The 139,903-nt window shown below is 43.2% G+C and overlaps 5 protein-coding genes across 6 annotated transcripts; 1 reads left to right on the top strand and 4 right to left on the bottom strand.

Annotated features, from left to right (window-relative positions):
- Positions 1-564: 564 nt before the first annotated feature.
- Positions 565-9,965, bottom strand: nexmifb (neurite extension and migration factor b; the record flags this gene model as incomplete). The annotated part of the gene is made up of 2 exons (XM_080465628.1): positions 565-5,118; positions 9,884-9,965. The coding sequence occupies 2 exons, from the start codon at positions 9,963-9,965 to the stop codon at positions 896-898; spliced, it is 4,305 nt and encodes a 1,434-aa protein (XP_080321754.1). The 3' UTR covers positions 565-895.
- Positions 9,966-60,909: 50,944 nt separating this feature from the next.
- abcb7 (ATP-binding cassette, sub-family B (MDR/TAP), member 7) lies at positions 60,910-88,274 on the bottom strand. Its single transcript, XM_080465639.1, has 16 exons — positions 88,121-88,274; positions 84,723-84,806; positions 84,567-84,644; positions 83,026-83,145; positions 78,892-79,024; positions 76,305-76,573; positions 75,842-75,930; positions 75,588-75,675; positions 72,534-72,708; positions 71,547-71,704; positions 68,091-68,254; positions 67,782-67,911; positions 67,150-67,321; positions 65,431-65,534; positions 64,640-64,747; positions 60,910-62,798 (listed from the first exon to the last, which is right to left on the bottom strand). The coding sequence occupies exons 1-16, from the start codon at positions 88,268-88,270 to the stop codon at positions 62,583-62,585; spliced, it is 2,238 nt and encodes a 745-aa protein (XP_080321765.1). The 5' UTR covers positions 88,271-88,274; the 3' UTR covers positions 60,910-62,582.
- A 54-nt stretch (positions 88,275-88,328) lies between these two features.
- uprt (uracil phosphoribosyltransferase (FUR1) homolog) lies at positions 88,329-95,312 on the top strand. Its single transcript, XM_080465646.1, has 7 exons — positions 88,329-88,918; positions 90,077-90,119; positions 90,217-90,286; positions 90,476-90,538; positions 91,777-91,938; positions 93,098-93,196; positions 94,700-95,312. Exons 1-7 carry the CDS (start codon positions 88,656-88,658, stop codon positions 94,804-94,806), a joined length of 807 nt encoding a protein of 268 aa, XP_080321772.1. The 5' UTR covers positions 88,329-88,655; the 3' UTR covers positions 94,807-95,312.
- Positions 95,040-101,330, bottom strand: zdhhc15b (zDHHC palmitoyltransferase 15b). Of its 2 annotated transcripts, XM_080465643.1 has the most exons (11): positions 101,181-101,328; positions 100,801-100,827; positions 100,614-100,708; positions 100,333-100,453; positions 99,963-100,032; positions 99,627-99,659; positions 99,399-99,519; positions 99,066-99,198; positions 98,780-98,906; positions 98,530-98,648; positions 95,040-97,563 (listed from the first exon to the last, which is right to left on the bottom strand). In XM_080465643.1, the coding sequence occupies exons 1-11, from the start codon at positions 101,320-101,322 to the stop codon at positions 97,520-97,522; spliced, it is 1,032 nt and encodes a 343-aa protein (XP_080321769.1). In that variant the 5' UTR covers positions 101,323-101,328; the 3' UTR covers positions 95,040-97,519. The 2 variants fall into 2 exon arrangements, with proteins under 2 accessions (XP_080321769.1, XP_080321768.1); XM_080465642.1 differs by lacking the exon at positions 95,040-97,563 and having other exon boundaries at positions 98,088-98,648; positions 101,181-101,330.
- A 4,841-nt stretch (positions 101,331-106,171) lies between these two features.
- On the bottom strand, positions 106,172-108,226 carry LOC308111319 (sodium channel and clathrin linker 1-like; the record flags this gene model as incomplete). The annotated part of the gene is made up of 1 exon (XM_080466182.1): positions 106,172-108,226. One exon carries the CDS (start codon positions 108,224-108,226, stop codon positions 106,172-106,174), a length of 2,055 nt encoding a protein of 684 aa, XP_080322308.1.
- Positions 108,227-139,903: the final 31,677 nt, after the last annotated feature.

Consider the following 139,903-nt stretch of genomic DNA (forward strand, 5'->3'; position numbering starts at 1 on the left):
TTTTTTTTTTTTGCAAATATTGCATGTCCCTGTACAACAACATTGACAAAAATACTCTGAGGGTGGAGCTTTTATGAATTTGCAAGGCGTAAAAATGTAAATTTAGATCACCAGTTCCTCTATACTCCAGAAGAAAAACAAACGCTTGATCAAAGGAAATGGAAAGTCATTCCAACTTTGAAGGGGGAGGGGAAAGACAAGGTCTGATATGTCGTCAATACAAAATGGTCCCATCATGTGGTTTTAAGATGTCTTGGGCTTAAGTAGGGCTCATTAAATGTAGGTTTCCCTCTTGAAATGAGCCAGGCAGTGTATGAAGGACAGGAACAACAGGACATCCATAGTCTGCATACAAAAACAGATGAGGAGGGGAGGTGCGTAGATGTCACTCAATGCATTTGTGTATATAGCTACATCTTCAGGGGGGGGGGGGGGGAGGAAAAAAAGATATAATTCAGGGTAGCTCGTTTAGCTGAGAAAATACAAAAACAAAGTTCCTCAAAAAGGCGACAGAACTGTTTTCAAGGCTTATTCTCTTTTTTTTTTTTCTTTTTTTTTCAGACAAAAATAAAACAGAAACGACTATAAGAAGAACAAACAAAGCAGAAACAACAAAAGCAAGAAAAATGCAGCCATGGTCGTTTCAAATCTCAATCAAGCTTGACACAATCACTCAATAGGTAGTTTGCAAAGTACAAGAAGTTTTTCATGCAGATATTAATTTCCTCTTCAGGGGGTTAAAAGGAAGTGGGGGGGGGAGGGGGTCAGGGGAAACGTAGTACTCATGCAGCTCTGGCATAGCGTCAGTGTAGGTATGTTTGGGAAGGGGGGCTGAGCAGGTAGTGGGGGGGAAAGTGACAGGGGGAGGGGTACAACAGCAGCTGATAACAAAATATTACCTCAGTTTCTCAAAAGAGGTCATCAGTGCTATGTCCTTATTTGGGTCTCTCTCAGCTCGCTTTCCCTTCAGTGTCTCAATCCGAGGGAACTTTGCACTGGTCTTGTGGCGGTACAGCTTTTTGTGTGCAGGCCCAGGATTAATAAAGTTGGGTTTGTCAAACATGTTGCAGCCCAGAGCTAGTTGGGGGAATAAGGGATGGGAGGGGTTGAATTTGGCCTGGTTTTTTCCTCCCTTTCCCCCTGCCTTTCTACCTCTCCCGGCCCCAGTTAACGCGGATCCTTTTTTCTTCAGGTCAGCTTCTGTTCCTGCCAAGATTTTCAGGGTCTTTAGGTTGAGGCTATTGGCCTCCGAGGGCATGCAGGCCTCAGACATGGGGTTCCACAGTGGCTCAATGGAGGCCATCATGAACCGTTGGACCTCAGCCATGCCCGAGACAATGTTGGACAGAATGTTGGAGGGCTCCTCGAATTCTCTCTGGTCATCCCCCACCAGGCTGTTACTCTCTGACCAGCCGGAGCCAGCCCACTCCCCGGTGCTGCTACTGTCAGTCAGGCCTGTGGCGCAACCACCTTCCTGATTCTTGGCGGCCTTACCCTCTAACATGGCCTTTATCTTTTTGGTGGAACGTGAGTTCTGTTTGGGGGTCTTGACCTTTTCTGACTTTGGAGCTCTTGGGGCACGTACTTTCTTTGGGCTCTGTCCTGCAGCTGCCTGTTTGCAATTCCCTTTCCTCTTTGACTTTATGCTCTTAGCACCACCCAACAGCTCACCCGTCTGCTCATCAAACTCAGAAACTCCCAGCTCCTTTTTATCTAAACCCAGGACATCCTGACTGTTGAAGTTGTGCCGTGGAAACTGGCTGTCTTCCACTGGGTATGCATTTGTTGTGTGCTCCTGCTGCTGTATAACGTCACAGTTCCACTTTACTTCCCTATTGCAGTCCATGCTCATATCATTGGCATCCTGATATTCTCCAACATTCCCTGCCATCTTCATCTCTCGCCCCACAACCTGAGGGGACAGGTTGGGGGTCTCAGGAGGGGAAAGTTCTGACAGTGATGAGTGTCTGAACTTGTCAGGAGTGAAGTTCGAGATATCCAGCAGGTCTGAGGACTCCCTGAGAGGGGTAAGGGCATCCACACTCTGCTGAATCACCACTTTAGGGCTGCAATGAGCTAAGAAGCTGTCTCGGCCCTCTTCCTCACCCTCTCGCTCACAAGACTTGAGGCTAAGGGAGCTGTAATTGCTGGAGGATGCTGACAGGGAGCCCACTGAGTCATAGCTGATGAGCCTGCCATTGTCTGTGCACAGGGACCCTCTCTGGTATTGCACCTGGCCCTCCACACAGGCAGACTGACACACTTGCAGATCTGCCCCGGGCTGCAGCCCGGCCTCAGCCAGGTAGCTCTTCTCATAAAGCAGCCTGTCAGCCTCGGGGCTCAGCTGGCTGTAGTTAGACACTGGCATGTTGTCACTCAGGGGCACGGCAGCTGGGAAGCTGTTGGGTAAGATGGGAGTCTCGGGGGTCTCGGGGCCGAAACTCTGGCTGTGACTTGCACAGAGCTGTGGGTGCCACAACTGGGGGAAGCTGGGGCAGTTCTGGGGAGACTGCTGGAGCTCCGACTCAGAGGGAGGAGAGAGGACGCAGCTTTGAGCAAGCTGCAGAGAAGAAAACTGTTTCTCCTCCAGGGACAACCCCAGAGAGTACTGCTGCCGAGAAGACTGCTGGGGGAAATAAGAGATAGTTGCTCCACCGGAGGAGTCAGTGGCATCTAACAGGGTCTGCAGGTAGCCCCCCGGGATGACAGGGACACCCGTGTCTACCTCCTCTGAGGAGGGAGCTTTGTCAGGGGAGCAGGTGGATGAAACAAAGGGGAATTTCTCTTCAGATGCGCGAGTGGTGGTGGTTCTGTCAGAGAAATGGGGTTTGACTGTAGTTGAGCTGCTGCCTGCCTGTTCTAACCCAGCAGTAGGGTCCTCAATCTGTGCCGCAGTGACACAGGCATCCGTTTCATTTGTCACGCTCCTCCCCTCCTCTCCTTCTGCCTCTTTCATTTTCTTGCTCCTCAGCCTGGCTTCGCTTTTGAATTTCCTTATCCTGACTGTTTTATTCCCTCCCAATCTCCTCCCCTCCCTCTCCTCCCTCTCCTGTGTGCGGCTCTTGGCTGTGACCGTGTGCGTGATGGAGTTTGTGTCTAATGTGACTGGGAGACCTGGGACTGCTATTATTCCTCCTACCGTGGGGGTGGCCTCCTCTTTAGTGACACCTCCCTGGCCCTGATCAGAGAGAGGAGAGCCCTGTGCTGTTGCTGATTGCTCCACAGTGTGAATCCTCTGAACCTTAAGCCTGTTTGCAATCTTGTATTTCCTTTTGGGATGACTAGAATTGAAAGGGCGATGATGGCGTCCGTTTAGATGAAAACCGCGTTGTTGTTTATCTCTGGCAGCCAGCTTAAGCTGTTCCTGTCTCTCTCTTTGCTTCTCCTGCCAGAAATCCTTCAGAGGAGCCAGTGTCTCATATTTGCTTACTGTGTCGGCATTTAAGCTCACAGTTGCATCCACAGGGTCCAGCTTTCCCAGTTTCACTGACATGAGCCTCTCTCCTTTAAACCTGTTGATTATGATGTACTTGATGACCACGGGAGGCTCTTTGCGGCAAGATTTCCGCCGCTTTTTGGGGCACCAGTCCACATCCTCCTCTTCTTTCTGACCAATGGGAGCCTTCTCTTTTTTCTCAGCGTTCTTCTCACTCTCAAGCGAATCAACGTCATACAGGTAATCATCGCTGTATCGAACTTTTCTCTTGGAGCGCAAACCATAGTTGAGAGGGTTGGAGGGGCTGAGAAATCTCTTCGAGTGGGCCTTTTTAAACTTGCCCTCCTGCAGCGTGTCTGAGGAGGAGCCAGTGCATGAGCTGTCGTCGCTAAATTCCCCAGACTCTTCTGTAGAATTGAAGTCCATTAAGTAGTTGACTTTGGGAGTGGACATGGGCGAGCCTTGGGAGCCATCAAGTGGGCTCCTACCACTACAGTCCCCTGCTTTTCCTTCTTGTACTGTTTCCAGAATAAGCTCATCAGCTTTGGGCTGAAGCTCCTCGCCGCTCCTCCTCAGAACTGTCACTCCATCCTCTTTCTTGGCACAGTTGGCCAGGACACTGGGAAAAAAGTTAAACTGTGTCTCCTCTTGGAGCACATTTGTCTTTTCCCTCATATTGTCCTGGAAAGACTCGTAACGAATCTTCAGTGAACAGACATCGCTGCTTAATGTTGAATCGTCATCTTCATCGTCAAAGAGATTGTCAACATCCTCCTCAGAGAAAAGATTGACAGATAGTTCATTCTTTGAACACAAGTCCAGCAGCTCCATCTTACTCTCGCTAATAAAAGATTCAAAGTATCCCCAGTCCTGCCCAGCATTGGCTAACAGAACCTCTTCCCCACTAACTTTGTCCAGTAACAGTCCTTCATACAAGTTCTTAGCTGTTGCATCATCCTCCGGGTCCTCACAGACCTCCGTTGTTTTATTTTCATCCACTCTCTTGCCCTCACTCGGGGCTTTTGGCAGAGGAAAGTTAAGCAGCTGGTCAGAGAGGAGCTGCTCTCCGTAGTGACTCACTGTCTCTCCAGCATGGCTCAGGCACTGGATGCTGATGTTGTTGATGTCTGAGAAGTCTTCCCGGCTCACATCACCTATCCTCACACTGAGTGCAGTCTCTGTGTCAGGGTTGGCGCTGGGGTCGTGGGGTGGGTTCTGGATGGAATTAGGGTCTGTAGCATCGCGGGTTTCAATGAAACAGCCAAGGCAGGTGCGGGTAGGCTGGAGAAGACACTCCTCCGTCAGGGCAGACACTGTGTCGGGCTCCATCATTGTAGATGACAGCGGGAGGGCGACCGGCAATGGGAGGGATGTTTTCTGAGGCTCTGCTGTGGTGCCCCAGGAGTTTATAGCTGGGGTAGGAAGTGATGTAGGAGGGGGAGTTGGAGCATGGTGGAGGTGGGGAACTACAGGGGTGTCATCGGATGATGGGCAGGGGGCCACTGTGGTGCCTCGAGAGGGACTGGGGCTAAGAGGCATGGGGAGAGTTGGTGATGTAGGAGTCGTCCTCTGTTGGGTTGGGCTGGCCTGCTGGGAAATCTGTACAGCAGGAGGAGGTGAAGATGGAGGCAGGGCAGCATTGACGAGCCCGCACAGACTCAGATCATTCTGCTCACATACCCCTGCAAGAAAAGAAAGGAAAGACTTTAGCTGTTTGAACTGTGAGTCTGAAGTTAAATTACATTGTTTTAGCTTGGTAGCTCTCTGACTTTTCTCTCAGCTGCTTTAATGCAATTACTGTCAATTAACCCCCTAGAGCTATAAATGTCATTTTGTGGTGCCAGCCTTAACATTAATAATTCAGTTTTGGAACTAGATTTAATAAGGTGGGCATGAGCAACGTCATATTGGACAACCTCTTAACCATTAACGCTTGATGCTTAAATGTAAAAACTGAAAGTAGGCACAAGGTGACACAGTCATTAAAAAAAATACACCAAACTCTCTGAAGACTTAGCATGGATTCAGAATAGGAAGTGATAAAAGAGCTGCTAGAAGTGCAACTAATTCATTTAACAGCACAAAAGAAGCAATTGCCTTTGAGACCTATAAGAAACACTTAAAAGATGTTGGCTATCAAGGAAATAAATAACGTTCTGATAAATAATAGTGACTAAAACACTTAGAAAAGGTCAACTTTACTGAAACACCTGCCATCCAAAATGTTAACGCTACTAAAATATGAAAAAAATAAAAAATCCATCTATGAATCACTATGTTTCTGGATAGATCAAAATACCAACACAGTGTATAACGGTATTATATGTTTTTCTTTCACAGCGCAAGAGCAACATACGAGATCAAATTACCGCAGTCTTGTTCGTTTACCACCTGCCCTTTTAGATTTTCTTTGCAAACGCAGATCAAACTTAGCTTCTCGGTATCAAGATACCATGAAGAGCCATAGGCCGATAGCAACAATAACTATAATGACTAAAATGAAAGTAGGTTTTGGTAATTTTCTACAGGTCAGTTGTGACAATGTCTTAATCAGTTGAAGACATCCGTTTGATGAGTAACAATCAAAACTCACAGAAGCGAGCGTGTAGCAGCAGGCAGATAGCTTTGTTTGCTCTGCATAATTAGATGACAGCAGCGGAGGCAGGTACGTACACATGGGACACGACAGGCCCATATGCTGGAGACTGTATAACCAATATCATCTACACCTGCCTCCCTCTACAATAACAAGCTGTTGCCTCACACATATTCCTCAAAATGATGCCAGAAAAAAGAAAGGAAGAAAAACATAGCACAGCGATTAATGTGTTTGCAGAGGTTAACTAGCAACATCTCCCATTTTAGAATGGATGCACCTAATCATTATTGAGGTAGTGATAAATGCTTGAGGGGAAGAGTGCTTCGCAAACAATATTCATCCTGGATGCACTGGTGTTGAGTAAATCTGAGTATGGCTATGATTTGAGAGTGATTTAATGAGGTAATGAATTTTCTGAGAGCTGGTCTCTCTGGGTCTGTGGCCTGCAGAAGCATTGGAGCAACCACAACACCTACTAAAATCTACTGCGATACTGTCATTCTTAATGAAGGAAACCTCAGGAGAAATATGCATCTTCCCTCTTTCTTTTGGAGTCAGAAGACTGTAACAGCAGCGCCTTGTCAGAGACTGCAGATTCATCACAGCAAGGCGTTCGCCATCGGTTCCTTTCAATCTGTGAGCCAAAATGACCTCATAGCAAAACCATGTGACTGACACATGTTCTCTGTGGAGAGTCAGAAAAGATATCCTTTTCTACATTTAGTATTCAATTTCAGGCACAGCGGATGGCCCTTATTTTATGGAGGAGGGGACCTGAATGAAAAATGGCTTTCAAGACATTGGCCCAGTCCAAAAGTAATTTTGCAGCACTCATATTGAGACAAATACACTGTAAAGAAATGATTAGTTATCTATTTTAATTGAGGCAACCAAATAAACAAGGAAGTAACAACGAATATGGAGAAATTAGCTTCCTTTATCCCTGTGTGCTCACATGAAACCTAAGCTGCCATCTAATATTGTCAAGAGATTGTTCAAAATTGCTGAAAACATTAAACTCATATTGAGAAATGAGTTTCCTCGGGGTTTATAATGGATTAACAATCTACACTATCCAACGTGTGTGAATTGTATTTCCTGAGCGTCCTTGTGTGTATGCGATCAAGTGTATGTTCACGTGTGTGTGTGTGTGTGTGTGTGTGTGTGTGTGTGTGTGTGTGTGTGTGTGTGTGTGTGTGTGTGTGTGTGTGTGTGTGTGTGTGTGTGTGTGTGTGTGTGTGTGTGTGTGTGTGTGTGTGTGTGTGTGTGTGTGTGTGTGTGTGTGTGTATGCAAGGGAGAGTGATAGAGTGTGAGTATTGGCTTGGGGGTATAGTGTTATCGAGAGGCCATCTGTCTCCAGCTGGACCATTAGCTCTTCAGCTGTTCAGAATGTGCCACAGATCAGTCAGTCAGACAGGTACACACACACACACACACACACACACACACACACACACACACACACACACACACACACACACACACACACACACACACACACACACACACACACACACACACACACACAGTGATGACTGTAGCTGACAAATCGAGTTTGACATTAGAGGTCAAAGGGGGATCAGCAGCCTCATAGTCAGTGATACAGCACAGCATAATGTTACGACTGCATCTGAGCTGGCAAATGTAAACAAGATAAACATCCAAAATGCTCCCCGTTGCCAGAACTCAATATCTAGCTTACAGAAAGAATAACTCACGTACTAACAAAAAATAAATAAAAAAGCTTCATAAATGGTGAGCTCATCCTAACAGTTGTAGTTTTGCGATGGTGTTATCAGGAGAAGTGCCTTGAATAGAAACCGGGGCTGGATGTGACACAGCTCAGGCAATCTGGCATGAACATTCACCACTGAGCATATGGAAGGACCCCGGCTGCTGGCAGGTGGTAGTGATCTTCTGATCCCTCACCCTGCCAAGCCCAGCCATGCTAGACAGCCCGACCACCGCCAAACTAGACCAGACCAGACTAGACCAGTTAGCACTCCCAAGCTCAGTCGCCTCTGCTATTCCAGCCATAACATTCAGGGCTTTGTTCACCTGAGGTAAGCCGGGCTGCTCGGTGCCAGGCGGCTCTGTGGGGAAACAAGCGCATGCTGAGGGACATGGTCATAGACATGGGGGGAGAGACGAGTTGGCGCCTGTGGTCCTATCTATTAGTGTGTCAGATGCCACACATGCACACACACACATCTTTTCCTTCTTTACAGTCCACTTAGTCACATTTAAAACCAGAGGAATATTAGAATCATTCTATAATGAAGACAATCTGTCTCTGATTTGGACAAGAATTGAATTACTATCTCTTATTCCGTTGGGCCATGGGAATAGAATTGCTTAAATATCACTACATGAACTACAATGCATATGAAAACAGCTGACATGACTTTTTTTCCCTCCATTAAATGGGTTTTTGAAATCATTTATTTTTCCACCCCTCCCTTTTCAGCCATTTTCCAACCCTGTTCAGCGCGCTATCTCCTTCCAATTCCAACTTCCTGCTCCTTATCCCCGTTATAAGGAGGCTTTTACATTGGTAAAATGCAGAGCTGGCCGTTCTGCAGCTCAGCCACCCGGGGCGTTTGCTCATCCAGCTGGTAGGCCAGCCACGGAAATCGCTTGCTCCATCCTCACTAGATGACATTTTGTGAATGGTGGTGGGGAGGATCAATCCAGCCCGTACAGGATGTTCATAATAAGTGGTGAGTAACTGCAGTATGATTCATGGACGTCCTCCTCAAAGCTGCCCTATTCCTGCTCAATGGAGCCGTTTTCATCCTTTGCTGTCATTCTCTCTCTCTCTCTCTCTCTCTCTCTCTCTCTCTCTCTCTCTCTCTCTCTCTCTCTCTCTCTCTCACTCTCTCCCTCTCAGTGCCTCTCTGAAGGAACAGGCACCGGGGATAATCTGTGTGATTCTCACAGCAGGGACCGGTCAGTCCCAACTGAGCCTGACCAAAGCTGAAACACTAAGATAAACCCCGTCTAAAGATCAGCGGTGCTTGGTTGAGGTAAGCTATAGGGGGCAGTAGGTGGTGGCTGAATGAATCTTGGAAAATGCACGACATCAGTGGAGCTGATAGTCCAGTAAAAGGAACAGACTGTACTGCAGATATACTTGGACTCATTTGAATTACGTTTGATATCGAGAGCTTACATCACACGGATGTGAATACAATGCACAGAGATTTCACAGAGAGCTTGCAGCAAAAACTCAAAATGAATGCCTAACTATAAACAAATAATCTAAATAAGCCATCCCCTGCGAACAGACCTCTTTTGTCTATGCTAATGAGCCCGAGTATTAGTGAGAGAATTGATGGCTGCACCCTCTTTTACATTTGTACCTTTTTATGGGTGAAGATAGATGCTATGATTCTGGTCGGTGGACGCATCAGTGGAGAGGATTAACGATAGCTTAAAACGCTTCATTTAACATTTTCTTTCCACTTTTCATTTTAAAAAAGAAAGGGTGTACCCCCGCCCCCCCCCCCCCTCCATATCTTTTCAAAGAGCTTTAAAACTGGTTAAAAAGCTAATTCAAGCACCCAAGTCCAATAGTATGTGCTAATACTAATTGACTTTTCAAAGTTTTTAAAGTGTTGTGAGGGAAACTGTGGTTATTAAGATTTCACTTATTCTAACTAATGCATTAATATTTTTCTTTTTTTTTTTTTTTACAGAAATTAGGGTTTGTTCTCTTTAGTTCTTAATACCAACTTTCTCTACCAACTTCCTCTATCTAAAAATGTAAAAGTCTGACAAAACATGTACATAATTTGGGTAAAATGGTTATGTTTAACGTTAACAAATGAAGGTGAATAGTCATTACCTGTGTCCTCCAATACATCTGCATTTTCTGGTTCTGAAGTCTTCACAATCAATGTGAGACTGCTGTCTGTTAGCACATCCATCAATACGGCTCGACGCTGCACCACCTACGCATCATTTTGACTGTCCCACCTGTTGAAAATGAAACAAGAAAGAAATAGAAGACGACATGAGCACAGGAGGGAATCATTACAGGGTGACCGCCATGTGCCTCATCCAGAATAACACGGAGGGCAGAGCATTAGATTTCATTACAAGAAAGTCTGACACTAAACACAGGCAAACACAAAGTTGCAGTAATTGAAGAAAAAGCTCCAAACGTGACAGAGACATCAAAGAGGCCCTTGGGGCAGCAAACAATCACTCATTTCTTCTCCATATCACAGATTCATGTCTAAGATTAATTTAAACTTTGCCAACCAAGAGAGTACACACGGCACCACAGCTGAGATCACTATGGCAACTGTATGTCATACTATCCTATTTTAAGCTTCATTTAACATTTATAGCGGCGTTGTTAACCTATGCGAACCTTACATAGGCGTCTCTGAGTATATTTGTTTATTGTAATTAGCTGACTCCCTCCCTCCTGTGTGCTTCAGCGGCAAGAAAAACCCACCCAGCTCAAAGAGGAGAGATTAAAGAGATGCGACTGAGGCGTTGACAGCAAACTGTGAACACTGACAATACTTTTTATTGTAGCACGTGATGGTGAAAGGGTCGGGGAAGATTGAGTGTGAGTATGCATGCGTGTGTATACACGGGTTACAGTGAATATAAAACAATGCCTTAAATGTGGGGAGAGATGAGAAGTTGATGTTTGCCAGCCTCTTGAAGTCGAGTCCTGCGACACGGAAAGGAAAATGCGTATTACTCTGTTGTGATCGTGCAGGAATAACCGGGATATGAGAGACTCTGGTCCAGTAGATGATGTTATGGTCTACTGTCTGTTTATTTGGTTGTGTCTTTCTCCTCCTGCAGTTCTTCTCTGGAGAAGAGGTGCTGCAGGATGACAAATGAGCCAAGGGAGGGGATCTAATAACATGATCTCCTCGTGGTGTGAAAGGGGTGGCTGTGAGATTAAGACAGACGGCAGGCAATAAGACAAAGGTAGAGTGCCACTGACTACAACAAACTGCCATCTCTTTCATCCTATTTCTTCTAAATGTCATTAGCTGCTCACTGACCTGAGTGGGAGAGCTACCTGAAGGGAACCCCTGCTTCAGCTTACAGTTGCATACACATCAGCTCAGTGGGTAATTACCTCATGAACCATCACGTCTACTCATGTGTGCAGCAGGTACAGGGACCCTGTAGGTAGGCCCAGCCAGAATCTGTTCTTCTCTCCAAAGAGTGGGGCTATTACACCTAAAGCCCAAGCTTAAGTGCACATTTACAGAGCAATGTAATGGTTTTGAGGTCATCTTGTATCAATTCGGCTCACGGAGAAACTGAAAATCTACGCCAGGCAATAAACGCATCTACTTCAACAAAAGCATGAAATGGATTTGGATATTCCCTCCACACAGGCAGGCCCAGATGAGGTAAAAGCGTCCTGATCTGCCTCGTCAATACAGCAGTCCAAAGGAAAATAGTAAAGTCACGACAGTGCCCTATTAAAAATAGGCTTGTAGTGTGTGTCCACAGCGTGGCTGTGGCACAACACACAGCTTGGACGCTGGTCAAGCCACAGAGGTGCTGCTGGATCAGCGCTGTGAGCGGCCTGTAGGTGAGTAGCAAGGTCTGCATGTGCGTGTCTGTGTTTATGCTCAATTGCACGTGTGTTAGATGAAGCCCCAAGGCTGAGGATCCACAGCAACAACATTCACTCGCAGGAGCTGCGCGTAGAATCCAGGGAGAGAGAGGGAGGGAGAGAGAGAGAGAGAGAGAGAGAGAGAGAGAGAGAGAGAGAGAGAGAGAGAGAGAGAGAGAGAGAGAGAGAGAGAGAGAATGCAACGCAGGCATTTAGCAACACTCCCAACACCCCTCCTACTAGTCAGCTTAGAGCTCAGTGCCTCAAAAGCGTGTTTATTTTCCACATTATTCATGATTCTCCTGTTTCCCATGTATTCCCCCGTCCTGTTACCTCCACTCCTCTGTCAACACGTGACAAGAGGCCATTTCAATAATGAAGATGGACTAACTGCAATAGAAAGTGCACATAAATTGGAGCTACAGCCAACAAGCATGTCCAATTTGCCAAGCGGTTAAGCCTGATGTCTGGGTGCAGATTTAAGAGAGCGCCGCGGCTGCCGTCAACAGGTTTGTGCCGACCTGATTCATCCATCCACATCATTAATACTTCACAGAGGGCACTACCATTTAACTCTACTGCAAGAAACCGCTCTTTAAACGCCAGACATTAGGGCACGTAATCACTGCACTCATTTCTGGAGCATTCAGCAGGTGTAGGAAAATGGCTCGTACTTCTGACCCCTCCATTGTTCTTGCCAGTGGGCTTTGGGTCCTTTGCAAAATGAGAAACAGAAACAGAGACAAAGAGGAGAGGGTGGAAAAAGCCAAACAGAATGATTACGATTTGATTTATCCTTTTAAACCCTCCTCCACACGCCATGCGTTAATGTGCAAGCTGGATAACAAGATAAGAACATGTTTACTTGTTCTATATGGAACTTATCGGCACCACAATCTAATTCCTGCAAGCCTCTTCCCTGGTCCCCGTTTCACTGCATTTCTTCTCGATTCAATTGCTTTTTCCTCCAATGAAGCGTCGACAAGAGGAATAGCTGGAGAGGGATTGTGTATAATTGCCAAAAATACGAGGCAAGGTCCCACATCGGTAGTATGTGTAGGTACAAAGGCCCCATTGTGTCAACCGAAGGAGAGAGTGAGGGGCCAAGGAATGGATCCCCAACAGAGGACCTCTCAAAGAGGGCACAGCGCCACAGGGAACAGTGATCCAAACAGACAGCGTTGAAATGGCGACTCCTCTTTTCAGCACAGGTATACAGTTTCAGAGCAGGTTCGCTGGCTGGCTGCAGACAGGCTGAGTAACCTCCCTCACACGCAACTCGCAGTAATACTCTTGAGCTTTTGAGTTCACAGCAGTACGTGGTAGGAGTACAGAGAAGCACTAATCCAATACAGACACAGGTGCACAATAATGCAGAAAACATTCATTAGAAAATATAACTCATATCTGTTCCGTTCGCAGATGCGTATTAACAGCAGGAAGATCTCTCTCACCCTAAAGGCCAGGATTTCGAAATCTGAGATAAAACATTACCCTGTGAAAGATAGTGATGATCCAACCTGCTTTTTTTTTCCAGAAGCAAAGCCTCTTTACTGTTAACTACCTTTTCCCCAAGCTTGGGTTTGACTGCTGCATCTAACATGCCATAACACTGTAAAAGAGAATCATCAACCCTGTCCCTTCATATTCCTTTCTGTCTGTTTTGCAAACATGTGCATTACATAGTCAAACAGGCCCCCTCACAGCAGACATGTCAGAGCTCTCCTCCTCCGAGGGCTTTGACACGCCAAGCAGGTCTCACAGAAGCTGCACTGTCGATGGATGACGGATAAAACACTTTTCATCACCTCACATCGCTTTTAATTCTCTCATAAATGTAACATGCAAGTATAGCAACGACTGGAGCTGATCGCCTACTGACCAACAAGTGGTGTTTTTACAAGTGAGGAACATGGATACAGCTGAAATCGACAAGAAAATACAATTGCTGTGCTATCTGTCGTAAACTAGAAAGTCCTTTTGACACGAGAGCTTGAACCTGCAATGCACTGCTTCCTAACTATGTATCTCTGGAACCTCCACAGATTGCCTCTAAGTACCAGTTGACACTCGAATGATCTGCTGGAGACGGTATGGTTTGAGAAAAGTTCCACGTGCAGAGGGTAACACTGCAGTTTGCATGCCAGGCCACTAGTGTGTTTATTGTGGTGTGTTTGTTGATGCAACCAGAAGCGCATGTAAGACATATGTCTCCAGATGATGGTGTAGTGAATGGTAGTCTTCTCCACTTTGTCTGAGACAAAAACCGTTGCACTCCGGAGGCTGTTGTGCAAATGTAAACAAACAGCAACCATTACTCCAAGGTTTCCATTTATGCTTGCGAATATTGTAAACAAGACAGGACATAAGAAAGTTTGTGGATCCCTTCGCTTATCTTGCCAAAATATTACAGTGAAGACAAACACAGGTGGACACATCCACCTTAACATTCCAAAGCTCCAAAAGAAATAAAATGTTTAATCATGATTGTTTTTCAAGAGGAAATTGGTAGTTTCGACAATCTCAGGGCAGGCAAAGAGCTCTGCAGCTCCAGCTCTCTCAGCTTCTCCTGTGATCTCTGTGGAGGAGATACACAGTCCCTCAGGGGGTCCTTTTATAATGATAAACAAGTTTACCAAATTATTAGGTTTCATAGCAGAATCGTAGACATGCTAAACAAATTAATGCATATTTGATATGATCAATAAGGACCAGATACAACAATGAGTCCTCTTCGTTTACAGTTTCACCCCGTGTCTAACTTCAAAATAGATCAAATCATTATATCACATTCTATAATTCCCAAATCATACTGGACAGTAATCTTGTTGTTGATGGTCAAACTATTCATCCAGCAACTCTTTTGTCTTGTACCAAAAATACAATTACATTAATCAGAACTTAAAACATTATAATTTGCAACAGCAACATATCTTACTTATTTTATTACCTTTATCCTAAAAAGTTTGAACTTTCTTTTTCTGTTTATGTATTTCTTAATCACTTTGTTTGAGTGTAGTTCTTCTATTTCCATGTATAGCACTGTGAATTGCCTTGTGTCTGAATAGTACTCTATAAATAAATTGTGTGTGTGTGTGTGTGTGTGTGTGTGTGTGTGTGTGTGTGTGTGTGTGTGTGTGTGTGTGTGTGTGTGTGTGTGTGTGTGTGTGTGTGTGTGTGTGTGTGCGTGCGTGTGTGTGTGTGCATGCCTGTGCTTGTGTGTGTTTGATTATCTGTCACTCTCTGTTGGACCTGTGATGGACTGGTGGCCCCACATAAGACTTGATATCAGCTGGGATAGGCTCCAGCTCCTCATCACCCAGCTTCAATACAACTGATGATGAAGATTATTGACGGAATTATGTTGTTTTTTTTTTTTTTCTCCGCTTTAACTCAATTTTGATCTCAAGAAAACCCTAAGTGTAAAAATAGCATTAGAGATCGGCACCAATGAGTCTTTATTAACTCCTGTTTAAATGAAAATAAGTGTTATAGTTGCTTCATACAATTGATGATTTCAGAAATTACAACTAGGAAAAAAGCCATCAGTAACACCTGATGGCGTGTGACAGTCGTAAGATGGGGACCATATGTTTTCCGGACGCTTCCGTTTATGTTGCGGCCACCTCCCCACAGAAAGCTCAGATTATCCAACTCTGTAAGGAAGATCGCTTGTTTGGCAAGATCTGCGCTGCAGCTGAGGACAAACCTCAACGATTTTGTCTCCGTCACATGAGGAGAGAGGGGGAGAAAAAAAAGAAAAAATCATTTCTTATCCGTATATCTTAATTCAATAGTGTCTCCCACGTGTGGCACCAGTACGGTGCACCTTCACTGTCAGCTGTTTAGTAATGCTTTTGATCCCACACCTCCATCTAAAATCTCCGACATGGCCACGGTGATGGCACAGATGCGGCCTCCGCTGGAGATAATCATCGTCAGTCACAAGTTGCTGAAGAGCCTGGAAGGCCTCCGATAGGCAAAGATTTACTATGAATCAGGATTATGGAGCTGGATCTTTATCAGTGAAGCGCAACTTGCAGAGACAGATCTGAACAATTGTAGCAACTGTTTCCTCTAAAGCTTCAACCTGTGTCAGCATGAGCGTGCAGGAGGCGCCCGAATATAATTCAGAATGCAGCTTCTTCTTGGGGAATCACTCAAGCAATAACATTTTGATCCTAATGTGATCGCGCAAGTGCTGAGAAATTATATACGAGTGACAGGAAATAATCCGAGCTCAGTATGCAGCTTCAGAGACGAGTGCAACGCAACTGAGGTCATTTTTCAGCTTAAGATTTATTTAAAGGAACATTGCACAACATTATTGCAGCATTGTTTTATAAGAGTCAAGTCAGTTTCCACCAATAGTATCATTCATTTTGTAAACTTAATTTTGTTTTGAACTGGAGCAACAGATTTCAAAGTTTTTAAAATTGCTTCATAATATTTTTTTGGGGGGAAAATGCTGTAACTTAGAAGGACACTCCTCCATCAGTTCTGCAAAGTACGTAGTTGGGTCAGACCGAGCAACATATGATTTAATATGGTGAAGAATTTTCTATTGTGCCTTTGTCGCTATTACATTTTAGAGCTGAGTGATATTAAAACGCAAGGACATTTGTAATTAATCAACAGAATTTTACAAGGATATGTTTCAGATGTTACTGTCATAAATCCTACAATTCTGGATTATCGGTTGTGAATTAAATACCAGAATCAAAAAAACTATTTCTTTCTCTTCATTTGCAGCACATTAAAATAATGTTTCCTTTGATGTGTCGCAATTTAATCCCAGAGTTATATTTTACACAAAGTCTTCATGGGAAACATACACACAGTCCAACATGAATGCTACGTTGAATAAAATATACAATGCAGGGTTAAATTAGCAGCATGAGCTTTATATACATGCAGTCACAACATTCGGAAAGTAATATATTTGGAGTTAATTCAGCATTGTATGCGCAGGCACATACTGTCTGATTTTATATATATTGACTCATAACTGTTTCTTTGTTATGTTGTTACACAACCTGAGCTTTTCAACAGCAGGAAGAGGACAGATAAGAAAATGAGAAAAACAAGTGGAAGGTCAAGCGTAAGGAGAGAGAGACAGCCGATTTCAATGCATCATGCCTCCAGAGACTGCTGCTGCTGCGCCATGCATTTACAATGCTGCTTCATTCATACACGTACACATGATCAATCAAAACAAAGCCAATGTTTAAAAAAAATAAAATAAAAATTAGATGGGGGCCCTGCTCGTGACTGGCAGAGAGAAGAATGGCAATAAGGCAGGCAGTAGGCGAGGTGTTAAAAGTTGATTAGGTTGTTAAAGGTCACATAGTCAGGCCTCATCAGCTGTCCCAGTGGAGCGCAAGAAGCAGCTCAGGGCCTCAGCACTGCTGCTAATGAGACAGAAGCAATGGCATCCTCACTAACATATGGCTATATTCTGCTCCTATCTACAGCAATCGTCTTACGGTATACGCGAGTGCGTGCCAGTGGCCAGTTAATGTGATGACATTAACAAAAAACATCTCGACGAGCCTGAGGATGTTATAACAAGCGCAGCACATCGCAGAGAGGAAGACTGTGTTAGGCATGTACGGCTAAATTATTTGATCACAGAAACTTGAAATCTGCTGTATGTTGGAACACACACACACACGTGCAAACGAACACTTGCGCGCGCACGCACACATACACGCACGCACGCACGCACGCACTCACACACACACACACACACACACACACACACACACACACACACACACACACACACACACACACACACACACACACACACACACACACACACACACACATAACCACAGATGGGTTAGTACGCCATAAACTTTCACATCACAGATTCATTTGCTCATTTGAGCAAATCTGTGTTTGGTCCACCCACTGCTCTTGAAGGGTCAGTCTTATGAAACGATTGCGTATTTAATGAGCCTCTGCATACAAGCAGATCAGCGCACAACTCACGCACACACACACACACACACACACACACACACACACACACACACACACACACACACACACACACACACACACACACACGCTCACACTCACATATTCTCTTACACACTTATTACATACACAGTGCTCCCACTCAGTACAGTTAAAAAGATGCTGATGTATGAGTAACTGCTGATAAATACAGAAGCTGCATCCACCCCCCAGAAATGCACTGCCAAAACTAACAATCATGACCAACCTTCTCAAACTCCTGACTGATACACACAATACCACGCAGTCTCGCATACTCGCACGGCATGCATCAAATAATCTTTAGTGCAACAGCAAGAAAAAGTCTGTCATTACGGATGCAATTATCATATATCCAACAGGTGCATTTATTACAGCTATGCTTCATTTGCTTTACTGAATCTAAATGAGGCTGGGGCTACTGTGGGCCATTACGCCACAGTGATCAGTGCTAATACAGTGACATAATGGCCTGCAGGTTTACATGCCTGTAAAGGCACTCCATCAATGCCTGCTTCTGCCACAACTCCTGTCAGACACATTATGGGTTGAAGTGATCGATATTTTTTATTACCACCACTTTGTTCACCCGCTCACATAAGCTGTAGAATAATAGACATTCATACATTTGTCAGGACCACTAGCTTTTGTTTTTGCCAAGGGTAAACCTGTGCGAGCACCTCAGTTATTTTCCTCACAACGAACGACCTTATGTCTCTCGTCATGTGTTAGACATGTATGTCTGACTGCACAGGACTGTGGGCGCTTGCATTCATTATCACATAGGCACGGCATGTGCAAGTCGGTATGCTTCTTATATGTCCTCATGTAAGAGCTTAAAGTTATAGTCCTTCATAATGAGAAGCCCTTAAAGGTGAGGCCGGATCAATCGGAAAGGGCATCAGAAGAGGTGATGATGGTCGCTATAGTGCTGGCCTCCTCAGTAGGAAATCTCAGCTGAAAAAAAAAAAAGAACTTGTAGCAACAGAGAACTATACTGTACCAATTTTAATTCAGTCTCTGCAAGAACAGACTAGCCTACAGTGGAAATGGTGGGGGAAAAAAAAAGAAGCAAAATCACACTCAATATCAGTGTTGGCTACAACTGCCAAGAATGGCTAATCAATAGAGCACTGCACCTATGGGAAACATGTTCCATTAAGTCTGTGGGTCAATGTGTTTGCCAGCAGATAGCACTGGTTTATTTTCCCTGACGCTTGTCCCCATCCCCATATACCCCACATGCTTGATTAGCCGCCCTGCTTGCCTCCATTGATGTGTATCAGCGATCACCCCAGGAGTCCTATCAGTCAGTGACTCTCAGATGGTTGAGGGTGAATGCGTACAACCCGTGACCTCTGCCCTCTGACCCGGGATGACCCTCAGTTAATTAGAGGTGTGTCTTTACCAAAAGATCCGCTGAACTGGCACCATTACTTTTCAAACTGAAACATATAAACATACGGGCTCGGATACTACAATTCAGAGGTGAATTCAATATTAAGTGAGGGAGTTAAAAGATGAAACACTGCAAGACGTTTTTGGTGGATGATATGATTTCTTGATATGATTTCTATCCCCCCCCCCCCCCCCCCCCCCCCCGTTGACAGCAACATGTTTTGTCGGCATATACATGTCATCGCTACACAGACTGACAAACAGAATGTGAGAATGAGCACGTAACACAAGAGCTAGTAATTAATGAAATGACCTCTGAACACCGTACCTACAGCAGCCCCATCTCATCACAGCCGCACACAGACACGCGCACACATACTAGAATAGAATGGCTGTCTGTAGCTGCTGGAACCTGCCAATTATTCTGTACTTTACTGGACCCTCGCTGCATCGGAGGTGTGATTGGAATAACAACCATCCTCCGAACCACGCTATTCTCCATTCCCTGTAGGGCAGCATTGAACCAGCAGGGGAAGAGGGAAGGGAGCGTGACGAGATGGTAGCAATGATGAGGAAGAGGATGCACACGAGACGGAAGAGGAAGAGCAGGGGGAGCAAAAAAAAAAAAAAATAAGAAAAAAGCTAAGGATTACTTGATGAAGGAGTGAAGGGGAGGCGAGGGGAAAAAGTCAAAGCCGGGGCTCCCTGGCAACATGCAGCGGCAGAGGCAGTGTGAGAGTGAGTGCTGTCTGAGTGACACTCACTCTCATATCCCCCCTCTGGGGAAATAACCCCTTTAATCCAGCATGCTCTTTCAGATAGACAAGATCCCCCTTCTTCTCCCAGCAAGGATATGAAACGCTTCCCCTTGTGATTCAAATACCAAGGATGAGGGCTGGAAATCGAATAGACAACAATGTGACGTGGCGCTGCTAGAGAAAGACATCAATGTCTCTGTCCCCTCCTCTCCGGCAGCTGACTCGCTGCCACGGAAGAAAGCACAAAATCATTGGTTACCGGTGGAGGAAGTGGGCTGCCATTGGCCCGTTTGTTGGGAGGTGGCAAAACATTGGTGGTGAGAGGCACAATAAGCGAGGATCAGGTGCCTTGAGGTGTCTCCTTGGAGAAACATGTCTTGTTTAATGGAGAAAACATTTGCACATTTATGTCACAGTACGCTTTGCATATATTTTCTCTCGTTGTCGAAAAATAATTGGCCTGAAAAAGCAGTCACTTTGCTTTGGTTTTCTGAAAATCACATACTATATCCTTCATGCTGTTTTTAATGCCGAGTCGCTGTTAGTAATATCCTTTCTCATAAGCTCACACAATATGACAAACATTCAGAGACAGAGTTAATTAACGGTACATGGCTCTAGATGGACCACAGACTCAATAAAGTGAAGGCAGGCCTGGTCGCAGCAGGCTGAACGGCAGGACCCGCAAACCACGCAGCCTTTTCAGTGTGAACCGAGGGAGGTCTTTTTCTCTCCATACTGGTAAATCACTCCACAGCCAGGCTGCTTGGTACACAGAGCGAACTGCAGAGCTAGGCCGACACAGTGTGATATTATATTAGCATTACAAAGGCTTTCCCACCATCTGTGACACACTGTGGAAAAAAAGAAAAAAAAAAATCACTTTTCTGTTTTCAAGCCCCGAGTGCTGATGTTTCCATAGGTTCAGTAAGGAGGGCTGATGGGAGTGTGGCTGGGAATGACAAAGGAAACACATTTATTACTGCCTGTCTGACACGTGTGATTCACCTCTGCTACAGCACATGTAGTGTACACAACCAGTTCAAATCTGCAGTTGTTGAAAGCCTTTTAACTTTAATCCGGGGTTAACAAATATTGGTATTCACAGCCATTACTAACTGCATCATATTGCCACACTGCACATGGTGGTATTTCGACTCTGATTCAAAAACATAGGCTTGGTTCATGATCATTTCCAGCACAGCGTATGATTTAGAAAAAAAAAAAGAGAAGAAAATCCATACAGTGCTATGTTCTCCTCAGTGAGAGCAGATAGACTTCTGTGCTTCACTCAGAGGCCTAAGGGAATGAATAGACTTGGCTCATCCACACAGCTCCTCTTGCTTTCCACTGTAGCCTGTTGTCACTAGCCCCTGGTCGTACGCCAGTCGCCTACTTGGCAGGGAGAGGTGCTGTACAAAGCAACTGGCAGGTCTGGTAAATAATGCTGATGGAGTGTGATAGAGAGAGAAGCATCTCCTTTATCCCACACAGCTACTCTATCTGTTTCAGCAGAGAAAAAGAGAGAGGGGGGACAAATGCGGCCCGCTTTTTTTTTTTTTTTTTTGCTATCTATTTGACTGGAGAAGCAGGAAAAAGCCCGACCTACCTAGCTTCCTCTTTGTGTTATCTTTCATTATGTTTGCCAGCTTAAGAAAAAACCAATAGCCTTCAGCCAATGGCTTACCAGAATACCCAGCACTGCAGAGCAGACAACCTGCCAACAGCTGGGATTTAGTTGAAACTTCATGCATACAATTACACAGATGAAGAAGGGACAAGTGGACAATAGCAATGCAGCGTTGAGGGGAAACACTCATCCAGGCAATCATGCAAAGCCCTCTACTTAGTCAGTAAAACAGGACAGAAGGAGCGAGAGTGAGGTAGACGTTATTATCACACACGCTGTACTACTGACTTCACAGTTCAAGCTTTAGCGTCATCATGGAAACATGATCGCCCTTTTGTGTGAATGCTGCATATTCTTCGACAATGCTGTGAGAATTAGGTACATAAATGCAAAAGAAACTTGAAGGTTCAGTCACCTTATTAAAAGCTCCCCTGTATATTTGCATGCACTGTTGGAGGCTGCATATACGTGTGTTTTCTTTGTGCAGGAACTTAACCTACACCAGGAAGAAACTCATTAATATGGATCATTCCCTAAATTTGCATCCAACCATCAGTTCCTCCTGTTAAAGACATGAGGAAGATTACTGGGGGCAACAGTTAATAGGAACAAGCACTGCTACCTGCACACCCTGGGTGGCTTTAGGCAAAGGAAGCACCAACACTTCTCAGTGGAAGGAAAAGAAAATCCGGTATGTGACAGCTTGTGATCCTATATACAGGCCCTGTACCAACTGTAGCCCACATATTTGAATGAATACACTGCACATGTTGGCCCCTGTCATCTTATGTGGATATTAACTGGCAGTATTACTGCATATAAAGAACATATATGGCTCAGTGGCAGACTATAAAGCCACTCACAGCCCCGTGGGAGTGCAAAGGGTCAATGAGGTTTCCAGCCTAGTGTAATATCCCTGTCACTGAGCCTCATTCTGAAAACACCTGTAGAATCAACCAGCCTCCCCCCTTTCACTAAGCGTAATTCGCATTAGCATATGGCCCAGAATATCCAGTCTGGGGAAGCAGTCAGGAAGACAGCCCAGAGAGAGCGAAGGTAGCAGGGTTAGCTCTCTTGTCAAAACCAATATCCACCTCTTGAAGACTAGACTGGGGAGAGGCAGCCAAAATCATCTACATAAAGGAGAGGCACTAAAATCACCTCTCATAAAATACGACAGGGGAGCCAGCTCACACTGGTTAAAGCATGATGAAAGGAATGGAATCCAGCACAGCTCCCTGTCTGTGGATAATCAAACAACCCTGGCGCTAAAAGCATGGCATTCAAATTCAATTGTGAAAGCTGCTGCTGTCTGAGGAAAGAAAAAGACGTGAGAGAAAAATACATTCGTTGTTTTGAACTCTGTGGGAGCTTAAAAGATGTGTTTTATAATGCCTCCCATTAGAAATAAACACACAAACCTTTAAAAGCAGAGAAATAGTAGATTTGGTATATGCTGCACTAACGAAACGCAGAAGTAATTGTGTCAAATAGGGATTGATTGGTAATAGAATGAAAACAATAAAGATTCATTAAAGTGCAGGCGGCAATGTAATCTCATGATATCTTCAAGCCAGAGCATAACAGTCACATCTAATCCCCAAGGAAACGGCAGTACAAATTAACCAGGAGGTGATGACAATATATCACATGGCTTGTCAATGCACAAGATATCCTTGCTGCTACAAGCTGATCATCTTGTACGCGTGGACTGACAGAGTAAAGAAAAAAGGACTGAAAGGTCTTATAAAAGAAGAAGAAGAAGAAAACGTGATTCAAATGCTTTATTCCCTGCAATGCCAATGCTCGCAGGGAAATATATAAAGTAGAAATACATATATACAGTAAATGCATGGAGTAAAATAACATCAGTGCACATCAAAGCGCTGCACACGTTCCCTGACACAACAGCGAGCTTTTACACTTGGACTGCAATGTAGTGGTGCGCCAAAACAGCCGAGGCAACAGAGAGAGCGTATGAATGCCTTATTACAGTGTGTGAAGTGGAGCTGGGAGCAGGGAGGGAGTGGAGAATGTCTCAGTGACAGAGGCAAAGGCTGATGAAAGCCCTGCACAGAGCAGTTGAAAGCGCAGACACATGACACAGCTCATAACTGCTCACCATCCAGGACAGGATTGCATTCATGTAGCTCTATCCTTCATGTATATTTAAACACTCGCAGCTCCACTTCGATTTCAACCCCCCAAAAAATAAGTTTTTCCAACAGGAATATAACACATATACGGCAGATATACAGAGTATTACTGTGAGCCTCACAAACATCACCAGTGATCCCAAAATGGAGAAAATATTCTTTACGTCATTGCTGTTCTTTGGTTTTCAGTAAGTAGAAAAACTGAGCAGGCTGTAGTGGCCCTGACACATTAAGACTGTGTGATCTCACACATGGTGCATCTTCAAGGCCCTTGGTGTGTTTGTGTATGGGTGTCAATGTGAGAAAGTGTGTGGGTGTGTTTGCTTGACTATATCTTTGTGTAAGAGAAAAAGGGAATGACGCGGTGATGAGAGCCACGGAGAGAGACGGAGAGAAAGAATATGGACAGGAGGTGCTGAGGAGAGCGAATGAGAGATGGGAGGAGAAAAAAAAAAACATGGAGGTGATGGCGGCAACGGCAGTGGTGGTGGGGGGGATCTCTGAGCCCAGGGGGTAGGTAAGATTACAGATGTACACACAATGTTCTGGAGCACAGGCCAAGGGCTGAATAACAGAGTGTTGCTGTTTCTCTAGAGCTGCTTGCTGCAGCTCACTCTGCCTCGTTCTGCTCAATGCCCTGGGCAGCCATTCAGAGACGCTCCCCGAGCAGCAGCATGGATAGACTCTCATATCCCAAATAACAGAGTTCCTCTAACAGAATGGCACTGTTGTTGATGAGCCCTTTGAAAAAAGAAAAAAGAAAAAAAGAAACAACACCCAGAGAAGAAAAACATTCAAGAAAGCCCACATTTTTCTCCACTGTGGTGTTATTTACATTTATGTTTACTAGAAGACAGCTCTTCCAAGAACCTTTCTACCTGCCTTATTTGTTATTTATGCATATTATGACTTATTTCAAGAAAGGCTTTTACCGTTGTCATTATAGCCAGCTTAAGATAATGCCACCGATACCTCAACAGTCATATAAACACCGAGGCTCATGTTAGTCAAATTCCGGTGAAAATAATCTGATTACCCCGGATTATATGTCTACAGAGTTTAGTCTAACTTGTTTCTTTGTTCCGTGCTCTCCAGTGTTAGTAGTATACCATCTTTCTGAACACAAATCTCAGCAAAAAGGAGACAAGTTACAGGTTTTTTTTTATAGCTACAGCATGAATGATAAATGCAAAAACACTATAGTACAACAGTGACCCTGCTATTATCTGTAAGCGACAACAGTCCTTCAAACACTCAACCTTATAATCAAAAATACGAATCATGCAAACTCGGGTTACAAGGGGACGTCATTTAGGTGCAGGGTACATGCAAATGCACAACATATTTTAATAAAGTAGCCAACTGTGGAGAAGAGGCCGTTTCAGAAAATACAAAACAAACACAACTGTGGCTCTACAAATAATATGTAATGTACTACGTAGTAATCAAATGAAGATCTATATTGTTTTATTGTGGAGGCAGTACTCAGTACTGACATCAAAATATGTCTATTCTATTATACAATATGTAATTTCCATTTCTGACCCTATATTATTGTTGCTTTTATGACATACATATATATATATGTATGTCATATATATATATATATATATATATATATATATATATTTATTTTATTTTTTATTTTTTTAAAGAACAATGCACATCTACTCTCGTGTGGCACCAGCTTACAGGCAGGAAGAAAAACTGCTAACTCATGGTCCTGGCTTTAGCGTACAACCTGGAATTTCCACCAAACATTCAAATCAGAGCATTTAACTGGAGGCCAATCTACTGAAGAGTGAGACCCACAATCAAGCTCCACATATCAAAAATCCAACCAACACAAACTCGGTTTATACAGGTAAGTGTGTGTTTGAAATTACAATCTGTATACAGGATGTGATATTGTGAGGAAGGGTAACACTCGCTTTCTCCCTCGTACGGCGATTAAAGCTACTCCATCGGCAGACCGGATAGAAACACATGAAAAAAAGATTCTATTTTTCAACACAAGTAAAGCAGTGCTGCCCACTCTCCGCCATCAAGAGGGAAAGTCACCCGATTAACTGACGGCACATACTTTCCCTCAGGGTTTTGTGTGCATTAGGACTGTTTACATGAGCTGGAAACGCTATTGTTTCCATGTTTGTTTTGTTTTCACCATGCAGCGACTGAAAGGAGCCCCCACAAGCGCAGAATAAAATGTAAAACCATTCGGTTGACCGTGTTGATGGACAAAGTAATCCAACACATCGGAGCGTAACGACAAATATATCTGAAATGGGGGGGAAAAAATAGAAAAAAAAAGAAAAAGTAAACTGCAATATGGGAGATTATCGGTCACAAAGTCAAAGCTGTAGGGGAAAACAAGAGCAACAGAAGAGATATAGAAATGACTGCAAGAGCTTAGAAGGGGTACAATATAGAAGTTATCTTATAATAAAGTCTGTAAACAAAGGTCGTGGCGAGTCGGCTGAGGAAATGCCTCTCGCCACAATAACAGCAGCGTCTCTGCTGAAGGCTGAGCCCATTTACTCCTCCTTCTCAAACACGTTAAAAACAATTCAAACACGGTAACTCAATGTGTGCGTTGTACATTAATCTATTGTCATAACCTCGGCCCAGTATTTTGCCGGATCTGGTTCGCCCTCCCTTGATATATCATATTTATGAGGGCAAGTGTGCGCATCTGTCGCACATGATCCAGAAGGTGTGCTCACAATAACATAAAGTTATTTGTTTTTCCATTTCATTTCATTTATTTATTTAAAAGGGACAATGTACAATTTAAACATAAATGTTGCCACTTGATGCATCGCACCTGATTTAGCCGGCGGCTAATTCGCATGCTGCACGTGCAAACTTTAAGAAGAGCCAGCCTTCTGTTGTCGGGATGCGTAGATATGAAATGCATCATTTCAACACGTCAATACAATCAGACGCAACGAATCGCCCTTCAGGTCTGACCTTAAGAAAAGGCATCGGAAACAAGTATTAAATCGAGTTCAGGAGAGTTTGTGTTGTTTATGATAAATGCGACATGAAGCAAATAAAGCAGAGTAAAGAAGAAAAAAAAAACCCAAGATGTTATGATGCCTCAACAACAGAAGAGTGTTCAGAAAGGTCTGAGCAGCACAGCGGGAGAATAGTGTTCAAGCATCTGCAAAAGTCCACACGCGCTGAATCACATAAATGCATTTTATGAATGACGAGCGTTCAAAAAAAGAGTCTTGAACGCAGTAGACGTTACAAAACACGACGCTGTTTTAATTAGAGAATGGGAGAGTCTGGCAACGAGGGCAGTGATGAGTTCACAGCAGGACAAAGTAAAACGAGTCTCCGCATCATTCCAGAGAACCGGAGTAATAAGTTACTCTTCAAACTCACACTGTGCAAATTACAGGTAGCATCGGCGTTGTCAGGGGGGGAAAAAAAATAATCTTAGAACATTAGTTTTAATAAACAAATAACGCTCAAGGAGCATCAATTTCCTTTGGAAAATCCAAAATAACATTTCCCAACATGAAAATAAGACTGTTGTAGGGATTGAGGAAATGCAATCATGTAAATTGCTGCTCTGAAACACTGAATGGCGTTCACACCGGATACAATATAGTCATGTGGTTATTGTTATTATGTGATTGTGCATCAGTGGTGTTGATTCGTACTGTCACTATGTATAGCTTCGTATAGAGCCGGGGAAGAATAACTGTTGTGATAAAAGACCTAATGACAATGCTGAAACAAACAAACCCTCGCAGGACAGGGTGGAGGCTGACTGCCATTTAATCATTTCAACTACAAACAAGAGAAGCCATGCAGGCACTCCCGTCTTATGAAAAGCCTTTCTTACAGGATAACTGCACATTTCATATATTCTTGAGTACACAGACTTTATTTTTACTGTGCTTTCTGAGCAGACTGAAAAACAACAACAACAACAAAAAAAAAAAATCATGAAAGAGGCCGATTTGATTGGACCATCACTGGTCCGGCTGATTGATCCAACCCCCTTTTTCAGACTGACCACTGGTGTTATCGTGCGTTCGTGCAACGCCAACCGCCGCCTGGAGCCTGCACTTGTTTACGTTTCCAACCAGCTTCAGCAAAACAGAGCTGTTGGCATGAAAAAAAAAAAATAAATAGTTTCAGCTGATTAATTCTTGATTGTGCATCCTGTATCCTGCAGAGCCCTTCAGAACTGCATTTCTGCGCCCGAATACGTTCACACATGAAAGACTGCATGACGCAAGCGTTAACATGTAAAATAATAAGAAGGAGAAGGAATTTTTTTTTTTTTTCCCTTCCTCCATCACTTTCATGAGTTTTCCAGCTAAATGATTTAACTGACAAGATCTCCCCTGATCATGAATATTTCAAGCAGCCCAAATATTATCATACAGACCTCAAAATCTTCTCGCTTTCGCTCTGCAGAATCAGAAATCTTGGCCCGAATCATCTCAGGTCAGGAATTCAATGTTAATATCGGGGTGTCAATTTAAATTCATCTCGAGGCTAAAAAACTGACGGTATCACTACATTTCATGTTGTCTTAGCTTGTAGTTATTGGAGCTACATCAATATTACAGCGATATACAACGTTCACCCTGTTTATTTGGGGGTCAGTGATTCACTGATTTGAAACTGTCCACATTTCTAAGTTGCTTGGCCTTTATGTGAAACTGCTTGAATTGCAGTAAATACACAAATGACTTGTATCAAGTACTTTTTAACCACACAGAATGTCAATGGCACGTCTTTGCTCAAATGTACCTGTACAAAATATCTACAGTTGCAGACTCAAAGCATATTTTTGACACAAACCTTGAAGAATATGAACATGTGTTTTTTTTCCAGCAAATCCCAGAAGTTTGCACTGTCGCAAATGCAGATTTGAAGGTTTCAACATTATTCAGAATACTGAGCGGAATCATTCCCGACTTATAATGTTGAAAGTAACAAAGTGGGATGCATGATTTAAATTGTATTTATGTCGGAGTAAAAATACACACTTGAAAATAATCAGAAAATTCTGCTTAATTACAGCTGTAAAAACATACGCATTTTGTTACTTCCACCCGAAGCAATTTCTCCTAATATCATTATCGATATAAGGTCAAAGAATAAAACCTGGATTAATGGGGAAACCTTTCACAAAAGCTACGAAACTTTAGATAAGTGGCAACAGACCACAAAATATTTTTTGTGGCGGTGACACAGAAAGAAAAATGCTGATTTACAGTATTGCATAAAAAAAAAAAAGAAAAAAGGGATTGGTGTTTTCCGGATGAAGCGCGCACACACACACACACACACACACACACACACACACACACACACACACACACACACACACACACACACACACACACACACACACAGACACACACATATGATGGCATATATATTAGTTTGGGAGTTTGAAGGGGTCAAATGCAGGTGGAGACTGTGTTCATTATCTTGTGATGGATCCTTCTTTGTGCGTAATACCGAGGAGGAGAAGCGGCCACACATTCACTTCCTCCAAACACCCGTTTGAAGTGGCTGCTTTCATCAGCAGCAACCACAGCTTACCTCTTCAACCTCAAGGCCGGCGCTCCTGCCTCCACCGACACACAGCGGGGGCCAAATTAGAAGAAGAAAATAAATAAAATAAAAAAATGCAGAGAAACGTAACAAATGCAAAAGCTTCCAAAAAAAAAACGCGCGCCGCCTGATAGAATTAAACAATTAGCTTCCCAGTCATGCTGCTGAGCAGGCCCAGTCGGTTCTGACTCTGGAAAAGCAGAGGAGCGACACTTCCTCAGAAGACGGAAACGCGTCAGCACGCAGACTATCGAGAGCATAGTAAGAAGGTATAACTACATCCCAGCCAAGTTGAACAGCGATGGCTATTTAGGATTGATGTGTTTATCATCAAAACACGGAGTGAGGAAATATCTGCCGCAAGAATTGCAGCATTCTCATTCCTTCCACGGAGCCGGACGATCAATGCCAAGGAGAACTGAAATCATGGTACATGAAGGCCCGTCAGCAAAGAGCCTTTATGAATGATAATGAAGGCTTTAATATCATCGGAGTTATCTGAACAGTACAAAACAAAGTTAAACTGCATTGAAACTAACAGAAATATTATTAGATTTTAAAAAAAGAAAGAAAAGATGAAAGGAAAGCAAACTTAAATGTGTGTTTTTAAAGTCACATCATGAGGGCTTTATTTTAAAGTCACATGTGTACATGAAGAGATTTAAATTTCATATATAAAATGAGGAAATGAGGGAAACATAAAATGAGAAAATGTTATCTGGGCTTCCTCCGGGGTCTCCGGCAGTCGAGGCCTTTTACCTGCATCCTTCTCATTTTTTGACGATCATCATATTAAAATATTTACAGTGGAGAGTAAAAGTATGATCTATCTTATCAAAAATCTAATATACTCTTATTGCCTATTGATCCAGACAGCCACCGACAATGCCCATAATAGAGTAAAATAGTTCATGAGAGTTTTGGTGGCCCAATGGGATTCAAGCTCCAAACTAAGGTCCCATAATATATCCAATTCAACTTTATTTATATAGCGCCAAATACAACAGTCATTTCTAGGCGCTTTTATACAGAGAGAAACCCAACAAATCCACATGAGCAAGCATAAGCGACTGTGGAAGGGAAAAAGTCCCTCAAGCAGGAAGAAATGTTTGCAGAACCAGACTCAGAGGTGGCGGCTGTCTGTTATTCCAGTTGGGGTGAGGGGATAGAGGAGAGGAAAGGATAAGACAGACAGACCGACTGGGGTCGGGATTCAAACCTTGGTTCAGGTATGGGGTAGGGATAGAATCATAGTTTTTCAGCAAGTTCACACATGTGTCAGAGGTCCAACAACATGGTATTCACAGTGGATTGTCCCAAATCTAGTCTTGGTACTAAAGTGCAGCCAGTATAGAAGTCCCTCTAGTGAGCTCTCCTGAGAACAGGCTGTTTCTGTGTCTGTACAATGAACTGTGTCTCACGCCACGCCACTCTCGAGGAGAGGATGCGGCTTTCGCTCTTCGCTATGGCTCGTAGAAACGCCTGTCGTCCAACCATACCAGTTTGAACTAGAACCTGATCCAAAAGGAGAGCAGAAGTTCAGACTCTGCGGCTGCAGCAGGACGTTTCCGGTAGCGATTGTGAGGAGAACAAAATGGCACCCACTCGTGATTTTAGAGGGCAGAGCTCATCTACCCGTGGAAGGGTCAAAGTGAGGATCCACTACCAGAGGGAGAGGTTATTTCCCCAGTTGATGTGATGAAGGGGAAATCTCTGATTATGAGCACACCTTCGCTAAAAAGTGAAGCAGGCAAGTGAGGTAGATGACAAGACTTCAATTCTGGGGCCTCATACACAGGCCATAGGCACAACATTATAAAATGGATTTAGCACAATACTAACATGGACATAGTGAATGTTATGCAACTAGACAACAGAATAAAATACCCCAAAATATTCTTCTTACAACACTCCCATATAACAAAACCAAAAATTATCGATCAAGAGGAGTGAATCATTCCTCTATCTTCCGTAAATCTAATAGAACAAAGTCATATTGTTCATAAACATTGCTAAATATATTTCAGCTGGTCAAACTACCGATGTGCGGAATTCAGTTTTTTCCACATATTTATCGTGGAAATAAAACCAGAAGCATTAAAACGCACGATGATTCTGGTCATTAATTATCAACAGAAACACTGCAGGTTTTCCCCCCTTCTCTGTTTGAATCAATACGCATCACACCATTCTTATATTGCTTTATTTGTTATCTCCAGTAGTTGTATAGAACAATGAAAGAAGGAAAATCTGAGGAGAGTTTATGTTATCAACCAAATGATGCAGCCGACGGGGAATGTGAGAATATAATCAGATATTTCTTCTCAAAGTACTTTTTTGTTCTCAGTGAATGCTACAGTGCGGGTATGTCACTGAAACAGTGCATCAACACCACTGCAGTGCCTCTTTGACCTTGTTAGATGCAGTTTCTTTTCCTTACAATTAAAGCCTCGTATTGGGCTTTTGTCCTGTTCTGTGCCACGGTGGCCTTGCTGCCTCTATCCAGCTTCTCTTGTGTGAATGACAGCTGATAAAAGCTCTGGGCTTTCGCTGGCGTCACCGCCACTATGTAATTCCACTGCAGGGGAGTGTGCTTTTAGCTATGAAGCCCACTGTCACAAGTGCACTAAAGACACAGGCACAAACCCTCGCCAAATTGCCCTTAAGCTCCAGAGACGTTTCGTCTGACATTTTATTGACAGAGACAATTGTCGCTATTCTAACCATGTGGTATTTATTGTATTGCATCAGTATCCCTGCGTATACCGCCGCCAACACTGAGATAAGGCTGGTGGCTGCATCAAATACAGCCACCCTAATTACGAGGGTCCGCATTAAAATTTCATAACAAAACAAACCAAAAAAAAAAAACAACTACAAAAAAAAACAAGATGACAATAAAGGCTCTCCAGTCAATAATGCACCAAGGCGGCGTAATACAAAATTATTTTCTCAAGTAAAATACTAAACCCGGCTTATTTATGCTTGCAAAATTGTGCGTGTGCGTACATGAGTGCATGCGTGTGTGTAGGAGAGAGAGAGAGAGAGAGAGAGAGAGAGAGAGAGACCTTGAGTGCAATGGGAGGAGTAGATGCTGCAGCATTCAGGGAGGGAAAGCAAAGCTAACTGTGAGTCAGACTCTCTCTTTCTCTCGCTTCGGCCCATACCTCCCTCCTTCCACTCTCCCCTTCTCCTCCCTCTCTCAGCACTTAAGCAGCTGCCTCCACTTATGCAGGGCACATTTCAGATGACAGGGGGGAGGGAGGGAGAAAAAAGGGAGGAAGGGAATGATGGAGGGGGGGGGGGGGGGGTAGGGTGGAGGAGCAATGGGGGAGGGAAACAAAAGGTTGCACGATGATTGCACAACGATTCAAAAGCTGCTGAAGGGGGACATTCCAGCTTAGGTGAGGATGCTTTCTTCACCTCCCCCACCTCCTCCACCTCCTTCTGCTCCTGCTCAGAAAACCCACGCTGCCATACATCAAAGACGAGAAGGTTAACCGCTAGACACAGTAACCCCTGTAATAGAACTGTTTTCTAATGACCATCAAAGAGTGTTTACTACCACTGGGCCTGTGATTAATGGTCATATGCACAGGCCACCTCCAGTCTCAGCCGCTCGCGCTCTCCAGTTGCATTTTTGAAAAAGACAAAAGAGACGAGGGGAAAGTGACAGTTTGGGATGAAGATCCCTCTGAATACCTTTCGGTACAGGAGTGGCTTAATCTTCTCCTGAAAATGATCAGCGTCTAAAATCGAATCACGGCAGAAAAAAGGCCCCTGCGATGAGCGATGAAGCTGCAGTGGTGATACTGATACCAAACAACTAAAAAAACATTACGGTAATTTGTTTGCATGCTGTTTGCATCTACTGCTATTTTTTTGTTAGGATGCAGAATACAAATATATTATGTGCATCCCATAGTTCTACAAAGCATAGGTCAAAAGTGTAAAAATGCAAAAATCATGAAATTTCAAAAGCATTATTGATTTCATAACATAGAAAACTAATTATAGCCTTAAAGTTGTGATTCCATCACAAACTTTGCTCAATTTAAATTGCAGCAAAACTTCTTAGTTGCGACAGAAATATGGAAGGCTGGGAATGTAACTTGTAATAAAAACATTTTTTTTAAAAAAAACAGCTGGAAGAGCATTTTGACACAAATTAGGTGACTTGGTAAAAGGTCAGTAACATTCCTGGGAACAAAAAGAGCCTTTTAGAAAGGCAGAGTCTCTGAGAAGTTCAGATTTTCAAAGGTTCACCAATCTGTAAAACTAAGTCTAGAATTTGTTGAACAATTTTCCCGGAGAAGAAAATACATCCCACTGCAAAATCGAAGCGTCGGCAGTGCATAATGTGATGAAACAAATGAGACCGTTTTAGCACATGGGACGGGGCTGAGGGTCATTACAGGATGTTCGTAACCTTTTAGCCTTCGTTCAGCGCTGAATTGAGAAGAGGCGTCATTATGTACTGGCTCAGCGACACTTACACAAATCATCCACAAACTAAAGTTGTCTCATACAAAGAAGACCCCCCCCCCCAAAAAAAAAAATGCTAATTAAAAATGATCTGAGACCAAGTCGAAAACTGTTCTGTGGTCAGAGATCAAAATACTGCATCCATCACAACAGTATGTGCAGTAGAAGAGTTCAGGTGGTGAACTGCCTGCAGTCTAGACCTTCCACCAACAGAAAACATTTCATGAATCATGAAACAACAACAATAACAGCAAAAAAAAAAAAAAAAAAAAAGAAAGCCCAGCAATGACAGCCCAGGAATGTTGAGCAGCCAGAATCCTGAATCAGACAAGAACAACTATAATCTTCTAAAGCTCCACTCCATCAATTGGCTTCCTTACCAGATGCTAACAAACAATTGATCAAGGCAGAAGAACTTCTATGTAAACAAGAGTCAGTCCCAAATCTTCTGAGATGTCAAGAGATGCAAAGATACCTGATATTTTCCATTACACGGTGAAACAAACAAACAAACAAACAAAAAACATTCTTGTATTCAACATCCAATATGCTGTTCATGTGGTGTTCTTGCTTTAGAAGATTTGCAAATAAATGCATAATTTATAGATCGTCCCAACATCTTTGGAATCGGAGCCGCATTCAAGTGTTCCCATCATTTCCCTAAAGCCACGCTGAACAACAAAACGCTGTCGCCCAATGAAAACAATCTCCTTCCAGACTCAAGAGGACAGCGGACATTTTCAATGACAGTGCATTTTTCAGACGTGTCTCATAAACATTGTTTATGAGACACGAAATAAGAGGCAGGAGCCGGAGCAGCCGGCTCTGAAAAACAAAAGTCCAAACACACAGTCTGTCCCTGGTCCTGACACAAAACACATCCAACACCCAGATCACAGCAGGACAACATCGCTTGTGTGTTCCTTCCAGAAATGTTCAAAAATCACGACTGAAAAATTATTCTGCTTCATGATGCGCCAATTCTCCGGTCAGGGCTTGGCACAAGACGACTTAGGTTGGAAAAAATGGAAATAACTTCTCTGTTGTTTAAGGGGATCTTTTTTCGCCTGGGTTTGAAAGTTAAGTTTCATGAGCGTTCGGTCAACAGTTTGTACGTTAAAGTCCAAAGTGTCGACATCTGCCCACCTCGTGCCGCCGGGTGGAGCTTATGTGCATGTACAGTATGCATGGAGGCACACACACTTACTGTAATGTCTGTGAGCATGGATGCAGCAGCTTAGTATTAACACAGATCAGAGCTCAAATTCATATCATAGTTTTAAGACATAAATGTAATGATCATTTTAATGGAAAAAAAAACAAACTAACCTGTCTGGGCTTTACATAAATGATTATGAAATCCATTAAAAATACTTTAAGGTTGAAAGGTCTTATTTTTGAAATAAACAAGCAAAAAAACAGGTCTTGGCATTTAATTAACATTGTCTCCTGAATTCATCAACGTTGGCATCTTCAGTATGGATGAATGTGACCGTCCCCTGCTTTGACATTTCACTGGGTCTGAATCATCAGCTAAAGAGGTCACAATAAGTCACCTGCCCAATTCTAACAACACCAGGGGGAGAAGGTTTGTGCTCGAAGACACTCAAGAGAGAGTAAAACGTAAAATCTCATCAGAAAAATAAATACGCAGAGTACAAATGTGAAATGTTTTCTTCATGCTGCTGTCTGTTCAATGAATGCATACACCACGCAAACAACTAAATGGACTTTAAAACATAGTTACCCATTCACAAATACATTCCCTCACCCATTCAGACACCAGCGAGCATTTTGAGGTTAAGTCGTTTCCACAAGAACACTGTGGCACACGGACGAGGTGAGATGAAGGATTGAAAAATCAGCCTCGGGATTGGAAGAGGTGACCTGCTCCACCAACTGAGCCACAGCTGTCCTTAATGAAGTACACTAAAGCAGTCTGTAAGGAAGAAGACCATAACTCACAAATACCACTATGGTGATCCCATAAATCTCTCCACTGTAGCACTTGTGGCTTTCATTGGTTGATTCGATGGCATGAGAAGAGATGATTGTTTCTGTAAGGGTGCCAATCTCAAGTGTAAGCCAATCAGAAACTGGGTGGTGAGGATCACAGCGTCAGCACAGCAGGATCTGAAGGATTCTCTAACAGGATTTTAGTATCACATATAGCCTGCTTGTAGTCGAAGCAATCAGTCACATTTGAGCAAGCTTTGGTAGCGTGCAGATCAATATTCTGTAAAATAGCTGTAAAATAAGAGTGCCTTAAAGATGACTCAGCTTTTCCTTGTTTTTTTTTTGCTGATTTAAACGTACTTATTTGGAGATATGTGCTGACAGTGAAATGTAATCTGGCTCTCAACAACAAGCACAAGAAAGCCTCATATTGAGTATCTGTTTTAGTGGTTTTACCAATAACTGTAGTATTGGTTGTAACAGTGTAAAGTGATAATATTGGTCTTTGCCATAAGAGAGAAAAACCTTTCCCAGATGGAGAATGAATCAGGTTCCCATCCAGGGGCTCGGTCTGTTTGTTCCCATCATCCAAAGGATTGCATGTGACTGCAAAAGGTGTGGTTGTCTGTTCCTCTACCTTGGCCTTGCAATGGTCCCCCCCCCCACATCCATTCCAGGGTGAAATCTGCTTTTTGCCCTTTGACCAACAAGAATAGAGGATGTAAGCATGGATGGCACAGAAATGCACCTGTATAAAGGGATTTATGGGTAAGAGATGGGATAATAAGCAGGTGAGGTCTACAATGAGTGTTTAACTGCCGCAGTGTAGTGGGACAGAATGTGCATCGAATGCGAGACACTCATGTAGTGACAGACTGCACCAGAATCAAACACTTTTCACTTAGTTTCCCACTCACCACCACAATGGATATTTAAACCAAAGCAAAGACGTGTTTGCCGCTGTCTCGATAATGGATTCAATACCACATATTAATTGCGCTGAAGATATTTTCCAGACTCGATGTAATTGTCAAAGCGTTTAACAGTGACTGGCGCGCTGTCAGCGCTGAATACAACAAATAAGAGTTTGTATTTTAAAGCCGACGCCAGTTTTTTCCGTTGGAATCAATGCATCAAAAACATATCACTGCGCAGTCAAGTCTAATCGTCGTTGACAAAGGAATGCAAGAGTTCACAGTGAGGTCTGCTTCCCCTGCCGACTCTGCTGATGGCTGAGAATTAAAGATGACTAAACACTGTGAGTGTAGCTGCTACCAGAGAGGAAGCTGAGGTCATTCCCTCACTGCCTCCATCAGCCGCAGCCCGGACTGAGGGGGGGTGGCGGCTGCAGGAGTGACGAACGACTGGCCACCGCAGCCATCATTACAGTGTCTCCCTCCCCTCTGTGGACGGAAAGTTAGTGCCATCCCCGTGATACTGTTCTGATTAGCATGCAGTCAGAGACTTACTGTTTCATCACGTTAAATAAATGCAGCTTATCTGTGGGGGGTCGTACCGGTTTGGCTATCTCCATTAATCACTTCGGCACATTTACTCACTGTCTGGACTGCACATTCTGTTTGGACAGAAATTTCGTTTTGAACATAGCAGGTCACTGTTAAGAGCCAGTAATAGTTTGTTGTCTAACTTAAAAAAGAAAAAAAAAAGAAAAAGATAATGCCACAGACGAATAATTGTTGCTTTTATATTTAGCCAATTTTTAATGAAACGTTCTTTGGACAAACGGTCTAACTGGATAAAGATGCCACAGCACGATTAATAAAGATATCTGAATCATTGTTAAAATGTCTTTTTGAGGAACGAGTCCGACGAAAACATCCAAACTACAAGCGTTAGTGAGCAGGAAACAGCAGGAATGACTCTCTACAAGAGCAAAATGTATATGGGCCGACGCCTGTTATAGTATATATATATATACAGCGACACTTCATTAACACTTAAGTCAATCTTGAAGGCTCAGGAGCATCTCGTTAGGCCGCAGTTGTTTATGAGCATATCACCTTAAATAGAAGGGCCAAATGTTTATGCAAAAAAGGTCAGTGCATGTCCTGTCTGGGATGTCTGTCTTCTTTGAGTTCTCATTTTTCATGTAAACCCAAAATAAAGCTACTCGTGGCACTTTAATCATGAGGATTCTAACAATTATCTACCCTCTACTGACATTTTAAGCTCCCACCAACAATAACCGTTTAAACTGTACAATACTCGCCAACATCAGGCATCAATCACCAAACCACAGCTCAAAGAAATAAGAATATTCAACTTATAACTCATCTAGTCAGAGAAATAGCTCTAAAGAATGCATTCATTGCCGATTTATTCAGAGTTCAAGAGGTTTTTTTTTTGTCCCATTTGAAACTGCAGCACGGAAGCAAAGTGAGAATGTTAATGTTCTATGTCTGCAGGATGTGGAAACTGGTTATTTGTTAATGATGATAACAATATTAAAAGTCTGTCTCTAAGCTATTTTTCGGCACCTAAAGACTAAAAGTCAATTAAAACATTTATCTGCTTAATATATTTCTCTCTCTTTTTTATTTTTTTTAATGGCTGCAGCATTCAGAAGACGCATGCGTGTGGATAAAAGATGACCAGGTGTTTGCAGTATCCGCTATAACATGAAACACAACTCCACAGATTTGAACAGCAAAAGGCCAAAATCACAGAAGAAAAACATCCCTTATATCCAACACCATTTGAGCTATTTGCCTCTGACATGGGAAAGCGAAGAACAGACTAACTGCTTTCATAATATTGGTGCACCATCCACTCATTAATCAGTTTTCTGAGTGAAGAAACATTTTCAGTCTTCAGTGAAAAAGTCCAGTAGATTTTCGGCGCCTCCCATCGTGCCAGCCAGCAATAAAGTGAAAATGGTCATTAAATGCTGCAGCACTACTTAAGCCCACTGCTTCACTTTCTCTGGAAATAATTGCAAATCCTATTTTTTACCATTTTTTGATGATTTAATAACACACTTTTGGGCTACTTTGAGAACCTAAAAGACAAAAGGGTCACAGACTAATTTATTCATTGAAGTAATGGAGGCGTATTTTTTTTTTAAATAACTAAGCAAGTTCTATTGTTAAAAGTCTTCCTTTCATTAAGAGCTGGAGTTGGGTTTATTAAGTTTCTTTAATTTATTTCTCAGAATGAATATCCCATTAAAAAAACAACAGCACACCGCCTGTACTAGAGTCTATAAATTATTTGATTTGATTGCCACTGGAGAAGAAATGAAACGAAAAAAACAACACTTTTTTTTTTAAGTGAACACAAGTGAGAAATGTTAACGGTTAGAAACGTGATATATCAGCCCCAGAGGCCAACCAGTAAGTGTCTATCGGACAGATCCACTACAGTCTTTCACTTCCCAACTCCTTATTTTCAACGGAATAAATGTCCTGCTTATACGTCCACGGTCTCCCGAGCCAAGACAAAAGCAGATCATTGATAACGGCTCGATAAGTGAGCCTGGAGGTCTCGTGAGGGCTTTTGTGGAATTTCCTGTCAATATGTTACTATAATGGATCGCACATGGCGCTTTTGAAATTGAAGTAGCTCGGGTTCAAACCCCAAACTTTCACCACCAAAGTCAACAAAAACACCAAGTGAGGAGAGTTGGGATTTCATGCTGTCACACACCTCTGTGTGGCACACCTTTAAATCTAATAATCATGTTCCTGAGAGGAGGTTACATTTCATCCATCAGATATTACACCATTATTATCTTTTTTTTTTTTCTCTCTCCATAAATCAGACATCTTTTATCAGCAGTTTGTTTTTCAAAATGAGAGTCTAAAATGAAGACGGTTTTCATCCACATCACAAAATCCATTCCATTACTCTCACAGTAAAGATTTCCCTTTGTTCTCGCAGCCACAAATTATTTTCCCGTTGCTTCAGAAGGCGACTCCTTTAGTTGGCTTCAAAACCAAAGGACAGGGGCAGGCTGGGCAGGAGGGGGGGGGGGGGGGGGGGGGGGGGGGGGGGGGGGGTAGCAGAGGACAGAAGGAGAAGAAATGAGATACACAGACAGAAAGGGAGAGGAAAAGCGAGTGCACGGGGAAAAGAGCCAGTGAGCCAAGGCAGGAAAATACAGAGAGGGGTGTCAGTCAGAGAAGGAGTGTGTACAGCGTGTTTATGTGTGTTTGGGGGGGGGGGGGGGGGGGGGGTAATAATAAGAGGACATGGGACAGAGCAACAACACTCCTCTGCCCTTCAGACCGTCTGCAAACTCAAATCTCAATATTCACTCACCATCTCTGGCTGCTAATACAGCGCCTTTCTTTGATATTTGTTTTCCCTTTTAAAGTCATTGATGTTATTAGTTTTTGAAACCAGGCTTAGAGGCTTATTGATAGGCTGTGCAGATGGAAGTATAAATGGCCTCAGAATCTCTGATTAGAGGGAACAATAATTCTTATCTATTGCTGGTGGTGCTGCAGGAGGGAGCCTCTGCATTTTTCTGCATCGAGGCGCTATCTCTGCTGCAGCTTTGGCCTCTGTGGTCTCTCTCAATAATGAATAAATACCTTGCTTTCTTGTGAAACACTTAATCGGGCAGTATGGAATCAGTGAGAGCGGTAAAAGGAGCACACTGTCACGGCTCTAATGTGTGTCTCCCTGTGTTCAGAGGGGGGAGCTGGGGGTGGGGTGGAGGGTTAGCCTCTCTGATGTGCCACAGCTGAAATTGGCAGGCTATCAGTCACAACCCTGTAACACAATGTACAGCATTTCTAAACAGTATAAAGAGATATGACAGCCAAGAAGGCAGAGAGACAGATTGAGGGAGGGAGAGAAAGAAAGGGAGCGACGGAGAAAGAGTGCAAAACAGAGAGTGAGAGTGAGAGAAATGCCATTTTTAGCAGCCTGATGTGTAAGTCTAAATGTTTTCTTTACAACTGGGTCAGAACAGCACTTTATTCTAAACTCGGAGAGGAAGCATTTGTCATTCGATACTCGGGTGCAGCAGCTCGAAATTTCTCCTCGGAACAAGAGAAACGTCCCTGATGTGGTCTTAAAAGGCATCCGCATTTTGTCTCAATGGAAGCAAAAGTTGGCGAGATGTTTGGGAGGAAAGGACTGGATTTTCTGAAAACAAATGAGAACAAAGGTGGGTCTGCTACCCTGCTGGTAATCGGGCCTATTGATTAGTGGCTGTGTGAGTCTGTGTGGGGCTGGGAGCCCGTGGCTGTGTGCATATGCACGGGGGTATTAGTGGCGCTTATTCTCGGGGCCTGTGGGACAATGCAGCCTCAGAGCAAGGTGATTAAAAGGCCCCGGCTATTGAGCTTCTCCAATCAATGCTCCTCCTGTGCTGCTGGCCACTTCCTAAACAACATCCACATGTATCCTAACGTATTTTGACCTCCGCTGCCCCACCCCCTTATTTTTCTTCTCTCCCAAACGTAAAACCAGCTTCATTAAGTACCGGGACAAAGAGGGGCAAATCCCCATCGACTTGTTGTGTGGCTTCCTTGACCACACCGCATTGCAAAGGGACGTGCCATTTCTATCATGTGCACGGGCCAATTAAACAAATCTAATACTGGAAGAGTGGGAGGGAGTAGGATAAAAGTAGGAGCTTTTCATTTAAATGGATAAGGTTAATGAGTTATTTGTATGGTTGACGTATTCCGACGGTTTAAAAGGTTAGGCGCATCTACACAGCTGCCCTTTGGAGTGATCTCCTCTGTTTCACGCTCCCTCAAGCAGTGGTAATGAGAGGTCAGTGTGCACCAAGAGGGCCCTGGGAGCCAGCAGCCCCAGCCAGACAACCATAAAGCCACCGACATATTACTATTTCCTCTAAAATAAACAGGCCTTGAAGAAAGGAACAGGTCATTTTGGCCCTTTCTCTTAACCTGACTCTCTCTCTCTCTCTCTCTCTCTCTCTCTCTCTCTCTCTCTCTCTCTCACCTCTCTCTCTCTCTTTCAATATCTCGACAAGTGGCCTGCTCTCAGCCCGCCTTGACCAGAGAACACTCCTCTCTCTTGTTTTTCGGAACATCCACTTTCATATTTTCAATAACCGCAGAATCCTATTTTTGTTTTCTAATGGAGCCACTCTCTGCTTTTCCCGTCTCTAAATTCCATTTCAGAGAAACCGTCCTGTCTTCTTTACATCTGCTGCCGTAATCAGAACCGCTATTTTTTAACGCCGCGTGTCTCATCAACACCTCAGATAATCATAATAATAAAAATATTATATATTGCTGACACATAATCAGTCATGTAAAAGAGAACCCAATAGTGGAATGGACGTGGAAGAACGTGCGGGCGAGCGAACCCCGGACGTACCGCGCCGAACTCGGCACCGGCCGTGAACTTGGACGTGGCCGGCGAGAACAATGAGAAAAAAAGCTACGCTTTGCTTAATTCGAAGCTATTGATTCTGTAATTATTCCATAAGCTGGTATGTCCAAAGACTCACGGGCACAGAAAATCCCATATCACAGGCATCCAGGCAGCCTGGGGTGTGTTGCTGTCAGGTTTGCCAGTGTGAGCGGACAGAGGCGGTGGGCTCTGCTTAAGACAGAGTATTGGACAAACACAAACAAACGAGGCAGCGGCCACTGTGACTCAGTGCTCTAATGAACCAGCGTATTGACTTGCTGGCTTTCCCTTTCTCTCTGCCTCCATGTCTTTCTCTCACTCACCAACGCACACACTCTGCCTCACTCGCTCGCTCGCTCGCTCGCTCCCTCTGTCTGCTATGTTTGTATGGATCCCAGCTGCCACTCGGAATACCAATTACTGTAGGTCCAGGAGTGGGGGAAGGAGAGGGAGAGAGCGATGGAGTGAAAGGGGGAATGAGAGCAAGAAAGAGGGACAGTGGGAAAAGGAGAGAGAGAGAGGAGGAAAAAGAAAGAAGGGGAGTCATGGAGAGCGGGGAGGGAAATGGCTTGTTTGCTGGCAGGTGATCCAGGACGCTTGTCCTCACTTGGTCACCAGGAGAAACAGCTCTGTGTTGAAGGTGATGGTGAGGAGAGGGAGGAGGGTAGGAGGAGGAGGAGGAGGAGGAGGAGGAGGAGGAGGAGGAGGGACAGTGGGCAAGAGGGGGTCTTCATCACCGATGCTGTGGCACCTCGCAGGGAGGGAAAATCAAAAAGTGTCTCCGTGTGAGACACTTACATCCCCGACACTGTGACACTCTTACAGCTGACACACAAGGAAGGAAAATCAAAGGGGACCTTTTTGTGGTCTGCCACAAATAGGTGCAGCCCCTCTGCAGGCAGGGAGGGAAGGAGGGAGGAAGAGGAGGAGAAGAGGGGAGCGTTTCCCCTGCAAAAGTAACATTTTCCCTGTGAATTCCCGGGACAAAGAGGGGCGCAGCGTCTCCCATTACACAGATATTTGTATTTGATGAAGAGCTGAGATCACAGGAAGGCTTTTGGGTCCAGTGACACTCCTTTGCTCCCTCTCGCTTTTTTCTTCTTTTTTTTTTCCTCTTCTCTTTTCCAACTGCCGCAACAATTCTCATGACAACCATAATGAGCATGCTCACATTCTGCACGATACCACTAATTTGAGAAATTTCCAGCACAAAGACATAATTAGACAAACTAATTAGACGAAGACTTCGCTGCACAGAGATCCTCCACAGTTCAACTCATCCGCCTACCTGCCGATGACTAAAATAGGAAGCCGCCGTCAAGCCCATCCATGCTTATTCCCCTCAGTTAGTGCAGCGAGATGTTTGTGAGATGGCGCACGGGGGAGAATAACATGATCTCTCCCAAGGGCGTCAGACGCTCCTCAGCAGCGGTACAGCACTGCCTTTGTTGTGGCTTTAGTGTCACATAGGACTAGCAGGTCTTACCCAGCCACAGATTGTTGTCCTATTTATATCCAAGGCGGCAACATTGTCTATTTGCTGTGAAATAGGCTGAGCGAGCCCACACCTATGTGCTTTAGTATAAGACATATTAATAAATCAGAAAGAAGGGCACTCAAATGGGCCGCGGACACTTAAAAACAAACAGAGGTTCCGTTCAGGTGTTCATACTGTGCCATGGATGAAGTGGTGGATTTTCTAATGAAGAATATGACAAGAGTACTTAGAGCGAGTTGGAGAGGCGAGGGAGGTAGAAAGGTAATTGATTTTAAAAGTGATGGGAAAACCCACAGGTCTCAGGAGGGAGCAGAAAAGTGTCTCGACGGATACAGAAGCCCCAGCTGCCTCCAAGAATAATGGAATTAATCCTTAGTCTTACTTAAATACATTTTATAATGGGAACTTAAATTAACATTTTGTAAAGCCCCCAGAGGCGAAGTCAAAGTGTAAATTGTTACCAAATTTCTTGCTTTCCTCCTCACAATGGGCCCTTTGTCCTCTGAGTGTTTGTTCCTTGTAGGCACTCAACTCGGTGTTCTCCAAATAACTGTGTTTGCTCGTTATCATATTGTAAAGTGGATGATTAAAAAAAAAAAAAAAGTGGACCGACTCATGTAGACGCGAAAAACAAAGGTGCATGTCTACGTCGGCAGCTCACAGGGCCAAATAAGCATGTGCACATGCGTACGTACACATTCGTATCTCCGAATGCTTGGCAGACTGTCACTGCATTCGCCGTGGCGCCTCAATAGTTGTGGGCAGATTTGTAAGAGCGCAACAGAGAGACACAGACGGCGCACTGCAGTGTTTGTTATTGCTAATTTTCTGTCGGGTCACCAAGTCCAGGTAGACTCATAGTACAGTGGGATTAACAGTCAGCGCGGAGGGCTTCTGAACAAACTCGCTGCCCCCAAGACGGATAATTCATATGCATACACACACACACACACACACACACACACACACACACACACACACACACACACACACACACACACACACACACTACACAAGCTGGGCACTGTCCACAGAGATGCACGGCCTCTCCAGAGGCCTCATCACTTGAGCCAAAACACTGCAGCAGCATACATCTTTGATAGCAGGTTTTAAACCTATTAGATCATATGGCTATAAAGTATGCATGCAGACTGTACACCAGCTCTCCCCGGACAAAGAGTTTCTCTCAATGGAATTACCTGCATAAATAAACCATCAGCAAATCCTAAATAGCGCACACAAAAGGCAAAGGGAAAGTCACTGTTGCGCATGCATTCGTGGACACACACACACACACACACACACACACACACACACACACACACACACACACACATACACACAAACACACCTTGGAGACAGATCTCAAAGGAGCAGGTTGTATCCATAATTTGAATATAAAAAGGGAAATACCTGCTTTTCTGATGCTCCTAAAGTATTTAGTCCTTAGTGACAGAACAAGAGCAGTGATAGAAGCAACAGAAGAGCCCCCACTAAAAGTAATAAAAGTGCTCACTACAGATGGAGAGATAAAGTACTTTATAACATTATAAAGCCTAATTAGTGGTTGTGGTTGACTTAAAGTAGATATCTATAAAATGCAACTTTCACGTGGAATTTGTCAATGAAAATGAGTACATATCACTCTGTGAAATTGCATTTGTTCATAAGTTAATACAGTTTCCAAAATGTAATGCTGTTTGTAATACAATTGTTTAAGTATTTTCATAAAACACTAATCAACTTAAGAAATTCAGGGTTTAATCTTGTCTAAACTTGGCTGCAACCAAGTACTATTTTCATTATATCCCATTCGATCCACCTACCGAGCTAAGAGTTTAAAATGTGAAAGTAACGAGAAAAATTAATAAATATGAATCTGATCCTCTCTATTTAGATGCTGAATGTAGAATATTGTGCTACTTCTACATGAAAAACAAATCAGTAATTTAAAAAGGAGCAGATTTCCGTTCAAAAATAAAGTAAATGACTAATTACCTCAGCCTGAGTCTTACCACAAATCAACCAAACACTTCAATTAAACACTGGAGGAGAAAATGAGCTAAATTGGGAAATAGAAGGAAAAAAATGACGTTAACGTTCCTTCACTGCCAGCCAGCTCACAAATTGTGTTGCTCATTGAAATGGACATGAGACCAAACACGCTTCATTCGGACACAGTGCAGTAATATGCTGCACGCAGTGTAATGATAGTCTGAGCATCACTTTCATTTTCCTTCTCATTTCAAAGCATACGTCACGTCGGAATGAAAGCCCCAAAAACATGCATGAAACTAGAAGTAAATGTGGCTTTTTACTTAAAAACCTAGATAATCGCCGACTCCGGTGCCCCACAGAAAGCCTGCAAGTCATTTGGCACAAAAAAAATAAATAAAAAGAAAGAAATCTGAAATCCCAAATTCCATCAGCAGACAAAATATTACAAACAACCTCTGAGGCTTTGTGTGACTAAATGATGAATTAGCTCTGTTATCAGCAGCGGTTACAGTGAGGTGCATATTTGACTCCTTCTGAAGAGCGCTTTACTGGCTCCACCGTGATGTATGTGGGCCGCATTCTGACACTGTCGCTGACTGATGACTTGGGGAAATGGGTTAGAGGAGCTCCCAGAGATGGTGTGTTGAAAAATGTCTATTTGTGCATGACAGAGCTTCGGCGCGTCACCGAATGCTGCTGTCAAGGGGGTGAGCCCAGAATAAATGGGAAGTCAACATCCTGGCCCTTCAAGTCCCTTTATGCTACAATTAGCTCCTTGTTTATGACAGCAAACACTGGGTCACTGTCATAATGTAAAACACACTGTGTATGCATTTGTGTGTGTGTGTGTGGGGGGGGGGGGGGGGGGGGGGGGGGTGAAGAACGTGAGTGAGAAATAACAAGAGCCACAGAGCAACGGAAAAAAACACAGAGCCAGCAGAATATCCCACCGAGGCGGGCCAGAGTGAAAACACATAGCGAAAGAAGAAGTATACACACAGCTGTGCATCCTAGAAGTCAGAGAGCCACAGTACACACTTCATACACTCTCCTGCAATGCATGTGAAATGAGAAGGCCTAATTATTATTTCCATTGTGCCCCACTCCTGTGACAAGGACCACTAGCTGTGAATGATTATAATTATTACTCGTAGTAGAATAGCAGTCATGCTGTTGTATCATCAGCAAGATCATCCAACAGATCAGGGTCAGATCCAACTTGAAATTCATGTATGCAATTCAATTCACATTCTCTGGGTTGAGATATTCAAAAGCATTTCTCATTTGACTTCTGCTTAGATGTGTTGTGCATGGATTATGTTTTGCCTCTGGCATGCTGTGGTAAATGAAAAGTAAAGGACTATTTGTCAGCTGACAGTATCTGACAGCAGGACTATTGCGTCTGCTCGACGGGGCTTTTGTCATTTTTGCTCTCTGCATCAATCACAACTTGTGATAAAATAGCCTCTCAATTCAATTACCAGGAATGTGTGATTAAGGGCAGAAATGACGCAGCACCCGCCGACCGGAGCGCAATCATAAGCGAAGCGAATTACAACCAAATCTCGGACACAACGCGAGGCGATGCCGTAAATATTTCAAACATTCGGCTTGCATACGGTGGGAAAAAAGATTTACAGCAAAATATAGTCTGTCTCTTATTTGTACATAAATTCACAACATCGTTTAGAGTAGCAAACAAGCCTGTCTTGAATGGCTGGTAATTATGTACAGCAGCAAATAAAGCGCGGTTTCTTTCTGAGGCACTGGTGGCTTGTTAAGTGGTGAACAGACAAAACAGCATTTAGAAAATGAAAGGTGCAGGGAAACATCCAGGGCACAGCGAGCTTCTCTCCCATTAGAAACAACACTGTCTGTCTCACGGCCGTTTGTTTGTTCCAACTGGCTGTAGTGGAAAGACGCACCCTGAACCCCCACCACCGACAGTAACTACGTCTCTCCCTTTCTTCTGTCCCCCCTCTCCCTCTGTCTGTCCAGCCCTTCCTCTGATCTTCCCACCATGTCCATCCCCCTCTCCCATGCAGCTCCTCGGCTTTCTCCTCTCTCGGCGCTTCCTACCCAATGTTTTGCTCCCTTTCTCTTCATCAACCCCCTTATTTCATCTCGCTCTCTCACCCGCCTCCCCCTCTTTCCCTTCCACCAAATCAAACATGAGGCTAATGAAGGTGGCTTATTATGCCAGCGTTCGGGACCATGACATGTCCGGTGTGACTCGAATATGGAGCTCCCATTGCTGCAAAAATAAGAAATCCTACCAAAAAAAAAAAAAAAAACATGTTCAAATTAGACAAGGGGCATTGCAGACAAGGGGAATCTATTAGTGTTATTATATAACAAAAACCAGAGCTGTTATTGCCACTGTGTGTGCCATTACAAAGGGAACAATACATAGGAGCACGCTGTGTGAAACCAATTAAAATCCAGCCCTGTCATATAGCGTCCTCCCTCCCGAGTCATGTTGTGAATATGCCGCTTTCACACCATTCATGTCAGTGCACCTGTGTCCGCTGCATTAAATCTCCACCTCTTGCGGCTCCTTCTCAAATTTCCCAGCATCACATCTCACTATCTGTTTCAAGAATCCCACGAGTTGGAACACAAGGGGGCCCGAGAGAGTGTGAGCCGAACTGGGGAAATTTCACATTATCAATCCATCTGCAATATAAGGGGGCCTGATGATGGAAGCAGGAAATGAGCTATGAACGTCAAGCCTGCGTGCTCATGGTCCCAATGGCCACCGGTCTACATATTGAGATCAAGTAGGAAATGTGGAAAGTGGTTTAATAGACCTCAGTTTAATTGGACTTTTATTTGTTAATGGCTGAAATCCTGATGCATTACTTTAATTATCCTGGCAGAACTAATTCATGAACACGTTGCAAAAAAAAAAAAAAAAAAAAACCTGGCTGAACTTGGCATTCCAATAGCATCTTAATGTTTTCCTCTCTCTTTTAAACTCCCATTCTCAGAGTACTTCTCTATTTCACGGTAATCTGTCTGGTCTAGGACTTGTGAGGCAGGAGACGGTTCAAACCCTCAGCGTACTTTAGCCAGCTGTCATGAATGAATCCACCGGAGGAGGAAAAGCAGAGCCCAAAGACAAGTTCTGCTCATCTTTCTAAGAGAGCCGAGCGCCCACCCAGATCCTACGTGCGAGCGTGCTCACGTTTGCCCCGGCCCTCAGAAGTGCAGCGAGCGGCCCTGCTATTGCGAGTGAAAGAGGAGGGAGAGTCACAACCACGAGCAGCCGGGGCTCACATCGAAACTCAACCCAATCACACATCGGCTGCTCCGCCGATGCCGAGAAGCAGCCAATCAAGAGAGGGCTCCTTAATGTCTTTCTGATTGCGTTGCTTTTAATTCATTACAAGACTGCGACGTAGCAGTTGTGCCTCGGTGCCTCGCGCCTCACACTGACACATATTCTCTAAAACGGGGCATTCTTTAGAGTAGATTAGCAGAGTTTGCCTTTCAGCTACAGATGTGATTTTTGCCTCGCTCAGCCACTGTGTGTTTTTGTGTGTGTGTGTGTGTGTGTGTGTGTGTGTGTGTGTGTGTGTGTGTGTGTGTGTGTGTGTGTGTGTGTGTGTGTGTGTGTGTGTGTGTGTGTGTGTGTGTGTGTGTGTGTGTGCTAGAATACATTAGAGTATGTTTATGTGCGCGCACGCGATCACGCCAGTAGCATGTGAGTAGAAATGTGCGCGTCTTCCTGGAACAGTTACCGTCTGGGGGGGCAGAGCGGGGCTGCAAAGAGCTCAGCAGCGCCTCAGTCCCTCAGGACACGCTGCAGCTCTCTCCTCGCAGCCATGAAAAGCAATCAGAGCCCAGCCTTCTCCCCTGGACTTACCTCTGCCTTTAATTACAGAACTCAGCAGCAGCAGAACAGAGAAAGACGGCCTCTGCTGGGCCACAGCCAGCACGTCACGGCCCCCCCCCCAAAAAAACAACGCAAGGCCGGGGTCGATGCCTCGGTGTACAGTGGCCTGCCACAGACGCAGCGCTTGCTCCGGATGGGCTGAGCTTCAGCGTGCTTCTGCAGAGACCGAGACAGAGCCGAGGTGCCGCCGTACGTGTACCAACGCAATGTGCAGGGAACAAAAAACGTGCACAGCAGGGCTCCGCATAGAGCACAAGAGGCGGTTTCATCATGTGGTTTTCTCACCTGATATCTGACACTTGTCAGAACATTTAACACGAGTCATTTTAGCTAAATCCCAAAGAAATAGTAGCAGGGATGTTTGTGATGCTGCAGTACACTACAGCCACTCTTCCCTTTAGTCGACTCTGCAGTGCGTGAAGCATATTAATCTTGAGCACTATCCTTACATGTGGTGAACGAGTCCACTTGTAAGAAAAGGGATGACCGATGAGGATCATTTCACTGTATTTAATTGAGACTCTCCCTCTCTCTCTCTCTCTCTCTCTCTCTCTCTCTCTCTCTATGCTCTCATATTTGAGAGGAGACATGGTAGTGGAGGCCCATAACATGTGCCTACGGCTGAAGCAGCGTAGAAGCCACACAGCACACATGGACAGAGAAAGATAAGAGACTATGTACACAAGCTGCTGGTTTTTATTGCCGCAACATAACGCTCGGATAGCATTTTAAACACATTTCCACAAAACCTGCCAGTGCCGTCCTTGCAATTGTGGAGCAGAGCCACAGCGTTGAAATGTGTCATTGGGTTCAATTTCTCACCTAATTTAAACTCAAGTAGAGAATGGCACTTTAGTGGAAGCAACGAGACTGACCAGGAGGATATGCGAATAGCAAACGTGGTCAAGACAAATCTCCACGGGACGCTTGGTGGCACATCGCAGAACAAAGACACAGCTGATATGATTGCTGTGATAGTTTCCGCATCTCTGATCTCCAAACAAGGCTGGGGCAGCCAGAGCAAGGGAGCCCTCTCCCCTCCACACGTCACACGGCCTCGGGCCCCGTGCCACGCCGTGCCGTCACACATGATAATGACACCCACATCAACGTGTCAACTCAATTTGGCCCTCTTATAGGCTCCCTTTGACTCAATCAATGCATGGCCTTCCATCTGGTTTCCACTGCTGTCTTCACATTAGTGAAGGAGAGGAGCTCACGGTAACTGCCCTCTGAACTCTGGCAGGATTTAACGTCATACAGCATATTTATTTGTTAAAAACAAACACACCAACAAGTGCCTGGCTGCTCAACGGAGAGTCCAAAGCACCCAGAAACAACGGCGACAGACGGGCCCAACGCGTAAATACAACCAAGTCATGTCAGGCGAGGGACTGTGTGCTCTGTGGGGATTATTAACAGAGACAATACATTTACAGAGTTCTCATTTGAAAATTACATCTTACAAAGCTTCTCTATAAACATCAGGCAGGCGAATTTCAAGCTCGTTAAAATTTAATCCAATTAAAATCTTATTTGAAACAAAGTTACACCTCCACAAAAGCCGGCACAGAGGCTGTTATCAGGGACTGCAGCTCATTATTTTTTACAATGGCTTGTCTGGCTGGCAGTGTGGCTGACTGGGACATCCAGTAAACATCTGTCAAGAAGCATCCTTAAAAGGGAAGCAGAGACACAGTAAGCTACTGATCTAGTGACCCGGGAGTGCAGGCATTTCACACATGCTTTGGTGCACCTGTCTGTGCTCTGCTTATCGCAATGTTGAGGCCAATTTTGAGAATTTGGTGCTTATAATGAATCATTTATTGGCTATATCAGAGTGGAGGGGCCTAGCTGTAAGATGATGTGTTATCCCATTAGGTTTCAATAGCCCATTCATGAATGATTCATTAGCTTGGACTATATATTATTCGCCTTTATTCATTTCTTATGCATTTTTTTTGGGGCAGTGCAGCTCGGGATGCACATCGTTGATTCAAAATGACGTCCACAGGCCACTGTTTGTCTCCAAAACATACACATAGTGCAGGCTTCTACATGCACAACCACACGTGGGCATCTTGTATTCGTGCAGATTTCTATTTTTTATTTTCTTCGCAGCCTTGAGCGAAAAAGGTGAGAGCTCGAGCTTTAAGTAAGTGGGGGTATTTTTCGCATTGAATAGGTAATCGATGGAGAAGAAACGGATGAATGTAGGCTACGACAGCTGTCCCAAGGAGGTAGAGCTGCTACTACAGCGCATGCATGCTGTGTTCTCCCTTAGAATAAAAATGAAAAATAAAAAAAATAAAAAAATGTCTGATCAGACCGAAACCAAGTGAAAGCTGGGATGAAAATGTGTGTAGATCAAGCTGTCATGTGCATACCAAATAGATCTCGCTCCCTGTTCAAACACACACACACAATCACACACGCACACACACACACACACAAACACACACACACACACTCGGCACGCTGAGCGGCAGCAGAATAAGCTTTTTTCTTTTCACTGCCTACCTCCGGAGCGTTTATGCGCCCGAACTGCGTCTTTCTCCCCCGTCGCAATGGGATCCTTCTCAGCTGCTCTGGACAGTATCAGAGATGCGTCTTTCCCCCGAAATGCAAACACTTCCCCTGCATGTCTTCCCCCCCCCCCCCCACTCCACCACCCGCCCACCCTCCCTGCCGCCACCAGCAGCAGCAGCAGCAGCAGCAGCAGCAGCAGCCCGGGCCTCCAGTAATAGCAGGTGGACGCGCCTCTCAGTGATGGAGACAGTGCGACTCTCCTCTCCCCCGCCGCTCCATTTTCAATTACGGGAAGAATTCGTATTCCAGGAAACGCGCTACAGGGGCAGCGGCCGCCGGCGTGTCCTCAATATCGCCGCTTTTTCTCAGGACGAACAGGGGCCGACGCTGCTTCCACTCCCGATCCGCGCGCGGCGCCCCCCTCGCCTGCTCTCTACCTTCGCGAGCCGCTTGACGTTGCCATTGTCACGGAGTAATTTTTTTTTTTTTTTTTTTTTTTTTTTTTTTGCAGCTGGACCTCTCCCCCTCCTCGCGACGCGCAGTCTCGTCTCGCAGGCGCGCACTTTGCCTGCCCCCCCCCCCACCCCCCACCCCCCGCCCCCCTCCGATTCTTCTCAGGCCGACCTATGAGCGCGCGCAGCCAGCCGACGCAAGGGCCACGCGCTGCCTTTGACGGACGCGCTGAGCAAATCAGGTAGCCCACTCCAAATAGGACTGTATCATAACGGGGCAACTGCAATGACATGAATAATGAATAGGCTACTCATGTTTGCCTGTGCTGGATGATAGGCCGAGTCAGCGCGCACCGGACTGGAAGCAATATTTGGTTAGAGTCTCTCTCTCTCTCTCTCTCTCTCTCTCTCTCTCTCTCTCTCTCTCTCTCTCTCTCTCTCTCTCTCTCTCACCTCACACACACAGTTTACAGGAATCATCTATTTTATATATATATATATATATATATATATATATATATATATATATATATATATATATATATATATATGCTGTATACCCATACAACAGTGAGAGGAAGAGGCCACATGGTGGTGTAGTGGTGAGCATCCCTGCCTCACATCCAGAATATTCCGAGTTTGAGTCTCCGTAGTTTGGAAGAACACACACATTCGTCTCCTCTCACAGGTTAAATGTGTGTGTGTGTGTGTGTGTGTGTGTGTGTGTGTGTGTGTGTGTGTGTGTGTGTGTGTGTGTGTGTGTGTGTGTGTGTGTGTGTGTGTGTGTGTGTGTGTGTGTGTGTGTGTGTGTTGCCCTGCGGTGAACTGGTCCAGGGTGTTTTCTTCCTTCACTCAGCTCCATCGTCCAGCCGCCATAAGTAGAATGAAGCAGAAATAAACAAATATTCTATCTAATCTCTGTGACTTCTGGCCCTAAGACGAAGGACTTTGCTGTTTGTGATCTGATGGAGTTGCTGTAAGTGGAAGTCAGATAGATGGAGTAAGTGAAAGTATAAACAACTACAAGCAAAACACAGAGGGCTCTCATCTCATTCTTCACTAACACAAAGTCACACCTTTTGCAAAACAACTATTTTCATCACCGATATTTCTGCTGAGTAGATTTCCAACTAAAGGATCACAGTTTGACAATTCCTCCCTCGTTTTGTTGTCACACCTTTAACCTGTAGACGCAAAAATGGAAATATCTGATTCAGATCTTAAGGCAAATTTAACAAAAATGTGTCATTGATTTATCTTAAAATTCACCAATGCAGCTTCTCTAAACCCATGAAAGTGATTTTTACTAACAGACACAATAAAGACAGAATATCCTATATGAACGTATGAAACATAGTACGACTCAAAAAGCAATAACAAAGCTCCTGAGAATGAAAAGTATTCGGAAAACTTAAGTTCACCAAAGCTACTCTGCTTAAACCCGAGTCAAATAACAGTAAGAATAAATGTATTAATTTAAAAAGTAAAACACAATGTATAGATGCAATAAGGTTATTGACAAAGCATACAAACATATTTGAGGAGTGGGAGGAAGTACAAACCTATTGAATCCCACCCCTTCTCCAGCGTGTTGCTTTGCTTCCATGTTACACAACAACTAAATATATTATTTCCTAAACAATATAGAAGTACATCTGCAGTCTGTATGAAACACGTTTACGTCAGCATTCATAAAAAAAAGGGTTGAAGGTGGAATAGATCAATTGCGTAATGCCTTGCAAACAGATTATTGTGAACCGTGTGTTTCATCCGCGCAGTTATAACAGACTACATATTCATTCAGATTTATTCGTTTCATATTCTCGCACTTCTTTAACTCTACCTTCACTCCATTCCACAGCGCGGCTTCGCAACGTGAACTGAAACGCAGAAGCTTCTCTTTGTGGTGGTCACCCTGTCAATTTCAAAGTTAGAATTCACCTTTGACTAGATGCTGGTTGTTGATTGTCAGTTTATATATATATATATATATCTTGTGAATGTGAACTCTACAACAGTAGGTAAGGCAATTAATTAATGGACAGGGTGTCAATCATTGGCAGTTCACACACACACACACGCACACATGCATGTGAAACTGTGTGTGTATTCTTGAAGCCTACTGTATGTTCTCTTGTTTAATTCAGTGTATAACCTAAATATACTCCTACAAGTTTTAATGCCACTTGTAACAGAGTCTTCCGTTTTTAATGTCTTTAAACATGGAACAAAGATTAAACTCAGTCATATTAATTCAATAAATTTCATAAAAATAAACGAAACAAACGTCGATATTGCCTATAAACATCTTAACGGCCGAGGATGTCTATATCCTCATTACCATAGAGGTAATTGACGATCACATCGTCCATCAGTCAATCAAACTGTCCATTTTGTCCGGTCATTTCACTTTCGATCTAAATATTGAACATCCCTGTGTAATCCCAACCACAAACAACTTATTGAGGCGAAGCCACTTTATTTTCCTGTTGTGTGGCGACATGATTGAGCTCTAATGGCCTCCAATAACAGAGACAAAAAGTGTCTTTGTGCTTCGGCTCGGTCAGACATGTTATCACCAACGTCACGTATCAAGACCGACTCTTTGTTATTGAACTTCACATTGGTCATGAGCTCAGGCTCATGTCGATTTACCCCGTCTATCTATATCTTTTTGACATACGCGCTTGCAAATTACCTTGGAAATGGATGGCGTCTGTTTTATTTACACTATTTTCACTTCAGACGCGACGCACAAGACATAATGATCTCCATAGTGACTCCATAGTAACAGAAATTACATGCACGTTTCTTAAAATACCTTTTCAGCGGTCTTCAATGCAGATGTTTGTTTTTTTTTTTTATTAAGGGACAAATTAGCTTCACTTAGTATTGCAAGTGAATAACTAAACTCAAAGATGACAAGTGCAGGGATTTTAAAAAAATATATTTTTATGCCGTTATAATTACAGAGTTTCATCTTTTCTTTCCCCCAGTAAACAGAAATAATCAGAGCTGCAGTGCAGTGGAATTTATTATGAAATAATACGCTCAGCTACACAAAGCCACAGTGGAGCAACAATTTAGCTTGTATGAATAATAAATATATATGTGTGAGGGGTATTTTGGGCCAAACTGTATTAATTAGTAGTTTAGAGGGTCTAAAATGATATAAACACTAATCACCAACAATGATGCAGTCACAAGTTAGTAAAAGGATGACATCAGGAGTCGTCACACGTCGTGGCAAAACATTTCCTTACAGATTCTGTAGAATATATACATATAAAAGACACACGATAGCTTTATAACTCAGTAACTGCGAATAGTTATGGATTTACACAGCTTCAGACAAGCTGGTAATAAAATGTCCAGTGCATATCTCATCATTTCCTCACAACAATCTTTTTTTTTTTTTTTTCAAATGCACCAACCTTGATTTTCTCTTTCTCTTTCTCTTTCTCTTTTCCCTTCCTACAAAAAAAAAAAAAAAAAAAAGAATATTATGAAAAGGGTGTGAGGGACATATAGTTACGCAACGACAATAAACAAAGGCTGACATGTTGTTTCCTCTCTGCGTTTCAGGGAAACATTTTCACCGATGAGCCCAATAAACACAAACATCTGTCCGAAACACGGCCATATGTTTGTGTTTTAGCACGGAGGATTTCTGAGCTCTTTATAATTTGGTTATTGATCATATAACGCTTGTTTTGTTTAACATTTATTCCTACAATTTTAAAAGCCGAGTTCCCGCACGACTGCTGACAAAGTGAAAACATGTGTTTGACCTGTTTTTTGTAAATCAGTAAGTAATTAAGTTTGTTTGGGCCGCTCCAAATCTCACAAATAAACTGAAAGGTGTTTAAAACGCAAGAGGGATTTTTATTTCACACCTGGAGACAAATGTGGGAACATTTTGAACATTTGATCACTTTTATCGGGGTTAGTGGTCCTCCCACAGTCAGTCGTTTTTAAAAAAAAAAAACCACTTTCACGCAGACGCTCGTACGTCATTCGGGGGGGGGGGGGGGGTTCAGGACTTTGTCCAAGGACGACTCAACAAGTGGACAGCGGGACAAGACTGGGGGTGGAACCACCAATGACCTACCCTTACAAGAACAGAGCTCCAAAAGCCATTTCAAGAAGAGGAAAAAGAAAATGAAAATGGAAAAAATATGAGGATGGATGGATGGAGACGGTGGACATGCATCTGTACAAACAAATCTTGAATGACAATGAACTGTAATTGACTGATTTTGTTGGGGGGGGGGGGGGCAATGAATAAAAACTACAGAACTGAGCAGTAGTTTTATTCATGTGTACAAAAATGATCCAATGCAAAGCTCGCTACGAAAACAAAAAGGTATTTTTTCCCATTAAAAAAACCAAAATACTAAGTGATCAAGAGCAAACGTTGCTCGGTGCAGGATTCTCATAGCTGCATTGAACTTTTCTCTAGAACGTGGAATGAACCCGACGCCAGTCAATATAAGCGCTGGAAGCTTTTACTTAGAGAATGACGATATGTTGGATTTGATGTGTTTTGATTGGGTGTTAATATCGTGGAGCGTCGGGTTATTTTTATCTATAGAAACGCACTTAATGACATGTTCTGTACCTATAGAATGTGAGTGCACGTGTGTCGCTCTTCCCATCATTTCTACTGTATCGTCATGTCAATGTTGTTTGTTTGGTGGGTTTACATCCGATGATTCTCCAATCAAAAAGGACCCCTGTTACTGAACCATCTAAAATCTTCCATTCCGAGCAGGCAACTCATTACAAAGTCTGTCTTCTTTACATCCGACGATTTTACTCAAAAATTACAACGTTTTGAAGAAACTCCACTTAAGAAAAGGAATGAAAAACGTACATTAAATTCAGAGAGTTTGTATCGAGGGGGGAACTATATCCTCAGTGATTTTAAAAGTTTTTACGCCATGACAAAACATATTCAGGTTGCCCGGCTGTTTGAAGTCATATTGAATTAAATGTGGGAAAAGAAAAAAAAAAAAAAAGAAAAAAAAAATATGCAGATTCCTCACAGCACAGTTTAAAGTTTAACTAAATCCACAGGAGGCCGCTCAGATATTCAAGCCCGTCAAACATTTAAAGACTGTAATGCACTGAGGGCAGAATTGTAAATGCTGACGTTTCCCGGCTTTGACACTCCAGAAATCTCCAGGAAGATCATGTCGGTTGTAACCTGCGCGGATCCGACTAAACGCTGTGAGGAAAAGCTATATGGTGTGATTTGTTGGCTCAGCGTGAGACGCATCAAATAGCAGAGCGGAGGTTGATGTAGTATGGCATTATCTACACATCTAGAACACCTCATGTTTATAAAAAAATAAAAAATAAAAAAAAAAGTTATGTTTTAATGCCTCAAGCAGTGGTATGACCTTTCCTTTGGTGACTGATCATGTGATCGCGCTCGTCTCCCCCGGTGTGGACGTTCTCACTGTAAGAGTAGATTTGATCAGGTTTCCTCGCCGAGGCGCAAAGAGACAGCTGTGATGATGATGATGATGATGATGTCATGTAGACACAGACACCCCCCCCCCCCCCCCGGAGCTGCTCCGTACACGGTGAATAATGGAAGAGCCCCCGAGGGACTCTTTGGCAGCAGCCGCCGTCGTTTTACTGGGACACCGCGACATTTTCTGATTCACAGCTAACAGAGTTACAGTTAACACGTCCACACACTCTGAAACTGATTCAGCGTCAGTCAACCCGCGACACCAGATAACGGCCCCGGCCCCCCAAGTCTTGATGCTCGGATCTACGTCTTCTGCCAGACAATAACTTAGCCCTCCAACAACGGCTAAACAGTACAACTTAAAAAAAAAAAAAAAACAACAACTGCAGGGGTCTATTTTTAGACTGGATTCTCCCTTGCAGAATCTTCCATCATGGAGTCCTCCAGGTTGTTGTCTTTGTCTACTTTAAGCCTGTAGCGTCTCATGCACAGAGAACAAAACCTTTGCAGAGGCTTTTTTTTTTTTTTTTTTGGAAAACCTTGCAGTCCGAAACTTCAAAATAAAACAAAATAAATAAACCCAGCGCGTATAACCTTCAAAAAGTATTATCGTTTAACTTTGCGTGGATCAGATGCTGAAAAGATTCAGTTGTTTTCATCATGGTGGGAAAAAAAAAAAAGAAGAAGAAGAGGAGTGTGGATCAGAAACATTCATATTCATTAGAGACTCGAAAGTTTAAGAGTCTGCGATGAGCATACATATTACAAATATCTGGCCTGGATCATCTGGGCTCTGCTCAGAGGTTGCATCATCCGCAGCATAGCGTGCAGAAATGCTAATGCCGCCATATCTGTGTTTGTTGACTTTATAAAGAGCAGCTGCGTATGTGCAAGTACACACGCGTGTGAATATTCATTCTCATTTTGACCAGGAGCATTGATATACAACACAGGGATTACGCACATAAATTTATACTCCCACACAAAACGGTGGAAATAACTACATCTTCTCTGAGGCATCGATGCATATTTATCGCGGCGTACACGCCCCTGGCCACATGCTCGCTCCATTGTAGTGGGCTGGGAGTGAGCCGGCTGTCTGGTGCGGGAGGATCGGCCCGCGACCGAGGACTTGAGCGGCAGGCCGAGGAAGGGTCGGCGGGGACTCGACGTGCGTTATTGAATCGGTCTCATCCCCATGTGCACTTCTCAAAAGCTTCCAAGACTCTGCTCGTTGAGCAGGTTTGGATCATCTACATATTAACCAGAATACTTGACCCACATGTTCACCCCGTTTTAGCCGGTGCGACCCCTCAGATCCTCCAGCATGACTCCGATATGAGGGCACCTGCGAGGGCTATGCGGAATATTAAACGCTTAGAGCGTACTTCCTCAGGTTGGGCTTAGACTATTACGAGTTCTACCCTTTGATTTAATAGTGTTTGATTACATTCTGATTTGTGTTTTCTAGTTTTTGCTTCACTTCATTTCAATTATTTTAATCATCGTCGAATACATTTTTTTTTTATTGTTGTTTAGGAGTGGCTCTGGTGTCTATAGTAAGTGCTGTCTTCCAATCACAAGGTTGGAGGTTCAGTCCCACATCCAGGCCTGGACTTGTCCCATTGCGTTCACACCAAGTAATGTGTGAGCACCTTACCTGTCGCCTGTCACCGCTGAATGTTGAAAGACCACGTAAAATGCGTCGAGACCACTTAAGTGGTACAAATGTGCTATAGGAGTACAGTCCATAGACAGTTGTCACACAGTAAAGTGACGTGGAATTAACCTGTATGAAGGGTGCGATATATGTAAATAGATTTTGATCGAGTGAATAAATCCAGCATGAGACACCACAGGAAAAATGGGTTGTATTTTTTGGCCGAAATACTCCATTAAGACACGAACAGTCTAGTTTACATGGGGAAAAACCCTGGAGGACCTTTTTGTCAACATGGCTACTGGAGATGTACACATGTATATCTGCAGCTTGTTGTTTGAAAGGATCTCCTTCAGGAGCAGGTTTAGGGGACGGTTTTCTCCCGCTGTGGTCCAACATTAAGAAGATTATTAGAGGCCTTTGTGTGCCTGTCGTCAGAACGTTGCACGATAAACAGGGAAATGGCTTCCTCATTACCTCCTCAAAACATGCAAACAGCTCACCCCCGGCGCTAATCACATGCACGACATACAGAACAATTAGGGGTCATTGGCAAAAAAGAAAAGAAAAGAAAAACAAAAAAGGGATTTTCGCGTCTCCGTCTTTAAGCAGAAATGGCGAGAACGCAAACCCCCTCCCTGTGCAAGTCCATCTCAGATTGCTCGGTAACTTCAATACTTGAGTGTGTTATGTCCTTGACCGCGTCAGACTCGCACAAAGCTTTGCATCAGCAAAGGAGACGAGAAGGAATAAATAAAGAAAAAGATTCCGCTTTGTGTAATATCTGAAACTCGCTCACAGGACCCGGGCAGATCATAGTGAGTTATGTTCACGGAATAATTAGCGAATAACCTGTTAGGGCTCGCGCAGCTGAACATTGCTGGGAGCCGCTAATGAATAGACTCATAATCTCTTCCTAGGTTCGATTAGAAGGCTGCCATTAACATCTACTCATCGGCCTGGACATCTGACGCATGAAAGGAGGCCCATCCAACCAGCAATCATCCAGTTGGTTTCCTTTAAAGCAGGCCTTTCTTTATCAAAGCCTACTTTCATCTATAATGTGTGACTTCCTCGGGAGGTGGCGAAGGCTTCACAATGGAGCCCAGCACGGCTCGGTCTGCCACGTTATGTGAATGTTTTTGTTATTGTCGGTTTCAATTATAATCCTGCCAAGAGGCCTCAGAGAGAGTGTCATCGGATGTCTGTGGTCCCGGAGGAGGATCCAGAGAGCTGCAGGGCTTCTTGAGGGGCTTCCACTGTCAATCTGTCCGGCAGACAATAAACACAACGGCACGGTTTGTATCAGCGTTGGGTTTGCCGCTTGAATCCCACATGACAGTTGTGACCACTTGTAGTCACGGGAGAGAAGATCAATAATCTCTCAAACATGAAATGGGGGGGAAAGAATAACACCAGTTGCCAGATTAATGATAAAATATTACTGTTTATTATTCAAGTGGAAGCATGTTTTGATGTAGGATCATCTACATGGATTAAAATTTAAATTTCAGATAGCTGAGGTGGGGTGCACAGTGCTGTAGTGGTTAGGGTTCCCACTACTCTGAGACGATCCCCAGTTTGAGAGTGGTTCGAGGTATTCCGATGTTCAGAGCTTGTCTTCAGGTGTTCAGGTGAGTTCTCCGCCTAAAAACATGCATTTGAGGAAAGTTTGCTCATGTTTGTGGTGTGACTGTGCTTATATGTTACTTTTGTTAGACATCCATTTATGCACGTTAACATGACTTTGCCGTGTTGTCACATGACCCCGAGACTTTGGAAAGGGCAAAAATGTGTCCACGCGTCCACTGAGGTCAGAAGAAAAAAAGCACCTGGCAGCTTTGGTATTTACAGAATAACCTATGTTTATTATTCGGTCTCAAACAAACTTACATCAACTATAAAACAGGCCATGCGAGGCCTCCGTTTTTCAATTATCCACAAAATACCATGGCAGCATTCTCAGGAAGTGTGCAGATCGCGTATAAACCATCCTCAGAAAACGAGGACATACTTTAACTGCGAGTCCTGTGAATCTCAGGAGCCGGACTGTGTTTTTGGTCAATCGAAAACGCCGTCGCAGCACTGTTAAAAACTCCAGCAGTAACTTTTCATTAGAAGACGCCCGTCAAACAAAGACTAAATGATATGATTCTGCAAAAAAAAAACAAAAAAAAACTTTCAAGTTGCTGCCTCTGTACGTGGCTCCAGTTGTGGTGAGAACCATCCATGATTTATTAGAGCGCCTGCCTTATTAATGTGAGTGTTACATTTACGTTTCCGATTGCGACACGCGAGCATTTCACCGGGGAGCTCTCCGGGCACTTTCAACGGTGCAAACATTCAAATTATGCTCCGATTTCTCTCTGATTAGACCGTCTACCAAATTGTAAATTTTTAGAACAAACGTCGGTAATCCACATTTCGACCCAGTGAAAGCAGCGGCGGAATGAATTCAAACACGCCGCAAAAAAAAAAAACCCAGCCTCACACAACCCGGACTTCTGCCTCCCATTACAGAATACGTTGTAACATGTACACAGCGTTAATATATAAAAAGCAAACTATAAGTTCAATGCATTTTGTGAATAATTTAACAAATTAAATTAATCCAAATGTTCACGTCGGCTTCAAGGCGAATGCAAGTCGTTACATGTATTCTCGTCTGTTTCCAGCGAATTGGAAGATGTCAATAAACCTGATGTCAGAAAATGAGGAGGAGGGGGCAACCATGTTGACTAACAGATGTCTTACACACACGTATGTGATATACAAGGTCTCTTATGCTTTGATTCAGCGGAGACAACTGGCGTAGAAGCTCCATCTCTGGACACCAGCCAGTGCTAAACACACTTGCTCCCTGTTCTGCTCCTCCTCCGTCAGTTTGGCGAGCACTGGCCTTTATTCACATGGAGAGGAGGAGGAGGAGAGATGGTCACATGCGTGGGGGAGGTTCGGCTGGAGTGGGAGTTGGTAGAAAGAGGAGGCGCCCCCCCCCCCCCCCCCCCCCCCTCCTTTCTCCGGGTCCGCACAGACCAGGGATTCCAGTGTAGGCCATCTGTGAGGGATGAAGAAACAGGAGGTGGCGGCTTCTCTCAACAGGAGCAGTTCCCACAGCCCTTCACACTGTTGAGGATCTCTTCCTGTAGTTTTTTCCGCTCCTCCTCTTTTTGAGACAGCCTCTCGGCCGGCGGCTCAGGTGGGGTCTTGCTATTGAGGATTTTGCTGTTTTGAGCTTTCCACAGGTCGCCGTACAGGCTGCCCGGCGTGCTGAGGAGGGCTTCGTGGCTGCCTCGCTCTGCCACTTTACCCTGAGAGAAACGGGGGCGAGAAACGGGGAATGAGGAAAGGAAATAAAATAAAAGCTTCACAGGCAGAGAAATGAGGGGTTTCGAGCGCCTGCGTCCTATAGTTAGCATATCTCCATGACACAACACTGACCACACTCTCTGCGGAGAGTCAGCGCTCCCCTCGAATCCCTGCCGCCTCCCCAACAACTGTTGCATTCCTCTCGCAAGAAACACAAACTCGCAGACACGCACACACTTATCCACAAACGGCAAACACACACCCCTCCCACACAGTCGAACACAAACGAAGCCACCCCTTCCCCCACCTCCCATGAGCATGCAGAGGTGTTGGCATCATCTTTAGTGCGCCCAAGATGAGCATGTGACTGCTTCCGCTCGTTATTTTAATGAGCACCCCAGGCAGTCCTCTGCTAGTGACACCGGCAAACGCCATGGCGACATCACACGCAAACATGCCTCCTCGCCACGACCCTCTGATCCCTGCCATCTGACGGTGGAAACACGGAACGACGCGCTCAAGTCGCCACAGTTCAAAGAAGCCCCTTCTCATGTTATCCTCTCCGACTCGAGCACTGGAGGGAAATGTCACTTCACCTGTGTTACTTTTTTGTATTAACTCTTACATTGCAGATAATATCTGACCCCACCGCATCTCTTCTGCGCTTCGCAGTGTGAACAAGCCCACCGCGTTAGTCTGCGGCATTTCTCGAGTATTCCTGCCGAAGCCGCACACGCAGCAGCAACGCAGAGGAATTGGTTTGAAACAATGGACTCTGTGCGCGGCGCACTCTTACTCAGGCTGTGTTTACACTTGGCAGATTTAGCTCGACTAAATGGAATTGCAGTGCGACTGCTCCGTTAGTGCCGTTCATTTGTGGAAGTGTGAATGCTGCCATCTGAACCCTGGTGCTCACTAAACAAAGCGGTCCAAGCGCTGCTGCTGAAGGGTTCTCAGTCTGCCTTAGAACCATCTCTGACGCAGCACAGAGCAAAAAAAATAAAAAAAAGCGTCTGAACCAACCAAACACGGCGTGGTTTCAGACATATGAACTGCCGTCTCGTCAAGATGTTGTCGTATGATGTTGCGCATGCAACCATTATAAATGATGGTGGGTTCCCACCAATGAAAAGCTACGTTCTGTCACATGATTCTAGTCATAAAACCATTGATTGTTTACATGTTTTGAACCCATAATCGAATGGGTTGTTTCATGCTGCAGGTAGCTGCATGTAGATGTGGACACAGACTGAGACATGTCTTACCATGATCTCCTCAAAAAAAAAAAGAAGCTCATTTTAATGGCGATCACCATGGAAGGACATGTTTAGCCCTGGATAAGGCCTCATCAGTGTCTGGGAAGCTGGCCCATACATTATTAGTCACCGAGACAAACAAGACACGCCATCTGACCAAAACAGCCAGTCAAGTCTGACTGCTTTAATGAGCCCTTATGGAGAAAATAATACTTTCACTTCTACCCACAGAGTCCTGTTGTTGAAGTTAATGAGAAAAGCTAAACAAAGCATGTGTTTATCACATACGTTCAAGAAAGGTAACCAGAAATAAATGAGTGCTGCGACGCGCGGACACTCGCTAAATTCTTGTTCTTGGCAGTGCGCCGGAGGTTGCACAGAGCGCAGGTCGCTCTCCTTCCCTTCAAGGCAAAACCCTTTAATTGGACGGGTAATTAACACGGTGCACGTTTATACTCAAGACACTCTGAACTGTCGCATAATTTGCTTTTCATGCCACTGAGATAACAACTGTAAATGTTAATCGGTAAAAGTAGAAGATCAAGTAAAAAAAAAAAAAGAAAAAAAAAAAGAGGATGAGTTCTCACCTCATTGAGCACTATAATCTCGTCCGCGTCGACTATTGTGGAAAGCCTGTGGGCGATGAACACCGATGTCCTGTCCTCCACCATCGCCTTCATTGAACTGAGGATGTTCTGCAAGTCCATAAAGACAAATAACTTTACCACTCTGTAAAGCTTTACAAAGATGAAGCCCTAATCCAAAGAAAAATAGTCGCTAGTTTGCAATGAAGTTGGTGTAGAAAGAAAAAAAAAGAAAAAGTGCATGAATGACAGGATATATATGAAATCTACTCCCAAAGTTTCATTTGAAAGAGAAGCTAAGTCAACAAAAAGTTGCTTGGCAACATCCACCTTTATATGCTCCCCCCCTCCTCTTGTGTTTACATATGATAATTTAAAAACAGCATTGTGGTGAGAAGCAACAGAAAATCTCAATTAACAACTGCATCTCGGGCCCCACTGTTTTAGCAGAAGTTCAGAGCCGTCGTTGCTGAACTTTCTCATTAAATGTAACATTTACAAAGACTGTGTGGTTTAAGCTAAGCTGGGGATTAAGTAGGAGAAAACAGTTGCAGGTGGCAAGGGAGAAGAAGGGGGTGGTGTGTGTGTGTGTGTGTGTGTGTGTCACAGCAGGTACGTGACGCCAATTATTATGTACCGTCAGCAGGTGACGGAGTGGGCGTCGGTTGCGTCTGCACGCACGTTTAGCGAAACAGAGTGCCGCTGGGCATTTTTGCGGGTATTCTATACCCGCCCGCCCGCCCGCCCGCGTCTCGTCAGGGAGCTCGCTCGTGTTGGTGACCCGTCAGACTCACCTCTTCGGTGATGGAGTCCAGGGACGACGTGGCTTCGTCGTACAGCAGGACGGGCGGATTCTTCAGGATTGCGCGGGCGATGGCGACTCGCTGTTTCTCCCCTCCTGAAAGCGAAGAAACGGACGTCACGGAGAGCAAGCCGAAGCCGAAGGGGTTCCGGCCCGGCTCCTCTCATCGTGTAATTACCTTCCGTGGAGGGCTGAGACAACGCCAATGCTACAGGCTGCAGTCTGGTAAAACAGACTTTCATTTAATTGTGAGGGGGGGGTAAAAAAAAGTAAATAAAAAAATCAGCAGGACTGAAAGATTTCTCCTACTGTGTCTGTCTCGGCCTTTATTACATATGAGCCGTGTGTGGCCTCTTGAAAGTAAGCGGCGTTCAGCGAGTGTAAATATTGCTGGCAGTGGAGGACAGCAATGAAGGAAGTTTGGAGCCTGAGCGCCCAGACTGCACCCCTCCCCCCAACCCCTCCCTGATCAGCACCCCCCCACCCCCCCCCCCCCCCCCCCCCCACCCCATCTCCTCCTCTCACACACTCACTGGCAGCTGTCACGTACGGCAGCAGTGAAATTAATGAGAAGTTAGTCATGTCTTTATTTTGTCCGTTCTCTCACTCACTCCACACAGGGAAATCTGTGCTGCCAGTAATTGCGTCTTGACTGTTGAGCGGAGCTGCTCGCACACTGTGTGTTTACGTGGGTTAAATGAGTTGCCGAGTGATGCTAGGAGCCGAATACTACACAGCCTTGTGTAGATCAAATGAGGGCGACTTTAACTGTAAGGCAATATGCCATTAAACCCGTTCACACTCTGCATGGAGGAAGACGATTAAAATAAGGGCCGGTGCAGCAGGTGGAGATTAATCACATTACTACAAATCTTTTCAAATGTCACGTTTATGGAAAAAAAAAATTGGAATTTAATATTAAAGGTGCACGCTCTATTCTTACAAAACAACATCGGTGTACAGGTGTTTCTGTCACGAGCTGCTCTAAACGAACATGAGCAAATCTTTGCATTTCTCTTTTGTGTCCTCCCTCATTACAACCACGAAGATCTTCTCGGCCTCTCGACCTCGAAACGGCCGGCTTCACTAATGACCTGTAGACCTTCAAATGCGAGCAAAGACTAAATCATTTACTAATTTACAAAAACGTTCAGGAAGAAGTTTTAATTACCGTTATCGATTTGAAAGGGCTATTTGTTTTTAATATTAGAGCCACTGTTTTGATTTTGGCGACAGACGTACGCAGTACAGGTGATATTTAAATACAACGGAAAAGTAAAATTGATTAGTCATACAAAAAAAATGGCCTTATTTCTTAAAATGTAATTATTTTGTACATGTGACACCTAAATATTATTGTTGATATAATGTGACTATCTTAAATTAAATGTTTTTGACTTCTTTTTTTTTTTAACAAAGCCTATTTATCACAATTTAATAGATACTTGAAACTTAATTCATATCTTATGAGTGTGCACAATTCACTATTGAATAATACTCTAGTTCTTGAGCTGCATCCCTACATTACGCTGTTGTTATTTTCATTAGAGTCACACTTTAACGACTCCATCCCTACAATAAAGAGCAATTCATTCGTGCCTGAATTTTATGTGTTGAATTAGCAGCCGGTTACTGAGAAGAGTGTGACAAAACACACAGCTCTTTTAGGGGGAGACTCTATTCAAACAATCAGCATAACGGTGAAGCAAACCTGACAGCTTGAGGCCCCGCTCCCCAACCTGGGTGTCATAGCCATGGGGCATCCTGAGGATAGCGTCATGGATGCCTGCTAGACGCGCCACTTGGTAAACCTCCTCCGGTGTCGCGTTGATGTTGCCGTACTGCAGGTTGTAATAAATGGTGTTGTGGAACAGAACGGCATCCTAACAACAACAAGGTTCAGGGAGAGAGAGGGAGAGAGAGGGGGAGAGAGAGAGAGAGAGAGAAAAGAGGCTTCAGAGAATGTTTTTTATTGCGGCAAAGACAGAAAAAGAGGACTGCAGATAGTGAGCACGAGGATACGAGGGAGACGGAGAACCAACGCAAATGACTAAAATATGTTCATGTACCATCTGTTCAGATCAGCCTCTGAGCTCACTGCAGTAAAAACCTGACTGAATTCAGCTTATTTACGGCGCTTTCGTTAACTGTTAATGTTACTTTGTTCTATGCTGCCCCCTTGTTGCGGATTATCACAACAATAATGCTCAAATACATTCACAACTTAAAGACAGTGGCATATGGACAATAAACTCTAGTTTAAAAAAAAAAAGAGAAAAATCCAACACTTGGATGGAATTTGTCCTATTTGATTGGATTCTATTGTGTCTGTGCGTCTCGAACCTGAGGTACAACGCCCAAAATCCTCCTGAGGCTGTCGAGGCTGACTTCTCGGATGTTCTGCCCCCCGATGTAGATGTTCCCCCGCTGGGGCTCATAGAAGCGGAACAACAGCCGCACAATGGTGCTCTTCCTGCAACGAGACGTGGAACCAATCGTCAGCATCATTATGCCTGCGAGCTGCACCCCCCCCCCCCCCCCACAGTCTGCAGATCAAATCTCACGATAACGCCGCACGTGCCGATGAGATGACGCACAAACACCTCGCTGATCGGCTTGAGCTTCAGTACACTTGTGTGAGGGGTGACCTACCCTGACCCGCTGCCGCCGACGACAGCCACCTTCTTCCCGGCAGGCACTTCGAAGGACACTCCGTTCAGGATTTTCTGGCCCTCCAGGTATTCAAAGTAGACGTCCTCGAAGCGGATGGTGGCGTCCTGCGGTGCGATGTTTAAGGCTGGCGCCAGATCCTTCTCCTGGAACAAGACATGAGAGGGAGTTGAGACAGACAAAATGGAAAGAGAACAGCCAGTGGCGGCGAAGGCCCGGCGTGATGCAACATTACTCCAACACCTTGTAAAGAGGCATAATGCTGGAGAATGGAGGCTGCACAGGCCGCAGAGAAAACACAGACATTCACAGCAAACTGGAGAGGTCGCTTCAAGAGACCGCCTGAATCTTCACACGCTGCCCTTCATGGTGCTTGAAGGAGCAATAGGCGTGAAAACTTTCAGTACATACCGAGCGCCATAGTGTTGAGATACAGCCAAGGTTAGCGGCGAATAAAACACTTAATTCTTAGTCTGAGAGTAAAAGCCTGCGCTGTTCTATTTCTATAATACCTAATAGCAACATAATCACCCACAATCCACCTCAGTCAATTAATACAAATAACTCGCAGTCCATTAGTATAAACAGATGATAATTTCAACCCCCCCCCCCCCCCCCAACATGGTGAAAAGCCAAAATAATTTATGTTTTATTTTGTGTCGCAATTTCAAGTGAGGAGGAGTTTTAAATTATTTTACATCTACATAATAGGCCCGCGTGCTTCACAAAAAAGGATTCAGACGGTAATGGCCTCCTGGGCAGTGCCATCCCACAGGGACTCACAATGAAGAGGAATATTACTGATGAGTGGATAAATAACTGGACAGATTCATTCCTCCTCCTGTAATTGCGGGCTGGCGATGGGAACGACCTTCACATTGTGAGGCGGCAGGCGCACATTTGCAGGCGCACATTTGCACCTAAGTGCATTTCGCTAACCCGGAACGCGTCGTTGGGGGTGAACAATTACTGAAACTGCACGAAAAGTCGCACAAGAACAAATGTTTCATTTTAAAGAAATGAAGAACCCATTGAATATCTTAATATCTGGAGGTTTACCCTTAGAGATTTTAAAATAACATTTAAAAAAAAACAAAAGGCTTGAAATATTCAATTTTAAGTGTTTTACAAATAAATACAAAACTTTCGATTTTATACATCGGTGACATTAGTGAAGTTTCCAGTTTGCTATGTTTTCGTTTTGTTTTGTAGACGACACAAATCTCCTCTGTTCAGGACACCGTGCAAAAACATGAGCTGAAAATATTGAAGTTGGAATGGTGAAACTCAAAAACTGGTTTGATGTAAAGAAGTTATTTTTAGATCTGAAAAAGAAACTAAATGTATGTTTTTCTGCTTCTGGTAAGAAAAGATGAAGTTGCATTATCCACTGATGGAGTTAAGATTCAGAAGGAATCAGAGGTTAGATTTTTGGGAATCATATTAGATTAGATGACAGTTTGACGCATAATTCACACGTATCGTACGTTTAAAAAAAAAAAAAAAAGGGTAAAAGAATATTTTCTATCTTGGACCAAGTTAAATAAAACAATAAGAATGTTGTATTGTTCACTCATGTTCCCTTACTTGTGTTATTGCAGAAGTGTGGGGTAACACACATAAGAGCAATATAATGCCTCCGTTCATACTGCAAAAGAAAAGATCAATTCGAGTCATCTACACAGTTTAATTCAGTTTGTTTGTTAAATCAAGGCTTTTAAAACTTACAGAAATAATACTGCTAATCTTGCTCAAAGCCAAAAACTGAATTTCACACGCAAAACTTCTTTGTGTTCACTTCAGAAAACGACAATCACAGAAGGTAAATTCGATTTTAAGCACCAAGTTGTGCAGACTAATTTTGAAACAAATGTTTGTATCAGCTGTTGGTGTGCAAATCTGAAATTCCCTATTACAGGATTTAAAAAGTTGTGCAACTTTGCCGGAAAAATAAACTAATGCAGAAAACTTTGTTATGGACTGACAATTAAAACTGGATCAACGGTTTCCGAGACTGTAAATATGAACGGCATAGGCTTTTGTTTGTTTGTTTTGTTGTTCTATAATCACTGTGTGGAAGGTGTAGGCTTCTGGATTTATATATATATATATTTTTTTTATTATTATTATTTCAAAATGTCTTCTGGCCCATTACCTTCTAATCATAGAGGTGTTTACATGATACTTTAGGGTGCAGTGTTGTACAATTTTTGCTTTCATGAAAGGAACAAAAGTGAATAAATGACATTTTAAAAAATGAAATATGTAAGATTTGTTGTTGAAATTATGGAAAAAAGCAACTTAAAAAAAAAAAAAAAAAAAAAAACTTGATAAGGCTTTCAGTGACTCAGAAAATTCATTATTTTGTAAAACCTGAATTGTAAATCACTGTAAATCCCCCAAAAATGGAAAGGAAAAAAAAAAAAAGAGATTATCATGATGATTATTATTATTATTGTTCCTCCATTTTTCTGCATTAGACACATTAAAGTGACTAGAGACAGTCGAGCAGCATCCGACGACATTCGAGATGTCATCGCATTGTGCCAGACGGTGGCACAATATGGAGAAGCACACTTATCTGCCAACAAAAACAACAGTAAAAAGCCACGCAGAACAGATCCCTAAGTTCAGTGTAAAACATTGGAGGACACTACATTGTAATGTGTCCAGGCAAGACTTCCTCTTGTGTTTCGCCACATTTCTGGACAAGAACACACCCACAAAAATGTCGCATTATCAGCCACAGTGCCTCATTTCAGAGCAACAATAATGACCCTGGAGGTTTAGTCACAATGTTAGTGAAATCCAAAGGCAAACGAAATCAAACTTTAGATGAAAACTAAGGCATTTGCAGCTAATTTAGTGATGCTGTGATTTACATGACTCATGCTTGGCGGCAAAATATGATCTGTCTTCCAGTTATAGTCACGTCTCAAAATGTGTTAAAAATAAATAAAATAAAAAAATACAAATTACAAGATTTCGACCACACCAGTCCCAAAAAGACCAGCTAAATACTTAATGAGGTCATAATGATGTTAAGAAAAATACACCTTCATAAGTCCAAATCTTCAATAAAAAAAAGGAAAAAAAAGTCATCAGTAGTCACAGTTGTGCAGGAGTTCCGTCATCTTTTAACACTAATACATAAGTGAAGCGATGCACACCGAGTGTCAACAGGCGAGGAAGCACCTGAGTCACATAATTACAACGTTCGACTCCAACCTATCATTTTTTACAGCACATGTGGGAATGTCAGCCATGCAGCCAGCGGAATAACACAGCCTGGTGTTAAAATCTTTCACCGCTCGCTCAGTTATACGCTCCCGAGTTACTACCTCCGGAGGAAAGACGTGGGTACGAGGCCCGGCTCGTCTTTGCCCTCAGTTTTTAGATCTGCGCCACGTACGTGCAACCTTCAGGTACAGGAGTTACCTTGATCTTCGTGTCGACACTGAGCAGGGTGAAAAGTGTGTTCATATCGATGAGGGCCTGCCTGGTCTCTCTGTACACCGTGCCCAGGAAGTTGAGAGGGAGGGAGAGCTGGAACAGCAGGCCGTTCACCATCACCAGGTCACCTACGGTCATCGTACCTGCATAGTGACGACAGAGCAATTTAAAGCAGATATCACATAATCTGGCTCGATTGTATCGTGTAAGTATCTCTGGCTGCAAGATTTAAAAAAAACAAAAAAAAAAACCATTAGCACTCAAACCATTTCTTTTTTTCTTTCAAGTTGGCACAGCAGACAAAGTGTCTCCACCCCCTGTGATTTCATTTTCTGCATCAAGGCTATTTTATTTCTTATTCATGCCACTTTTTCATGCTCGCTGTGCTTTGTTCTCATTTATTTTCTATTATCCAGTTCAGTCAGGGTTTTACTTGTCGGTTTCATCTGTCCATTTCATTTCCATTTGATATTTTGTAGGCTTTCCCTTTTCTTTTTTTAATTGTGTCACCCCCCCCCACCCCCAAAATGTGGAGTTGGCACAAATCCCAGGCATGAAGAATCCCATTCTGATCAGGTGAGGTTACTGTTCCCATTCAGATTAGTACCAGTGACAGCAGTGGATGTTGTAATAGTTCTCCAATGCCACCTTACAGCTTTTCTTTTTCCTGGATGTAATGAAGGACTCCCCCACGTTTAGTCCATTTTAAGATGGTGAACACAGGTCGGCTTTAGATTCTTTTTTTCTATTTTGCTATACTTCCTCTTGTGTGTCACAATGTGACATGTCAAAAAAGAGTTTCAATGACTCTTACAAACAGCTCTGCTACAGTCATCTAGAAAACCTTTGACTGCCATCATTTCAAGTCAGGATTCTTCGACATTGGAGGCGAAAGGAGAGCAGCATTGATCGGAGCTCACACCTCACTACACCCCAACACTTCAAGATAAGAACTGGAAATCTCTTATTCACCTGCTGAGATCCCTTTGCTGGCCAACACCATGATAGCGGTGAGGCCGACGCTGAAGATGACACTTTGGCCAAAGTTGAGCATGGCGAGGGTGGACGTGGTTTTTAAAGAAGAGGACTCGTAGATCTTCAGGAACGCATCATACCTTTCAGCTTCATATTTCTCATTGTTGAAGTACTGCGAGTGAAAGGAGAGATATGAGGGAAGAGACAGGAGCAGGGGGACGGGGTCACGGAGACAACGAAAAGATTCACAAAAGGAAAGAAAGTGTAAGTTGAGCGAGGAAGAGGGAGAGACACAAATATGGTTAAGGGTAAAGGTTAAGGAAGCACGGAGAGCAGTGTCAGGCAGATAGACACTTTAGTGCTGCTTGCCTCAAGGCTGCATTTGTTCTCAGTGACCGCTCTGGGCACAGTCTGGGTCTCAGTTGGCCTCTAAAGCACTTTTTCATGTCTATGTATTTTCATCTGCTCCCAAATGATTCTAAAGGATGTGGAGGGCGATAGAACAAAATCCAGAGGCTGCTTTGCTGAGCGAGCTGCGGATATGAAGCTTTGGCAGAGCATCTCCACCGTGGCAAAAACAACAGCTACAAATATTAGGCAGTCGCTCCTGGAAGGGAAGGCGAAGCATCGCTAGCAAGTTAAACAAGAACTGCTGCAGAGTATTCATCAGTAGTGTCATTGCCCTGCGTATTTACATCTTGAGCAGCTTCCACAGACACCTACATTACCAACAGAGAGCAGCCCTCTTAAGTGTTACGCCACACAAGCGGCACTAATTCAGATTAAGACATGCAGCTTTTAGACAAAAACAAACCACACACACAAAAAAAAAAAAAGAGAAAAGCTTCATGAATCAGCCACAAGCACATCTCTCACACATCTCTTAAACAGCGTCTGAAACAACAACAATCCTCTTCAACTATGCTGCCAATTACCTAATATTGTTACTGTACTGCTGTTTGTTTAGTTTGCAATATTGTTTTTCTACTCTGGTTAAGTGGGCGATTTTCCTCGCTAGCTAACGGCACTGGAGCTGTGCGGCTACAGGCATGCCATTTATTTGCATATAAGGAAATGCAGTAAATGAGAGCGTGTCAGAGAGAGGAAGGGGAAAGAGAGAGGGGGAGAGAGAGAGAGAGAGAGAGAGAGAGAGAGAGAGAGAAAGTGGCACATGGAGGACAAACCGAAGCAGTGCACAGCACCGTGCTCAGGTTCTCATCCAGCCCTTTGTGAAAGTGGAACGGATTTCTGAGTGGGCGGAGATCTAATTACATATGCACACTCACAGCTCAGAGTGATGCTAAATCTGGCCGCATTGACACAGATGACACAAAATAACACGGAACAAAACGTTAAGAAAAACAGGACACAAAATAATACAGGGGAGAAAATAACATGGTAACCAGGAGATATTTCGAATGGCACAACAAAACACCCAACCAAAAACTTGAGAGAGCTCAGTACACAGAGTAATATAATTACAAAGAGGTTATCTCGAGAAAGCCGTAAAACTGTAAAGAAAACAAAATGCCGATAAAAGATAACAGCGGCTGTTAGATGAGTAAAAAGTAATATTTACACACCGGCACTTCTCTGCCATCAGTCGTCTTAGACTGAACTATAAACCACTCCGGCCCTGCGCTGACATTTCTATTGAAAATACTCTCTCCAATGACGGGAACCTTTCAGTCCAAAACTATAATTGAAACACAATTTAGGTCATTGGCTAAAGCTGGAAAATAGTCCTGAGTGTCCAGCGATAAATGTCTCTTTGTTTGTGGTGACTGGAATGACATTTACAAAAAAGGGGCTGGAAAATTTCACACTGAGAGAAGAAGAGCGTCGCGGACAATAAGACTGAGGGAGAGAGGGACAAAGAGACAACTCTGCTGGAAAACACAGCCAGTTATGAGAAGATTCATTAACCATCTAAATAATAATGACAAAATGCTGCTGATGCTTGTGATTTACTGAAGTATTTTCAATATTTACATTTATAAATATAATCCCTGTTGAGTAAATGTGCAGTTTTACATTTCTATGTATGAAAAACATTGTGCAAAATTACAGTTTCAATAGTTGTCCCTGAATAATCTCAAAGAGGATATGAACATGTGTTTTCCCCTCTCAATACTGTGAGATTGTACTACAACAGATTTTTGAGTCGAGAAGATTAAATCATTCTGGCGATAGATAAATAAATTACTAAAATTGTTATCTATGACTTTAATGGTTGGCTCGGTGTGACACAATGTATTGAGCTTTTTATCTCAAAACAACAATGACTGAAAGACGATCAATAACATCGAATTATTGTTCCTCCTACATTGATTGAGGTCGAGACCCCCGGGTTCAGGGGTTTGACTGTCACTCATTTCACAGTCAGGCAACAGGTAAACCTCCCAACAACTCAGAGGAGAAACATTATTAGTCTATTTAATTACTTTGTGATTGTGACTTGAATCGTGGCGCATAGACCAAATCAATAATTAATATCTTTATAAATGCTGAATTCCTTCATAAGGACAAAAGGTTGGGAATCCTCCTCCAGTGGTCTTATCAAGTGTGAAGCTGCTCGACAAGAACTTCGGGGATGCCAGAGAATTTTAGTCGTGACTTGCTTTGACAACCATACATTTCACTGCTCTCACTCAGGAGATATTTACACCGATTTAACAGTCAAGGATTTGACTGATTTAACAGTTTTATGTCGTGAGAAACAGAGAGAGAGAGAGATTAAAAGACAAACTCTTGACAATGGCAATGATGCCAGTAAAGAATGTGAACGCGTCAATATTTGTTCATGTTAGTGCGCCTGGCTTAAGTGTACAGATCAACAATGACTCGAGGGAAGGACAACGAGGAGGGGCCAGTGCGTGTGTGTGTGTGTGTGTGTGTGTGTGTGTGTGTGTGTGTGTGTGTGTGTGTGTGTGTGTGTGTGTGTGTGTGTGTGTGTGTGTGTGTGTGTGTGTGTGTGTGTGTGTGTGTGTGTGTGTGTGTGTGTGTGTGTGTGTGTACACACGTGCGATTGTGCTCAGGGTTGAAACTCACCTTAACGGTCTCATAGTTGAGCAGCGAATCGATGGCTGCATTGCCTGCTTCGTTGTCTGCTTTGTTCATTTCTATTCGGAAACGAGTCCTGTGTGCAGACACACACATGCAGAGTGACACTGGGATTATTATTATTACAGGATTCAGGTTAAATGTGACTGCTGGTCAAAAGGAAAACCCAAACGCTTCCCTTAGGTTTTTCTAATGGAGTGATCTGTCCAGCAGATAGAGAAGAAGAAGCATCTCCCTCTTACCTCCACTGAGTGATGAGAATCGTGAACAGGGTGTATGTTGACAGGGTGCCCAAGGCCACTGCTGCAAACTGCCCACCACACTTATAATACTGCAGGAGAGAAGAGTACTGTGAGAACAATGCGTCTTTTCACAGCCTGTAACTCGGGTGGTCGGTCTGTTTAGGGCAGATTCTACATTAAGCAGCTGCAAAGCTTTGGTATTCATCACCGACCCTAATGGGTCCTGTGTTCATACTAAGAGTTCACAGGAAATCATGTTCCACTTAGCATGGACATGAGACAAAATCAGCTGAATTAATTTCCAGACGATCTACTGTGAAGAGTATCAAGGTGGTGGAAGGTGCTGAAGTGACATCAAGGCAAAAACGACACGGACTAAACGGGAGCAATGTTTCAAGTAATGGGAAAATCATAAAGATTGTGATTACGTGCAACTTTGTCTTGATAAGAAGGTGGAACTCACCAAAATGCAACCAACGAGGCCCATTTCAAAGATAGTGGGTCCCAGATTGAAGATGAGAGCACTGAGGACAAAGGAAATGCCCCGCGTGCCGCGGTCGATGGCCTTGGACAGCGCTCCAGTCTGTCGACTGAGGTGAAAGCCCAGATCCAGGTTGTGCAAGTGAAGGAAAACGTTCTTGGCGATGCGCCGGATGGAGCTTTGGGCCACTTTGCCGAACACGGTGTTCCTCAGCTCATTGAAGAGGGCTGCGCAAGCCCGCGAGGCACCATCTGGACCAACAGAGGGGAAAAAGAGTGTTAGGACACCTCCTGTGAAATACAGGGAGTTTTAAACGACAGCGGCTGCTCAGTGATAATCTGATGTCATCCAAAATACAGAAACCTGCTATTAAGCAAAAAACAAAACAAGAATCTGATCCGGAACCTTTTTTTCTATTCTATTAGATGGAAAAGCAGCATATTGAGGCAGCTGGGACTGGGCAGGTTTTAGGACAGGTCTTATACATCATCTCGAGTCTGCAGGCCCCGCAGTGCTCCAGCAGCAGCCTCCACTCTGTAATTACAGAGCAGGATGCCGTCTGAAGCGTCACCGCTATGGCGGCCAGTGCAACGCAGACTGAAAGATGGGAGGGTCTCTGAGTGAGCACCAAAGTGACGAGCGTGTTTGAGAATAACGGGGTGAAGGCAAAGACAGAGAGGAAGCTCTAATGAACGAGCGACGGAGAAATATGACTGATGTCAATGAGCCAGCTTTAATTCCTGCAGTCTTAAACTTTCTCTTCAAGGTGAAGGTGTTGGGAAGCAATATTGCTAAAAGGTCTTTCAAAAGGCAGAAACAGCAATATTGCACCAATCTCACACAAAATAAAAACAACAACATGTGACCTTTCAACTCAAATTGCTACACAAGCCCATCTGATAGCATGACCGTCGCAAATTGATGTTGGCCTGTGTTTGAATGACGCGTGGCCTTCCTATGGCGATTTGGCCGACTAGTGCGAGTACACAACTCATCTGCCGAGACTAAAGAGAGGGCAATAATCGCCGTGTCTGCCGGTCGTCATGGGGCCATAATGTGGCGTTAAATAGGAATGCTCATCTAATGAACAATGTGTCCACATCTGACAAGGTAGCAGAGCAGTATGCAACCTTTTCAACCAAATTATACTGGTCATTGGAAGCTCAAAGTACCGGACCCAGGGTGTCACAGAGACAGGTTAAAAAAGATAAAAATATTCCTCTTCAGCATCTGTTATATCTTTTTTTTTTTTCTTTTTCTGTCAGCTTAATTCACACCGTCTGGGGTCGTGGTCATATGGTCCAATGATTAACCATGAAGCATGAGAGTGCAGGTCCAAGAGGGCTCTTTATAGTAAGTGGCTTCGTGGTGAAGTGTTCATCGAATGCAAGATAAGAACAGTCAAGACTGAAGATGAACAGAGTTTTCAGTTTCACATGTTCAGTGTATCGAGTTCGTATTGGCACTGCTCGAAGAAAACTAAATCAGCAAGACTTTTAAGAATAAATAAATCCACTTGGTCCTGGTGTAAACGTATACACTCAGGAAATGTTATCTGTTTCAATGTTTTATCACAGACTATATTCTTGGGAGCAGTTTCTGCAAAATTTATAGCAGTTACTGGCTACTGACGTTTCTGTGAATAAAAAAAATCACAATAAATTATCTTTATATATTGCTACTACAAATCTGTGAATTCATACATACTGAAAACAAACAATAAAACTAAGTCAAAACCAAGTTTATAATTACAAGCTTGTAATTTGAAAGTAGGTCTTTCATTTTTTAAATAAGGGGGGGGCTGAGCAGACTGGAAACTAGCTTAAATCAGAACTGTTTGCAGAATATTAAGCAAATTGGTTTTGTGTGGCACAATTCTAATGAAAAGAAGAAACCCGCGCTGCAGATCGATCCGTTATATGGGAGATTGACGTTAACATTGGCCCATGATGGATAGTATTGGCGTTTGGTTTATCAGAGTGCAGTAATCAGATACACTTCTGTGCAGTACTACAAACTAAATGAGGTGAACATGTCTCCTCACCAGGACATGCAGCAGTGTTTATGAATGGTGTTTTGTTAGTTGGTGAGATGGAAGCACTAATCAGAAGAGAAGTTCACTCTCACATCTCACCCTTGACCTATTGTACTCACAGGCCCATTTGGATAAAAGGAGGATAAAAAAGAAAGTAATCTCGATAAATGTAGAGTAAGAAACATATGTGGCCTCTGTACAATCTCAAAAAAGATCCAGTCTCTTAGAAAAGGACATTAGTGATATCTTTCTCAGTGCTTTAGAAATACATCCACCTCAGTTTGCCTTGGGAGCTTACAGGTATCATACTGAAGAAGCGTCAGGACCCCAGGAGAGGGTCGTGAGGATTAACTTAAGTGAATTCGGACGCAGAGCAAAAGCTCATAATGTAAATAATGTGAGGGAGATGGGGAGGTTGCGCAGCAGCATTGATATGAATGTGGTGGGAAAGGTCAGTCTGTAGATAATAGGCAGTCCCACGGTCCTCTCTGATGAGCACGGCACCTGCCAGGGCAACACAAGTCTGGGACTTACAGCCAATCAGCATGGCCGTTGCCATGGTTGCCACGGTGCTTGGCGCGTCATTCAGGTTCAGCATGTGTCCCGACATCTGGTTAAGCTCGTCCACTGCATACTTAAACATGAAGGGCACCATCACATTGGTGATCTGGGAAGACAGAGAGGGAGGGAGGGAGGAAACATTCAGAGAAACCATTTCTAACAGCCCATCACACAGACATGTGCTTGATCGAGTCCACTTCTGTTTTTCTCACCCCCAGTGGTACTTCTCCATATATGTATAGCCCACATGCTTTAGCAATTGAATTTCCTTTATAACATGTTCCATCCAGGTGCATTGAATGATGTGTATGCGAGGTAAGCAGTGAAAACGTGCACACGTGTACGTGCACTCATGTTGACTTGCTGTGCTGATGCTGGTGAGGAGGCTGGTGCTTCCTGCTAATGGAATTGAAATGGTTATTAGGGCTAATTAAAAGCACAGGGACAGCTGTGTGACTCAGGCTGGGCGGTCCACTGCACATTAGGGCAGACAGAACACAGCAAAGCATTTTCATTTGAAAACCATTTCATTTGAACCTCTCCACCCCTAACAGAGCGCAGGGTTACTTTATGTTCCCTCACTCTGCCAAATGCTACATGATCCAATTTCGGTGGGGGAAATAGCAGCAATGACTATGTAAAAACAGAGCATCAAATAAATCCTCACTGTAAAAGAACACCTAATGATGCACCATTTATACTGGAAACGCTGCATCTCCAGGGTTCTTGCTTGATACACTTGGGGTATTATACTCAGACAATGGAAGTCCTCGGAGTCCCTCAAGGAAAAACAATATCTGCCACTTTGCTACCAAGACAACAGAACATGACACAAAAATAGCCCGAGCCCGTTATCACAGACCTAAAACATGTCCTCGATTTTACCTCCAATACGTGATAAGGTCGAACGCGCTCTTTTAATCCATGATCTGCCAACATTGGAGATTAAATCGACACTGTCAATCTGTACCTGGCAATATGTCTTCCCTAATGGAGATGCTGTGTCAAGCAGCAGAGAAGCTGCTTCAGGCCACAAAGAATTAGCTGAAGCCATAGTATGACATGCCGACGGGGAGAAAGAAAAAGAGCTTCATTTTTAAGGCCAACAAAAACAAGAGCTGGCATGTAATAATTTATCTGAAATGAAAATGTCACTGATAATGTGGCTCGCAGAGGTGCGATGCACTGTTAACCGCATAATTATGCAGCTGATTTAAAAATTGCATCCACGCGGTCGGTGGCTTCAGTTCAAACAGACAAACTTCAGAAATCGAGGTTAACTCCAGCCAAGCGGGAAAATAGGGAGAGAAGATTGGATTGCATGTACGCCTTCTCTCCTCCTGAGCACACACACTAGAGGGAGCCATGCTGGGCGGCAGCAGGACAGGCTTATTTGGGAACTGTGAATTTGTGATTGTTTTCCAGGGTGTAAATTAAAAGACCCTCAACAAAGGCTAAGGCAGTGCGTCACACACTGATTGATGGATGCAATTAATTATCGAAAAACTGGTAACAGTTTTAAATTCACGTGGGCGCCTTACAAAGTTCGATCGGAAGGGAAAGAGGAACCCGAAGCAAAGCGCGGTTCTCAAAAATCGTCAGGCCTTCAGGATAAAATCCTTTGTCACCAAGTCACCACCAAATTGCACCTTGTAAAAGCTGCATCCTGTGATTCAGCCGAACATTTCCCTCAAGTGATAAATATCACAGCATGTTCATGAATGTAAAAAAAAAAAAAAAAGAAAAAAAGAAAAAAAAGCTGCAGGTTTCAAAAGAAAAGCCATGAGAAGTGGCCCCCGGTCCTCTTCAGATTTCAGAGGGTCTTTTTATTTGACGCCTTGAAATTTGTGTTTGGTGGATTATTTATTTGTTGTGACAATCACATCTTGGTAGGGCTGACCGGCGTTACACGTACATGCGATACTCGATGTTTATTATTTCAATAACTATGATTTATGATCAATTCAAACACTTAAGTTTGTGTCTTGGTGCATAGGAAGAGTGCTTCCAAATAACAGAAACTCTTTCTCCATAAGTCCATCAAAAAAAGGTTTTATGACGTAATTGGAATTAATCGCACTTTTCATTTATATTTAGAATTCTCTCATTTTGTGTCTGTTGAGCAGAAATTCACAGAACATGGAAACATAATTTATCATGGGTCAGTTAGTCTTTTGCGTTCCGTATATTGCCCATGTTGATATTGCCAGAATCATACATTTGCAATCTATTATGCAGCAATACTTCTTGGGAATAAATACTATAAACTAGAATTTTTTTGACAATGTCACACTTGTTAAGAAGATGCATTTGTGGGTTGAACAGCAGAGCTGAGCATTGAGGTTGCCCAGCTAAAGTATTGGAAACCTTCCTGTCATCTCAGACTGGAGATCGCTGCTGTACCCAGGCCAATGTGGATTACATTCCCAGAAGTGTGTGTCTCATTTTTCATTTACTGGCTCTATTATAATTTAATCATTTAACCAATATCACATTTGCAGATCACAAATGTACTTTTTTTTTTTTTTTTAATTGCCTGGCCAGTAAACCACTGCCTGCTTCAATTAAATTGAAACTAGAAAACTAACCGTGGTTGTACTAAAATAATTGTTTTTTTTAGATACGTTTTTGACCCAACAATGTTTCATGCAAATAAGGAAGGGACAAAACTGTCACTGAACAAATATAAAACACTCTTCCAATTCAAAGACAATAAATTCGTAGCTTGAGGGGGTATGTACCCGCTCCTTGGTGGTGGCTGGGTACATATAAACCACGATCCTGAATCTGTACTTGCTTAAAACAAGAGTTAAATCTCAGCCAAAAACTTTCAATACGCTATATGGTTAAGAGAAGTTGCCTTCATATAAATTACATTGTAATTAGGTGCTGTAAATAATAAGAATAATACATTTACTTTGGAGGCGCCTTTCAGGTCACGTTACAGAGAATAAGCGCATAAAATATCAAGACATCAAAAGATCATAAAAAACAAACAGATGTTCTGTAGAGACTACACAATACCCGAAATATAGCATGCATCAGTTGAAAGTACAGTAAATATTTAATGATATAACTGACATTACTGCAAAAGGAAGGCCCAATGCCTTGTAATTCTGCAAATTATATTATTTACATGTTCAATTCTGAGGTTAATTTCCCCACAAAAATAATGGAGTGATGTGATGCTGTGTGAGCAGCCAAAGCTCAGTTGTTGTACTTCAAAGCACAAACAGAACCCATGAGCTTGTTTTTTTTTTGTTAAATATCAGTCCCAATTCACAATCGGCAGTGCCAAACAGCAGGGCCATGTTGCTGGAGAACAACGGAAGTGGAGGTGATGTTTGCCTAAGCAAGCAGTGCACCATTGATCTGTGAGATGTTTTAACTAAACGCGTGATTCTGCCGTCTTCTCTGATTCGAGCATGTGATCAGGAAACTTGTGACGACTCGAACTGGAAATAATGAGCCACTGGACGTCCACACACTGTTGATTTAAAGGGGCATTATGTTCAATTCAAATCATGCCTCGTGAACAAAAACACTGTCATGACGCAACACTCCCATATTACCGACAACAGTTTTGCTTTTGTTTTGTGGACATAGGCCGTAAACCTGCTCACCACATTGGAGTGAAATTTAGACTTCTCACAATTGCCTTTAAAATGACTTCGGGACTGTCGTTTTATCACATTTTTGTCACATTATTAATTAAAGTGATATTGATTTAAAATGGCATACTGTCACAAAAAGGTATATTCCATCCTAAAAATCACAAAGTTGAAAATTTTTCTCAAAGCATCAATCCTCAAAGTAACAATATTTGTATATTATATGAAACAGGAGTCTAAAAGTACTTAGAGAGAATGTGCTGTGTGAACTTAAGGCAGAAAACTAAACAAAAGACAAATATGAAGCAGCGACTGCAGCGCCTCTCAGCATCAGATAGATAAAAATATACCCGGTGGTGAGACGTGCCTCGGTGAAACTTTTATTTTTAGCACGTATACAATGGGTTGAATTAGCTTGACATTTGAAAGAAAGAAAGAAAGGAGGAGTGACGATTGAAAGTAATGAAAAAGTATTGCCTGAAAACAAAACAAATACCTTGGCTCCAGCAAGTAATCCCAGAGAGATGGCAACACGCGCCCGCAGGTCTGGTCTGTCTTTTGGCCACACGTATGACAACATTGCAGACAGGATTTTGGCTGAATTCACTTCCTTCAGCTGTGAAGAGGAAACAACAACAAAGTTTCTCTGTCTGTTGGTTTTATGGACCAGGCTGTTGTGCAAAATGAGATGTGTCGTAACAATATTTCTTTAGAACGTTTACTTTCTAACCGGCCTTGCATTAACTCAGAATAGCCGTCCACATGCATTTTGCATTTATTGTGACGATCAACAGTAACCTAAAGATGGCTCTCTGGGCACGCACAAAGAACATCAAATGTCAACGCCAGTCCCTCTGGGATCTGGCGGCGGCGACGACAGCACAGTCTCCAGGTGGACTTGGGGATCCAGTTTGACACTACAACTCCCATGAGACACCTGGGCTGTCATCCCAGCTGAGGCTGAGAGCCCACTGGTGCCAAAATGGCTGTTTACCCACACTCCAGCACACATCTGCCACAGGGACTCTCTGCAGGCCAAAGAATATGCAGTAATTCCTCTAATCCACTCAATATGGCGGCACGGTGTTACCGCGCTGCTGTATGGCAGCACCTCCAAAACAAATTACGGTGAAACAGTGCCCAACACCTGCTTTTAATCAAATACAATCAGGCAGTGTGTGACAGGCAAGATTAACATTAACACTTTTGTCGCACGAGTGAAGGTCATATAATGAATGCATTGTTTTCATACAGTTGAATAAAAACACTTTTTCAGATGAATTACTAGAGAATAAAAAAAAAAGCTTTCCTATATCCAGACTGAATAAAGGCAGTGTGAAGTGGGAGAACTTTTGTGTATTTACATACATAGGTGTACGTATGCATGTATGTAAACTCGCTTCAGAGTAGATGGGGGTGTGTTTCAGATTGGATTGGAACCGAACGTATTTAATGTGATATTCTCTCCCGTCAGGCCGAGCTGTCGTCTGACGTTGGGAGTGAGGAAACACTGCACAGCTGTATAGTTATTTCATCTGGATATGGTGAAGGCCTGCAAGGGCAGGACAAATCATCGGAACATCAACACCACTTCACCAGAAGAGAAAGAGTTTGAAGTGAAAACTATTACAAATATGTTTTTGACAACTGTATGACACAGATCAAGAGATAACGGAACAACAATTTTGAAGAGACAAAATAAAAACTATGATTTTTTTTTCCCCCCCAGGGGAATGAGGTTTCTACCACATCCGTGAAAAAATTTAATCGAAGAATCTAAAGAAAATAGCTTCATGAATCAGCCCTCAAATATCGTTTAAAGAACAAAAATAAAAAGGTTAAAGTGCAAAAAGCAACAGTGACCTTGACATCAAGGCTAAAAGAAAAGAAAAGAAAAAAAAAGACAATCACAAAAAGCTTAACATTTAAATTATATTGACAATCACCAACAATTGCAAACAAACACAATAATTGCATTTTAATGTATGCGTGTCCTTTCAATGAGTAAAGATTAAAAAGCACAGAACTACTTCTCACCACATTTTTGGGATCTGCACTCAGGCCTCCTCCTGCATTTCCGTGCCAACATCTCCGTTTGTCGATCACCTGCAAATTCTGAAACAACATCCCATTTGGTTACTGTTTAATTCTGATACAGAGACTGATTTACAATCGCTTGTCAAACACACTTACTCTCGCTGCTTCCAAAATCTGACGACTGTTTGCGCTGCTGTTTGAGCTCCATGTTGCTGTTCGGAGATGTGGAGGGGAACTTAGCTGAAACAGAAGACAGTCGTCGTCATCACTTTTTTCAATAATATTTTAACATTAAGAATTATAGCAACCAAATATCAAACTGTAGACCAGGTGGATTACAAATTCATTTAAAACCAATAAAGAGGCCCTGCTCCGGCCTGTCCTTCCCAACAGCCCAGGTGAACAGAGAGCTGAGGAGGCTAAAGGTCAGGAAGGCAACCGGTCCGGATGGCATCAGCTCCAGACTCCTCAGAACCTGTGCAGACCAGCTCTGTGGGGTCACGGGGCACATGTTCAACCTGAGCCTTCAACTGGGGAGAGTACCACAGCTCTGGAAGACGACCTGTGTGGTACCGGTGCCGAAGACCTCCCGCCCCAAGGACTTCAACCACTTCAGGCCGGTGGCGCTGACATCACACCTGATGAAGCCCTTGGAGAGGTTGGTCCTTCTCCATCTGCGCCCCCTGGTGAGCTCATCGATGGACCAGCTGCAGTTCGCCTACCAGCCAGGCATCGGGGTGGAGGACGCCGTCCTCTACCTCATGGAGAGATCTCTCTCTCACCTGGAGAGGGCTGGGAGCACTGTGAGGATCATGTTCTATGATTTCTCCGGTGCTTTCAACACCATCCAGCCCACGCTTCTGGGGGACAAGCTGCAGCACACTGGAGTCGACCCGCACCTCACATCCTGGCTCCTGGACGACCTGACCAACCGGCCACAGTTTGTGAGGACACGGGACAATGTGTCTGACCTGGTCATCTGCAGTACGGGGCCTCCACAGGGGACGGTCCTGGCTCCCTTCCTCTTCACCCTCTACACTGCAGACTTCTCCCACAACACATCCACCTGTCACCTGCAGAAGTTCTCTGACGACTCCGCCATCGGAGGACCTTTTATGACTCAGTGGTAGCATCAGTCATTTTCTATGGCGTGGTCTGCTGGAGCAGCAGCACTACGGCTGCAGACAGGAACAAACTGGTAAGGAAGGCCAGCTCTGTCCTGGGTTGCCCCCTGGACCCTGTGGAGGTGATGGGAGACAGGAGGATGTTGAAGAAGCTTTCATCCCTGATGGAGACCGTCTCCCACCCCCGACATGGTACCGTCACATCACTGGGCAGCTCCTTCAGTGACAGGCTTCTCCACCTGCGGTGTCTGAAGGAGAGATACCGCCGGTCCTTCCTCCCTGTTGCAGTCAGACTCTTCAACCAAGCCTGCTCCCAGTAGACCACTGACACACCACAACCGGACAATATCACTCCACTCCAACTGTGCAATAAGTGGTGCAATAACAATAATAACCTATAAAAACGTATTTACTATGTGCAATGCATCCACCCCCATATTCTGTACATGTCCACACTTATAGGCACCGTGTGCATATTTTAATTATATTGTATTTTTATCTGCTCTTTTAGTTTCTGCTATGTGTGCTTCTCTCTCTTTACTATCCTGTTGTACCACTGCAAATTTCTCCACATGTGAGATAAATAAAGGATATCTTATCTTAGCTTTCCCCTCAATTCAAAAGTGACCCGGTCAGCGTGCAAAAGTCAAGTAAAGTTGGGTGACGTCCCGAGCAAACATATGCAAAAAGGAGCAGTTAATGTATGACTGAGTTCGTATGACTGACCTGAAAAGCTCACGTAAATTGTTTGACAGCTATCTTTTTTAAGAATTAGTTTTAAGCAATAAAACTAATTCACTTCACTTATAAAAGAAGTTAAGATACTGTGTTCACTAGTAATTCCATTGCCTGTGGCTTCATATTAACTTTTGAGACCTTGTGACAAAACTCAAATTGTGCAGTTACACTTTTTTGAAAACAATCAGCATGAATTGAGTGCTTGATGTTCCAAGATATACTGCAGGTGCGTAGTTGAGCTTATATTCAAAGTATGTGTTGTTATTCTTCTAAAACAAACAAATATACAAGTGTGTTATTCATGTTTGAGGTCAGATAGCAGACACCTTTTGAAAGCCTGCATCGATTTAATCATTCATTTTATCAGTGACGACTTCCACTTCGCAAAACCTTATGGGAACAACAACTTACGCTTTGGCACTTACAGCAGTGTTATAATTTAGAAATAGTTGTTTGCAAGCAGGTTGCATTTGGAGATTTTAGCTGTGTGGACGAGGAGTCCTCAAAGTGTGACATAATGCATCTCTCCTTAGAGAAAGCCAAAAACACACCAATTGCTCCTGTGAGACTGGCTGGTTGTGTGGGTGTGTTTAAGTGTTAAACACCAACGTGTGTTTGATTCGATTTTCTGTCACTCCGAAGTGGAGCAAACTACTACAGAAAGAGTCAGCTTCCACTTAAGAGCCTGTATACTGCAATTCATTTCATAATCACAGTCCTACACAGAAAAATACACTAAATCGTGACCTGTGCACACTGACAGCAAAAGAGCTGTGTTTCAATTATTCAGCTAAGCTTTCATTTGATTCCTGATGTGTTATAGACGCCATGAGAGTGTGGTCAGGCACAACCAGAGGGTCAATCTGATGTATGTGACACGGCTTATACTGACTGAATCACTAGACTATGTATTTCGTTGCATTTCAACAGCGAGCCTCCCTTCAAACTGGAATTCCCCCACGAAGTGAAACCTCCCACTTTAGGAACCTCTGAGATGACCTCTATTTTGACTTAGCAGCTTATTTGGCCCCTACAGATGTTACTCATGTTGATTCAAGTCACAAATGTGAAGCTCAAAGTTCAAAATAAGTTATAACATCCACAGAAAGCAGCTAAATGCCCTGGCAGTTCATGAACGTTTAATTACTGTTTACACTGTAAGAGGTGATTGTGTCATAATGTCAGTACTCGGTGTGTTTATGATCCAGACAGTTGAAGGAACCCGGGTGGGACAAACAAGTCTTATCTGACATGTTGGTCTGGAAACACGTGACTGAGACGCCTGAGGAAGCTACAATGCTAGCACACGACACTGACAACACACAGTTAAGGGTAAAGATAAAACTGTCGCGCGTGCCAACAGGTGTGTTCGTGTGAAGCAAAGGTAAACAAGGCGAAGAAATCACTTTAACGTGTGGTTCGAATTCACGTAAAAGTTTAAAGACGCCGGTGTTGTCAAACTTGAGTTGAGTTAGCCACTTTAGTTAGCCGTTGTTCAATAACAACCAGCCGCTGTGTGACAGCCAGAGTTCAGAGGAACGTGGCCCCCAACAGACCCCGGACACGTGTTCGTCTGATCCTGAGAGCTCCTCTGGAAGTTAGTTACAGACACTTTTCTCCTCTGCCCTTGCTCCGGAGTCTGTCACACCAAAAACACGGTGTCCTCTCCGACCCGCCGCCTCCTTCACTCACCACACACGCGGCCCTGCGTCGGCGCTCTGTCCCGTCTCCTGCGCAGCTTTTATTCCAGACGTGACAGGAGCTGCCTTGTCGGATAATCAGCGCCAATTTTCGTCTTTGGAAGTGAAAGCCGCATTTCAGCGGTCCCAACATCGGCGCCATGTTTGACGGTGGAGGAAGGCGGTAAGCGAGCACGCCGGTTACGTCACATCCGGTCCTCCTCGGCGGCGCTGTCAGTGTCAAAGCTAGCGGGAGGGGAGCTGCCGCCACGTTTTACAGCGACTCAACAGCCGGGAAAGTGACTTTAACACGACGCGGTTCGGTCTGTGCGTGTCTGCGGGAGCGACCCTCATGTGCGGTGTTTGCGTGGTCGCTGCGTGAATCGTGGAAAAAAAAAAAAAAAGAGTTGAAGGCTAAAGGAGTAGCACTTTGTGTCCTCTCGTCGGCGGGGGCTGCTCAGGGAGCACGTTAAAAGTGGGTCGCTCGGTCAAGGGACGCTCTCGGCCTCGTTTCCAGCTCTAAAACCTCGCTGAACCGAGCCGCCAGGATGCCATGCCACAACCAGCAGCTGAACAACATCAACAGCGGACAGGAGCATCCTATGAAGCAGGTGCGCTTCGCCAACAACAACAACAGCAGCAGCAGCAGCAGCAGCAGCAGCAGCACCAACAGCGCGCCCGCAGTGCTGACCGCCCCTGATCCCACTGCAGCCCCCCCTCAGCCGGCCAGCCAGGACAACCTGGGACCGCAGCTCAAGTTGCTGCCTCTCAACGACCAGATCCGGGAGCTGCAGACCATCATCAGAGACAAGTGAGCCCCCACACTCCCCTACACACACATGCAGGCCTCAGCAGACCCCGTGGCTGGGCTAGGACATCAAGTGGCTCTGTGTTTTGGTTATGTTTCACACGTGTTAAGGCATTGTTCTGTTGTAAATGTGTGCAAACAGGTGTAAATATGCCAACTCGTCCTTGATACAAATCAGAATAATCCAAGCAGAAAAACGCCTCTTAAAGATGAGATTAAATCTAAATCCTCAGACCAAAACACAGATGATCTGATGCCTGAAAAATATACTGACAGTAATCATGATTGCTATCTGGTAACATGCCCTGGATACTCAACTCTAATTTCCGTAGAACTTGCAGTCACCACCTTTCTTGATCAACCAGTTTTGTATTGAGCACAACTAGACGATGTGAGGTTTTTTTGGAACTTTAGTAGGAAATGAGTAGTAAATATACACATATCTGAAGCTGGAATTAGTACAAGGGTCAACATCTTTTAAGACTTGCTTTCTACAATCTGGTAATCGTTGCTGCACTACTTAAAACGCTGATGTAACTGACAGATTAAACAGGCTTTTTTCCTAGATGTTAAGAAATACTCATTTGTTCAATTAGTCTTTCAATTTGAGAACAACTCAAACACTTATAGGAACGTAATATTTTTTATTGACATAACACAGATAATCAAACTGAATTAAAATACTATTCAGAACAACTTTTTCACGTATGAAATTTAAAATCTGTCCCCTCTTCAGAAAACATCTGGCGTCACTGATAAATATCAATATAATAACATAGTTGTTGAGCTGTTAAGAAAAATATTGACTGTTCATTTCAGCCAGACTGAAGAGAAAGATCAACCCATCTTTCAGGGCTTGCGGGTTGCTGGAGCCAATCCCAGCTAACAGGGTACTTCATCACAGGACAAAGAGATACACTGCCACACACTCACACCTTCCAGCAATTTAGAATCACAAATATGTAGTTGGACTGTGAGAGAAAAAAAAAATACCTTAGCTTGTGTGTGTTCCATTCTTCTAATTAGAGGGTGACAGTAGTTGCATCTTGTTCCACAGAATGAGGAACAATTTCACAGTAAAAATGAAAGTTTTTTTTCTTCTTGTTGATTATTAACCAGTAACCTGGATTCATCTAATCTAGATTATCTTGATAATTTCAGGACAACCAGCAGAGGAGATTTTGTGTTTTGTGCGGACCGGCTGGTAAGCCCAGGACATATTTGCTGCATACTTGGTGTGCATATTTAAATAGTTATGTAACAGAACACCATTGTTGTTGTTGTTGTTTTTTGTCTAACAGATCAGACTAGTGGTTGAAGAGGGCTTGAATCAGCTCCCGTACTCAGAGTGCACTGTGACCACACCAACAGGTGAGGATCTCTCTGCGATACCTTCAGATTATAGAACGAGGTTAGAAACAGCCTGAACAATTTGAAAAAAGAGCTTTGTGAATGTGGGGCTGCCAGCTCTCCTTATAGCTCCAGCATATTATATTCCTGAGTGGGCAGATTCAGAATGGCTCCATTTGTCACTGTTCCTACTTCATTTTTTTCCCTCAGGGTACAAGTATGAAGGTGTCAAGTTTGAAAGAGGCAACTGTGGCGTCAGCATTATGAGGAGTGGTAAGTGCAACCTGCTGTAGCGCACCCTCCAAATTAGAGTCTGTCTGTTGTACGGGTTTGTAATAAGTCTTCTATGCATATGTGACCTGTGTTCCCAAGCTGCACGCTCTGTTCTGAACATATTCATCAGGTCGAGCTGTCATCTGCCCTGGATCATATATTGTTCCTTTCCCTCTGTGAAACTAAAACTAATTGATCGTTTGAATAGTAAATTATACAAGAGAATTCAGATTGAGGAGCGTTTGAGAGCGACATATTCTTGTACATTTTGCCAAGAACGTTCCCTGAAGATGTTGCAGTCAGCAGCAAACTCTCGCTTATTCCTTATTCTCCCTCAATGAAATGTTTCATATCCTAGTTTTATGAAACCTTTGAATCATTTGTTGACGGTATTACAGAGGGATAAAAAAGAACAAAATGTTGATGCTGGCAGGTGTAGGCTTCAAAGTTTTAGAAGTCGTATTATAACCTCTAACTGGCAATGTACGAGCAGATTGTTTGTAAACTGATCCAGAATTTCTTTTTTAATATTAATTCACGGAAAAGTATTTATATCTTTTTCCAATTTTAAATGTACATTTGATACACCTGTTGTTTTTATCCTGGCTCTTCACTGGAATCTAAATATATGCAATTTTACATTATATTAGTTTTATTATAGGTCCACTTATTGAAATTTCATCTTTAGAGTCATGTTGAAGTACATTTATAAGAATTTCTTTGATCTTGAGACTGACACGCTCTTATATACCATTTAAATACAACAAAAGCTGTTAAACTCTGTAACAATTACTCACTTGATTTCTGTAAATGATTGCCCATACACTATTAGGTCCTTTCCCACATTATAATATGATATTTGCAGCAGAGGAGCTTATATTTGACTCACAACATGCAGTTGGCTGCTAGAATTTGACATGAACATTTGTGGAAGTTATCAAATATTGTCACTTCATTAATAGTTAATTAAAGATATTATTTCAACTTGATTCTACACATTAGATTTTCTTTTTGAAATGTAAAATTTGGAAGAACATCATCCATGTTTTGTTTTTGGGGGGGGGGTTTAGTCGGACATGGTATGCTGGTTTGTCCTTCAGAAGGGGTGATTGTAACTCATAAGTGGGGGCAGGCCTGTTGGACATTGCTATTGATGGAAGAAGAAAAACCCAGCTTAAAGCCTCCCTCCCTCTCGAAAGCCTTTCAGTCACAGTTGTGTTGTATTCCTCTTACCTCAGGAGAGGCCATGGAGCAGGGTCTCCGTGATTGCTGCCGCTCCATCCGCATCGGCAAGATCCTCATCCAGAGCGACGAGGAGACGCAGAAAGCCAAGGTCTATTACGCCAAGTTCCCCCCCGATGTGTACAGAAGAAAAGTGCTCCTCATGTACCCCATCCTAAGTAAGTAGCGGACAGCTGAGCCTGGTTTATCTGACTGATGACTGCCGTTTACCATCTTCAGTAGCATGTAAATGTCAAGAGATGTCCAATTTGGTGCAAATGCAAAAGCAGTTTTATGTATTCATTCATTTGGAGAAATCTCCCTGAAGTTGACCTTCACAACAGACTCTGCACATTTTCACATCATACAGGCCCATTCACACAGCTCTGATAATTATAGCTCTCATGGGGGAAATTATACAGTGTCTAGGAGATAGCCACCAGGCTGCTGAATAGCATAATGAGGGCCAACAAAAATAGTATCTTAATAGCCCCGGTTTGCCAATGCACAAGGCAGCATTTGTCTGTTCTGTTTTTGAAAATGAAATATGATGGTGGCCAAGCCGCTTGAAGGTGTATTTTATCCTGTCAGGCTGATGGAACATATGGTTTCATTGATGCATGCCAACAGGGCGAGAACTGAAAGCCTGACATGTGCCGAGACTATGGGCGGATTCATCAACCCGGGACCTTTGTGAGATGCTATAATGTATCGTCGGGCCCATTTACATGTCCACTAGGAATCCAATTATTATCCAAACTCTGGAATTTGAATTGATAACAGCTTAATGAAATATCCTACATCGAATAACAGTAGTCATCCAATTATGAGAAATCAATTAACACACCTCCATTTCTCCCCGATACTCCCATGTCTCCCTTCATGTACAGCATAATGTGTTTGTGTTAAAAAAAAAAAACACAACAATTTGGCAAGTGAAACGTGACAATGCAACGATATGATAAACGTAAAATGAAATAAAAACACAGCTAATGCTAAAACAGTATGTGTTGCTGTACTCGCCAAGAGAAGACCAGATTTATTTAGAATATAACAGGAAATGTTACGTCAATCTGTAGTACTGTGAAAGAAACCATCAGATCTGATTATTATAGTCGCTTCATTACTCCCGTTTTCAGATATTCACGGTCACATAAACGTGCTCGTTGACATATATACATGCAAAGCATAACAAATGTAATTTATTCAATTTATACACCTAAACCATTGCAAGTTTTAAATGAACTCTGCTTGCTTTCTATAAAAGAAGATGCGTTGACGGAGCGGGAGAGAGCGAGAGAGAGCACAGAGTGAACCTGACATTTCCCGTGTCTGCAGGTACAGGGAACACTGTGATCGAGGCGGTGCGGGTGCTGATAGAGCACGGAGTCCAGCCCAGACATATTATCCTCCTCAGCCTCTTCTCCACTCCTCATGGTAAAGCGCTGCAGCCGTCTCAGCAGTTCACTCTCATTCACACACTTAATCCGCACTCAGTGCCCTCTCCACCCGCCGCTGCTGTGTCGTTGTCTTCGTGAAAGACGGCTGCAAACAACGGCAGCGGCAAATGTCTGAGTGGCCTTAGAGGAAATGACTCTACCAAGACGAGTCACCTTCCCAGGGTTTAAATGAAATGTTGGGAGTTAATGGGTAAGCCATAAACCTCCTTTCATCCATTAATCTTCTACACTGCCTTATCAAACCGAGGGTTGGATAAGGACATTTTCTCCCTGCTGCCCTGCTCGTCTGCACTGGCATTTAATGTAATGTTCATGGATTATTATTGATTTAAGCACTCTTGACCTTCTTTTTGGTGAATCTGTTATGCCGCCATAGGGTGTTAACAGAGTCACTTATGCATTTCGCAGTCCCTTGTGTATACAGAACATCACCTTTGCTCATTCCTAGAGGCTCCTGCAGTGTTGCCTTAATGATAATATACAGTCCGCATAATCAGCTCACTGTTATCCTCCAGTATTTTTATATTTAATGAAGCCATTATCAATAGTGAAACCAAGCAGAGCATTGTAATGACTTGGGAGATGAGAGTTAAGCCGATAATGATAATTTGATGTGAATCTGGGTTGGCAGACCTTTACAGTGAGGTTCATATCAATGTTTCGATATTTCCATTTTGTATGTCTGCCTCTCATCCCATTATATTCACAGCAAAACCACAGTTCACAATGGAACAGCACTCAAAACTTGCTGTACGCTCGGCGCCAAATAACACAAAGATGAAGTGGCAACCACCAACCAGCTGGTGAAAATAGCGGAGCATGAAAAGATCTCCCCCGGGGGCTGGAAGAGACTAAAAACTCCAAACTAAAAACCGGGTGAATGTGTATGTAAATAAGCCACCGATTGCTGCATCAACTTGAAAGGTAACAATATGTCAGCGCTGTGTTCACAGCGTGTTTCTAAAGCCCGAGGCTGCTTTCAGCTGCTCCGGCTCAGCTCAGCACAACCCAGACTGGCAGGATTTCAGTCACTCTTCTTTCACTTCTCTGTCATCCAGTCATGAGCCGACATTTCACGCTAACCTACCTCAGAAAGGAAAGCATATTTTGACTGGAAGCTTCTCAAACGGCTCAAGCTCCTTTTCCTCATTTCTACCAACCACAGTAAGGCAACAGACGGCCGGTTCCTAACCTGGAGTCCAGGACTCCATTTTTGAGATCAAGAGGAAGCCCACTGCTTTCTCTGCCGTTGCACATTTTTAGGGAAAACATTTCTGAGAGACGTTGCAGAACAGTAGTTTCACACTTGTTTTCGTTCAGAGGGCCTTTTATAGCCCAGTACCATGTTACCGGGAGAGCGCAATAACCTATAAATACCATGAAGTCAGGCGCTCTGCTCAAAGGAAAAAGGGGGCGAACCTCTGTAATGCATTATTAGAGCGGTTTTAAATATATGACTGATTGTGTGCGTTTCTTCCAGGAGCCAAATCTATAATCCAGGAGTTCCCTGATATCACCATCTTGACCACAGAAGTTCACCCTGTAGCTCCAACACATTTTGGACAGAGGTACTTTGGCACCGATTGAACTCCAGACAACCTGAGGAACATGATCTGCAAACTGTTTTGGGTATATTTGTTGTTTTCACCTTCTTGTACCTCATGTTCTCCTTGTTGTGCCAAATACCGCTTTCCCCCCCAAAGCTCCTCAGCTGATTCATTAATCTGATCAATTGTATTTATTGTGTTTTTTTTTTGGTTTTTTTGCCGTGTATACTGGTGTTATAAGCCCAAAAACAAAACAGAAACTTGACAAGAGCTCAGCTGGGATTGTTTTATTTTGCATGTTACAACAACCGATGGATCAATAAAGAATTTATATTTGTTTACAGACAGAAGATGAAATGAAACTGTTGTTTTTTTTTTTTTTTGGTAGCTCTTAGGTGGCGAGGAAGGGAAGCACCACAATCACGTACTGCTTCAGAAGAGACCTTTCTAGTATTATTTAACTCCCACCAGCCAACTTATGATATGTTGACTCACAATGTTATAAATACCCACTACCTGAATAAAAAGCACACCGTTTCAACAGTTTTAAAGCAGTGGTTCTCAAAGTGTGAGGCGAGCCTCCCTTTCAGGGCTCCACAGATCAAAAATCTGGTGAATACCATTGAAAGACTCGGATTAGAAGGAATTAATGCACGTTTATATTGCTAGGCAGACTAAATATAAAGATTATGAAAGCCTTTAGTGCAAGATTTGTATATAGTCGTGAACAGGTGGAAAAAACCCAAACTTGGTATTCACCTTCAAAGTACTTCTAGGTGTGAGACAATACCTGCAGCATGAGAGTTGGGGGCTGTAATGTGCTTTAAAGCTGGGAAGGACTCGTCCTTAACCGACTTTGAGAATCGCTGGTTTAAAGTGTCGCCCAAAGGAACAAAAATATACAGACACTGCCTGCAGCGGGTATGAATGAGTGAACTCAATATACAAGAAAAACGCTGAACATTTGGACAACAGACGAGACAACATCCACATCTTTCCTAACGTTTTACACTTTCAAACCCGAAATCATGACTGACGACACAACATACAGAATTAATCTCAGACATCAGCACCATTCGATTTGGCTTCCCCCTAACATAGAAAGAAAAACAAACAAAATCTGATAAAGCAAGTTAAAGTGTCGAGATCAAACAGCTTAGAGGTTTAGCGAAGGCCCAAAATTATCCCCACACTGATAATTGAGTGTACTCAGACTCTTCAACTAAAGTACACCGGCTACACACACACACGTCCAAAAACAAATTCTCCACCTGGAGACTCTGTTTCCATCGGTATTAAAAATACATCAACACAGGTACAAAAGAAATTTAAACGTATTGCAGGAGCGGACCGTCCCCTACCAACCAGTGGACGAGAATCAGCCCTTTAATATTCGTGTACAGTTATCTGAATGTTTAAAATGGAAACGCCCTGCATCCACCGAGGGCCGCTGATGACATAGAAAACCACCAGGATAATTCAATAAAAGCCTTTTCACTCAGTCACACCATTTAGAAAATAAAGAAAGTCATGATAAACTAATTGGGATATGAGTATCAGAAGAAAATAAATAGACTGCCATAATAGTGACCTTTAAATATAATTATCTCAAGCTGTGAGCAAATTATACTACATGTGCATCTCAAAAAAATAAAATCTAAATCATGGAAAAGCAAATAATTTCCTTTAAGTTATTTCCATATGAATAGGATATAAAGCAAAAGGTTTTACAGTGAGTATGACCTCCAGTCAAAAAGTACAAAAATCTATTTATCCTATGGAATATTTTTGGAACACTGTATTTTTGAATTTCATGCCTTATTAAGGTGAAATAATATAACAAAAAAAATAACCTCTTTAAATACTTCGGTATTCCACTGTTTTGATTATTCAGAGGACGAAGTCCTGGAAATGCACCTGTAGTCTGATTTTTAACACACGTTGGATTAATGGCGTTCTGTCCGCAATATACAGTAGATGATGAATAATAAAAAGACGGGTTAGGTTCTTCCATAAATAAGTGCCTCAAATGTTGGCACGGTGTACGAACAAACGGGACGATGAAGAGGAGGATACATTCGGAGGAGAAACCAACTCCCAAAAGGGGGAATCTAACTATGAATAAGGCGCAGGTTAAGTCAGGTACTCTTGTAAGCTTCTGTTCTCCAATAAATAAATAAAAGTCGATTCTTATAACAACATCTGGTAAAAACCAGAAAATCACTACACAAGGGATCTCAGAAGCCTTCGCGGCGTCAGATCGGGTGAAGATACGACCCTGTACGGGTCACACTGTAAACTCAACCCAACCCTGAAACAAAGTGACAGTGTTGGATAATTCCCAAGTAGTACTATTGATAATCCCACCGAGGTCAAAGCCTTCCGCCTGACCAAAAACCACAAGCAAATGCACGATAAGTGATGAGCTTGATGTGTGTGTGTGTGTGTGTGTGTGTGAGGTCATATTTGACATTTACATTATTTTCTTCTATAAAACGGATGCTGCTGCTTGTCCATCTATGAGAGGAGACGTGGTGCCGCGGCTGGTCATCCAGTAACTTCGTTTCTTTTTCTACATAATCATGTAAAACTCCAGGTTAAAATTGGCAACGACAATCCAAATACAGATTTTAATCCACTTGTTTGGCCCCCTTCAGTGTGTCCCAACATTCACATGATTTGGAATGCATTTGCCTTGTGTGCGTGTGTTTTGGTGTGGGATATCAGTTTACATCTTCTGCACCCAGTGTAAATTATTCCTCCATCTCTATGGTAACCGAGGGGTCCGCATCCTCAACTGGAAAGGAAGACAAGAACATTTTAGCATGCAAATACATTATTATCTTTTTTTTTGGTGGTTTTCTTGAAGCTCGGCGCTCACGCGGCTTCTCTTATGACCACCAGGTGGCAGCAGAATATTGTGTTTGGAATAGAAACGCAGCAGCATGTAGGAGACTGCTGTTGAAAGATCTGAACAAATGATCTGAACAAATAATCTGCTTCTCTGCTGTAATTACTGGATCATGGAGGCCGTGGGCCATGAAGAAGAAGTTAACAAAAGCACTGCAGTAATGATGGAGATGAGATGAGAGAGAAAACCCAGTAAACTTGGACAGTTTCTTGGTGTGAGGTGACCAGAACTAAAACCACTGATACACCGTGCTGCATTTAAAAGGAGAGTTTGTCAGAAGGGCTGAAAGCAGCAGACGACAACTAAAGTGTTACGGTTGGCTATTAGAATCACAATTCATCTTGAACACTTGAAATCCAACTTTGCTTTTAATTCGTTCACAAAGACAAAAGGCAGGAAACCTACTTTCACATCAGCATTTATCTGGCTTTATTTAACAGCGTTGCCACTAGCAGCACACAGGTACATTTTAATTATATTGACTTTTGTATTAAAATATAAAGCATTACACATTACAGAATTTATTTTTCTTTTCTTTTTTTTTTTTTTTATGAAACAAGGTGCCAAAATCTCCAAAAGGAAATCCTTTGCATTTCTGCTTCAACTAAACTCCCCTCCTGCAGTGTTCCGTCTAAATATGGTATGAAAACACTACTTACTGAGCTTAAGCCCTCCCCTCAGCTAATTACAAATGTTTTGATTTCTTGGTGGAATGACAAACATCGTCTAAGATTTCAAGTTGAAAATGAAATATAATGTCATATGTTACGTAAAAGACATTGAGAGGCGTTTGTGTTGGCAATACTCGAATTTGTACCAGCATAAATATCACAGAGACCGAGGAAAACTCACCCAAGCTTCCTTCTTCTGATCCGTCGTCGGACTCCTCCCACATGTCTTCATTAGACAATAACGGGTTGCGAGATTCAGAGCTGCGATGCGTCACGGGGAAGTAGTGGCCATTCCCTTGGCTGTCAGGTGTAAGGTACAAAAAGTCAAAAACCATTACCTCATGTCACTGTTCACCTGAGACTCTGTCTTGTTTGGAGGGAGGGGTTTTTTTTCGAACAAGTGTAGATGTGAACAATTTGGTCAAACCCACCTTGTAAAGACAGGAATAAACCACAGTCTCCTGTCCTCCCCAAATACCTGCTCCAGGTTTCTGCGAACACCGACGTTGAAGCCATTTCTCTCCGGTCCGTTGACAAAAACCGGAGCTGAGAAGGCCTCTAGAAACAGAACAGGAAATGTAGGTGAGAAACGCACGTTCCTGTTTCAATTCTCAATATAGTCCGCAGGAGACACGAGCTAAACACATTCACCTTTATTAAAATAAGGAAGGTTCCATTTCACCACACACTATTTCTGATAAATATTCAAACCCTCACCTAAAGTGGATCTGTTTTTGGCGACCAACCAACAATGGTAGCCAAACAGGAACATGAGACTGACGAAGAACATGAGCGCCACAAACATGAGGAAGAGGACATGGAACTTTGCGGGCCCGTTTGGCAAAACCCCCTGAGAGAGAGAGAGAGAGAGAGAGAAGTAGAAACCTGAGTAAATGAGGGGCTTTAGAAAGCCATGAGCTGTGACACCGGGCTCAGCTCTTAGGAACTCTAGAAACACAATAGCGGCAACAAATAAACTACTTAAAGCCAAAGTATGGTTACATTATCGGATGTTATGCATGAGTGACAAAGAAAAATAACGCAACTCACCACCCAGAACTTGAGGAAATACTGAAAGACCGTTGCTGCAATGAATACACAGTATAGCATGGAGTAGGACAGGAAAAGAAGGAAAAACTTGTAGTTGGAAAAACCAACACAGTTGTTCACCCTAAAAAAGGGGGGAAAAAAAATATATATATATATATATTGTGTTCGAACCAAACAAACAACACAAACGTCATCCATCAATGATTTACGGGCTTTTTATTTTCCTACCAGGGACAGTGATGGTCCATCTTCAAAACACAGCTGAAAAAGCAGAAACAAGTTTTTCATTATGAGTGTTAAAATACATTGTTTACACATAGAATATCTCATGATGTCTTTATACGTATTTTGATGTCTTCATGTGTATTCTGACGGCTATATTCTTGTTCTTTCAACTGAACCACAGCACTGGTTGGTCACTCAGATATTCCTTGCAGGTCACAGTACGCCAACAGAGCAACAATGTCTAATTATCACAACAGTGCGAGCTCAACAAATATCTCTCCGCCTTGGTTAGTCTCTCTCTAGCTGAATGAACTGGGGAGGGGAAAAAAAGTGTCTTACGTTTCACAAACCGAGCAGTGGTGACAGCGGTCAGGCTTCAGTACCTGGCAGCGGTCGCAGAACCTGATAGCTGGGGACGAGAGGATGACCACTTGAATAAATGACATGCGAGCTGAGCGTACCCTTCGCACACTTCCTGCGGCCTAGGCCTTTCGTCTTTGCAATCAGCAGTAATGAAAGAGATACAGTGGCTGATCACTCTGGATGGGGACGCTCAGGGGAGCACACCGAACTAATTGCCCCAGCCTACTTGCTTTCACCACGCACACCGATCATGTGTGAGACGACGGAGCGTGGCTAATGTACCTGTCTGTTTGGACCGGCGGCTCTGATGCGCGGCAGATAAAAGAGACCGTTTGACAGGACTCACCTCCAGACTGAGCTCGAGTGAAGATGGGGAGCTTCTTAGCAATCTCAACCAGGATTTGTTTCTGAGCGTCTGGCCTCTCTTCCATCTCGTATCTTTGCTTGTCCGAGTAGGACAATTGAAACTAAAAATGCAAAAAAGAATAAACAATCACCGCTTTCATCTGATTTGTCAACTTATCACAGGCAATACAGAACCATATATCCAGGTTAAAATGTCTTTTTTTTTAATATATATATATATATATATATATATATATATATATATATATATATTCAGTGTACCTTTTTGCATGGCGAGGCAGGAGGGGTGAAGATAGACTTCCAGTACGTCCAGGAGAACATCACAAAACAAACGTGAAACACCAGCAGATAGACCACTGCAAGCAAAAACACAGCCTCAACTCACTAGAGAGCATCGATTTATTGTGGAGCAAATCAGTTTCTGCGCAGACACGAGAGGCCAGCTTACCTTTCTCCAAGGTATTCTTGATCGTAACTGTTGAAACGGGGGAACATGACATTGTCGGTGATCGATCGCAAACAAAACACAGACAAATCAGTGGAGGGGAAAAGCTAGCAGGACTAGCTGGTGTGGAGTCAGCTGTAAACAACACACTACTTTCTGATACGAAACAAGAGTCGTGAACGTGACAAGAAGTATTTCCGTGGTAATGGGATAAACTGACGTTAGTGTGATGAAGGCTCACACCCCGAGCCGCTTCCGTATTGTTTGCTAACATTCTTTGAGTGCACACTGCTGTGCGGCGGTAATCTGCGGCAAAGCCGAAAGAAAAAAAAAACAACAACACGAAAAAACACAACAAAACGAGCACAGACCCGCATACTCACAGTGACACAGCTCAAACACGTAGGCATAGTAGGACCAGAGCACCACGGCGGTGATGATAAGGACGGGAATCCAGGAGAAAACCCTCTGACAGCATCTCAAACCTCTGGAGAGAGCCATGACCCATCGAGCCTGCGGCTGCATCGGCGCTCCACTGCGATGCCTGGCTGCGATTTAGCCATCCGTCACATCGGGGAGCGATTCACTGCACTGAAGCGTCAGTAGAGTTCTTATTTTGATTCAAACGTGTTAATTAAGCAAATAAAATAAGATGGAAAAACAAAATTGACAGCGACACCTCAAACATAACAGACATGGTGAAATTGCCATAAGCCGATCCTAAAGAGTTAAAAGCGATTAGATACCTTAAACCAGGGGTGTCAAATATATGTTGAGATTATAGTCAATTTATTACAATTTATACTCTGTGCCACAACAAATAAAATACTTTAAAGCTTTAATTTAAAGGTTGTTATGGCACTATTTTGACTGTATGTGCAATGGCGGCGCCAGATACACACACACACATATATATAGAGAGAGAGAGAGAGAGAGAGAGAGAGAGAGAGAGAGAGAGAGAGAGAGAGAGAGAGAGAGAGAGAGAGAGAGAGAGAGAGAGAGAGAGAGAGAGAGAGAGATAGATAGATAGATAGATAGATAGATAGATAGATAGATAGATATAGATATATATAGATATATAGATATATATATAGATAGATAGATATAGATATCTATATCTATAGATAGATATAGATATAGATATAGATATATAGATACATATAGATACATATATATATATATATAGATATATATATAGATATAGATAGATATATATATATATAGATATATATATATATATATATATATATTTATTTATTTATTTATTTTTTGCTGGTGCTTTGGGGGAGCTCGATCTTCTGTGACGATTCTGGGGAATTTTAAGGATCTCTAGTTTATTTTCGACTGTAACACCGACAATATGCGCGCACCGCACCGCGCACGTAACAGTCGCGCACATACAATAAAAGCTTTGCTATTTAAAACTATATTATGCGACACAATACGTAAGATTTTTAGTCAAACTGATAAAGATGAAAGGTTTGCAAGTCTGCCACTTAAACACACCACTGAAAGGAAACTTTAACACAAGTATGTCACTGATGGAGCCACAACAGCAGTCGTAAACAAAACACAGCAAGTTTTCATTTGGGCCTCACACACAAAGACACTAACTCCAGCTGCGAGTCACCAAAACCTCCACTGAAAGAAAAATGTTTGGCTCACTGAATCTAATGACATATTAATAAACACTACATAGAGATAACCAGGACTCAGAGTTTGGATCTCAAACACCCAATAGACAATAATCATGCACTCACCATGAGATGTCATAATAAAACGAAAAGTCGGTTGTTGTAGTTTAGAGCAAAGGCATCAGTGGTTTTGGCCCTTTCTTTTTTTCTTTTTCTTTTTTTAAAGCGCTCCGTGTTTCACCACTAGTTACGCCGTAGTCAGTTACGCCGGAAAAATGCACTTGTAGTAACAGGAAGTTGTAAGTTCGAAGGTTACTGCATGCCCTGCAGTGATTGGCTGAATCACATTACAACGCTTTTTTCACCCAGGGCAGAAAACCAGCCAGGTCTGTACTGGATTAATGAACCAGGGACCTCTTTTATTTTGGTTTGCTCATTGATTGAAGCGGCCACTAAGTTTTAGGCCTCACCTCCCCCAATCATCGCTCAGGCCTGAAACATTAAGGTTTCACAGTTAAATAAGCCGGCTGGTGTGAGTGTGTGTGATTGGTGAGTGGGCCCCTCAAATTGCTTATTTTTTACAGTGCAAAACATGAAAGCAGATGTATTTGACTTTAAGAAATGTGTATATAGTTGGTTTACGTGTTCATTAAATTAGAAGTGTGCATTTAACTTGAAATGTCATCATTTTGCCTAGTATAGAAGTGTGTGTGTGTGTAACTACGTGTTGATTATTGAGTGTGTTGAAAGTGAAATAGGAGTTATTGTCATGCTTGAAAGGGTGCATAGGATTTGAAAAGCAGTAAAGTAAATAAGGTGGTTTACTCTTGTTTATCTTCAATATTACATATAAGAATCTAGGGGCCATTACCTCATACACTGGGTAAAGGTGGGCTCGTCGATCGTTCGCCCTCTAACAGATCTTACTAAGGGATATGTTCCCACCCAGCAAGGGAAAAACCCAAAAAACAAACAAAGCAATACCTACCTTGATGAGACGGAACCGTTTGGAGACAGATGGGATGAGTCCTGCACCGAAGCATTCAACGAGATCAAACACTGTCTCACAAATGCCCCAGTATTGGCTTTCACTGACCCAAACAAGCCACATGTATTGCATGCTGACGCAAGCTTAAGTGGACTTGGGGCTGTCCTTTATCAAGAGTACCCAGAAGGACTGACACACGTGGCATTTGCCAGTCGCAAACTAAGCCCCTCTGAAAGAAACTACCCCATCCACCAGCTGGAGTTCCTGTCTTTAAAAGGGGCAAGAGTTGAGAAGTTCCATTGCTATTTATATGGGGCCCGTTTCACTGTCTGCACTGACAACAATCCGCTAACATACGTCCTCACCACTGCCTAACTTCACGGGACATCGGTAGCTGTCGGACCTGTCAGTGTACGATTTTGACATAATCTGCCGATCTGGTCGGAACAATATTGATGCCGCTCTGTTGTCCAGGATGGAACCAGGAGACGAGGCAGAGTGGCAAAGCATCTCGCACTCTGGCGTTAGTCAATTTGCTAGCGTGTTGGTGCTATTGACTCTCGACTCACCCAAGTACGTTGAGCAACTTGGAGCTCCTCCAGAATGTATCCCGGAAGTATTTGCATACCCCAACTGAAGACACTAAACCAAATGTTCCGACAAGAGCTAATCACAGGCCAAAGTCAAGAGACGGTAATAAAGACTACCATACAGGCTATGAACGCTGGCAAGTGGCCTGAAGATGTAAAGTCTATTTAAGAAATGCAAGCTATGGAACGAGACATTGCAAAGCTTGTCATGAAAGATGGACCACTACACCATGCCAGTACTAGTCACACAGGAAAACAGACTTCCCAACTGCTACTATCCACTGAGTTCAGAACAGTCGTGTTAAAGTCTATGCAGGATGACCTTGGTCATTTAGGAGTGGAGAGAACCACAGACATGCTCAGAAGCAGGTTCTTCTGGCCACGAATGACCATGCATGTGGAGCAGTACATAAAGTACTGTGCAGAGTGTGTTCTAAGGAAAACTCTGTGCCAAAGCGCTGCACCATTACATCAGATTGTGAGCACAGGATCCCATGGACCTTGTTTGCAAAGATTTTCTTACCATTGCAACCTGACTGAAAGGAAATAAGTAATGTGCTCGTGGTAACAGACCATTTTACAAGATACGCCAAAGCTTCTTCTTTTTGTTTTTTATATTGTTTATTTTAGGGAATCTTTCAACATAGAACTCAACAATAAATACCAAAAAAGTGCAAATATTTTAGTAAAGAAAACAATATACAGTACAGACCAAAAGTTTGGACACACCTTCTCATTCAAAGAGTTTTCTTTATTTTCATGACTATGAAAATTGTAGATTCACACTGAAGGCATCAAAACTATGAACTAACACATGTGGAATTATATACTTAACAAAAAAGTGTGAAACAACTGAAAACACGCCTTATATTCTAGGTTCTTCAAAGTAGCCACCTTTTGCTTTGATTACTGCTTCGCACACTCTTGGCATTGTCTTGATGAGCTTCAAGAGGTAGTCACCTGAAATGGTCTTCCAACAGTCTTGAAGAAGTTCCCAGAGATGCTTAGCACTTGTTGGCCCCTTTGCCTTCACTCTGCGGTCCAGCTCACCCCAAACCATCTCCATTGGGTTCAGGTCCGGTGACTGTGGAGGCCAGGTCATCTGGCGCAGCACCCCATCACTCTCCTTCTTGGTCAAATAGCCCTTACACAGCCTGGAGGTGTGTTTGGGGTCATTGTCCTGTTGAAAAATAAATGATGGTCCAACTAAACGCAAACCGGATGGAATAGCATGCCGCTGCACGATGCTGTGGTAGCCATGCTGGTTCAGTATGCCTTCAATATTGAATAAATCCCCAACAGTGTCACCAGCAGTGAAAACACTTTCAGGTGACTACCTCTTGAAGCTCATCAAGAGAATGCAGAGTGTGTCCATAGCAGTAATCAGAGCAAAAGGTGGCTACTTTGAAGCACCTAGAATATAAGGCGTGTTCTCAGTTGTTTTACACTTTTTTGTTAAGTACATATTTCCACATGTGTTAATTCATAGTTTTGATGCCTTCAGTGTGAATCTACAATGTCAATAGTCATGAAAATAAAGAAAACTCTTTGAATGAGAAGGTGTGTCCAAACTTTTGGTCTGTACTGTATATAGATATTTTTGTCTGGTAGATTAAAATAAAATTAGATATACATTTGGTACTTGAAAGGTGTAAGAAGTATTATTATGATTTAGGCACTGCTTCACAGAACCGGAGCGAGTCGTCACAAATGCCAGCTTGTTAGCAGCTAAAGCTAACAAACAGTTAAGAATAAAAATGAATTAGGTCGATTATTGACAAGTACGAGTTTGAAACGCTTACTTTAGCAGAGAAAATTAAAGTAACTAGTTGTAAACTGTGTGACGCGCTGAGGAAGACTTTTTAAGAATCTCATCAATTTGTAGCTTTACCGGTGGTCGAGTGGCTGAGCTGCCGTCTTTGAAACATTATGACCTAGCATCATCATTGATATATATATTTTTTTTAATTGAATTTTTTATTGAATTTTTTTGTTCACCTATTTCCAGTGCTCAACATTTTTATGGGATCAACGCCTACATGGTTGTTATAATGTTGTGGCTAAAAGGTTGTGCACACACTTTACTTTGGAATTCAGTAGTGTCACTAGACCTGAACTAAAATCCTGCCCCAACAAGTATTTACATCGAGAAACGCCACTGATCATATCATCCCTGGATCGTCTAAAGCATGTTTCCTTCTCTGTGATGCCAACATACTGAGCTGTTGTGTGGCTGAAGTTGCCCTCTGTTCGGATTGTGTCAGGCGTCTCTGAAGGCAACTCGTCATCTCTTGGTTTTCTGCCAGCTGCATCTCATACTCAGCTATGGTGTCTTGGTCACTTTCATGCCGCATCTCTAATTCACGCCATCGCTCTTTCTGCCGACTCAACTCTGCCTTGAGGCTTGTGATTTTAGTGTTGAGGGCCTGGACGTGGTTCTTGGACTCTTCCATCCACCGCTGAGTGCTTTTCTGCTGTGTAGTGAGGATTTGTGTCAGGTTGGCGCTGGAGCTCTGGCTGCTATCCTCCAGCTCCCTCAGCCGGGCGTCAAGGCACTGTTCCTTCAAGCTGTACTCCTGCTCCATCTGTGAGACCTGTTGTTTGGCCTTCTTTTGGACCAGCAGGGAAGTATTTCGTAACTCGTCCATCTCCCGGCAGAGCTGCATGTTCTCCTGCTGTAGCTGCAGCCGCTCCTCACTTACACTGATGCTATCGCTCCGGGTGGTAGCGAGGGCGCTCTGCAGCCACCGCACTTCCTCCTGGCAGCGCGACACCTGCTCGCTGTAGTCCCGCTCCATTTTTTTGAGCTCGCTCTGGCTGCTCTGCAGCTTGACGTTCAGGTCCGATCTCAGTCTCTCTCCATCCAAACACCTCTGATGAAGTTCTTCGATCTTCCTGAACTCTGGTTCTGCACGGCCCTCCTTGCACACCTTCTCCAGCTTCTCTTCGATGGCTTTTCTCTCTCGCAGAGACCTTTGAATCTGGAACTCCTTATCTGCACACTCCATCTGCAGAGCAGAGAGCTCCTCCTTCATTCCCTGGATCTCATCGTTGCACTGTTTACGTGCCTTCTCGACCTCTGTCCTGGTGCGGACTGCAGTGTCCTGGATCAACTGTGTCATGGCCTCCTTCGTCTCCTCCAGCTCGTCTGTCTTCTGTTTCTCCATTAACTCAACCTGGTGTTTCTGCAGTGCAGATTCTTCTGCCATTTGAATACACTCACGGACTTTAGACAGGGCCTCACACTTGTCCTTCTCCATGGTGGAGTAACGTGCCTGGATTTCCACCACCTTTTTCTCCCAGACAGTTGTCTCTCTGCGGGCTGCATCTGCATCCTCCGAAGCAGCTTTCAGCCTGGACTCCAGTTGGAGAAAGGTTGCCTGAAGCTGTTGGAGCCGCCTGTCTGCTGCCTCCTCACGGCCCTGAGCTTTAGCCATATCCTCCTCCTGTCTCTGCATCTGTTCCTGGAAGCTCTGCAGGATTGTGTTAACCTCTTCCACTTTAGCTATGGCCGTCCTCTCTTCAGCTTGAGCCTGTCTGAACTGGTTGTGGAGCTCCTCCATCTCTGTGCTCTGCTCTGTCACCGTCTTCAGCAACTGCTGGTTCGTCAATTCCAGTTTCTGATTGGCCACTTGATGTTTGGACGTGCACTGCTGGAACTGAACGAGCTGACCCTTCAGCTGCTGTTTCTCCATTTCGTGCATCTGTCCATCAGCGACATTCTTTTGGCAGACCTGCTGGAGGTGATCCAACTCAAGGGCTGCTGTTTGCCACTGCTCCATGGCCTGCACCCGATCCTGTTCAGACAGCTGGACCTGCTCTTGAAGGTTTTTGATGATGAGATCTTTCTCCAGTGAGCTGCCCTCCACACCTGAAGACGTGAACTGAACACAAAGCTGTGTCTCCTCAGTCTCCCTCAGCTCTGCGTGTAACTCTTCATTTTCTTTGAGGACTGTCTCCAACTTCCCCTTGATATCCGTCAACATGGCCTCATATTCCTTAATCTTATCACTCATCTCAGCGATGAGCCCGTCATTCTCCACAATCAGAGGATTCATTAAACCTTCATCAGCGATCGAGGGAGTGGGATGCTCCGTCCACCTCATCTCTTCAACCTCAGCTGCTGTGGACTGAGTGTGCCGTCCATGCTGATTCTGGTTGAGAACAGAATCTAATCTGTTGATTTGCTTTTGCAGATACTCCAACTCTGCATGCATCCTGAATGTCTAGTCAGAATAAAAGATAAATAATCTGTGGATACCAGCTAGCGCTGTTAGTATGAACAGCTAATTAACAACTAATCCCTTCAACCTAGGAAATACAGAACCAAACACGTTTCCAGGGTTTTCTCGGGAGAAATATCGCTGGTGTTCACACTCTCAGGTGAAAGAAAGTAGGTATGAATTATAATATAATAATTCTGGGTGACAGTTAGCTTCCTGTAGTGATGTCACAAAGCTGATGTCTTTGATATTTGATGATAAAGATCAAAGGAAAAAAAGTACTGTGATGTTGTTACAATGCAATGAATCTCTTTTTTTTTTGTGACAAAGATAGTAATTAAATTAACAATACATTTATATTAATTGGTTCTTATAATCTTTTCAAATTTGGTCTAAGCCACAAGAAGCCATCCATCGGTCAATCAACATCCCTCCAGTAGTCTTGAAGGTTTTGGAAAACCTGATAGCAAATCAAGTTATCAGACATCTTGACAAAGGAAACACCCCATAGCATCCAATGCAATTTGGCTTCCAGGCTAACCATTCGACAGACGACAGTTTTTTTTTGTTATTTTTTTTACTGAGAAGATTAAGTCTTTACTGGATGGGGACTCCTGTGTAGTAGTCCTATTCTTAGATCTCAAGAAGGCATTTGACACTGTCAACCATTAAATCCTACTGACACATACTGACAATTGTTCTGCTGACGTAATTTCATGGTTTGAATCTTATCTGTCTCACACAACACAATGTGTATCAATGGCGTCAAATCCCTCCTATCTCTGCTATCATGCTGGAATGCCTCAGGGATCTATAGCACTCCTATTATTTCCATTATATATTAATAACCTCCCAAATATTAAGACCAGCCACAGTGACCACATGGTGCTCTTCTCCTCTCTGAACCAGACACAAACACAAGAAAGCTTGTTAACAAATCACACAACACAAAATAAGAATAAAGTCTCCTCAAAATGTTTCCATAAAATAACATGTCTTTACGTATTATGGAGCTTCGTGGACCCGGGAAAGGACTGCGGATCCAATCATCGCTCAGGCCTGAAACATTAAGGTTTCACAGTTAAATAAGCCGGCTGGTGTGAGTGTGTGTGATTGGTGAGTGGGCCCCTCAAATTGCTTATTTTTTACAGTGCAAAACATGAAAGCAGATGTATTTGACTTTAAGAAATGTGTATATAGTTGGTTTACGTGTTCATTAAATTAGAAGTGTGCGGGGGATCGAATGCGCAGCCGCAAAGATGGCAGCTTAAAAGTTTCACTCCTCCGACATTTGGTGTTAAACTGCCCTTTAAACTTGACAAACGCGACTTGAACTAACGTGAAATGATGGATAAGGGCAAGATGTGGACGCGGGACAGGCAGACGAAGATAAAAACCAAGAAAAACGCACAGACTGTCGACTCACAGGACGACGCTAGCCATGAGTGCTCACGAGCTAATGCTAACCGCAGTCGGCCAGCCGGGAATGAGGAAGAAGAGAAAGAAGTGGAGGTCAGTCTACACACAATACTGGCGGAAATAAAGAGCTTCCGTCAGGACAACAAGCAGCAACTCGGAGAAATTAAGGAGGAGATCAACAAGGCAAAGTTGAGACTTGATGAGGCGGAGGAATGGATTGTGAGTGCTGAGGAGAGGATGCAGTCGATGGAGGAAGTGATGGAGGAGCTGGTGAAGCTCCAGACTCACCTGGAAGCTAAACAATCCGACCAAGAGGGAAGATCCAGGCAGAATAATATTAGGATATATTCCGTAGCGTAAGGGTCCGAGAAAGAGTCTCCGTCGATGATCCATTTTATTGAGGAACTGTTAAAACGTAACCTATTGCTGACAGACGAAAAGGGTTTCCAGATCGAGCGGGCACACCGAGCGCTGGGTCCGACACCAAAAGAAGGGGCTCCTCCGAGGTCAATTGTTGTCGCTTTTCAAAGTTACAGAATGAAGGAGGAGGTCCTGCGAACAGCGTGGCAGATGAAGGGATTTGACTGGAAAGGTGCGCGTGTCAAGTTTGACAATGACTATGCACCGAGTGTGCTTAAAAAAAGACAAGAATACGCGGAAGCAAAGAAGGTGCTGAAGGAAAAGGGGATTCGCTTCCAGACGCCCTTCCCAGCCAGACTTCGAGTTTTCTACCCGGACGGAACCCGTATGTACACCTCTGCAGAGGAAGCGACCGAGGAGATGGCAAAGAAGGGGTTACAGGTTACTGTGCTTAAACCACCTGAGACCCTTCTGGAGCAGATCAGGAGGCTGACATGGACCGTCAGCGGCGGACGAAGACAGAACCAGGCTCCCAAACAAAGAGGATCAACATATAAGGACAGGCTCCAGAAGTTCAGGAGCTCACCACAGAAAGACCAAGACAAAGCTGAGTAGACAATGATCACACTGACCCTATTTGGGGGAATAAATGTTTGTTTTCTTTGACATTCTATTTAAATCTATTATTTCGCCCCAGGAGCGATGGAAACCATTCTATTTCCTTCTTCTTCTTATTTGATTAGTCAGACGCCTTTGATTTAAATTGAGATGATTACTAGCGTTTTCTGGTTTTAATGTTATTATTGTTATTTTCAATTTTATTATGAAAACCCAAAATGTTGGCAATTAATAAGTATGTCGGGGGTTTGTTTTTCTTTTATGGACCGTATTTGCACCGCCATGGATAAAACTTATGGTGTTACCATGGCAACTGAGGGCCCTTTCAGGAACGAGAGGCCCTCCCTCAGGGAGGCTGCAGTACAACAACTGACTCAGGGTCCTTATATGGACCCCACCTATCGATGTTCTGTTGAACATTTGATGTTAATTAATGTTCACATCTGAACTAGTTACTTTGTTTTTTTGTTTGCTGCAGTTCAGAGCAGTATGGGAGCTGTCACACAAACTCATTTTAGAAGTCTTAAGAGGTTCTATTACAAACGTAATGAAGGATAATACTATAAAGATACTTTCCTATAATGTGAATGGTATTCTTAACCCGATAAAGAGAAGTAAAATATTTTCAAAGTTGAGAAAGGAGCAAGTGCAGGTGGTGTTTCTACAAGAAACACATTTAACAGATGTGGAACATGTTAAATTGAGAAGAGGAGGCTTTAAACACCTATTCTACACCTCCTATAAATCTGGGCATAGAAGAGGGTCTGCTATCCTTATCTCAAACCAGGTTCAATATGAACATATCTCAGAGATTAAGGATAAGGAGGGTCGATATATAATGACCATAGGAAGGATTGAAGGGGTTTTGGTGACACTATTTAGCATATATGCTCCTCCAGGAAGTGATTGGCAATTTTATCAAAGATTATTTCATATTATATCTACAGAATCTCAGGGGTTGCTTATATGTGGAGGTGATATGAACATTAAACTAACTAGAATGGATTCATCTGGTACCAGCAGAAGTCACAATATACCCATGATCAACAAAATAAATTCTATTATAGAGGAAATTGGTATTATTGATGTTTGGAGGGACCTCAACCCGACAAACCGGGACTACACCTACTATTCAGCTCCACAATCCACATATTCGAGATTAGACTATTTCTTCATATTTAAAAAAGACAGGTCTATAATCAGATCATGTGATATAGGAACGATTGATATATCAGACCACTCAACAATAGAAATGGTAATTAGTATTAATATTAATTTATAAACAACGCTGTGAAGATTAAACTCAAATATATTAAATAATGCCCAGGTAAAATTAGGATTACAAAAAGAGATGGAAATGTACTTTAAAGAGAATGAAAAGGGGGAAGTTTCCCCCCCCTATAGTATGGGATGCTTACAAAGCGGTGTTGAGGGGGAAAACAATTTCCTACTCCTCAATGCTAAAGAAGCAAAGACAAGAGAATCTCAATAATTGAAATCATCAACTTAAAGACTTACAGAAACAACACAAGGATAAAGTGAGGCCAAATGATGAAGGGGCAATTAAAAAACTACAAAAAGAGATAGATGAGATTTATTCAGAGGAAATAAAAAAGAAATTGTTATTCCTAAAACAAGGACATTATGAAGCAGATAGTAAAGCACTGAAGTTATTAGCTTATAAACTGAGGAAGCAGGAGGCTGATAATACCATCACTAAAATACGAAGTCCTCAAACACAGAAAATACAATATAAATTGGAAGAGATCCAACAGAGCTTTGAAGAATATTACAGGAATTTAAACTCACAACCAAAATTAAATAATGAAAATGAAATCGGGACATTTCTTGAAACTTTGGATTTGCCTACAGTTACACAGGAACAGAATAAAACATTAGTAACAGAAATAACTGACAATGAGGTGAAGGCCGCAATATCAAGGCTAAAACCACATAAAAGTCCTGGCTCAGATGGCTTTTTGGCCGAGTGGTATAAATGCTTTAAGGACCAATTAACCCCAAAATTATGTCACATATGTAATTGGGCACTCGAAAAGGGAGAGATCCCCCCCCCTCATGGAGGGCAGCTATAATTTCAGTAATCCCAAAAGAAGGTAAAAAAAAATTAGACTGCAAACAATACCGACCAATTTCTGTGCTAAATGTAGACTATAAAATATTTATGTCTATATTGGCTAAGAGAATAGAAAACATTTTACCATCACTCATACATCTGGACCAGACGGGCTTCATCCACAAGAGACAGACGCAGGATAGTTTGAGAAGGACATTACATATTATGTGGAATATACATCAAAATAAGTCACAGGCAATGTTTATGGGAATGGATGCAGAGAAGGCATTCGATTCAGTCAGGTGGGCCTTTCTGTATAAGGTACTGGATAAGTTCGGATTTCACAAAACTCTTGTTCAGGCCTTTCAAGCGATATATAATGCTCCTACAGCAAGAATAAAAATCAATGGTAGCCTCTCTAAATCATTCACATTAGAACGTTCATGCAGACAGGGATGTCCCTGCTCACCGCTTCTCTTTGCTCTTTTTATTGAGCCCCTGAGTCAATCTATTAGACAAAATACACAGATTACTGGAGTAAAGATAGCAGGAGAGGAGCACAAATTGTCATTATTTGCGGATGATGTCTTAATTTTTTTAACCCTTATGGAGCTTCGTGGACCCGGGAAAGGACTGCGGATCCACCCTGCCCAGGGAAATAAAGTTCTCCATCCAGAATCCCCACCAGAGCTCGAATCTTGGATTCCACCAGGCCAACCCTGGAACACGAAGAAAGCTATTTGAGAAAGAACACAACACGACTGGAGCTGTACATAAAATATTGAGTTTTCTTTCTATCGTTAAGACCAATGAAGGATAACAGAAATATTATTCTATATCAAAGTTAACCCTTTAAAGAGCATTAATTGAAGCACTCAACTGTGTTGTCAAAGAAGATTTCAACATTTCAAGATTTGTATTTATTTAAGATGATGTTTTTTGCATTAGTAAGGAATTACAAGTCATTTCGAAAAAACAAAGTCAACTAAATAGTTTGTGTATGTAATAGAAATCTGTTGGAAAATGCAAAACATTACTTGATAGTATAGTTATGATGTTATGATGTGGCTATGACTGGCATGAAGCTGGAGTGACAACATGTTTAGTTATTCCAAATAACACACACTTGATACTTAAATGATACTGAATGTTTACTCAAATATGCCTTGCGATTTTTATATAATTCGGGGAATGCCTCTATGCCTATAAATTCAGTTATACAACAAAATAAATATTCTTTAACTAAAGACACAAATTCAGAAGCCTCTTAGAAGATTACTCAACATTGCTTATTATGGCAAAATTATTTTCTTTTCTACAATCAAGCAGCATTGAGACAGACATTTCCTTTTGAACAGACAGAAGAGAACCCGGTAATCAAATATACAAGCATCCTCAACATACACCATCATGGAGCTCCGGGTTGAATGCAGCCATTGTGATGGAGTCACATGAACTGTCCAAATGAATCAGAATTCATTTAGACTTGGTGACTTGCACCGCTCAAACACCAGTTATTTCTGTCAAAATTGCTACTCCTATTGAAAAGCTATGCATTCCCAGATGCTGATGCACACCTACGCAGTTTTTGGGAAAGAAGTTCTCGGACTATTGATCGGAATTTGTAATGAAGACAGTGGAGAGGTTGAGAGCACATACACAATGGACAATGCAAGTCTGTTCGCAGAGACAAAGATCTCTGTGTTTTGTGTGTGGCTACTGTTTGTTAAATGAATAAATGGTTAAGATGTCTAGTTTCTTCTGTATATTATTGTCTAGAAGGGTTGTTTTATAAAAAAAAACAAAAAAAACAACCGATATTAACTAAAGCACATGTCAGTACATATTTCAGTTGGTTGACTCGGTATATGATTTGATGAATAAGCACCCCCAAATGTGATGGAAACAATCCAACTGGTTGCTTCAGTTTCAAAACCGTGGCACTTGAATATTAAAGAGCACCAGTAATGTTATTAGAAACACCTGTGCTTTTCCTGTTCAGCCTATTAAAACGCCTGCTGTGAAGAACATTAAATACAAAGTAGTAACTACCTTCTATAGGGTAGTGCCAACAGGCAGGGTTTAACTTTCATCTTGAACAACTCCACCTTAATTACAGGCGACTGTTTTCTCCAACATGGCACCAGCACACACGAAAGAGAAGAAACTTTAGTACTAAATCCTAGCCTGAGAAAGCTTTTCTATTTTTGGAGGGAAGTGTAAAATGGCTATCAACATAGATCCCCTGCTGGACCCCACCTGGGGAATTAAGACACAACATTAACACAATAAGTTTTCCAGTAAAGTCTTCTTCTTACTCCCGTGTGCTTCTTTTTTAGGTCACATAACAGCTTTTCTTCATTTGTGAGATTAACTGCAGGCCACACACATGCAAACAAGAAATTGTATAATTGTTTTGCCCCCTCAAGAGCCAAACTGCAACAGCCCCGTTTGAAGATAATACTCCCTGCTCTGGATGCTGCTGCACTTAATTAGCTTTGTGACATAAAGAATAATAATGTTCACCCTTTTCCACTAAACACCAATCAGTGAATTACGTCATGTGGGGGCTGTTTCTCATCAGTGCAATAATTTTGCAGTTTGCACAAACTGTATTTATGTGCATGTGTGAGATGTAAGATGATATAATGTTGTATATGTACACAAGTTATTAAAAATGGATTAATCATTATTTGAGTGTGAGTGTCAGACTAGTTTAACTTGTTCAAGCTGGTTGCCTCTGTGTGAGGCCATCGGATCAGAAGGTAGCTTCCCGTCACGCCATCACAGCACGGGTCGAAACTCGTAGGTGTTTAATGAATCAGCTTCACACGGAGGAGGCAAAAAGGATTGTGTCTCATGGGTGCCGGGTTCAGCCCGATGCCTGTTCGCACATTTCATCCTGGTCTCTCCTGTGTTGCTGCTGATGGCCTTTACGCTACTGTGAGTGACGCTCAAGTAAAGATCGATGACTTGCGCCCTGCAGTCATCTGATATAGCAGGTTTATTTCCTTCTCAGAAGCCTTGTGTTGTAGGTGAAGTTGAGGAGCACTGTGTTTCCAGCTTATCACTCTTGGTTTTGACAAATATCTGGTGTTTAGCTGTAAGAGGGGTTTACTCATTTTTTTCTTTCATCATTTTAACTTTCTTCTCTCCCATTGTTTATTCTTGGGGGAAAAAAAGCTTATATTGAATCAATAAATCGATACCCCGGAAAGTGAGTCACATTCTGCAGGCAATCTGTTATAGTGATTTTGTGTGATTGATTGGTTGTTTCACTTCCTTTAAAAACATGGAATACATTTAAAAAAAAAAACTAAAAAACATTGAAGGTGTTTTCAGTCCACGTGCATTTGGATAGTTTGTCAAACACCATCTACATCAAATGCACTTTGCAGGAGTCCCCAGCGGGAGTCACTGTGAGACTGTTGTACAACCACTGATTTGCAGCTTCACCACTAGAGCTAATGTGGGCGATTTACAACACCCCTTTTACTGATTGTCCTTCACAGAATCTCAAATTTGTAAGTATTTCAATGTGAACTCATTATCTGTGTTCATCCTGCTCTGCGGGTTTTCACATCTGCAATAAAGGAGAACGAGGCTGCATAATGAATGAATGTGATCATCAGTGCATTCGATTATGCTGGTAATTAGACTTGTTTAAACACAGAGTTGCATTTTGATGACTCACAGTCTTTGTGTGCGATTTACAAAAAAGACAGAATTACAGAGAAAGCCCTGATGAAACAAACGGACCCCAGGCTGGTTGAAGATCAAGTCTGCTAATACCACTCAGCACTGATCTTTTTGTTTAAGCTCAGTGCTTAAATCTGATTTTCATATACACCCCCACCCGCACTCCCTCCTTCTCAGTCCCATCAGAGAGATGGGGCTCCGTCAGTTTAGTCCTATTGTTTCCCAGACTTATTGCATATCGTCATCTTCTGACGTGGCCATCCCACACAATGCGTAACTTCTAGTCTCCCTATTACCGAGACTGTGTAACTCCTCATCATGTCATGGGACCCCAGGGTTACTGGAGCATTTGACGACAGACTCACACAGAGTCTGTCGAAGGGCTTTGTGTGCTTCACAGTACCACCTGCTTCCCCCCTTTACGTAATGCAGACTCCCTCTCTGCACTGCCTTCTGGGAAAGGGGTGTGAGGTGAAGCTGCACCCAGTGCTGACCCCCTTTCTTCCATTGCACATGTTCTCTCCATTTTGAGGCCTACTCCTTTCCTTGATATTGTCTCCCACTTCAACACATTGTCCTTCGCTGGCTCGCCATCCCATTCGTGCTCTGTTTGCCCCCCCCCCCCCCCCCCCCCCCCCCCCATCTTCTGCCTTCCTCTCTCTTCAGGCAACAGTGTCGGCAGCCGGCGATGACAGCTCTTCTCTCACTCAACCGCTCACTGGAGGCAGGGAGCGGCCATCCATCCATCAACACGGCAGCAAACCCATCCACTACAAAGTCATTGTGTCTAGCAAAATAGTAACGGCCTTTTAATCAAAACATTCACCCCTGTGTAAAAGTAAAACACAAACAGCTCCTATCAGCAGGTCGAGGCAAACTCCTCCACTCGGAGATGTGTGTGAGCAGGTCACGTTGGAAGTGCATTCCTTGCCGCCCTGGTAGTAGTCTATATAAACAGACAGTAGGGGCTGGAGGAGAGCCCTTTTAGGGAGAAGTCATGCGTGGCCGCAGAAAACTGCGAAATGACCACGGCTTACAATGAACCCCAGTGCGGGTTTTTTTAACCGGCGAGAGGAGCACAATGTCCGACACAATCCCGTGTTATTTGAGTTTGCTCTTGAGCTGCTGCTCGCTGTTATGCCTTGAAGATGAAGTGGCACTTAGAGTGTGCATTTCATTTGACCCCTGAGACTCTCGTGTCATGCAGTTGCGCTCTACAGTCACGGCTGATGCAGGGAATGCTGATGATGCTAAGCACTTGGGAGGGTGATTCATTTGGGAGGTGTGTTTTCATGGGATTGTGGGAGTAGCAGAGCTTGTTTCTGCATATGTATTTATGCGAGGAAGATAAATGGTCGATTGTTTGTTTTGGTGTGTTTGCAGACCTTATGTCTGTCTGGTTTTCCTCTTTTTAGGTGACAAAACAAGACAATGCAGTAGTGCAAGTTTCATTCCCTGCATTCATAATGTGCGCACAAGTTTGATGTCAACATGTAACATATACTGGAAAGTAGGTATTCATCCAAACATGTTGTCATTGGTGAGCATCCAGGTGATCCAAGAGTCGCTGTTGTTGAGTTGCTCATTTTTAAACACAAGGGATGTGTGCAAAAATCAGGCTTGAGTGCAGGAGTAATTAGAGAGATGGACCAGTTCAAGAAAACCCAGCTGTGACTTCACATGAACATGGTCGTACATGTCATTTGCAATTTTGTCTAACACAACGCAGAAAAAGGCTTGATCCATTTTAGCATTAATTTGTTAGCACCAATGCACTGCAGTGAGAAAAGTCTCGAAATTCATGTCAGTCCTTTATTCATGCGTGCACAAATCAAGCTGTAGGATTGTGGAGAGTAATGAATGCCTTTTTTTTTTTTTTTTTTACCCCAGCATTCTTACATCAAATGTTCTGACTCCAAGGACAACTGCAGAGCCTCAAGCCCTGGTTCTCACCTCACCGATGGACACAGTGGACTTCAGACGTCTGGAAAGCTGTTGAGTCGGTGTGACATCAGCAAACGGCACTCAGCGGAGAAACTCTTGAAACGAGGCTATTTCTCTGGCTAGCCTCTGCTCACATTCACACTTAACAGCAGAACAAACAATGACAGGGCAGGGAGGGATTGCAGACACCTCACCCAGCATGTGTGAAAATAAATCTGCACAAGGGTGGAGACCTGTGTGTCTTCAACAATCATGGAAATTTCAGTGGCCACACCACGAGCTGACACTCTATGGGTTTTAATAAAAGCATTTCCAAGACAATGTGCATGCCGTGCACTCGTGTCCAAAATGCTGCGGGGCTGCTAAGACCTCCTCTGAGCTGTTTTTATTGCTTTGATCCCACAAGATTTAAACTGAGGATGTATTTCATCAGTATCATTGTTGCTGATCTCCGTGCTTGCCATCAAACAGATTAATTACATTTTGCCCTGTGATAGGTTAACAGATTGTGCTTAACTGCGTGGTAATATTTGAAGGGAAACATCAAAGGGCAGCATTTTCATGATCAAGAGCCTTTCGGAAAGTCAAAATAATGTCTGTCTCAGTTTAAACTTAACCACCTCTCCTTCACTGGAAATACCTCCTGGAAAATCTGATCTGGAGATAACTCTCTTGTCCTCAGAGATAGTGAGAACAAAGGACACGATTCCAACTTAGGCCCATTTTCATCACCTCTGGTCGACTTTCCATAAATCCGACTGATTGTATCAATATGTTTTATTTGACTGAGTGAAAGGGAAGTGGTTGTTAAGAGCCACCAGAGAGATACAAACAGAGGGATCGCAGAGTGCAGCGGTGGACGCAGAGAGCAGTGGAAAGTCTATCATCTCTCACATCATCTCTTAGATGGTGTTTGCTCTGTATTGTATGCCCGCCTCCAGTGCTCCCCAAAGGGCACTTTGTGCCGGACTTTTTCCATGAAACACAGACACTCAAAGTCACAATGCCACTTACAAGGAAAACTGTGGCCCAAGCCTTTGCTCCTGCTTGTATCAAAGTCTGAGCATGCAGCGAGAGAACATAACTGCAAAAACTACAACACAAATATGTGAACATCTTTTTTCCCATACTGTCTCAGAAAACAGATTGCTCACTGATGGTGCAGCAGGGAATAGACTGAGGTAGACAGTGGAAGGCCTCATTGGGTTCCGATGATCCAGTCCTACTGACGCAACCACGTCGGGTTCACATGGGATTAAATCAATCTTCCTCCGCATGGGTGTCTGTCACTCAGCCTGATGAATAAACACTGCACTGCCTATGTACACACAGAGAACGAGCTCTATATACCAGCCAGTTGCTCTAGGAATTAACCATATGGAAATATGGAAATATTTGAACATGAATACATTTTAATGCCTTCTTGGCTATTGTGGGAGAAATAGTGAAAAATCCAGGCAGCATTTCAACTGTTTTACCTTTTTTTTTTTTTTTTTTTTTATCAATTTCTGCTTTATTTACTTTTAATCTGTGCTGGTTAAATGTGTCGGTTTCTTTCTTGGTATGTTGCAAAGGTCAGACAGAGGTTCACTAAAGTATCAGCAGATGCAAGCAAGTTTATCAAAGCCAGATCAGGCAAAGAGCTGAGCTCAGACAGAGCAGTATTATGGAATATATGTGATAACAGCTCATCTTCCTCCTGCAACAGCACTGTATTATCATTTTGAAGCATCCCATCTGAACCATAGACCAAAAAATTTTTCCAATCCTACATGCTCATAAATTTTTAGAATGTCTGTCCTGACTAAGGGGGCGACCTCGTCCATAACAGTTATTTCGATTTCAAAGGCTGCAAAAACAGTTCAAGGTCTCAAGGTTTTTTTTGTTTTTTTTCATTTTGCCTCTGAAAATTTGGGCCTGAGTTGAGGCTTTTCCCAGTCCTGTGTGGAAAGGGTCTGGAGTTATCATCGCGCAGGAGATTCCAGGGCAGGTACTTAAGGGAATCTGTTTCCATGCTCCACTTTAACACACCGGCACAGAGGGTCAGAGAGACAGACGGCAGGAGTGGAATAAATAGAACAGAGAGATGAATGTGGGAGGGAGAGAGATGGTGGTGGGGGGGAAGAGATGGCAGAGAGCGGTAATGAGATCGAGGAGCAGACAGGAGGGTAAACAAAGCAAAAGGTAAAGGAGATTAAAAAGATACATGTATGTCGGGGTGCTGAGAGAGAAAGATCCAGGTACCAGGAGAAAATCAAAAGAGTATGGGGGAGGAAAGGGGCTTATGGATTCAGAAAAAAAAAAAAAAAAAGTCAGAGCTGCCAGCACAGTGAGCAAAAGCAGCCAAAGGTGGCACAGTAAATGAGTTGTAAATGACATTAAGTAATACCCAACCATTGCATTTAAAGCCTCCTGGTGTCGGCATCAGGGATTTTAGGCTCTGGGTTACCAAAACAAACCGTGCTGAGCCCGTTTTGTTCGGATTTGTGAGGAATGTAACAGATGCAGTCTGGAGCCGCAGGGGGCTGGTTAGTAGCCACAGCACATGTTCTTGACCTTGTCTGCACTCCCAGTAAACCTGGACCAGTCGCCATATTAGATACACGCACGCCTTTGAAGTACAGACAGACAGACAGACAGACAGACAGACAGACAGACAGACAGACAGACAGGCGAGGTTACAAACAAGGTGCCTGTGCCATTTGAAATCACCGCCGATGCCAGAAGGAGCACTTCATTAGATGAAGTTGCTTTTAAAAATAGAATATAATACATAAACCATGTGTCTTGCAAGTTGCTACTCATATTGCGCAGAAATTTCCTCTCAACTTGTTCAACGCTGCCTCGCGCCCGAGGGTTCACACTGTGTAATCAGTTGCGATGACAGAAATTTACACCAACACAAACTTGAATGGTGCCAAAAGAAACTTACTGTTTCATTGGTGTCTTTTCTGAGCTGGGAAAGACTTTTCTTTTTTCTTTCTCTGTGGAAAAAGACAAAGAGTCCAGGTAGACGAGTAGGGTTGTTGAAATGATAGAGTTGACATATTAACTGAGAAAAAAAAAAAATCTGTTGCTGTTCTGTCAGCTCCATTAAGTGGAAGGAAGGAAGAATCTTCTGGGCACCATAAATGTTCGGTTAAAAAAAAAAAATAACGCTTTATCTTTCACACAGACAAGAATAGTGGATGAGTCACCGGTCACAATGGAGTGGATCAAAGCGAATAAATTATAGATCAATTAAATGCTATTCTTAGGAATAACTTTCTATCACTTGTCTTTGAGTCACCTAATACTCCAACATGAAAGCTATATTTTATTGAGACATTTATAGTTTTAAAATTGCAGTTTGTCACCAAGTGCAGCTGGGTTTTGCTTTTTTTTTTGTCAGCTTCACCTTTTATCAGTAGAGGAAAGCTGCTTTCATTGAAGGCCGTTCCACTGATGTGTTTTATTTTAAAAAAGCTCTGTTTTTCCACTGGCAGTGTCATGCAGACCCTGGCAGCTGACTTTGTCTCCCGTTGCATTGGATCCAACGTTAAGAGTCCCACTGCTGTGGGGAGCGCCCGGCCAGACCGACAGCTGCCTGGAGAGAGACTCTCGTGAGTCCAGACAGAACCCAAGTCAGAGTCCTCTGGGGTTCAGCATGACCGTAAATCCTCATCCAGTCGACGATGTCCAAAGTCTTCCCATTGCACACTCATACTTTCACTCCCACAGACTGCAGACTACACCTACGGTAACCCCGACGCCCACTCCGGCGTGCCATTCCAAAGAGTTATTACAAATTTGACAACATAAGTAATTACCATGGAAAGAGTGCAAACAGCATTTCTTTTCACTGTGCGTGTGATTCATTGATTGGGAACTGAAACAGAATGGGTAGGAACAGGTTTCTGTTGGACAGCCGCATGAGGTTGATATTATGGAGAACCGACTGAACCAAAACAGCTACGATGGGTAATACTGCTGTTTTGCTTCAGTTGATCATTATGTAATTTGTGCCATTTGGTATTGTGTTCGACATGAATTCCTGATATGGAAGAAAGACCAGAAGGAGTTTGATGACTGTAATAATCACATGACCAGTGGATGTTGTTCAATGTATATACAGCAGTGTATGTATCGGTCTCCATGACAACATATTCAACTTGCCCACATGTCATCAGGTGGCTGATAATGGGCACGTCTTGTGCTGATGATGTCACTCCCTCCATACAAAGCATCAAATGGAGTGTAGAAGAGACTTCTCATTCGCAAAAGAGCTCTGTGTTGAGTCAAGGATTAAGGAGGAATTAGAGTGCCAGTGTCACCTCCAAATAGTTCCTCCATCTTTTAATGTCACATAAAAAAGTTAAATCTATGCACTTGGGCAGCAACAAGAACTTTGTTACACTGATTTTTCCATTCAGATTCAAAGGCCAAGAAAAATATGGCAAAACCAGCAGTGCTACATCAAAGTCAGAGGGTGAAAAGGGGGGTGAGAGGGAAACTGAAAGCGACGGAGAGGGAGGAGGGCTCCAGTTCACACTGCTCCTGTGTACCCCGCTCCCTCTTCCTCCCACCCTCTGGCAGGAACCAGGCATGCTCTGCCTGAGTACACCAGCACTCAGGCCGTGAGCTGGGACGGCAGCCTAAACTGTTTCGCCTGTGCATCCTTCACACTGGACATGTCTCCCTGCAGTTGTCCAACGCATCAGCATAACAAACTTTCCACCTGAGTGTTTCTCGTTAAGCAAGGACTTTGAGGACTGTCTGTTTTCCGGTGTCTGGATGGTCACTGATGGGACCGTCTCGATGTGTCACGAGCACCGAGTCTGGCTTTTCTGCTTTCAAGGGCTCTCATAAAGCCCCAACTACTTGTTAAAGCGCCTTTCATGTTACCTGGCGCAGAGCAGTGGATCTTTCATGTTTATGAGACTCGCTTTGTTCACACCACAGCCACAGCACAATATAAAACATGGTCCCTAATTATCGGAGTTCCATTTAATCGTTAAAATTCTTAATATGAATGCAGCAAAAATGACCCTGGCTGAATCTCTTGTATTACTCTACAATTAATGAATAAATATAAGAATCACATGATCAACTTTTATACTTTTAACTGAGGATCTGCAGATAGTGATAGCAGAGTTCTGCACGGATTATGTCAGACGTTATGAGGGCAAAAGGGACTTTTTCACATTAGCTTTTCTAAATGCAACCACAAGACGTAAAACTCTAATAATAGACCAAAAATTCACCACAGTAACATGACCTCAACCACACCGCGAGTAGTCTTATAATTTGTAAATGGATTTAACATGATTTTGTCCTTTCTCTCAGTATGACCTCAACACGGATTAACCCACAAGTTAGAAAGCTTGATTCAGACGCTGAAAAGGAGGACTGAACAGGCAAAACAACAAACTTTTGAAAGAAGCTTAAATGTGTGTTTGTATGTGCTCCAGCTCCCCACTAGCCCACCTCCAGATGAATGGAACAGCCTTTAAAAAGTGGGATTTTATTGATATATTCTCTAAATATTTAAACCTGAAAATGTCCGCAGGTAACGCTATTAACAGACTTTATTTCGGGCTTCAAACCAAACACCCACTGATTTTGCGAGGATGAAAACCACAAAGTGCAAAAATCTAAAAGTCATTTCTGGAACTATTCCTCCAAATAGTTTTTCGGAAGGCAGTGGAGCCTTTTAACGTCTTTCCACCCGATGACTTTATGATGCAATCTCACCACTGTCGTAGCGTAGCATGCAACTGCGTTTAGGATTTGCTTTCAGCAAACACGATGGACTGTTTCTGCCCACAATTAAACGATTTTTGCAAACAAATGAAAGGTGGAGAATTTAGCAGCTGGAGAGTTGACTAGGACAGGATAAAAACAGTAAGCAGGTAAACCAGTTTTGAGCTGAGACAAACTTTTGATCAATGAGTTGCTTTTAAAATATATTACTATATCAAGTTCATAGCAAAGATGCTGGAAATAGTTGCAAAACATCTGCTCTTCAGTCGTCTGTTGGTGTTTTCTCCATGCACAAGATGCTTTTGAATTGCTATAGAGGCAGGATCCTCCACTGGTTGGCACTGCAGCACAACCAGACCTAATGTAAGCACCTAAAACAAAGCTAGGATGTTCGGAAAAGCTGTGTTAAAAATGGATTTATCTGTTTAACAGCACTTTCATAGGAGGGATAATAATTTTGACCTCAACTGTATGCAGGCTGTGTTTCAGAAAGAAAGAAAAAGATTCTCATAATCACTCCGCTCGAGCAATGTGCAACAACTTTCAACTCTATTGAGTAAATATATATTCTTTGTGTAGTTTGCATGTTCTTCCTGTGTGATTCTTTCTTTAGATACTTTAGATAATGGGCTCAAAATAAGAGATACTTTTGCTTGGCTCAGAAAAACAACAAATAATCACAATGGACAAATTCACACCTGTACACTTACGGTAGTCTCACTTTTTGCACATCCAGTTGCTATGATGACAGCAGTAATGAAATGATTGGATTCCATTTCCTCCCAGAAGGAATCATCACATCACATCAGCATACAACCTGTTTATATACGTATCTATTCCATGATTCCCTCTCCAGACATTATCGGTTTGCTGACACGCACCCACATCACATTGAATTTCTGTGTCCAAAAGGTTGAAATATCAGGTGTAAGTGAGCACATGCAATGGCCAACGCAATGTTGATCTGTCCTGTTTCCAATCTGTCGGACGCTCATACGATTGCCGTCACCCCTCAGACGTCTCCGGTGAACTCTGCTGGTTGGCCGTGCTCAGCACAGCTTGGGGTCACCGCACAGTCTCGATAACCCCCGTCACTGACGTCTGCGTTCGACCTCTAATAGAAAGCAGACACCATTAATCGCAGATTCCTGTCTGTGATTAATGATATTGATTCGGTTTTCCAAGTCTGTGTTTTTCTCCTTCTCTTCTGAAATATTTTAATCAGCGTTGCCATGGCTAATTAGCCTGATTGCTTTGAGCTGGCATCAAAGTCGGCCGGGAGAACAGGCCTGATGGGTCCCGGGATGAATGTTCGACATGCACGAGGGCTGGAAAACAAGTTTGATGTGTCTTATTAGAGCCCTTCTCACATAATCAGACAAGACTGTGGGAAATGTCAGCTATTCCAGCTACGCTTTTCACATCTGCATTCATAAATGGTTACAAAGACTAAAATCTACTCTTAATAGCCGCCCGGGGGTTTTTGAATGATGAGACACAGGGAGAGGTGGAGGGGAGGAAGGAGAGGACATTACATGTCCATACAAGTCACCTTTCACGAGGGAAATTCTGTGGTCGAGCCTTTACCGTTGTATAAATACATGTGGAAATATTTCAACTGAACCATTTAGAAGGAAATGTCATTTGAAATGAAAACGTCACAGACAAGGGGAATTACATGTGTAGAGGAAACAATCAGAAGTGGAGCTCGAAATGAACCAGGAACACCTCCAGTGTTTTTGGCTGTCGACACCTGATGCACACCCTCCCTTTCATGAATCATTTTCCAGCTCTGAATGCTGACTAGACATAAATGTTACAAAAACAGGAGAACACAAGATCTGACATTTGATTACAATCAGGAAGAGAGCAGTGAAGGTTTCCATCTATCAAAGATTGTTCGCCTGTCTGTACAAAATGAGCTTTTGATAACAAATACACCTGGACTCAGTTACAGAGGCACCGAAGCTGTCAACTTCTGGACTCAATATTGTGTTTTTTTTTATTTAAACCAATTCAATACTGAGTGACTCGGAACAAAATAAAAAAAATAGGAAAATACTGTGCTTATTTATCACTACATATCTAACTGCAAGTGAGAAATAACCCATGCTACTGCTGTATTATTTAGTTTATTCTGCTCCAATCATATTATTTCCCTTCTCGAGCAGGTAAGTGTCCTCCGTCTGATAGTTGTGTTTTCCTTCTTTAAATCAATAACTATTCCATCAACTTTTCCATTAGTTTAGTCCATAACATTTAATAAAAAACTGTGTACACATGGAAGTGTACACAGTTTATCAACAGTGTGTAACAACAAGGCTGCTTTTGTTTTTCATTACTTGACATGGCCTCACAGCAGCTCTCATCAGACAATTTGCTTCTGTAATGTGCAACCAATTACACCGAATTAGCTTAGCACACAATCTACAGCTCATGGCTCATGAGTTGTTTGTATTGGCCTCACTGAATAGGACCGGGAAACCAAGCTGGTGTGTGAACACGAGAGGCAGAGTTATGGTCCAAAGTCAGGGACAAGTTGTGTTATCCTCACCACGGCAAGTTTATTACAAGCTCCACTGTGCCACATCGACTTGACTGCCCAATGTCGCTCTTCACTGAATAGGAGGTCATGAACATGACGACATACCTCAGCAAGACACAAGGATAATCACAACTTTATTGACATAGCACTTTTCCAAACCATGGTTACAAGATGCTTCACGGTTAAAAAAACCCAACATATTTATGCTGTGCAAATAAGAGCATCATCCCACACAACAGGGAAGGGTCACGTCGATGTTGGTGACGGCCACGAAAGTGTCGCTCTCTCTAACTGACTAACGATGAATTACAATTGGAGCAACAACATCAAAATAAAGTTGATTGACCACAAATCAAGCTTATTGAATGACAATTCGGACATTCTCCATTTACGAAAATTGTTCTATCTGTACCACTGGTGCCTCAAGGAAATAAGAAAATACAACAAACCCCAAATTGAATTTTTGTCCTAATGGTGTTTATGTGCACAGATAAAAGTATATTGACTGGGAATGTGGACATAGGCCAGAATTTTATGTTCCCAAGAATCAGAAATATAGTTTTACTGTCATGTTGTTTCATCATTTATTGTTGCATCTTTATTGTTGTTGATTGCTGTAGATTCAATTTGCGGTGACACTATATGATGCCAGAGTGTCAGAGGATGTTCTCAAGTTGTCTCTGGTCATATGACCGTGACATCGGCTGTCTTTGAACCCCTCCCACTGGATGACGTAGGCCAGGAGACAAAACAAAAAGTGTTGTCACAATTCAGAAACCAGCTGAAATCGCACCGTGAACAGCTTCCTTTCATCATCACTGTTTTCTTGATATCATATTTTTAATAGAGTTGAACAAATGTCATTGTTTTATATTTTAACCGATTGTGCGGAAGTGCAAGAGACGACCAGATCTGCTCGTTTGCATCCGAAATGATCTGGTGTTTTATAGCCTGAATAGCAACAGAAAGCTTTACTGGTGCTGGGATCTGTGTGACATGTGGTTCACAAGTAGAATACCAGAAACGGGAGCGGGGGTGGAGAGTGGAGGAGGAGATAGGCACTTCCTACACTTCCTAAACACAATATGTGCATTGTCACATCACCGTGGCTCTCTCTGGAGACGGGGGAATCTTTCGAGAACAGAGTGTCTGCTGCACACCGTGATCCCAAACATGCAGCAGAGGCTTTATCGATTCTGTAATGACATTCTGGTCCACTCTATCTCCACAGGGTGCCCCACCCTAACTCGATCCAGATGAGCTCCATCATGTCATACTTGGAGGGGAACCAATCTTACATGACAGAGGTGGGTGGGTATTTCTATACTTCTGATAAAAACGGGGAGAGTAGGAAAAACATTTCTAAAGGGACAGTCTATTAAAGAAAAGGCATGAGGCCTTTTCCACAGCTGTTTTGCACATTGGCCTGAGTCAAGCAGCGCGGCTGGTAATGGAGTGATAGGCAGTGTGAAGACTCGCTCCACTGAGGGCTGTTTTATGGTTTTCAGGGTGTTGAAGAAGTACACTTTTAGGACCGCACACACTCATGGTTTTCGCATGTACACATGCTGCGTTCGTAAATATAAAGACAATAATGAGAACAAAAAACATGTAAATGTACCATAGCTTCAAACTAAAATAGCTTGTGAATTTGTAAAATAATTCAACTTTTTTTATTTCAAATTTAAACTTTTTGGTGTATATTGTTTGATTATAAATAATTGTTTATGGTCTGTTAATTTTTGTTATTGTATTATTACTTGAACCTGGTCTTTTCCACATATCCAGCATGTTCATTTACCTCACAGTGTTGCTCCTGCAAAAAGGACAAACTTTCATACGGATGAAGGAACCAGATTTTATTTGGTTGCAATCTGCAATTTCAGCAACATTTTCTACTAAATCCTACTCACAGCAACACCTCAAAGCAAAGAGCTGAAAGTGACATGGTTACAACCAGCACATTATATTGAAGTTTATTACAAATTAAAAAAATAAATAAAAAAAAAGCAGGGTTGTTCAGGGAGCACACAGTTGTGACTGTCACTACTATTCACAGTTTTGTGGCACACTTTTCTTTTCCATGACTGCTGCAGCTTCGGTCTGTACGGCCCATGCAGCAGCAGGCCTCGAACACCTCAAGCAGCCGGTCGCACAGACTCCCTCCGTCCACCGGTTCCCACAATTTAACTGCCTGGCGTGCAAGAAAACTCATTACACAAGTGTGCACTTCAAAGTTCATTTGGATCGGCGAGCTTCATGCACACTGATTGCTTCACTCATACATTAGAGTCAGGAGCAACCCTAAAACAGGTTGTAAAATTCCAATGTGACCGTGGCGATTAATGTAGTGTCTGATGTTCGCTGCTCGACGCAGGACTTAATGTTTCCTTTCCCCACAGCCAAGCCTTATTTCAGCGCACGCTCCAGTGATCACTTTGCATTCATTTCAGTCCAGATCGCAAAGAATCGCCCGTGTTATCTATTGTGTGAGAAGAGAGACAGACGACAGACGATGTAAACGTGAAGAGCGAAGACAATGACGGGTTTTTATTTTTTTTAAGTGGTAAAATGAGAATATCAGTTCGGGGGGGGGGGGGTAGAGTTTCTGACGGGTCCCTGGGGTCCCAGTAAATCTCTGCTGGTACTTCACTAACTTTGGCAGCAGACGCGGCTGAATTAAAAGCTTTACGTGTCTCTGACTGTTCTTTTTTCTCAGCTCTCCTCTTCTCTTTTCTCTTGTTACTGTGTGTGCTGTCCACACTGCCCACAAACTGTTAAAGTTGAACACTGATCCCGACGAAGGGCACAAACCAAAAATGTTGGGCACTCACAATAAAGTTGTGTGGTAGTTTATGATACAAGAGTTTGATATTTCTGAGATGTTCTGTTCCACATTGTTACTATTTGTGTGTCTGGAGGATTTTAGGCATAAGAGTTTTTTATTTGTAGAAACAATAGATCTGTTGAATGTTTACCAATTTATGTAATTGGATTAGAAGGTACAATCTAGTGATTGTGGTAATTAGGAGGCGAACACTGGGGAAAAAATCAGGTGCAGGGGTGACAAAGTCCACAGTTTGCAGTTTGTTTTCCAATGAAAACACAAACCGGGTAAGTAAAGTGATTAATTTAGTAAAGATCCTCATCCACAGGGATAATAGGATGTTCCACACCAAAACTTTTCTAAAGAAATTATATAAATATATGTTGAATAGATGATGTAAAAGTTAAGTTAAGTTCAGCCCAACCATATTTTCAGCAGGAGGAGAGAAACTCTGGGTTTGGAGGAGTCCCCTTTCCCCCACTCATTTTTCTAGCATGATAACAAGAAAGAAATGGACCGTAAAAGTATTGACAAATATCTAAAAGATCTTATATTTACGTCCTCCCAACAGTTTCGCAAACCTCGGGGAAAATAAAAGACCAGCTGTAAGACTTGACCTTACTTAACTTTCCTCAAAAGTAGAGTAACCACCAGTGGAATGAATGTGAACGTAAGACATTTGACACTTAGAAAGTTATAATAATAATTATATTAAGTGTGAGAACCAGCACATATAAGATTAAAATCTACAGATAAAAATAGATTAAAGAAGTTTTTATTCTCTCTCTCTCTCTCTCTCTCTCTCTCTCTCTCTCTCTCTCTCTCTCTCTCTCTCTCACTCTCACACACACACACACACACACACACACACACACACACACACACACACACACACACACACACACACACACACACACACACACACAGAAAACAGCCTGTATCCGAGGTTTGTTGTTTTTTGATTTTACCTTCTCATATAGGATTTATACAACTGTAGCGACTTAATTTCACTTCATGACGCCTGCAGGAGCACTTAAAGTCAATTAATATACTAAACAATAAACAACTCACACATGTTTTTTTTTTTTTTTTTTAAGACTACACCATTACCCTTCATCAGCCCAGCACATAAAATACTGAACCAGCAGATTTCTCAACCGCTGTGACCTCTCGTGAGGAAGCGCAAAATAACAGACAATTATCTGCTGAGGTTAGTCGAGGTCCAAGGATTCACTTCCAGGTTTCCCTGCTGCCAAACACTGAGACTCTATTAGTTCGCACCTTGTACTGCAATGAAACATGCTTGTGCTAGTTTTACGGGTTTTGGCCGGTGGATCTCTGTATCCACACTGACCAGTAAAAACCCCAGAGCGCACAGTGGAAAGTCCAGGTAGTTGGTTGCAATCAGACAAAGACAGCCGGGATGGGAGAGATACAGGCCCTCGCTGCTCACGCAGTAATGTCACCGAGCGGGAGAAATTAACCCATGGAAAAGACACATAATCCTCATTACAAAGGGCTTGGCGTCTCTTTTTATGACACATGTGACTGGCAAACAATTATGTATTCTTTTATCCCATCTGCCAGTCAGCCGCCAGCCCTGTGGAGGTTTAACCTTTGCAGATATAATGGAATCTCCCGACAGGAACGTGGCGGGCTCCTCGCTCTCTCTTTCACACACAGAATCGCTCCCGCCGTCCTCATTATGTTACGTGAAGTACCGGCCTGACAAATGAACACAAGCATAGACCAGTATGAGGGGAACAATCCACGTGTCTATCTCAATGAACTTGAACGGGATAATAGCTGGGAAATGGCTCGTTTGAGGTTGTCTTGCAGCTGCTTTCATTATTTTTTTAGTTTCCATGGCCACCGATTATTTGAAACGTTTTCTTGTCAGAGTAACGAGGCTATCTTTGCTTTGTTATAAGGTAGAGGAGGAGTGGAAAAGACAGAGGAAAGACGACACGGTAAACAATAGCACATTGATGAGCTGCTCCGCACGCGATGAGAAGATGAGGAACACGAGGGAATCTAAAATAACTGGCATCAAAACACACGAGCGTGTGCACGTGCACGAACGTGTGCACGTGCAGGAGGTGAGCGCGTGTGCGTCGTCTTCCAGAGTCGAATGGGCCGGGGGTTCGCTCGGTGACCCTGCACGGGGCTCCTCCAGCAGCTTGTCAGGGCTGGCGGCTGCTTCCATGGGACCACTGGCTCTCTTATCCAGATTGCAGTCGAGCTCAGAAAATAAAGAGCCCCCGAGACCCATTCGCCCGAGCAGGCAAACCCTGCACCGACAATGCGTCACAAACTCCACATTGACACTTTCATGGCGGATTCTTTTTTTTTTTTTTTTTTCTCGCTTTGTTCATTTTTCTCTGTTGTATATATATTTTTATACACCAGTGCTGTGACCTTTGGAGAATTTTCACAATTGTTTCTCGTCACATTCCTGATTTTTTTATTTTTTTTTTCTCAACTAGGTTTCCCTCATATTACCATTTTCTCTCTGCTCCCTGTCTGTTGTGTTGTTTTTCTGTTTTTCACCCCTGATTTCTATGGTGACAGTGTGCTTCCCAGGAATAATGGAGGCTGGGGGATTAGGAGGCGTGAAGGAGGATGGATGGCTTTCTCATAAATAGGTAGGAAAGTCCAGGAGCAGGGCAGATTGGATCAGCAGATGTGTGACATGAGCTCAGGCTCTAATTGGAGACTTTTCTTTTTTTTTTTTTATCACTCAGAGGTACATGGAGGCAGGAAATGTTAGTACAAGAGAAAGACAGACACACACTTGTGCAGACCTTCGGAGCATATCATCTAAACTGAGGGGCCACTCTGAAACGCCTTTATATTTCTGCCTTAACCAAACATGAGCAGAAAAAGCAGACTGCACTGCTCGCATGTTAAAATATACATCTCCTGAGTTTCGACGAGTAATGGCATCATCAGAAGCCACTTGTAGGCTTCATCGCATGGAAGCGTCGTACTGACAGTGCTGCTCCAAATGACACAGGAACCACACACGCATTCACACACTCACACCGCAAAAGCCTCAAGTCAAAACACATCAAAACAGTCACACACACTGGAGCGGTGGAACGGGAGGTCGAACAGAAACAAGCTCAGTCTGTTTACAGTCTGATTTGACTTTGTTTGGAAGACAAGTTTGGGCAATTGGCGGGTTCACCGGGATGTTTCTCTGCACTGCGCTCTAATTCTAACAGAGTGTAATGAGGGAGTTGAATTTCGACAAGTGGTTATGTCAAAGGAAATGCCAGCCCCTGTGGTGCAGCACCGCCGGCCTTCAGAGAGTGAGAAACAGAGAGGGTGTAGTTGCAGTGTGTGTGTGTGTGTGTTTAATCGGTGTGTGAGAGAGCCTGAAACATCCAGTGGCTGCTGCACTCCATATTTGCCTGACCGCGGCAACCACAGGCGAGCCACAGCTCAGCCTCCAAAGCCAATTAAAATGTTATGAAGTGGAGTTCACATTTATTTATTTATTTATTCAGGGAATAACCAGACAGTTACTGTAACTACAGAAAACTGTTTGCAAGCATTACTTCTCCTCTTCAGTTGTCCAGCTTGTGGGAAACCTGTGAGTGGTGGTCCCACTGTGGCCTGTCGGGTGGGACAGACCAAACCTCCAGATTCTTTGAGCAGGTTTTAATCTGACAGGCGGAGGAGAGAAAGCGTGCAAGCCCAGTGGCACGAAGCAGACATCAGAAGAAGGCAACAGGAAAGGCCTGGTCGCTGCACTGAAACCCGCCGAATCTCTTGCATACCGAACATATTGCAAAGTGACTCACAGTTCGCTGACCACATAACCTCGCACCGTCACAGCCGAAGCTAAGCACCTGTATGTGCATGTGGATTGTGCAGGGGGGGAGCTTGTCTCCCTTATAAAAACATCCTGCAGGTCCAGCTGAACTCACAATGCAGTCCCCAGCGTCCATCAGCTCCACACTTTCACAGGTCTCACACACATCATCCCCACCCATGTCCCCCAACAACGCCACAGCTATGCTGTTCCCAGGCTGCCTTGCGCTTTGTGTTCCAGGGGTTTAAGAGCCCAAACAGCAGCAGAGCTTCAGAAGGCATGAGAGAACATGCTCGATTTTGCCTTGGCAACTTGTTTATTTTTAATCTTTTTACTAGTCTGCGGTTGCCCCGACAAGAGGCCTCCCTCCAGAGTTCACTCCATAAGTCCCGCGCACAACGCCAACACCCTGCAGATGACAAGGCATCACCTGAAGTAATACCCAACTCCTGATGTAATCCACCTGGCCTTGCTCTGGAGCGCGAGTGTGCCTCAGCTGCTTGGGTCTGTGTGTGTGTGTGTGCGTGTGTGTGTGTGTGTGTGTGTGTGTGTGTGTGTGTGTGTGTGTGTGTGTGTGTGTGTGTGTGTGTGTGTGTGTGTGTGTGTGTGTGTGTGTGTGTGTGTGTGTGTGTGTGTGTGTGTGTGTGTGTGTTTGTAAAAAGAAAAGGCTTTTTTCTCTCCTCTTAAGGTGTCTGGATGTGTGTGGTAGCACAATGGGAGGGTTTACTGCTGATCTTGTCATCTGTCTTGTTGATGAAAATGGTGGTGAAGTAAGTCCTTTGTCTTCCTGTCCTATGTCTCACTCTCTGTCTTGTGCATGCACACACACACACACACACACACACACACACACACACACACACACACACACACACACACACACACACACACACACACACACACACACACACACACACACACACACACACACTCGCACAATCCTTCGGGGCACCTCCACCTCCTGCTCCTGATCGAGGAATGTTCTTCTCGTGCAGCCATCAACATCAGGGGAAATTGTTTGCGCATGCGGGTGTGTGCGTGCACGCGCAGGCTGGAGACAGACAGCTCCTGAATACCTGTGAGTGGTAAGACAATATCTCATGTCTTTGCAGGTTAGAGGAGAAAAAGTAAATAGGGAGTAAGCACAGCAGGAACATGACAACCCGCCTGTTGAATGAGCGGAAAGTTCCACACATTGTTATCCATCGGTTCATCTCAATTTTGTAATCGAAGCAGAATCAAAATTTTTGTCATTAAAATTGCCCTTGATTTGGATGCTGCAGAGCACGGAAAAATCTGCTTCACACCCCATTAACTATGTGATTGAAAATCTTGTTTTCCATGCAGCTGTTCGAAATAATACGCATCATCTTTTCAATCACCTATCAAACTGTTTTGTGGTAACCATGAGAGGCTCTGACGGACAGTCTGTCAAAATAAGCGATGTTATGAGGACGATGTTCTGAAAGAAGCGGAGGAATTCAGATTTCATACACTGAAACAGTCCGTTTGAGTAAGACGCTCTGCCTGTCACTGGATGAGGAACGAGAATGTTAATAGGGCTCATGTGGGATGATGAATGTGTGAAGACTTGTGTTTCTCCAGGACCCAAGAGGTGTGCTTTCTCACTGTCCAGATCCTCCCCGGCTCTTTGATATCATGACTTCCCTGCAGCGTGTTCGACCCTGGAAAGAACACCAACATTTACCCTCCCCTCTGGAAGGAGTGGGAATAACTGTATTTAAAAAAAACAGACAGTTTTTTGTTTTTTTTCTTCCCAGAAATGTGAGGTACAGCCTTGAAGAAACGGTCCTCCAACAGCTATAACCAGAGTGGATGACTGAAAATCATGCGCACATGTAGATTTGTGTGTCAGTAAAGACGTAACGGATGAAAAACAGTGTGTGAGGAAAAGTCCGAACAAATCCCGCTGATTGTAAAAGTGTCTGAAAAAGGAGGGAGTTCCTCGGGCTTTGGGAGGAATTGTAAAAGACCCACGTCCTCCAAAAACAGCTAACAGTATGATCCAGGAAATACCACAAAGACATAAAGTTGTGTGAGGAGCTGAGAGGCTTCATGTATAATTTGCCTTGCCTGTCAATGTTCCACTTTTGATTTAACATTCTTGGATGTGCACCGAACCTCAAACAGCACGAAGTTTGTTGTTTTTCATCTTGATATATAGCTAAAGCTGACTTCTAAACTGACTTATTTTACATGTTGTACATAAATAAAGACAGATATCCACATGAGGCAGATATAACTACTGCTTTTGCTGCAATCATCAGGACAAGCTGCAGACTGCATGCGGGGACGGGGGCGTATTTCACTTTGAGGCAATGCATGCGCACCTTCTCATATCGTCCAAAAAAAAAAAAAAAAACCTCTTTGATCTTCATGTGTAAAAGAAAATCATTATTTTTCTTTGCTCGAAAAACAAACGGTGGCATTCCTTCCAATCGAGTGTACTGTATATGAGTGTGCATTTTCCCCCTTTCCCCTCCCCTTTCCCCCTCAATTCCAATCAATTCCTGAAGGAATTACTGCATTATTCCATGGAAAGTGCCGAACATGAGCAGGTGTTTCAGTCTCTTGAGCTGATTGCCAGACGGAGCAGGCCAGGGCGCAGCAGACTGTTCGCTCTAATGTGAAGTGACAGGGCCTCTGAAGCCGGGAACGGATAGAGGATCGTTCTACTTTCCAGAGCCTCTCTGAAAAGTTATCAGGTTAACATCAGGTTAAACACAAATCAGGAAAAAAACACACTTAGATCTGCTGTTAATTGATTTTCTTTCTTGACAAGTTCAACTGGATTTGATTAAAATGCTTTGTATCTGATTTCTGTTATGTTAACGGTTGATGCTGTGTTGAAGCACAAAGAGAGAAAAAAAAAACCCCACTGTGGGAAGGACTGTGAGACTGAAGAGATATTTAAACAACAGTTCATCTTTAAGTAAATCCAACTGAAAATTTGTGAAGATAAAGTTCTGAAAGACTGTAAGTGAAAGATAGCATTGACTCCTTGGCACACATTTATCTTATTTATGAGCATTAAAAGAAATATATATATATATATATATTTCATATTTCATTTTGCAAGCTTTCCCATGGCCGATCTTTTTGTTTGGCTTTGCCCAGTGTGGAAATGTCAGAGACACGAGAGTATCAACTTTGATTTGACATCCACCCCGACGCAGCAGGTGTTTTGAAAGCAGAGAAGCACTCCATAAATCCAATGAAGAGCATGTTCACCGGCAAACAAAGTGTCATCAATCTGACCAACTACTACGTTCTCGATCGAAAACAGAAACCAGCAGGGAACTTGCTCAACATCTGTTTCTTGTGACGCCGATGGACAAAAGTCATGAAATCACTCACTGGAGAGGTGGGGAGGGAGGGAGAGAGAGAGAGAGAGAGAGAGAAACAAGAGTCAAGGTGGTTCTAATAAGAGAACTATAGATAACTCTACATTCATCTGAGGCTTGGCCTTGAAGAAGAAACTTTAAATTCGCACCATTGGTGTGTCGAGTCTTTTTTAATGAAAGCAGAGACCTCTATCAGTTCTGGATATCATCAGCTGCTGGCTGTTTTTAGCCGGTATCCAGCCATGCTGACAGCATGAAGGGTAAACACTGCGGCGGGCGCACGCAAGGTCTGAACCTCTCATCCCCGCGCTGAATCTCTGACAGAGAATAACTGAACCGCTGCCACAGCAGCCTGGATGAGGAACACAGAGAGGACCACATCTGTTAGGCTCATGACTGGGACTGATCCACGCCGGGCCTGTGCCCCCACGCCGGAGCAAACGCGAAATGCAAAAGTCACCGCCGCCACCAGACTTCTCCCACACCTCACCTCCTCATCCCAGCCCATTCAGCTCAAATAGACCTGCATTCATCCCTCAAAACATGATATCCCGCTATAAAGAGCACGCTGAATTTGAATCTCGCTATGCGGACGATAGCACCTCATACTGCACCGCAGAGCACGGTCTGCAAAAAGATGACAGCACCGCTCGGTTTAACTTCTTGTCAGCATTTTAATATTGTGAGGCGGAGGATATGTGAGTGAAACCTTATGGGCCAGGTGCATCCGCAGAACAGCGTCAGACTCTGATTGAGGCACGGAGAGAGGAGGAAGACAAAAGACGGGCTTTGTGAGGACAATGAAAAACCCATGTGTCCGTGGGTAGTTCCAGATCCCAGGGTAGGAGATGTAAAGTTTCATAAAGCAGCGATCGCTCGGCAGCAAAACCTAAACAAGCCCGTGATTTTAACATCACGGCCCTCCGCCTCCTCTGGAAAATGGCTCATGTCTGGACTTCTGGAATGTGTTTATGGACGGCCGTCCACCTGACAAAACCATCGCCAGATATATGAACTACTGTCACAACTCACTTCAAAGGTTATGCTCATATCTTCCGAAGAAGCTGCCGCTGTGTGTGTTCCTTCTCCGTCAGCCTAATATTAAATTCAACAGAAGGAAATGTACTTATTGCCACAAATAGAAACCACAAAGCCTCTTGCCTCTGCTTCCCACAACATGGCAAGTTCACCCAGTACCAGAGCAGAGTGCTGCAGAGAGAAGTCCTGAATCCACAATATTGGGTGTCTGTTCCCGCCAGATTCAAAATAGTTTTATAATTCTATTGCACAACATAACATATCAGATACAGCAACAATGTCATTTCAACAGTGATTTTGTGAGGCTTTAATATATCCTGACTAAACATTGAGCAATGAGACCGCAGGCGTTCTCAAATGAAAAATTCTAAATTGCTTTTCAGTTTTTTGCTGAGGAAAATGAGGAGGTCCACAAATCTAACCCATAAACATTTTTTTTTTGCCAATGATAACAAAAAGAAATAGGCCACAAATCAGAAAGAGAAATCAACGAAAAACAAATGACTTGTTTTTCACCGTCAAATATCAAGTCATACCAGCTCAGAAGTCTCCAAAATGTCCTCATTTCATAGTGGAAATTTCAAATTTGGTTGCATTCAGCTGTTTCATTTTTCACTCTGAAGTCAGAACCTTCCCACTTCCTCCCCATCAGACGTTTGCTAATGCAAAAACCATTTTGGTTTATTTGTGTTCCCTCTCAAAGTTGCATTATGAAAATGAATAAACGCTCCCTGAAGCCACAGTAATGATCAATCACCAGGATTATCTTAAACATGAACTTCTTTATTCACACACAACATGGTTAGGACTATTTGAAACCCTCCCTCCAACATCCCACTGCAGCCTGCATACCCGTGCACTGAGGTCACTTTGTGAAATTTGATTTGCATATTGACTTTCTAGAAAGATTGAGCATGTGAACTAACAACACGCCAACGTTCATTTTGAGTAAAATCATGCCGAAGCACACGAAGGTCTATTTTTGTCCCTGGTTTTTATACACAAAGCTGCTCTCGGGTCCTCTATGAAATGCAGCCGTTGGCTTTACTGGAGCTGAGACAACATGATAATTACTAACCTCACGTGCAAAAGCCAATGAGGGCAACGTTTCAAGTCAAAATACACAGGATTCCATGACAAATGATTTTGTAGTTCATCAGTGAAGTGGCTGTTTCAGTCGGTGATGTCGGTCCAGTCCTGCGCTGCTGGCAGTGAGCAGATGTTATGTACTCTGAATCAATTTGTTTTTGGAGACAAAAAAAAAACAACAAATTTGATTATATCATGGGGATGATTTAAGAGGGGTGCTGTCAGCTTTTCATAATGTTTCGAAAATTTGAAAAAGCCTGTAACCCTTTTGTGGATTTCAGTGTCCTTGGTGCACATGTACCTCGTCCCTTACATTAGAGTGTAAGCAGCTGTTCAAAGAAGCCGGCTGCCGCCGTATCCCACCGACGGATTTGAACCTGTGCCCCCTGAAACCATGAAGGGCCGCCGGAGTGAGGGTTTGATTCCAGCTCTGGATTGTAAAAATGAATAAGATGTGAACAAGATCTGTTTAACAATGAGGACGGGGCCACGAGGGCAGCACTATTTAAAACAGGCAGGACATTGTTCAATAACTGGATATTTTGGGGAATACAAAGCCAGGGAAATTATATATATATATATATATATATATATATATATAGTCATTAAATTACTATTTTTCCATCATCTTGAAAGATTGATTGACTTCCACTAGTTTTTTTCCCATGACTATCAATGACCTCAGTTTGAGTGTGTCATATACTGACTGCTTTAATTTGACTTTGCTTTATGTTTATTTTTATGTTATTGATTTGTAAACAATTTTTCTCAAAGGTGCTACAAATTTAAATCTGAGTCGGATACTATATTTGTCTTTTTGATCTGCACAATATCTCATTCGCTGTACAGGCTTCATATCAATAATTGGTGCTATGTTAGTGCCTCGTGAATACAAACATATCATCACAGCACCTGGACGGGATCTAACCTGAACAAAGTGAGCCTCTGGATCTAGGTTGAGGGGAAAAATAAACATAGACGTTCTGAGAGCTCAACAACTGTGGCTTCTTTTTATCTAAACTGAAGTACCAAGGAAAGTGCACTCAGCCTGTACTCTATCTGAAACACAAGGATTCCGAGGTGGGTTTCGGAGTTAATGGTACACGAACACCAAGGGAAAGCTCTTTGAAA

This window comes from Lipophrys pholis (assembly GCF_963383615.2).
Source record: "Lipophrys pholis genome assembly, chromosome: 6".
NCBI classification, from domain to species: Eukaryota; Metazoa; Chordata; class Actinopteri; order Blenniiformes; family Blenniidae; genus Lipophrys; species Lipophrys pholis.

Coding starts and splice junctions, on each gene's coding strand:
- abcb7 (XM_080465639.1), bottom strand. CDS start 88,270: ATGGCGCCGATGTTGGGACCGCTGAAATGCGGCTTTCACTTCCAAAGA. Junction 84,645..84,722: donor AGATTTTGGAAGCAGCGAGA/GTAAGTGTGTTT, acceptor ATGTTGTTTCAG/AATTTGCAGGTGATCGACAA. Junction 75,676..75,841: donor ATTCTCATCACTCAGTGGAG/GTAAGAGGGAGA, acceptor GTCTGCACACAG/GACTCGTTTCCGAATAGAAA.
- uprt (XM_080465646.1), top strand. CDS start 88,656: ATGCCATGCCACAACCAGCAGCTGAACAACATCAACAGCGGACAGGAG. Junction 88,919..90,076: donor CAGACCATCATCAGAGACAA/GTGAGCCCCCAC, acceptor TGATAATTTCAG/GACAACCAGCAGAGGAGATT. Junction 91,939..93,097: donor CCTCATGTACCCCATCCTAA/GTAAGTAGCGGA, acceptor CCGTGTCTGCAG/GTACAGGGAACACTGTGATC.
- zdhhc15b (XM_080465642.1), bottom strand. CDS start 101,322: ATGCAGCCGCAGGCTCGATGGGTCATGGCTCTCTCCAGAGGTTTGAGA. Junction 99,199..99,398: donor ATTTCCTCAAGTTCTGGGTG/GTGAGTTGCGTT, acceptor TCTCTCTCTCAG/GGGGTTTTGCCAAACGGGCC. Junction 98,907..99,065: donor CAAAAACAGATCCACTTTAG/GTGAGGGTTTGA, acceptor TTCTGTTTCTAG/AGGCCTTCTCAGCTCCGGTT.